The 144,179-nt window shown below is 39.3% G+C and overlaps 6 protein-coding genes across 9 annotated transcripts in view; 4 read left to right on the top strand and 2 right to left on the bottom strand.

Annotated features, from left to right (window-relative positions):
* Window positions 1-2,777, top strand: part of pdap1b (pdgfa associated protein 1b) — a 3,872-nt gene extending 1,095 nt beyond the window's left edge. For both annotated transcript variants that reach the window (XM_041063568.1, XM_041063569.1), the window contains 4 exons: window positions 202-306; window positions 560-681; window positions 1,139-1,290; window positions 2,305-2,777. In XM_041063568.1, coding sequence (XP_040919502.1) covers window positions 202-306; window positions 560-681; window positions 1,139-1,290; window positions 2,305-2,360 — 435 coding nt within the window. In that variant the 3' untranslated portion in view covers window positions 2,361-2,777. The remainder of the gene's footprint in view (window positions 1-201; window positions 307-559; window positions 682-1,138; window positions 1,291-2,304) is intronic.
* Window positions 2,778-3,431: 654 nt separating this feature from the next.
* On the top strand, window positions 3,432-9,337 carry shmt1 (serine hydroxymethyltransferase 1 (soluble)). The gene is made up of 12 exons (XM_041063467.1): window positions 3,432-3,518; window positions 4,369-4,496; window positions 4,753-4,898; window positions 5,028-5,143; window positions 5,318-5,478; window positions 6,493-6,574; window positions 6,709-6,921; window positions 7,056-7,169; window positions 7,264-7,386; window positions 8,131-8,247; window positions 8,457-8,567; window positions 8,682-9,337. Exons 2-12 carry the CDS (start codon window positions 4,404-4,406, stop codon window positions 8,852-8,854), a joined length of 1,449 nt encoding a protein of 482 aa, XP_040919401.1. The 5' UTR covers window positions 3,432-3,518; window positions 4,369-4,403; the 3' UTR covers window positions 8,855-9,337.
* A 776-nt stretch (window positions 9,338-10,113) lies between these two features.
* On the top strand, window positions 10,114-14,221 carry cpsf4 (cleavage and polyadenylation specific factor 4). Its single transcript, XM_041063381.1, has 8 exons — window positions 10,114-10,534; window positions 10,662-10,712; window positions 11,531-11,683; window positions 11,862-11,957; window positions 12,100-12,193; window positions 12,374-12,446; window positions 12,631-12,792; window positions 13,324-14,221. Exons 1-8 carry the CDS (start codon window positions 10,432-10,434, stop codon window positions 13,390-13,392), a joined length of 801 nt encoding a protein of 266 aa, XP_040919315.1. The 5' UTR covers window positions 10,114-10,431; the 3' UTR covers window positions 13,393-14,221.
* Window positions 14,209-16,203, bottom strand: atp5mf (ATP synthase membrane subunit f). Its single transcript, XM_041063382.1, has 4 exons — window positions 16,153-16,203; window positions 15,342-15,449; window positions 14,576-14,692; window positions 14,209-14,364 (listed from the first exon to the last, which is right to left on the bottom strand). The coding sequence occupies exons 1-4, from the start codon at window positions 16,166-16,168 to the stop codon at window positions 14,336-14,338; spliced, it is 270 nt and encodes an 89-aa protein (XP_040919316.1). The 5' UTR covers window positions 16,169-16,203; the 3' UTR covers window positions 14,209-14,335.
* Window positions 16,204-76,661: 60,458 nt separating this feature from the next.
* On the top strand, window positions 76,662-93,362 carry slc29a4a (solute carrier family 29 member 4a). The gene is made up of 11 exons (XM_041061651.1): window positions 76,662-76,819; window positions 78,966-79,398; window positions 82,593-82,724; window positions 82,869-82,982; window positions 83,914-84,042; window positions 84,730-84,804; window positions 84,901-85,169; window positions 86,780-86,900; window positions 87,078-87,265; window positions 88,725-88,965; window positions 90,146-93,362. Exons 2-11 carry the CDS (start codon window positions 79,164-79,166, stop codon window positions 90,289-90,291), a joined length of 1,650 nt encoding a protein of 549 aa, XP_040917585.1. The 5' UTR covers window positions 76,662-76,819; window positions 78,966-79,163; the 3' UTR covers window positions 90,292-93,362.
* A 6,143-nt stretch (window positions 93,363-99,505) lies between these two features.
* tnrc18 (trinucleotide repeat containing 18) lies at window positions 99,506-142,387 on the bottom strand. Of its 3 annotated transcripts, none has more exons than XM_041063552.1 (30): window positions 142,210-142,387; window positions 140,185-140,528; window positions 129,244-129,384; window positions 126,100-126,204; window positions 123,733-125,604; window positions 121,306-121,393; window positions 120,889-121,118; window positions 119,707-119,853; window positions 119,205-119,389; window positions 118,564-118,978; window positions 117,301-118,293; window positions 117,009-117,154; window positions 116,785-116,918; window positions 116,510-116,623; window positions 116,200-116,383; window positions 115,790-116,105; window positions 115,026-115,238; window positions 112,504-112,671; window positions 111,455-111,924; window positions 110,840-110,974; window positions 110,085-110,232; window positions 109,876-109,993; window positions 109,261-109,336; window positions 108,967-109,075; window positions 108,534-108,650; window positions 108,065-108,217; window positions 105,140-106,923; window positions 104,768-105,004; window positions 104,476-104,550; window positions 99,506-104,016 (listed from the first exon to the last, which is right to left on the bottom strand). In XM_041063552.1, exons 2-30 carry the CDS (start codon window positions 140,390-140,392, stop codon window positions 103,810-103,812), a joined length of 9,288 nt encoding a protein of 3,095 aa, XP_040919486.1. In that variant the 5' UTR covers window positions 140,393-140,528; window positions 142,210-142,387; the 3' UTR covers window positions 99,506-103,809. The 3 variants fall into 3 exon arrangements, with proteins under 3 accessions (XP_040919486.1, XP_040919487.1, XP_040919485.1); XM_041063551.1 differs by having other exon boundaries at window positions 99,507-104,016; window positions 123,733-125,667; XM_041063553.1 differs by lacking the exon at window positions 119,707-119,853 and having other exon boundaries at window positions 123,733-125,667.
* Window positions 142,388-144,179: the final 1,792 nt, after the last annotated feature.

The following is a 144,179-nucleotide window of genomic DNA, read 5'->3' as shown; positions in this document are numbered from 1 at the left end:
CACTGTGGAAATCTTTCACACACCACCAGCCACAACACAGGAACTGATGAGTGAAATCAGCTACAGTGATGCATTGATGGAGTAAACCGCTGCACACATTGGTGTTATATGTATTCCCTTCTGTAACTGCATGTGTTTAACCTGGTTGCTCTGTTCTCCTGTTTGTGGTTTATCTGATTGACTGTCATTTATGTGTCATAGCATGAACAGGAAGAAGAGGGGGAGGAGGGTGCAGCTCAGAATGATATGGCAGAGGAGAAGTTACCAGCATCAGGATCAGAGGACAGCGATGATGAAAATTCCCAGGTACTGCCTCACCTGTTCCATCACTCCTTCTTTTTGTTAACGCCACACACAGTTTTCTTAACATGCACCCCAGTAATAATGCATTGCTTATTGGTATAGCATATTTAATGTGCACTTGTGAAGCTCCTTGTCACTGTTTTTTTTCTATATGAACTTTATTATGAACATCTTCATGTCACTTCAGTCACTTCAGTACATGCTATTTTCAAAACATTCACTTTATACTGTATGAGCTGCTGTGATGCGATTGCAGAGGAGGAGAGCGGGTGTGGAGGGCTTGATAGAAATCGAGAACCCTAACAGAGTGGCTCAGAAGTCCAAGAAGGTGACTCAAATCGAGCTGGATGAGCCCAAGCAGTTATCAAGGAGAGAGAGGTATGTTTCAGTCAGTCACATCATATGAGTGCTACTTGGGAACTTCACTTTTAATGCACAGTATTTTTGAAAGACATTTGAACATTAGAGATTTGCACATTTGGAGTTGTATGGACCAGTATGGATCACTGATGTCCAGCTCTCCTGTCTTGAGTATTATGTGCTTGAAATGTAAAAATGTCACACACATTTTCTGTGCTCTGTGGGATAAAAGTACAATTTGAACACTTTATTTTGAAAGTGATGTGACAGTGCTGTATACTGTATAACTTTAGCTGTATAACTAAAAGGCTAATGAGCTTGTTTTTTTCTGTTATATGCTTATAAGCACTCAGTTATTTTTTCTGGTTCTCCAGTCAAAAATATTTTTATAGTTTTACTTTTTTTACACTTAATATTTTTATATTTTTGTACTAACTTTTCTTTTCTTTCTTGACACACACCCTCTCCTGCACAGAGAAGAGATTGAGAAGCAGAAGGCGAAGGAGCGCTACATGAAGATGCACTTGGCAGGGAAGACAGACCAGGCCAAAGCTGACCTTGCTCGCCTCGCCATTATCAGGAAACAGAGAGAGGAGGCGGCAAGAAAGAAAGAAGAAGAGAAAAAAGGTAAGCCCCTAGAGTGGGGCAAAACATTTGATGAGGTGATGATCATATAACAATGAATTTAAGACCATGCAGTGAATAAGGTACTGACCCAAGCTGGGAAAATAATACAGAACAGATGAGAATCCTGATGTGGCCATTCTTTGTCATAATATTAATATAATTGCACTATTCTGTAGAAGATAGGCCATGTCACTGTGGCCTGTTGACACATGTTGTCTTGTAGTGTGTGTGGGCTTTTGGTTTTGTCCTGTATCCAAAATAAGTCAACATTATATAAAAAATGACTTGATCTATTTTTTTTAACTTTTAATAACTGGAATCTAAAGCCCTCCCCTGAACAATGATTTTCCAGTCATGCCTTAGCAACCGTAACTAGGCGCAGCAGGCCTGTCAATCTTTGCATTGCTACATGCAGTGTGAATGGGGCTGTAGTAAGAGAGATAGAGTATCTGCATAGTTTGGTGAGTAGTCTCTTGTTTTTAAACTCTTTCCAAAACTACAAACGAAAATGTGTAAGGAATGGATTGAATACTGTGTTTGTCTGTTCTAATGTAAGCTTCATATGTTAGCATGTACGGCTTTCAGCATAGAGCCTGCAGCTATAACCCCAACATTAAATCCAGGGCCAAGTGGTATTTCATGCCGCATTATTTTGTGAGGTTTTCATTGTGTTAAAAGCCCTTTTTCCTGCTCTGTTGGATTTGGGAAAGTTTACACTTAGAGTGAAACATCATGTTTGAAAATACAAATAATAAAGCATAAATCCACGCTTTACAGCTTATCAAAATCTGCTGGCAACTGTTGTCATTTCCGCTGACAAAATTGCCATCGAAATCAAGGACCCATTGTTTCAGGAACTGCTAAGAGTCTGCCACTGTTATCATTGTCAACTGCATATGTGCTGTGCCAGAGCAGAAACTTGAACAGGCAGCCACAGTGTCCATACTACCACTGTATACATGTCCACGCAGTGTGTCAAGCTGATTGTGCTTCTCTTTTATTGTCTTCTTACAGCGAAAGAAGCAGCAGCAGCAGCAGCTAGAGGAATAAACTCCCTCTCACTGAAATGATGCAGAGTATTTATCAGAGGCATTCACACACGTTCGTGGACTGGCTAAATATATATTTGACTATTTTTAAAGGAAGAGCTATGAAGAATATTTGACATTACTGTAACGTATGACCATTTGGAAAATGGTTGAGGAGACACCAGTGGAGAGGGGTTGTGTATGTTTTGGCATGGAATTACGGCCTGGTTGATCACTCCTGGAGGTAGAGTTACAACTGAGAATACATCGGTCTTCACATACACTTGGAATAAACCCCTTCTAACCTACGAGCTTGTACATGATATTAATAATAATTATACTTATCATTGTACAATTCCAACTTTGCTAACTGAGCTTTGCCACTGTTTTTTTTTTTTGGATCATACATTGTATATAACTGACTCATGAAAATATTTCAGATTAATATGATGAAACCAGTAAAATGTGTGTTTGTTTATTTCTTTATTTGCTTTATTCCCCTGTGGAAAACAAAAAACAAACAAAAAAGTCACATGGTTTGAAGCAGACTTTCATAACCTCAGGTGCAAGAGTCCACTGATATGAAAATAAAACGAGTCAATATTGCAGATGTTTATTTTGGAATACAAGCAGTGGAATCTGGCAGTTCAGAGAAGGCTTTGAAAACAGCATTTAGCAGGATGAAACTTATACAGAACATAACTGAACTGTTAAATGGATTCACAAAGTAATCAAAATCAAATTAAGTTATTTAATATTCAAGGAAAGTGCATAAAACTGTGTACTTAAGATCAGTACTTGAGTAAATGTACTTAAATCACGATTTTTAAGCTTTATTGCTGTTGCAGTCGGCTTTATCATTCGTATAACTTACTTCCTTTTCATTGATGTTAGTAGTAGTAGTAGCTAATATTTTAATAGTTTTGTGTTTTTTGATTTCAGTGTAAATATGGCATTTTCTTTAAAAAAAAAAAAAGAAGAGAAAGAAATTGGGCTCAGGTCCACACTCCGACCACATGGTGGCGGTGACGGATTTAATGTGCCGAATAAACATGAAAACGAAGAAGACAGAGTACGCTGATTGGTGGAAAGTTTGGCGGACTTTATCCTCGACAGAGAGGCAGCTTTATGTTGGAGAGAGCGAGTGTGAGCTGGGCTTCAGGGTTTGCATGTGACAGCGCCGGAGTCTCCTATCTACTGGTGAGTTGGCTAATCCACACACCGCAGAAACCAGCAAGTCAGTGTGTCTGTGTTTTTTGTTAGTGTTTCCTTTTTTTAATACAGCAATTTAAGAGTTGTTTTTAAAACACATCCAGTTTGTTTTCCCGCCGTGTTGCAGTGGCAGCACTGGCATGACTTTAAGCAGTTTCCTGACAAAATAACAGGCTAGCTAAGTAGCTGCAACTGTTTTCACCTAGCTGTTTGCCTATGAATATTTTAACTTTACAGATACATTTCTCTTTTTTTAAGCTTTGAGTGTTTTATAAAGCTGCTCACCAATCATGACCCCTTTTCACTTTGTTTGCCCCCCCCCCCTTGCTGCAAACTTTCTGGGTCAGTCGAGCAGAGCAGATAATCAACAATAATAAAACTCATGTGCTTCAATCACTGTCCTGCAGTGACTTAACTTTGCAGGCAGGAGTATAGACTGTATATGAGAAGCAGCCTCAGATAAAGACCTGCAACCTGTAGACTTCATGGAGTTGTGTGCATGTTGCCCAATACCCTGTGTAGTGTCTGTAGTCTTATGTGTAATGGTTCAAAGTTTAACCCATGAAGCAATATCAGGTCACAGCTGGAGAGTTGCAACACTGCTGACAGCTCAGGTGGTGCTGCATGGGTCCTCTTTTGTCTGAGGCTTTGGACTGTAATAATAGATCCGTGATAATTGACCTGAATGGCAGAGGTCTGTTTGTCAGCAGCACTCATTGTATACTTTTTTTAAAAACCAGTCATATAAACCTGTGATTATGAAATTGTTTTTTATTGCTTTATGATCCTAATCTTATCACTAACTAAATAACTTTTAAAAAATGACCTTCTCCTTTAGATCTCTGTTTTTGTGTGACTGAAGAATCAACAACCATGTCTTTGACTAATGGCCACAGTGTGAGCAAAGAAACATGGGACTCGCACAACAAGATGATGCTGGAGCCTCTGGTCATCAACGACTCTGAGGTTTGTGTTTAGTGGATTTTAGTAGGTAGATCACATCCACATATTGGAAACTGATTTGGTCACACCCCTCTCACAGATACAGCTTAATAATTATTTCTGCTTTTTTTTTGTATGGTGTTAGTGTTGACATTGAACTTTTTTTTAGAGCTGCATTATTTAGTCCAGTTATTGGGCAGTTTTTTCACGGAGGGGCTTGTGTGACAAAATGTTATTGTTCCCCCGACTGACACAGTGTTTGTGCATGTTTGTGTTTCAGGTGTTCTCCATCATTAAAAAAGAGAAGCACAGGCAGACGTACGGTCTGGAGCTGATAGCGTCCGAGAACTTTGCCAGCAGAGCTGTTCTCGAGGCTCTGGGTTCCTGTATGAACAACAAGTACTCCGAGGGATATCCTGGCCAGAGGTACACATACACATCAAGTCTGTCAAGTTATTTATAAATACAGAATGTTTGAGTACATTCTACACATTTAATAACCAATGTGAAAAAACAGTATATGAAGTTTAGCTGTACTATGATCCCTGTGTTCAGGTACTATGGTGGTACAGAGCATGTAGATGAGCTAGAGAGACTCTGCCAGAAGAGGGCGCTGGAGGCCTATGGTCTGGACTCAGAGAAATGGGGTGTTAATGCGCAGCCATACTCAGGTATAACATCCAAAACTGATTTAATGTTTGGCATGGAGCCTGACTGATGTGATCAGTATTTTGACTTTGTCATGCTTCTTCTGTTCTCCTCGCTTTGTCCTTTTCCTGTCATCATCTTCGCCCTCGTTCCGCTCTCTCTGACTTGTCACGCTGTTGTTGATGCTTCTCTGTAAGGTTCGCCTGCTAACTTTGCTGTCTACACGGCCGTTGTGGAGCCTCACGGCAGGATCATGGGACTGGACCTTCCTGATGGAGGTCACTTGACACACGGGTTCATGACTGAGAAGAAGAAAATCTCAGCAACATCCATCTTCTTTGAGTCCATGCCGTATAAGGTACAAAGCAATCATATGCACTTTATCAACACACACTCATACTGGAATCTATATGCAAAGTTGGGTACAAAATTTCTCAAAGATAAAATACTGTAATAATTGTTAAAAACACGATAATCAAGTCACAATGTGGAGGTAATGAAATTCACACAATTTGAGAATAGGTAAAGTTAAAACTGAAGAAAGTTTAAAGAATACTGTCATACTTATCATGACATTTGAACTTTTTTCGTTTCCCATGTTACAACTCTGATCATACTTATCATGAAAGCTGGAAAAGATCACAAAAATCTTATAATCCTAGAACTGAGAAGGTAAAAACAGACAAAACATATACTACATTATTTCACCAGACCCTGCGCTTCAGTTTCAGTACTGCAGGGAACAGAAAAGATGTAGAGTCGAGGTGGATAAAAGCATTCGACAGTGACACCAGAAACCTGGGCTCAGCTTTTCTCTCAGGCTAGAGGTCACTGTTTCTGTTTGTAAATTTTAACCACGGCCTCTTGATGTTTCCTTGACCTTGATCAGGTGACAAAGTTTCAGTTGCCAAAACTTAACCATTTCATAACCGTGCTTTTGTTGCCATGTCTGGATAATATTTTGCATTTCAGTATGAAACTCCAATTAATAAACCTTCCTGAATAGTCTTTACACAATAAATTGAGAAAGTAGATAGATAGTGGATAAAGTAGATGGATAAGATGAGTTAAGATATGTTGTGTATATCAGTGTTAGAGTGTATTTATATATATATATATTTGTATATGTATATTTGTATATGTATATGTATTTATATATGTGCAGTTGTCTGCTGCTATGTGTGTATGTATGTGTATATAAGACCCCCTCCTGTATATATTGTATTTCTTTTCCAAATTTATTTTTCTTTTATAGAGTGTATTTATTGTCTCCTTGTGACTGCTGCTACAAACGAATTTCCCCACGGGGATTAATAAAGTATCTCTATCTATCTATCTGTCTATTTATTATGACATGGTTTACTGTTTCTAGGTGAATCCTGAGACTGGTTACATTGACTATGACAGACTGCAGGAAAACGCAAAGCTGTTCCACCCAAAACTCATCATTGCAGGTTCTTGAGCACACACACTCACACACACAGTTTAATTATAGTATTTCACATTAAAACAAATAACTTATTTCCTCTACAAATAAGGAGGAGTTATTTACCCCAAAACATTGTTTTTTCATTGTTTTCTTCTCCAGGAACAAGCTGCTATTCCCGCAACCTTGACTACGCCCGCTTGAAGCAGATCGCTGATGAGAATGGAGCCTATCTGATGGGAGACATGGCTCACATCAGTGGTTTGGTGGCTGCTGGTGTGGTGCCCTCACCGTTTGAGCACTGTGACATTGTTTCCACAACAACGCACAAGACGCTGCGTGGCTGCCGCGCTGGACTTATCTTCTACAGGAAAGGTAGAAATGGAATATGATTACCACTTCTTTTTTTTTGCTTTGTCATCAATACTTTATTCTTTCTGTGTTCGTACCCTGTCGTTTGTCTAAATTTCCTTCTTTCTTGCCGTGTTCTCTCTGTTTCCTTCCTCCAGGTGTGCGGAGTGTGGATGCCAAGGGGAAGCAGATTTTGTACAACTTGGAGTCTTTGATCAACCAGGCTGTTTTTCCAGGGCTGCAGGGAGGACCACACAACCACGCTATTGCAGGTACTCCTCTATCATCATTTTCCTCCCTTTGACTTATCAGTGGCTTATCGGCATAGCATTTGTCTTATGTTTGTCTGTTGCTGGCTGTCCTCAGGAGTTGCTGTAGCTCTCAAACAAGCCATGACGCCGGAGTTCAAGGCCTACCAGATACAGGTGCTTGCTAACTGCAAAGCTCTGTCCAGTGCCCTTATTGACCACGGCTACAAGATCGTCACTGGTAAGAAACACAGTGCCTCCCTACAAACATAAATTTAATTTAAACTAATCTTCTGTGTCAGTTGCCTTTGTACATGGTATTTCCAACAGAGAAAAAATCAGGACCATAACAATGAAATTGGCCTTAATTTCCTCCTTAATTCAAACCATGTGGAGATTATTCTGTCAGTGGGTGATATAAATTGAGTTATCGTTAGTATGGCATTTCGCATGGGCATCTGAAGTCCACTATTTGATGTTTGTAGGAGTCTACAAGGCCAAGGTCAGACTGGTCACGTTAACACTGGAAAAAAATTCTGACGAAAAAGTGAGATAATTTTCCTCTTAATTATTCAGATTCAGAGAACTTTATTGTCATTCCTTCTACGTTCAGGTACGTATTCGGAACGAGATTACGTTGCACCAGCTCAGAAGAATTATGCAGCATTTTCTCATAATTATGAGATAAAAACTGTAATAATTATGATGCACCTAAGTTATAATCATGATTTCAATTTTTTTCTGGGATAAATTCAATCTGCTTTTTTAGCCTTGAAAATGCCAGCCTCACGTCATCTTAAGCATCCACACATCATAAATCTCTTTTTGTTTAGCTTCTTATGAAAACAGTCAAAATATTTCTAACCATATATCCTTTTATAAAAACCAAGGGCAGTGACATCCCATGCTTGTGAAGGCACAAATCTGCTATCCCGGCTTTATGGTCTGTTATGTCCTCTGATGAATTCTGTCTCTTCCCGTGTAGGTGGGTCTGACAACCATCTGATCCTGCTGGACTTGCGCAGCAAGGGAACTGATGGAGGGCGAGCTGAGAAGGTTCTGGAAGCCTGTGCCATTGCTTGTAATAAGAACACCTGTCCAGGTAGTGCATGTGTGGGGCTATATGCAATGATATATATACAGCTTTGTTTGTATTAAAGTGTATCCATCAGTGTGTGCTCTTCTGGAAAATGAGTTGATCCTTTGTCTCTGTGAATTTAACTTGAGATGTATCTGTTCTTAATCACTGTAAATGCCTTTTTCCCCTGCAGAGTTTCAGTGTTAATTTTTCACATACATCTGTTTGCACAGGTGATAAGAGCGCATTGCGCCCTAGTGGTTTAAGGTTTGGCTCTCCAGCTTTGACCTCCAGAGGCTTGATACAGGATGACTTCAGGAAGGTGGCTGAGTTCATTCACAGAGGTAAACTTTTAAAGGCCCCATTTTGAAAGGTTTGAACCAGGCATTAAACAAACAACCATCAAAAGAGATTTTGCAAAACTGAAACTGCTGTCCCTGCTGTCCTTTGCCCTGCAGGCATTGAGCTGACCTTGGAGGTGCAGAGAAGCCTAGATCCCAAGGCCACTCTGAAGGAGTTCATTCAGGCACTGTCCCAGGAAGAGAAGTTCCAGCAGCGGGTAGCAGAGATCAGGGCCGAGGTGGAGGCTTTCGCCGGTCAGTTCCCCATGCCGGGCCTACCTGAGCTGTAGAGGGCGGCAGTTCAGACTAATGATTGTCACAAACATTATTATGCCAATTTTGATGGTATGTTGTTTTGTGTGTATATTTGTTTTGAGTGCATAACTGTTAAATCTGTCACTCCTCAAATCAGGGCACTTCTTCATGACTTCACAGCAGTCTTGGATACACACATTATACAATACCATGGAACAGATTTGTTTTAATTATTCAGTATTGCTACTGTGCCTTTGCTGTTTTAGAGGTTTATTTTTCCACTGTAGCAGTTGCAGTTACATTTAAGCTTTAATCTTGTCAGAAATCTGCATTTTTTTAAAAATTGCATTTAAAATTCCAAAGTTTTTGAGCAGACAATGCTGCACATTTAAGCACAAAGCATGACTACTGGTTTCATACATGAACATCCTCTCCCATATACTAGACATGTATAGGAAAATGTGATAAAAAGAAAAAGCTGCTGTTATGTTTAATTAAAGTAACCATAATGAGTGAAATGGTCACTGTGCATAATCCTTCAGTTTAACTGCAAACTGTTGACACTTTTTAAACCCAAACCATGCTGCTAGCAGGGCTAATATCTGCTGACAAGTTAGAGAGAAAGGCATGAGGGGCACAGCTGTCAGCCTAGGTAATCTGTGTTAGTGAACCTTCAGAACAAAACAGTCCAGTTGCCATTAAGAGCCCTGGCATCGCACAAATTATAATAATGGCAGGATCACTAGCTGAAATGATTTTCTCATTAAAGCTGCACTCTGAAGTGTTAAATGAGGAAAATTGTTGGAACTTCATGCCTGACAGAAACACACTATTCCTTCACATGGATTCACTGAAGATCAAAAGAGCCAAGCTAAAGCGGAGTTTTTATGAACTGGATGACATCTGTATTATCATTAAGGAATGCAAAAGATGACAAAATACTGTGTTTAACAGCCAGAACCCAAAGTGATGGGCATTTTCACTGTTTTCTGATGTTTGTAGACCAAACAATTAATTTATTAATTGAGAAAAATATATTATATAAAAATATATACTCTGGTTTATTTCTGAAAGCAACATTTAGACCTTCATATTAAGAATTAAAATTAATTGAAAATAGTTTTAAAAGGTAAAAGATTTAAAAAATACCATACATACTTGGACTCAACGCCTCAATATTTCTAAAATCCAGTTTTAAAACAACAAAGACCAACATTTTGCCTCAGTGCACTTTAACGTGGTGAGTTAAACAAACCGCTCGACGATCGTTTAGTCGAGCCTTGTACCGTCAGGTCAGAGGTCAGTCAGCGCGCCTCACAGTCACTTTTGAGAACAAGGAGCAGTTCCGTGACAAACAAGAAGTTACACACTGACCAGTGTCCAGGGTGTTTCTTCAAAACAGCACCTTAAAACCACAAAAGAACAGCAGCTATTGCAATTTCTCGTCGGGGAGCACGCTGATTGTTGTTAGAGTATCGGTTAGCCCGGCTAGCCTCGTTAACCACTTTAGCTGGCTGAGGAAGAAGTCCTTAGCTAAGTAGCTCAGCTTCAAGCTAGCTAACAGAAACGGACATTTCTCTGATCGCAGCTTGGCAAACTAACACATGCAGACATGCAGGAGATACTGGCTAACGTGGACCACATCAAGTTCGACCTGGAGATCGCTGTGGAGCAGCAGTTGGGTGCTCAGCCTCTGCCTTTCCCCGGCATGGACAGTAAGTGCTCGGGTGCTAGCTGGTACTTAGCCGTTGTAGGTAAACTGTAACGGCTGGGACTTTGTCCGTGACAGCTTAATGTGCTCTCAGTTTCTTAACTTGGTTGTAATAATGTGTCTTTCTGCAGAATCGGGCTCTGCTGTGTGCGAGTTCTTCATGAGAGCAGCTTGTCTGAAAGGTAAAAACACAACACGACAACATTTCAGCAGCTGTAGATGGAATCTTTGTTCTGCATGAAGCTGAGCTGCACATTATGTAGTGTCGTACATGATGAGAATAACTAAATCAATCTGACGGACAATGATAAATCAGTAAAATGAGAAAAGAATTAGACTTTAATGACTTAAAGTGATACTTCAGCAATTTACTGTTTCAGTTCTATAAAGGGGAGCGACTCATATGTCATTCATACTATATTATTGATTTCAGCCATATGTTAAGTTGCTGAATAATACTGCCTCTATTTGTATATGGATTTTTATACTGCGTTTTGTTTGATGCTGAATATGAATGTTATGTCTTGTCACATGGATGATAGGACTCTTACCTGTATTTGAAATGATAAGGAGCGCATCTTAGGCAGCAGGTCAATAATTTTATAATATTTTTTTTTCGGTTAGTTTGCCAAAGATTCTCATGCAGTTAACAATAATTAGGTTTTGGGATTTGGGCAAGGCGTGGGTGGTTCTCCCTCCACCAGGACAGCAAAAATAAAAGCCACTTTTAGCAGGAAGTGACTGCTTTAAATTAGCAGTAACTGAAGATCATGAAATGCAGCTATTTGCTACGTTTGTGCAACCATCTCAGTGGATACATGCATATCATGAGGGTAGGTCAAGATTTTCAGATCTAAGTATGAAAATAGAAAATACTTAATTCTCTTGTAGCCTGACAGTCAACTGGAGCGATTAGGAATTAGTGCGACGGCCCAGTGGGTATGAATTAGGAAACTTGTGCAGTTGTTTCTGTTGATCATTTTTGTGTTTCCACTGTCAGGTGGGATGTGTCCGTTCCGCCACATCAGTGGAGAGAAGACGGTGGTGTGTAAGCACTGGCTCCGAGGACTGTGCAAGAAGGGAGACCAGTGCGAGTTTCTCCATGAATACGACATGACCAAAATGCCTGAGTGCTACTTCTACTCCAAGTTTGGTTCGTTCCCTTTCTCTAAATGGCACAGATGAGCTCAGTGACTGTGTTTGCCTTGTGACTGTTGATCAGCATCCTGTTATTAGTTTGCCAAGTGTGTATTTTTTCCTCCTTTCTGCTGTGCTGGTTAATGATTTGAGCCTGTTTGTCTTTGTTTTTGCTTGTGTGTTGATCCTTGCAGGTGAGTGTAGCAACAAGGAATGTCCATTTCTGCACATCGACCCAGAGTCCAAGATCAAAGACTGTCCCTGGTACGACCGAGGCTTCTGCAAACATGGTGGGTCCCAGAACGTTCTGTTCATACATGCAGTCCACTGCTGCTGGTTTCGAACAGCAGCAAAACAACCTTTCTACGTGCTGTTATCTGTCTGTGTTATTATATTTCTGTTCTTGACTCTTTCTCCATCTTCCTGTGTCAGGTCCCGACTGCAGACACAGACACACAAGAAGGGTGATCTGTGTGAATTACCTGGTGGGCTTTTGTCCGGAGGGCAAATCCTGTAAATTTATGCAGTATGTTCTCATTTTTTTATTTGATTCTTACACAATAGTTCTATTTGTGCCCTAATAACAGTATATTAAGAGTTACGTCAGAATATGATAAATTCGTTAAAACCATTTAATGAAATATTCTATTCAGAATAGAGGCAAATAGTTGTTACATAGAGTTAACAGTGAGATGTTTTTCTGCAGCCCTCGTTTTGAGTTGCCTATGGGAGCTTCTGAACAGCCTCCTCTACCACAGCAAACCCAGAACCAGACAAAGGTGAGAGGATACAAGCACGAACAAATTTCATTCATTCAGGCAGCACAGTGTCTGATCGAAATGAAATGATCACTTTTACATTTGTGACGTCAGGAACTGCTGAAGCTTCTACCTCAGTGCGCTGCTGTGTTACACGTGCTACTTTGTTGCTGAACAGTTCTTCTTTACTTGCTTCCTCCTGCAGCCTGTGCCCACCATCGGACGCTCGTCGCTCTCTCTAATCCAGCTGACCAACTCCAGTCCAGGCCAGCGACCGCAGAACAACACAGCAGGGGGTGCTATTCAGCAAAATAACCTGACGGCCAACAGAGGGCCTCGTCCACTGGACCAAGTCACCTGCTACAAGGTGAGTCATCTGAACATTAGTCTGCTAATTGATATCAGTCATAATTGTTAAGTAAATATGATGTTATCAATAGCAGTCTAGAGGTATGTGCAGGATTGTCTTCCTACAGTTTTAAATGTTTGAATTTTTGAACGTTTATTTTAAATTTTAAAAAATGGACGAACACTGGTTAAAAACATCTATACGACAAAGATCTGGGTGAAAAAATCAGATTTTTAAAGTTCCATTTATGTTTTACTAGTAACTGGAGACTGTTGCACGATTAGTAGATTTTTTTGGTTTTTTTGCTTTACTTTCTGGTCCTAGAAACATATTCTGAGTTATTGTTACAGCAAAAGGATGTAATTTACTCTACCATATAGTATATACAATATGTACTATATACTATATATACTATACTACACTATGTATATACTATATACTAGCTTGCATCTAAATTCACTCCATCTTTCCTGTGCCATTTCTAGCTTTCTTTTCTATTAACATGGAGCCATTAATATCTTCATCCTTTTGTCTTCCCTGTGTCCGCAGTGTGGCGAGAAGGGCCACTATGCCAACAAATGCACTAAAGGCCATCTTGCCTTCCTGAGCGGACAGTAACCTTCAGCCTCGAGTTCCGAACACCACAGTGCTGCAGCTTGTTCACTTGATGTAGTGGAGCGGAGATGCGAGGAAGCCCCTTCTGCTCCACAGGTTGAAGTTGAACTGAAAGACTGTGTTTTTGCCTCTTACAAATGGAGGCTATGTGAAAATGACAAGGAACAGAAAAGACACTGACCACACCACCAATGGCTGTGGTTGGATGACCTGACTCTGAAGAAGTAGGCATTTAAATAGAAATCAAACCCGGGGTCCAGCAAGTAGTTGCTGATATTTCCTTGGGTCACGTGACTGCATCTGTGATAACAGACCAGTGCTTCGACTCTGCTACTTCAGCCTGACAATGGTAATTTACAAAAAAAAAAAAAAAGTTATAAATGGCAGCAAGAATGTCAATTAATGCTTTTTCTACTCAAACTGTGATTAATCAGAGCCCAAATCCATCCTGCATCAATACCTGAAATTGATTTGCCTCACACAATGTATCACTAGTCAAATTTTGCTTTGATGGTCACTACATTTTTGTTTTTGAAAACATTTTAAATCCTGGAAATAGTTAATGAGTCACCATCATATGTTGAAGCCCTGTGTTAACAGTTATGAACACACAGATTATCTCATTTTAACTAAGAAAATGTGTGCAGTAAAGAACTTTGGCTCTGAGGATAAACTTCATTAGTCAGTCAGTGGACACAGTCTGAACATATTCTTACAATCTGTACTGTGTGTGCAAATAAATGGTCTTGTTACAGATTTACCTGTTATCTTTGCATTAACGTTATAGCTACTGTTTATAAAGTGTTATCACACAGTTGAGAATCTTTATATTGTTTATTGGTCACAACAGTCACATATTAACACAACAGAGCTGAGAATAGAAAGAGCAGGGGGAGCTAAGAGATCCAACTTCAGCCCCTGAAGGTCTGATGGCTGCTGAAGGGGCTTAGTGGTACTTCCTCCAGCGGTCATGCTCTGGAAGAGAGGATGGAGAAACAGAAATAAAGGATGTTAAAAAATTCAATTTAAAAGTCAGTTTTTTTTTCCCACATCAGTGATGGACTACAGACAGAGAGACTGAAGTGCAAGAATATAAAATATTGGAGAAGTGACATTTACTCCCAGAAAACTATTTTAATAAAATGTAAGGTCATAAATAGGAAGTCAGGGTGTATATGTTTCTTACTGATGTGGTCGTATTCCCACATGTAGCTGAGGACCACGTAGCCAGTCAGCAGCATAGCTACGCCACCGATGCCTCCTTTCCTCACATTGATGTACTTGTTGTAGTATCTGTCATGGCCTGGAGAGGAGGCAAAAAAAAGAAAAACAGAATAAGCTACAGGTGAACGGCAACATGGTATGATTTTAACAACATGTGAGTGAACATGGTAAAAGAGGAAATACATGGCAGAAAGTCAAAATGTAATTTCTTTGTTGCTTGTGATTAAGAAGTCACTGGTTTGAATCCTTTGATTAGCAGGGAGTCACTACATGTCCTCATCCTTCTATGACTATATTCATCAATGCAACAAATGTTGATAGTGATTTTTCCCCATGTTTGACCAAACAAAGTTCTTTGAAGGGTAATTCTACAACCTTTCACAACAGCTGCTAAGTGGCAGTATATTGTGAAGGTTGAGGATAATGAAAGCACAATATACACGTTCCCTGAATATTTAGTATAAAATAATGATTTGTGATTGGATTTCAAATTTGTGTAAGAGAATTATTCTATGATTTCAGGCGAACTGTCCTGCTTAAACAGGTTTAATCCCTGATCTGAGACATTTAAAAATTGTAGGAATTAGAAACATGTTGAATATTGAAAACTGCAAACTCCACTCCTGTTGTGTTATTGAAACTGAAGGAATCTGAGCGGAGGAGGTAAAGAGGATGTAAAGAGAGTTTCTGATCCTGAATAAAGTTTCAGTCAGAACAGGTTTCCTCACCCCTGCGGATGGCAGAGAGCACCCCATTGGGAGTGAAGTCTCGAGCTCCAAGCCAGGTTCCCAGTTCACCCAGCTTCACATCCATCAGTCGTTTCTCAGCTACGGGAACTGGTAACAAGTGGAGACAGCAACAAAGTTAAAATTACCCAATGTTCATACTGAGCAAAACCTGCTGTAGCTCTGGTAGCATGTCTGATTTGATGCAAACAGCTCTGATCCTCAGGCCTGGTTAAAATTCCTTTTTCAATATTTAACAGCACGTCTCCTCAATGGTTAGCAGAGCCTAAGGTGCTTAAATAAGTGAACCCGAGAGTATTCAATCTGTAACACTATAAAATGAAGAAAAGCAAGATGTTCCTCTATGTGTGAGGACGTGTTTTTTTACGTTGACTGAAAACTGAATGAGTTCTTAGTTGTACAATAACAGTTATCATTATAGCAACAGACAAAGAAACACTACTCATCATTATGCATGAGTAGTTTTCATATTTTAGATAACCCTCCCAGTGCAATGTAGCTATTCTCCATGTTGCGGTATACATGGATGTAACAATCACATAATCTCATGTTTACCGAAAGCGGCTCGCAGATTAAATTTAACTGCGAATCTGCCAATGACACGCAAAGTCCTTGACGTGACTCAAAGGACTGAGTGCGGCCTTCAGTCAGACACAGCCCTTCCCCTGACCCTTTAACGGTCCGTCTAACACAAGAAACACACGCAGCCTCTGGAAACCTGAACACACGACGACAACAAAACACAGAACAGAGATAATTTGTGGTTATTTTAGCAGAGGACACACTACAGTACCTGGTCTGTCCGCCATCTTGACTGGTGCAAGGAGCTCGCGGAAGAGAATGACGGGAAAAAAACGACGAAAAGCATTATGGGAGAAGATGTAGTTTATATATCTATCCGCCAGAGGGGAACAGAGCAAACGAGACCAGGCAATGATGACTGGACTAGAAGTATTTACAATTAAAACACTGCTATTATTAGTACCCGAGCACGAAGTTTGTGCGAAGCCCTATTGTAACTGAAGGGATTATTATTATTCTCCTCTTTTATTTGTCTTCCGCCGATATGTCAGCTAATTTGACCCCCTGAACGTGCTAAAAAGTCACTGCCAATGACGTTGCTAATGACATTTTGAGGTCATACTAAAGTATGGCTTTTTTTGGCCGATTTTGACGCCATACTATACTATGACCATTTTTATGACAATTTGAGGCCAAAAAAAATTTTGACTTTTTTTGGCCGATTTTGATGCCATACTATACTATGACGTTTTTTATGACATTTTGAGGCCAAAAAAAATTTGGACTTTTTTTGCCTGAAAAAAAAAAAACGGCATACTATACTATGACGTTTTTTATGACATTTTGAAGCCAAAAAAAAATTTGACTTGTTTTGCCGGAAAAAAACGCCATACTATACTATGACGCTTTTTATGACATTTTCAGGCCAAAAAAAATTTGGACTTTTTTTGGCCGATTTTGACGCCATACTATACTATGAGGTTTTTTATGACATTTTGAGGCCAAAAAAATGTTTTGACTTTTTTTGCCGGAACAAAATGCCATGCTATACAAAGACGTTTTTTATGACATTTTGAGGCCAAAAAAAATTATGACTTTTTTTGCCCGAAAAAAACGGCATACTATACTATGACGTTTTTTGGCACTTTTTGAGGCCAAAAAAAATGTGGACTTTTTTTGCCTGAAAAAAACGGCATACTATATATACTATGACGTTTTTTGGCACTTTTTGAGGCCCAAAAAAAAATTGACTTTTTTTGCCCGAAAAAAAAGGCATACTATACTATGACGTTTTTTATGACATTTTGAGGCCAAAAAAAATTATGACATTTTTTGCCCAAAAAAAACGGCATACTATACTATGACGTTCTTTGACAGTTTTTGAGGCGAAAAAAAAAATTGACTTTTTTTGCCCGAAAAAAACGCCATACTATACTATGACGTTTTTTGGCACTTTTTGAGGCCAAAAAAAATTTGGACTTTTTTTGGCCGAAAAAAACGCCATACTATATTATGACGTTTTTTATGACATTTTGAGGCCAAAAAAAATTTGGACTTTTTTTGCCCGAAAAAAACGGCATACTATACTATGACGCTTTTTATGACATTTTGAGGCCAAAAAAAATTTGGACTTTTTTTGCCCGAAAAAAACGCCATACTATACTATGACGTTTTTTGGCACTTCTTGAGGCCAAAAAAAAAATTGACTTTTTTTGCCCGAAAAAAAACGCCATACTATACTATGACGTTTTTTGGCAGTTTTTGAGGCCAAAAAAAAAATTGACTTTTTTTGCCCGAAAAAAACGCCATACTATACTATGACGTTTTTTATGACATTTTGAGGCCAAAAAAAATTATGACTTTTTTTGGCCGAAAAAAACGCCATACTATACTATGACGTTTTTTATGACATTTTGAGGCCAAAAAAAATTATGACTTTTTTTGCCCGAAAAAAACGGCATACTATACTATGACGTTTTTTGGCACTTTTTGAGGGCAAAAAAAAATTGACTTTTTTTGCCCGAAAAAAACGCCATACTATACTATGACGTTTTTTGGCACATTTTGAGGCCAAAAAAAATTATGACTTTTTTTGCCCGAAAAAAACGGCATACTATACTATGACGTTTTTTATGACATTTTGAGGCCAAAAAAATTTATGACTTTTTTTGCCCGAAAAAAACGCCATACTATACTATGACGTTTTTTGGCACTTTTTGAGGCCAAAAAAAATTATGACTTTTTTTGCCCGAAAAAAACGGCATACTATACTATGACGTTTTTTGGCACTTTTTGAGGCCAAAAAAAATTATGACTTTTTTTGCCCGAAAAAAACGCCATAGTATACTATGACGTTTTTTATGACATTTTGAGGCCAAAAAAAATTTGGACTTTTTTTGGCCGAAAAAAAGGCCATACTATACTATGACGTTTTTTATGACATTTTGAGGCCAAAAAAAATTTGGACTTTTTTTGGCCGAAAAAAACGCCATACTATACTATGACGTTTTTTATGACATTTTGAGGCCAAAAAAAATTCTGACTTTTTTTACCCGAAAAAAACGCCATACTATACTATGACGTTTTTTGGCACTTTTTGAGGCCAAAAAAAATTATGACTTTTTTTGCCCGAAAAAAACGGCATACTATACTATGACGTTTTTTGGCACTTTTTGAGGCCAAAAAAAATTATGACTTTTTTTGCCCGAAAAAAACGGCATACTATACTATGACGTTTTTTATGACATTTTGAGGCCAAAAAAATTTATGACTTTTTTTGCCCGAAAAAAACTCCATACTATACTATGACGTTTTTTGGCACTTTTTGAGGCCAAAAAAAATTATGACTTTTTTTGCCCGAAAAAAACGGCATACTATACTATGACGTTTTTTGGCACTTTTTGAGGCCAAAAAAAATTATGACTTTTTTTGCCCGAAAAAAACGGCATACTATACTATGACGTTTTTTATGACATTTTGAGGCCAAAAAAATTTATGACTTTTTTTGCCCGAAAAAAACTCCATACTATACTATGACGTTTTTTGGCACTTTTTGAGGCCAAAAAAAATTATGACTTTTTTTGCCCGAAAAAAACGGCATACTATACTATGACGTTTTTTGGCACTTTTTGAGGCCAAAAAAAATTATGACTTTTTTTGCCCGAAAAAAACGCCATAGTATACTATGACGTTTTTTATGACATTTTGAGGACAAATAAAATTTGGACTTTTTTTGGCTGAGAAAAACGCCATACTATACCATGATGTTTTTTATGACATTTTGAGGCCAAAAAAAATTATGACTTTTTTTGCCCGAAAAAAACGCCATACTATACTATGACGTTTTTTGGCACTTTTTGAGGCCAAAAAAAATTATGACTTTTTTTGCCCGAAAAAAACGCCATACTATACTATGACGTTTTTTGGCACTTTTTGAGGCCAAGAAAAAAATTGACTTTTTTTGCCCGAAAAAAACGGCATACTATACTATGACGTTTTTTGGCACTTTTTGAGGCCAAAAAAAATTTGAACTTTTTCTGCCCGAAAAAAACGCCATACTATACTATGACGTTTTTGATGAAATTTTGAGGCCAAAAAAAATTATGACTTTTTTTGTCCGAAAAAAACGGCATACTATACTATGACGTTTTTTGGCACTTTTTGAGGCCAAAAAAATTTGGACTTTTTCTGCCCGAAAAAAACGCCATACTTTACTATGACGTTTTTTGGCAATTTTTGAGGCCAAAAAAAATTATGACTTTTTTTGCCCGAAAAAAACGGCATACTATACTATGACGTTTTTTTATGACATTTTGAGGCCAAAAAAAATTATGACTTTTTTTGGCCGAGAAAAACGCCATACTATACTATGACGTTTTTTATAACATTTTGAGGCCAAAAAAAATTTTGACTTTTTTTGCCCGAAAAAAACGCCATACTATACTATGACGTTTTTTATTACATTTTGAGGCCAAAAAAAATTATGACTTTTTTTTGCCCGAAAAAAACGCCATACTATACTATGACGTTTTTTGGCACTTTTTGAGGCCAAAAAAAATTTGGACATTTTTTGGCCGAAAAAAACGCCGTACTATACTATGACGTTTTTTATGACATTTTGAGGCCAAAAAAAATTTGGACTTTTTCTGCCCGAAAAAAACGCCATACTATACTATGACGTTTTTTGGCACTTTTTGAGGCCAAAAAAAATTTGGACTTTTTTTGCCCGAAAAAAACGCCATACTATACTATGATGTTTTTTGGCACTTTTTGAGGCCAAGAAAAAAATTGACTTTTTTTGCCCGAAAAAAACGCCATACTATACTATGACGTTTTTTGGCACTTTTTGAGGCCAAAAAAAATTTGGACTTTTTTTGCCCGAAAAAAACGCCATACTATACTATGACGTTTTTTGGCACTTTTTGAGGCCAAGAAAAAAATTGACTTTTTTTGCCCGAAAAAAACGCCATACTATACTATGACGTTTTTTGGCACTTTTTGAGGCCAAAAATAAAATTGACTTTTTTTGCCCGAAAAAAACGCCATACTATACTATGACGTTTTTTATGACATTTTGAGGCCAAAAAAAATTTGGACTTTTTTTGCCCGAAAAAAACGCCATACTATACTATGACGTTTTTTATGACATTTTGAGGCCAAAAAAAATTATGACTTTTTTTACCCGAAAAAAACGCCATACTATACTATGACGTTTTTTGGAACTTTTTGAGGCCAAAAAAAATTATGACTTTTTTTGCCCGAAAAAAACGGCATACTATACTATGACGTTTTTTGGCACTTTTTGAGGCCAAAAAAAAAATTGACTTTTTTTGCCCGAAAAAAACGCCATACTATACTATGACGTTTTTTATGACATTTTGAGGCCAAAAAAAATTTGACTTTTTTTGCCCGAAAAAAACGCCATACTACACTATGACGTTTTTTGGCAATTTTTGAGGCCAAAAAAAATTTGGACTTTTTCTGCCCGAAAAAAACGGCATACTATACTATGACGTTTTTTTATGACATTTTGAGGCCAAAAAAAAAATTGACTTTTTTTGGCCGAAAAAAACGCCATACTATACTATGACGTTTTTTGGCAGTTTTTGAGGCCAAAAAAAAAATTGACTTTTTTTGCCCGAAAAAAACGGCATACTATACTATGATGTTTTTTGGCACTTTTTGAGGCCAAAAAAAAAATTGACTTTTTTTGCCCGAAAAAAACGCCATACTATACTATGACGTTTTTTATGACATTTTGAGGCCAAAAAAATTTATGACTTTTTTTGCCCGAAAAAAACGCCATACTATATTATGACGTTTTTTATGACATTTTGAGGCCAAAAAAAATTTGGACTTTTTTTTGCCCGAAAAAAACGCCATACTATACTATGACGCTTTTTATGACATTTTGAGGCCAAAAAAAATTTGGACTTTTTTTGCCCGAAAAAAACGCCATACTATACTATGACGTTTTTTGGCACTTCTTGAAGCCAAAAAAAAAATTGACTTTTTTTGCCCGAAAAAAACGCCATACTATACTATGACGTTTTTTATGACATTTTGAGGCCAAAAAAAATTTGGACTTTTTTTGCCCGAAAAAAACGCCATACTATACTATGACGTTTTTTATGACATTTTGAGGCCAAAAAAAATTATGACTTTTTTTACCCGAAAAAAACGCCATACTATACTATGACGTTTTTTGGAACTTTTTGAGGCCAAAAAAAATTATGACTTTTTTTGCCCGAAAAAAACGGCATACTATACTATGACGTTTTTTGGCACTTTTTGAGGCCAAAAAAAAAATTGACTTTTTTTGCCCGAAAAAAACGCCATACTACACTATGACGTTTTTTGGCAATTTTTGAGGCCAAAAAAAATTTGGACTTTTTCTGCCCGAAAAAAACGGCATACTATACTATGACGTTTTTTTATGACATTTTGAGGCCAAAAAAAAAATTGACTTTTTTTGGCCGAAAAAAACGCCATACTATACTATGACGTTTTTTGGCAGTTTTTGAGGCCAAAAAAAAAATTGACTTTTTTTGCCCGAAAAAAACGGCATACTATACTATGATGTTTTTTGGCACTTTTTGAGGCCAAAAAAAAAATTGACTTTTTTTGCCCGAAAAAAACGCCATACTATACTATGACGTTTTTTATGACATTTTGAGGCCAAAAAAATTTATGACTTTTTTTGCCCGAAAAAAACGCCATACTATATTATGACGTTTTTTATGACATTTTGAGGCCAAAAAAAATTTGGACTTTTTTTTGCCCGAAAAAAACGCCATACTATACTATGACGCTTTTTATGACATTTTGAGGCCAAAAAAAATTTGGACTTTTTTTGCCCGAAAAAAACGCCATACTATACTATGACGTTTTTTGGCACTTCTTGAAGCCAAAAAAAAAATTGACTTTTTTTGCCCGAAAAAAAACGCCATACTATACTATGACGTTTTTTGGCAGTTTTTGAGGCCAAAAAAAAAATTGACTTTTTTTGCCCGAAAAAAACGCCATACTATACTATGACGTTTTTTGGCACTTTTTGAGGCCAAAAAAAATTATGACTTTTTTTGCCCGAAAAAAACGGCAAACTATACTATGACGTTTTTTGGCACTTTTTGAGGCCCAAAAAAAAATTGACTTTTTTTGCCCGAAAAAAATGCCACACTATACTATGACGTTTTTTGGCACTTTTTGAGGCCAAAAAAAATGTGGACTTTTTTTGGCAGAAAAAAACGCCATACTATACTATGACGTTTTTTATGACATTTTGAGGCCCAAAAAAATTTGGACTTTTTTTTGCCCGAAAAAAACGCCATACTATACTATGACGTTTTTTATGACATTGTGAGGCCAAAAAAAATTATGACTTTTTTTGCCCGAAAAAAACGCCATACTATACTATGACGTTTTTTGGCAGTTTTTGAGGCCAAAAAAAAAATTGACTTTTTTTGCCCGAAAAAAACGGCATACTATACTATGACGTTTTTTGGCACTTTTTGAGGCCAAGAAAAAAATTGACTTTTTTTGCCCGAAAAAAACGGCATACTATACTATGACGTTTTTTGGCACTTTTTGAGGCCAAAAAAAATTATGACTTTTTTTGCCCAAAAAAAACGGCATACTATACTATGACGTTTTTTGGCACTTTTTGAGGCCAAAAAAAATTTGGACTTTTTTTGCCCGAAAAAAACGCCGTACTATACTATGACGTTTTTTATGACATTTTGAGGCCAAATAAAATTTGGACTTTTTTTGGCAGAGAAAAACGGCATACTATACTATGACGTTTTTTGGCACTTTTTGAGGCCAAAAAAAATTATGACTTTTTTTGCCCGAAAAAAACGCCATAGTATACTATGACGTTTTTTATGACATTTTGAGGACAAATAAAATTATGACTTTTTTTGCCCGAAAAAAACGCCATACTATACTATGACGTTTTTTATGACATTTTGAGGCCAAAAAAAATTTTGACTTTTTTTGCCCGAAAAAAACGCCATACTATACTATGACGTTTTTTGGCACTTTTTGAGGCCAAAAATAAAATTGACTTTTTTTGCCCGAAAAAAACGCCATACTATACTATGACGTTTTTTGGCACTTTTTGAGGCCAAAAAAAAAATTGACTTTTTTTGCCCGAAAAAAACGGCATACTATACTATGACGTTTTTTGGCACTTTTTGAGGCCAAAAAAAAAATTGACTTTTTTTGCCCGAAAAAAACGCCATACTATACTATGACGTTTTTTATGACATTTTGAGGCCAAAAAAAATTATGACTTTTTTTGGCCGAAAAAAACGCCATACTATACTATGACGTTTTTTATGACATTTTGAGGCCAAAAAAAATTATGACTTTTTTTGCCCGAAAAAAACGGCATACTATACTATGACGTTTTTTGGCACTTTTTGAGGGCAAAAAAAAATTGACTTTTTTTGCCCGAAAAAAACGCCATACTATACTATGACGTTTTTTGGCACATTTTGAGGCCAAAAAAAATTATGACTTTTTTTGCCCGAAAAAAACGGCATACTATACTATGACGTTTTTTATGACATTTTGAGGCCAAAAAAATTTATGACTTTTTTTGCCCGAAAAAAACGCCATACTATACTATGACGTTTTTTGGCACTTTTTGAGGCCAAAAAAAATTATGACTTTTTTTGCCCGAAAAAAACGGCATACTATACTATGACGTTTTTTGGCACTTTTTGAGGCCAAAAAAAATTATGACTTTTTTTGCCCGAAAAAAACGCCATAGTATACTATGACGTTTTTTATGACATTTTGAGGCCAAAAAAAATTTGGACTTTTTTTGGCCGAAAAAAAGGCCATACTATACTATGACGTTTTTTATGACATTTTGAGGCCAAAAAAAATTTGGACTTTTTTTGGCCGAAAAAAACGCCATACTATACTATGACGTTTTTTATGACATTTTGAGGCCAAAAAAAATTCTGACTTTTTTTACCCGAAAAAAACGCCATACTATACTATGACGTTTTTTGGCACTTTTTGAGGCCAAAAAAAATTATGACTTTTTTTGCCCGAAAAAAACGGCATACTATACTATGACGTTTTTTGGCACTTTTTGAGGCCAAAAAAAATTATGACTTTTTTTGCCCGAAAAAAACGGCATACTATACTATGACGTTTTTTATGACATTTTGAGGCCAAAAAAATTTATGACTTTTTTTGCCCGAAAAAAACTCCATACTATACTATGACGTTTTTTGGCACTTTTTGAGGCCAAAAAAAATTATGACTTTTTTTGCCCGAAAAAAACGGCATACTATACTATGACGTTTTTTGGCACTTTTTGAGGCCAAAAAAAATTATGACTTTTTTTGCCCGAAAAAAACGGCATACTATACTATGACGTTTTTTATGACATTTTGAGGCCAAAAAAATTTATGACTTTTTTTGCCCGAAAAAAACTCCATACTATACTATGACGTTTTTTGGCACTTTTTGAGGCCAAAAAAAATTATGACTTTTTTTGCCCGAAAAAAACGGCATACTATACTATGACGTTTTTTGGCACTTTTTGAGGCCAAAAAAAATTATGACTTTTTTTGCCCGAAAAAAACGCCATAGTATACTATGACGTTTTTTATGACATTTTGAGGACAAATAAAATTTGGACTTTTTTTGGCTGAGAAAAACGCCATACTATACCATGATGTTTTTTATGACATTTTGAGGCCAAAAAAAATTATGACTTTTTTTGCCCGAAAAAAACGCCATACTATACTATGACGTTTTTTGGCACTTTTTGAGGCCAAAAAAAATTATGACTTTTTTTGCCCGAAAAAAACGCCATACTATACTATGACGTTTTTTGGCACTTTTTGAGGCCAAGAAAAAAATTGACTTTTTTTGCCCGAAAAAAACGCCATACTATACTATGACGTTTTTTGGCACTTTTTGAGGCCAAAAAAAATTTGAACTTTTTCTGCCCGAAAAAAACGCCATACTATACTATGACGTTTTTGATGAAATTTTGAGGCCAAAAAAAATTATGACTTTTTTTGTCCGAAAAAAACGGCATACTATACTATGACGTTTTTTGGCACTTTTTGAGGCCAAAAAAATTTGGACTTTTTCTGCCCGAAAAAAACGCCATACTTTACTATGACGTTTTTTGGCAATTTTTGAGGCCAAAAAAAATTATGACTTTTTTTGCCCGAAAAAAACGGCATACTATACTATGACGTTTTTTTATGACATTTTGAGGCCAAAAAAAATTATGACTTTTTTTGGCCGAGAAAAACGCCATACTATACTATGACGTTTTTTATAACATTTTGAGGCCAAAAAAAATTTTGACTTTTTCTGCCCGAAAAAAACGGCATACTATACTATGACGTTTTTTATGACATTTTGAGGCCAAAAAAAATTATGACTTTTTTTGCCCGAAAAAAACGCCATACTATACTATGACGTTTTTTATTACATTTTGAGGCCAAAAAAAATTATGACTTTTTTTTGCCCGAAAAAAACGCCATACTATACTATGACGTTTTTTGGCACTTTTTGAGGCCAAAAAAAATTTGGACATTTTTTGGCCGAAAAAAACGCCGTACTATACTATGACGTTTTTTATGACATTTTGAGGCCAAAAAAAATTTGGACTTTTTCTGCCCGAAAAAAACGCCATACTATACTATGACGTTTTTTGGCACTTTTTGAGGCCAAAAAAAATTTGGACTTTTTTTGCCCGAAAAAAACGCCATACTATACTATGATGTTTTTTGGCACTTTTTGAGGCCAAGAAAAAAATTGACTTTTTTTGCCCGAAAAAAACGCCATACTATACTATGACGTTTTTTGGCACTTTTTGAGGCCAAAAAAAATTTGGACTTTTTTTGCCCGAAAAAAACGCCATACTATACTATGACGTTTTTTGGCAGTTTTTGAGGCCAAGAAAAAAATTGACTTTTTTTGCCCGAAAAAAACGCCATACTATACTATGACGTTTTTTGGCACTTTTTGAGGCCAAAAATAAAATTGACTTTTTTTGCCCGAAAAAAACGCCATACTATACTATGACGTTTTTTATGACATTTTGAGGCCAAAAAAAATTATGACTTTTTTTGCCCGAAAAAAACGCCATACTATACTATGACGTTTTTTGGCACTTTTTGAGGCCAAAAATAAAATTGACTTTTTTTGCCCGAAAAAAACGCCATACTATACTATGACGTTTTTTATGACATTTTGAGGCCAAAAAAAATTTGGACTTTTTTTACCCGAAAAAAACGCCATACTATACTATGACGTTTTTTGGCACTTTTTGAGGCCAAAAAAAATTATGACTTTTTTTGCCCGAAAAAAACGCCATACTATACTATGACGTTTTTTGGCACTTTTTGAGGCCAAAAAAAAAATTGACTTTTTTTGCCCGAAAAAAACGGCATACTATACTATGACGTTTTTTGGCACTTTTTGAGGCCAAGAAATAAATTGACTTTTTTTGCCCGAAAAAAATGCCATACTATACTATGACGTTTTTTGGCACTTTTTGAGGCCAAAAAAAATTATGACTTTTTTTGCCCGAAAAAAACGCCATAGTATACTATGACGTTTTTTATGACATTTTGAGGACAAATAAAATTATGACTTTTTTTGCCCGAAAAAAACGCCATACTATACTATGACGTTTTTTATGACATTTTGAGGCCAAAAAAAATTTTGACTTTTTTTGCCCGAAAAAAACGCCATACTATACTATGACGTTTTTTGGCACTTTTTGAGGCCAAAAATAAAATTGACTTTTTTTGCCCGAAAAAAACGGCATACTATACTATGACGTTTTTTGGCAGTTTTTGAGGCCAAAAAAAAAATTGACTTTTTTTGCCCGAAAAAAACGGCATACTATACTATGACGTTTTTTGGCAGTTTTTGAGGCCAAAAAAAAAATTGACTTTTTTTGCCCGAAAAAAACGCCATACTATACTATGACGTTTTTTGGCACTTTTTGAGGCCAAAAAAAAAATTGACTTTTTTTGCCCGAAAAAAACGCCATACTATACTATGACGTTTTTTGGCACTTTTTGAGGCCAAGAAATAAATTGACTTTTTTTGCCCGAAAAAAATGCCATACTATACTATGACGTTTTTTGGCACTTTTTGAGGCCAAAAAAAATTATGACTTTTTTTGCCCGAAAAAAACGCCATAGTATACTATGACGTTTTTTATGACATTTTGAGGACAAATAAAATTATGACTTTTTTTGCCCGAAAAAAACGCCATACTATACTATGACGTTTTTTATGACATTTTGAGGCCAAAAAAAATTATGACTTTTTTTGCCCGAAAAAAACGCCATACTATACTATGACGTTTTTTATGACATTTTGAGGCCAAAAAAAATTTGGACTTTTTTTGCCCGAAAAAAACGCCATACTATACTATGACGTTTTTTATGACATTTTGAGGCCAAAAAAAATTTGGACTTTTTTTGGCCGAAAAAAACGCCATACTATACTATGACGTTTTTTATGACATTTTGAGGCCAAAAAAAATTATGACTTTTTTTACCCGAAAAAAACGCCATACTATACTATGACGTTTTTTGGAACTTTTTGAGGCCAAAAAAAATTATGATTTTTTTTGCCCGAAAAAAACGGCATACTATACTATGACGTTTTTTGGCACTTTTTGAGGCCAAAAAAAAAATTGACTTTTTTTGCCCGAAAAAAACGCCATACTATACTATGACGTTTTTTATGACATTTTGAGGCCAAAAAAAATTTGACTTTTTTTGCCCGAAAAAAACGCCATACTACACTATGACGTTTTTTGGCAATTTTTGAGGCCAAAAAAAATTTGGACTTTTTCTGCCCGAAAAAAACGGCATACTATACTATGACGTTTTTTTATGACATTTTGAGGCCAAAAAAAAAATTGACTTTTTTTGGCCGAAAAAAACGCCATACTATACTATGACGTTTTTTGGCAGTTTTTGAGGCCAAAAAAAAAATTGACTTTTTTTGCCCGAAAAAAACGGCATACTATACTATGATGTTTTTTGGCACTTTTTGAGGCCAAAAAAAAAATTGACTTTTTTTGCCCGAAAAAAACGCCATACTATACTATGACGTTTTTTATGACATTTTGAGGCCAAAAAAATTTATGACTTTTTTTGCCCGAAAAAAACGCCATACTATATTATGACGTTTTTTATGACATTTTGAGGCCAAAAAAAATTTGGACTTTTTTTTGCCCGAAAAAAACGGCATACTATACTATGACGCTTTTTATGACATTTTGAGGCCAAAAAAAATTTGGACTTTTTTTGCCCGAAAAAAACGCCATACTATACTATGACGTTTTTTGGCACTTCTTGAGGCCAAAAAAAAAATTGACTTTTTTTGCCCGAAAAAAAACGCCATACTATACTATGACGTTTTTTGGCAGTTTTTGAGGCCAAAAAAAAAATTGACTTTTTTTGCCCGAAAAAAACGCCATACTATACTATGACGTTTTTTGGCACTTTTTGAGGCCAAAAAAAATTATGACTTTTTTTGCCCGAAAAAAACGGCAAACTATACTATGACGTTTTTTGGCACTTTTTGAGGCCCAAAAAAAAATTGACTTTTTTTGCCCGAAAAAAATGCCACACTATACTATGACGTTTTTTGGCACTTTTTGAGGCCAAAAAAAATGTGGACTTTTTTTGGCAGAAAAAAACGCCACACTATACTATGACGTTTTTTATGACATTTTGAGGCCCAAAAAAATTTGGACTTTTTTTTGCCCGAAAAAAACGCCATACTATACTATGACGTTTTTTATGACATTGTGAGGCCAAAAAAAATTATGACTTTTTTTGCCCGAAAAAAACGCCATACTATACTATGACGTTTTTTGGCAGTTTTTGAGGCCAAAAAAAAAATTGACTTTTTTTGCCCGAAAAAAACGCCATACTATACTATGACGTTTTTTGGCACTTTTTGAGGCCAAGAAAAAAATTGACTTTTTTTGCCCGAAAAAAACGGCATACTATACTATGACGTTTTTTGGCACTTTTTGAGGCCAAAAAAAATTATGACTTTTTTTGCCCGAAAAAAAACGCCATACTATACTATGACGTTTTTTGGCACTTTTTGAGGCCAAAAAAAATTTGGACTTTTTTTGCCCGAAAAAAACGCCGTACTATACTATGACGTTTTTTATGACATTTTGAGGCCAAATAAAATTTGGACTTTTTTTGGCAGAGAAAAACGGCATACTATACTATGACGTTTTTTGGCACTTTTTGAGGCCAAAAAAAATTATGACTTTTTTTGCCCCAAAAAAACGCCATACTATACTATGACGTTTTTTATGACATTTTGAGGCCAAAAAAAATTTATGACTTTTTTTGCCCGAAAAAAACGCCATACTATACTATGACGTTTTTTGGCACTTTTTGAGGCCAAAAAAAATTATGACTTTTTTTGCCCCAAAAAAACGGCATACTATACTATGACGTTTTTTGGCACTTTTTGAGGCCAAAAATAAAATGGACTTTTTCTGCCCGAAAAAAACGGCATACTATACTATGACGTTTTTTATGACATTTTGAGGCCAAAAAAAATTATGACTTTTTTTGCCCGAAAAAAACGCCATACTATACTATGACGTTTTTTATGACATTTTGAGGCCAAAAAAAATTATGACTTTTTTTTGCCCGAAAAAAACGGCATACTATACTATGACGTTTTTTGGCACTTTTTGAGGCCAAAAAAAAATTGACTTTTTTTGCCCGAAAAAAACGCCATACTATACTATGACGTTTTTTGGCACATTTTGAGGCCAAAAATAAAATTGACTTTTTTTGCCCGAAAAAAACGCCATACTATACTATGACGTTTTTTGGCAGTTTTTGAGGCCAAAAAAAAAATTGACTTTTTTTGCCCGAAAAAAACGGCATACTATACTATGACGTTTTTTGGCACTTTTTGAGGCCAAAAAAAAATTGACTTTTTTTGCCCGAAAAAAACGCCATACTATACTATGACGTTTTTTGGCACTTTTTGAGGCCAAAAATAAAATTGACTTTTTTTGCCCGAAAAAAACGCCATACTATACTATGACGTTTTTTATGACATTTTGAGGCCAAAAAAAATTTGGACTTTTTTTACCCGAAAAAAACGCCATACTATACTATGACGTTTTTTGGCACTTTTTGAGGCCAAAAAAAATTATGACTTTTTTTGCCCGAAAAAAACGCCATACTATACTATGACGTTTTTTGGCACTTTTTGAGGCCAAAAAAAAAATTGACTTTTTTTGCCCGAAAAAAACGGCATACTATACTATGACGTTTTTTGGCACTTTTTGAGGCCAAGAAATAAATTGACTTTTTTTGCCCGAAAAAAACGCCATACTATACTATGACGTTTTTTGGCACTTTTTGAGGCCAAAAAAAATTATGACTTTTTTTGCCCGAAAAAAACGCCATAGTATACTATGACGTTTTTTATGACATTTTGAGGACAAATAAAATTATGACTTTTTTTGCCCGAAAAAAACGCCATACTATACTATGACGTTTTTTATGACATTTTGAGGCCAAAAAAAATTTTGACTTTTTTTGCCCGAAAAAAACGCCATACTATACTATGACGTTTTTTGGCACTTTTTGAGGCCAAAAATAAAATTGACTTTTTTTGCCCGAAAAAAACGGCATACTATACTATGACGTTTTTTGGCACTTTTTGAGGCCAAAAAAAAAATTGACTTTTTTTGCCCGAAAAAAACGGCATACTATACTATGACGTTTTTTGGCACTTTTTGAGGCCAAGAAATAAATTGACTTTTTTTGCCCGAAAAAAATGCCATACTATACTATGACGTTTTTTGGCACTTTTTGAGGCCAAAAAAAATTATGACTTTTTTTGCCCGAAAAAAACGCCATAGTATACTATGACGTTTTTTATGACATTTTGAGGACAAATAAAATTATGACTTTTTTTGCCCGAAAAAAACGCCATACTATACTATGACGTTTTTTATGACATTTTGAGGCCAAAAAAAATTTTGACTTTTTTTGCCCGAAAAAAACGCCATACTATACTATGACGTTTTTTGGCACTTTTTGAGGCCAAAAATAAAATTGACTTTTTTTGCCCGAAAAAAACGGCATACTATACTATGACGTTTTTTGGCAGTTTTTGAGGCCAAAAAAAAAATTGACTTTTTTTGCCCGAAAAAAACGGCATACTATACTATGACGTTTTTTGGCACTTTTTGAGGCCAAGAAATAAATTGACTTTTTTTGCCCGAAAAAAATGCCATACTATACTATGACGTTTTTTGGCACTTTTTGAGGCCAAAAAAAATTATGACTTTTTTTGCCCGAAAAAAACGCCATAGTATACTATGACGTTTTTTATGACATTTTGAGGACAAATAAAATTATGACTTTTTTTGCCCGAAAAAAACGCCATACTATACTATGACGTTTTTTATGACATTTTGAGGCCAAAAAAAATTTTGACTTTTTTTGCCCGAAAAAAACGCCATACTATACTATGACGTTTTTTGGCACTTTTTGAGGCCAAAAATAAAATTGACTTTTTTTGCCCGAAAAAAACGGCATACTATACTATGACGTTTTTTGGCAGTTTTTGAGGCCAAAAAAAAAATTGACTTTTTTTGCCCGAAAAAAACGGCATACTATACTATGACGTTTTTTGGCAGTTTTTGAGGCCAAAAAAAAAATTGACTTTTTTTGCCCGAAAAAAACGGCATACTATACTATGACGTTTTTTGGCACTTTTTGAGGCCAAAAAAAAAATTGACTTTTTTTGCCCGAAAAAAACGCCATACTATACTATGACGTTTTTTGGCACTTTTTGAGGCCAAAAAAAAAATTGACTTTTTTTGCCCGAAAAAAACGCCATACTATACTATGACGTTTTTTGGCACTTTTTGAGGCCAAGAAATAAATTGACTTTTTTTGCCCGAAAAAAATGCCATACTATACTATGACGTTTTTTGGCACTTTTTGAGGCCAAAAAAAATTATGACTTTTTTTGCCCGAAAAAAACGCCATAGTATACTATGACGTTTTTTATGACATTTTGAGGACAAATAAAATTATGACTTTTTTTGCCCGAAAAAAACGCCATACTATACTATGACGTTTTTTATGACATTTTGAGGCCAAAAAAAATTTTGACTTTTTTTGCCCGAAAAAAACGCCATACTATACTATGACGTTTTTTGGCACTTTTTGAGGCCAAAAATAAAATTGACTTTTTTTGCCCGAAAAAAACGCCATACTATACTATGACGTTTTTTGGCACTTTTTGAGGCCAAAAAAAAAATTGACTTTTTTTGCCCGAAAAAAACGGCATACTATACTATGACGTTTTTTGGCACTTTTTGAGGCCAAAAAAAAAATTGACTTTTTTTGCCCGAAAAAAACGCCATACTATACTATGACGTTTTTTATGACATTTTGAGGCCAAAAAAAATTTGGACTTTTTTTGGCCGAAAAAAAACGCCATACTATACTATGACGTTTTTTATGACATTTTGAGGCCAAAAAAAATTATGACTTTTTTTACCCGAAAAAAACGCCATACTATACTATGACGTTTTTTGGCACTTTTTGAGGCCAAAAAAAATTATGACTTTTTTTGCCCGAAAAAAACGGCATACTATACTATGACGTTTTTTGGCACTTTTTGAGGCCAAAAAAAATTATGACTTTTTTTGCCCGAAAAAAACGGCATACTATACTATGACGTTTTTTATGACATTTTGAGGCCAAAAAAATTTATGACTTTTTTTGCCCGAAAAAAACTCCATACTATACTATGACGTTTTTTGGCACTTTTTGAGGCCAAAAAAAATTATGACTTTTTTTGCCCGAAAAAAACGGCATACTATACTATGACGTTTTTTGGCACTTTTTGAGGCCAAAAAAAATTATGACTTTTTTTGCCCGAAAAAAACGCCATAGTATACTATGACGTTTTTTATGACATTTTGAGGACAAATAAAATTTGGACTTTTTTTGGCTGAGAAAAACGCCATACTATACCATGATGTTTTTTATGACATTTTGAGGCCAAAAAAAATTATGACTTTTTTTGCCCGAAAAAAACGCCATACTATACTATGACGTTTTTTGGCACTTTTTGAGGCCAAAAAAAATTATGACTTTTTTTGCCCGAAAAAAACGCCATACTATACTATGACGTTTTTTGGCACTTTTTGAGGCCAAGAAAAAAATTGACTTTTTTTGCCCGAAAAAAACGCCATACTATACTATGACGTTTTTTGGCACTTTTTGAGGCCAAAAAAAATTTGAACTTTTTCTGCCCGAAAAAAACGCCATACTATACTATGACGTTTTTGATGAAATTTTGAGGCCAAAAAAAATTATGACTTTTTTTGTCCGAAAAAAACGGCATACTATACTATGACGTTTTTTGGCACTTTTTGAGGCCAAAAAAATTTGGACTTTTTCTGCCCGAAAAAAACGCCATACTTTACTATTACGTTTTTTGGCAATTTTTGAGGCCAAAAAAAATTATGACTTTTTTTGCCCGAAAAAAAACGGCATACTATACTATGACGTTTTTTATGACATTTTGAGGCCAAAAAAAATTATGACTTTTTTTGGCCGAGAAAAACGCCATACTATACTATGACGTTTTTTATAACATTTTGAGGCCAAAAAAAATTTTGACTTTTTCTGCTCGAAAAAAACGGCATACTATACTATGACGTTTTTTATGACATTTTGAGGCCAAAAAAAATTATGACTTTTTTTGCCCGAAAAAAATGCCATACTATACTATGACGTTTTTTATGACATTTTGAGGCCAAAAAAAATTATGACTTTTTTTTGCCCGAAAAAAACGCCATACTATACTATGACGTTTTTTGGCACTTTTTGAGGCCAAAAAAAAAATTGACTTTTTTTGCCCGAAAAAAACGGCATACTATACTATGACGTTTTTTGGCACTTTTTGAGGCCAAAAAAAAAATTGACTTTTTTTGCCCGAAAAAAACGCCATACTATACTATGACGTTTTTTATGACATTTTGAGGCCAAAAAAAATTTGGACTTTTTTTGGCCGAAAAAAACGCCATACTATACTATGACGTTTTTTATGACATTTTGAGGCCAAAAAAAATTATGACTTTTTTTACCCGAAAAAAACGCCATACTATACTATGACGTTTTTTGGCACTTTTTGAGGCCAAAAAAAATTCTGACTTTTTTTGCCTGAAAAAAACGGCATACTATACTATGACGTTTTTTGGCACTTTTTGAGGCCAAAAAAAATTATGACTTTTTTTGCCCGAAAAAAACGCCATACTATACTATGACGTTTTTTATGACATTTTGAGGCCAAAAAAATTTATGACTTTTTTTGCCCGAAAAAAACGCCATACTATACTATGACGTTTTTTGGCACTTTTTGAGGCCAAAAAAATTTATGACTTTTTTTGCCCGAAAAAAACGCCATACTATACTATGACGTTTTTTGGCACTTTTTGAGGCCAAAAAAAATTATGACTTTTTTTGCCCGAAAAAAACGCCATAGTATACTATGACGTTTTTTATGACATTTTGAGGCCAAAAAAAATTTGGACTTTTTTTGGCCGAAAAAAAGGCCATACTATACTATGACGTTTTTTATGACATTTTGAGGCCAAAAAAAATTTTGACTTTTTTTGGCCGAAAAAAACGGCATACTATACTATGACGTTTTTTATGACATTTTGAGGCCAAAAAAAATTATGACTTTTTTTACCCGAAAAAAACGCCATACTATACTATGACGTTTTTTGGCACTTTTTGAGGCCAAAAAAAATTATGACTTTTTTTGCCCGAAAAAAACGGCATACTATACTATGACGTTTTTTGGCACTTTTTGAGGCCAAAAAAAATTATGACTTTTTTTGCCCGAAAAAAACGGCATACTATACTATGACGTTTTTTGGCACTTTTTGAGGCCAAAAAAAATTATGACTTTTTTTGCCCGAAAAAAACGGCATACTATACTATGACGTTTTTTGGCACTTTTTGAGGCCAAAAAAAATTATGACTTTTTTTGCCCGAAAAAAACGCCATAGTATACTATGACGTTTTTTATGACATTTTGAGGACAAATAAAATTTGGACTTTTTTTGGCTGAGAAAAACGCCATACTATACCATGATGTTTTTTATGACATTTTGAGGCCAAAAAAAATTATGACTTTTTTTGCCCGAAAAAAACGCCATACTATACTATGACGTTTTTTGGCACTTTTTGAGGCCAAAAAAAATTATGACTTTTTTTGCCCGAAAAAAACGCCATACTATACTATGACGTTTTTTGGCACTTTTTGAGGCCAAGAAAAAAATTGACTTTTTTTGCCCGAAAAAAACGCCATACTATACTATGACGTTTTTTGGCACTTTTTGAGGCCAAAAAAAATTTGAACTTTTTCTGCCCGAAAAAAACGCCATACTATACTATGACGTTTTTGATGAAATTTTGAGGCCAAAAAAAATTATGACTTTTTTTGTCCGAAAAAAACGGCATACTATACTATGACGTTTTTTGGCACTTTTTGAGGCCAAAAAAATTTGGACTTTTTCTGCCCGAAAAAAACGCCATACTTTACTATTACGTTTTTTGGCAATTTTTGAGGCCAAAAAAAATTATGACTTTTTTTGCCCGAAAAGAACGGCATACTATACTATGACGTTTTTTATGACATTTTGAGGCCAAAAAAAATTATGACTTTTTTTGGCCGAGAAAAACGCCATACTATACTATGACGTTTTTTGGCACTTTTTGAGGCCAAAAAAATTTATGACTTTTTTTGCCCGAAAAAAACGCCATACTATACTATGACGTTTTTTGGCACTTTTTGAGGCCAAAAAAAATTATGACTTTTTTTGCCCGAAAAAAACGCCATAGTATACTATGACGTTTTTTATGACATTTTGAGGCCCAAAAAAATTTGGACTTTTTTTGGCCGAAAAAAAGGCCATACTATACTATGACGTTTTTTATGACATTTTGAGGCCAAAAAAAATTTTGACTTTTTTTGGCCGAAAAAAACGGCATACTATACTATGACGTTTTTTATGACATTTTGAGGCCAAAAAAAATTATGACTTTTTTTACCCGAAAAAAACGCCATACTATACTATGACGTTTTTTGGCACTTTTTGAGGCCAAAAAAAATTATGACTTTTTTTGCCCGAAAAAAACGGCATACTATACTATGACGTTTTTTGGCACTTTTTGAGGCCAAAAAAAATTATGACTTTTTTTGCCCGAAAAAAACGGCATACTATACTATGACGTTTTTTATGACATTTTGAGGCCAAAAAAATTTATGACTTTTTTTGCCCGAAAAAAACTCCATACTATACTATGACGTTTTTTGGCACTTTTTGAGGCCAAAAAAAATTATGACTTTTTTTGCCCGAAAAAAACGGCATACTATACTATGACGTTTTTTGGCACTTTTTGAGGCCAAAAAAAATTATGACTTTTTTTGCCCGAAAAAAACGCCATAGTATACTATGACGTTTTTTATGACATTTTGAGGACAAATAAAATTTGGACTTTTTTTGGCTGAGAAAAACGCCATACTATACCATGATGTTTTTTATGACATTTTGAGGCCAAAAAAAATTATGACTTTTTTTGCCCGAAAAAAACGCCATACTATACTATGACGTTTTTTGGCACTTTTTGAGGCCAAAAAAAATTATGACTTTTTTTGCCCGAAAAAAACGCCATACTATACTATGACGTTTTTTGGCACTTTTTGAGGCCAAGAAAAAAATTGTCTTTTTTTGCCCGAAAAAAACGCCATACTATACTATGACGTTTTTTGGCACTTTTTGAGGCCAAAAAAAATTTGAACTTTTTCTGCCCGAAAAAAACGCCATACTATACTATGACGTTTTTGATGAAATTTTGAGGCCAAAAAAAATTATGACTTTTTTTGTCCGAAAAAAACGGCATACTATACTATGACGTTTTTTGGCACTTTTTGAGGCCAAAAAAATTTGGACTTTTTCTGCCCGAAAAAAACGCCATACTTTACTATGACGTTTTTTGGCAATTTTTGAGGCCAAAAAAAATTATGACTTTTTTTGCCCGAAAAAAACGGCATACTATACTATGACGTTTTTTATGACATTTTGAGGCCAAAAAAAATTATGACTTTTTTTGGCCGAGAAAAACGCCATACTATACTATGACGTTTTTTATGACATTTTGAGGCCAAAAAAATTTTTGACTTTTTCTGCCCGAAAAAAACGGCATACTATACTATGACGTTTTTTATGACATTTTGAGGCCAAAAAAAATTATGACTTTTTTTGCCCGAAAAAAACGCCATACTATACTATGACGTTTTTTATGACATTTTGAGGCCAAAAAAAATTTGGACTTTTTTTGGCCGAAAAAAACGCCATACTATACTATGACGTTTTTTGGCACTTTTTGAGGCCAAGAAAAAAATTGACTTTTTTTGCCCGAAAAAAACGCCATACTATACTATGACGTTTTTTGGCACTTTTTGAGGCCAAAAAAAATTTGGACTTTTTTTGCCCGAAAAAAACGCCATACTATACTATGACGTTTTTTGGCACTTTTTGAGGCCAAGAAAAAAATTGACTTTTTTTGCCCGAAAAAAACGCCATACTATACTATGACGTTTTTTATGACATTTTGAGGCCAAAAAAAATTTGACTTTTTTTGCCCGAAAAAAACGCCATACTACACTATGACGTTTTTTGGCAATTTTTGAGGCCAAAAAAAATTTGGACTTTTTCTGCCCGAAAAAAACGGCATACTATACTATGACGTTTTTTTATGACATTTTGAGGCCAAAAAAAAAATTGACTTTTTTTGGCCGAAAAAAACGCCATACTATACTATGACGTTTTTTGGCAGTTTTTGAGGCCAAAAAAAAAATTGACTTTTTTTGCCCGAAAAAAACGGCATACTATACTATGACGTTTTTTGGCACTTTTTGAGGCCAAAAAAAAAATTGACTTTTTTTGCCCGAAAAAAACGCCATACTATACTATGACGTTTTTTATGACATTTTGAGGCCAAAAAAATTTATGACTTTTTTTGCCCGAAAAAAACGCCATACTATACTATGACGTTTTTTGGCACTTTTTGAGGCCAAGAAAAAAATTGACTTTTTTTGCCCGAAAAAAACGCCATACTATACTATGACGTTTTTTGGCACTTTTTGAGGCCAAAAAAAATTTGGACTTTTTTTGCCCGAAAAAAACGGCATACTATACTATGACGTTTTTTATGACATTTTGAGGCCAAAAAAAATTATGACTTTTTTTGGCCGAAAAAAACGCCATACTATACTATGACGTTTTTTATGACATTTTGAGGCCAAAAAAAATTTGGACTTTTTTTACCCGAAAAAAACGCCATACTATACTATGACGTTTTTTGGCACTTTTTGAGGCCAAAAAAAATTATGACTTTTTTTGCCCGAAAAAAACGGCATACTATACTATGACGTTTTTTGGCACTTTTTGAGGCCAAAAAAAATTATGACTTTTTTTGCCCGAAAACAACGGCATACTATACTATGACGTTTTTTATGACATTTTGAGGCCAAAAAAATTTATGACTTTTTTTGCCCGAAAAAAACGCCATACTATACTATGACGTTTTTTGGCACTTTTTGAGGCCAAAAAAAATTATGACTTTTTTTGCCCGAAAAAAACGCCATAGTATACTATGACGTTTTTTATGACATTTTGAGGACAAATAAAATTTGGACTTTTTTTGGCTGAGAAAAACGCCGTACTATACTATGACGTTTTTTATGACATTTTGAGGCCAAAAAAATTTTTGACTTTTTCTGCCCGAAAAAAACGCCATACTATACTATGACGTTTTTTGGCACTTTTTGAGGCCAAAAAAAATTATGACTTTTTTTGCCCGAAAAAAACGCCATACTATACTATGATGTTTTTTGGCACTTTTTGAGGCCAAGAAAAAAATTGACTTTTTTTGCCCGAAAAAAACGCCATACTATACTATGACGTTTTTTGGCACTTTTTGAGGCCAAAAAAAATTCTGACTTTTTTTGCCCGAAAAAAACGCCATACTATACTATGACGTTTTTTGGCACTTTTTGAGGCCAAAAATAAAATTGACTTTTTTTGCCCGAAAAAAACGCCATACTATACTATGACGTTTTTTATGACATTTTGAGGCCAAAAAAAATTATGACTTTTTTTGCCCGAAAAAAACGCCATAGTATACTATGACGTTTTTTATGACATTTTGAGGACAAATAAAATTATGACTTTTTTTGCCCGAAAAAAACGCCATACTATACTATGACGTTTTTTATGACATTTTGAGGCCAAAAAAATTTTTGACTTTTTTTGCCCGAAAAAAACGCCATACTATACTATGACGTTTTTTGGCACTTTTTGAGGCCAAAAATAAAATTGACTTTTTTTGCCCGAAAAAAACGCCATACTATACTATGACGTTTTTTGGCAGTTTTTGAGGCCAAAAAAAAAATTGACTTTTTTTGCCCAAAAAAAACGGCATACTATACTATGACGTTTTTTGGCACTTTTTGAGGCCAAAAAAAAAATTGACTTTTTTTGCCCGAAAAAAACGCCATACTATACTATGACGTTTTTTATGACATTTTGAGGCCAAAAAAATTTATGACTTTTTTTGCCCGAAAAAAACGCCATACTATACTATGACGTTTTTTGGCACTTTTTGAGGCCAAGAAATAAATTGACTTTTTTTGCCCGAAAAAAATGCCATACTATACTATGACGTTTTTTGGCACTTTTTGAGGCCAAAAAAAATTATGACTTTTTTTGCCCGAAAAAAACGCCATAGTATACTATGACGTTTTTTATGACATTTTGAGGACAAATAAAATTATGACTTTTTTTGCCCGAAAAAAACGCCATACTATACTATGACGTTTTTTATGACATTTTGAGGCCAAAAAAAATTTGGACTTTTTTTGCCCGAAAAAAACGCCATACTATACTATGACGTTTTTTGGCACTTTTTGAGGCCAAAAATAAAATTGACTTTTTTTGCCCAAAAAAAACGGCATACTATACTATGACGTTTTTTGGCACTTTTTGAGGCCAAAAAAAAAATTGACTTTTTTTGCCCGAAAAAAACGCCATACTATACTATGACGTTTTTTATGACATTTTGAGGCCAAAAAAATTTATGACTTTTTTTGCCCGAAAAAAACGCCATACTATACTATGACGTTTTTTGGCACTTTTTGAGGCCAAGAAAAAAATTGACTTTTTTTGCCCGAAAAAAACGGCATACTATACTATGACGTTTTTTGGCACTTTTTGAGGCCAAAAATAAAATTGACTTTTTTTGCCCGAAAAAAACGCCATACTATACTATGACGTTTTTTGGCACTTTTTGAGGCCAAAAAAAATTATGACTTTTTTTGGCTGAGAAAAACGCCATACTATACTATGACGTTTTTTGGCACTTTTTGAGGCCAAAAAAAAAATTGACTTTTTTTGCCCGAAAAAAACGCCATGCTATACTATGACGTTTTTTGGCACTTTTTGAGGCCAAAAAAAATTATGACTTTTTTTGCCCGAAAAAAACGCCATAGTATACTATGACGTTTTTTATGACATTTTGAGGCCAAGAAAAAAATTGACTTTTTTTGCCCGAAAAAAACGCCATACTATACTATGACGTTTTTTGGCACTTTTTGAGGCCAAAAAAAATTATGACTTTTTTTGCCCGAAAAAAACGCCATACTATAGTATGACGTTTTTTGGCACTTTTTGAGGCCAAAAAAAATTTGGACTTTTTTTGGCAGAAAAAAACGCCATACTATACTATGACGTTTTTTGGCACTTTTTGAGGCCAAGAAAAAAATTGACTTTTTTTGCCCGAAAAAAACGCCATACTATACTATGACGTTTTTTGGCACTTTTTGAGGCCAAAAAAAATTTGGACTTTTTCTGCCCGAAAAAAACGCCATACTATACTATGACGTTTTTTGGCACTTTTTGAGGCCAAGAAAAAAATTGACTTTTTTTGCCCGAAAAAAACGCCATACTATACTATGACGTTTTTTGGCACTTTTTGAGGCCAAAAAAAATTATGACTTTTTTTGCCCGAAAAAAACGCCATAGTATACTATGACGTTTTTTATGACATTTTGAGGACAAATAAAATTATGACTTTTTTTGCCCGAAAAAAACGCCATACTATACTATGACGTTTTTTATGACATTTTGAGGCCAAAAAAAATTATGACTTTTTTTGCCCGAAAAAAACGCCATACTATACTATGACGTTTTTTGGCACTTTTTGAGGCCAAAAAAAATTTGGACATTTTTTGCCCGAAAAAAACGCCATACTATACTATGACGTTTTTTGGCACTTTTTGAGGCCAAGAAAAAAATTGACTTTTTTTGCCCGAAAAAAACGCCATACTATACTATGACGTTTTTTGGCACTTTTTGAGGCCAAAAAAAATTTGAACTTTTTCTGCCCGAAAAAAACGCCATACTATACTATGACGTTTTTGATGAAATTTTGAGGCCAAAAAAAATTATGACTTTTTTTGTCCGAAAAAAACGGCATACTATACTATGACGTTTTTTGGCACTTTTTGAGGCCAAAAAAAATTATGACTTTTTTTGCCCGAAAAAAACGGCATACTATACTATGACGTTTTTTATGACATTTTGAGGCCAAAAAAATTTATGACTTTTTTTGCCCGAAAAAAACTCCATACTATACTATGACGTTTTTTGGCACTTTTTGAGGCCAAAAAAAATTATGACTTTTTTTGCCCGAAAAAAACGGCATACTATACTATGACGTTTTTTGGCACTTTTTGAGGCCAAAAAAAATTATGACTTTTTTTGCCCGAAAAAAACGCCATAGTATACTATGACGTTTTTTATGACATTTTGAGGACAAATAAAATTTGGACTTTTTTTGGCAGAGAAAAACGCCATACTATACCATGATGTTTTTTATGACATTTTGAGGCCCAAAAAAATTATGACTTTTTTTGCCCGAAAAAAACGCCATACTATACTATGACGTTTTTTGGCACTTTTTGAGGCCAAAAAAAATTATGACTTTTTTTGCCCGAAAAAAAACGCCATACTATACTATGACGTTTTTTGGCACTTTTTGAGGCCAAGAAAAAAATTGACTTTTTTTGCCCGAAAAAAACGCCATACTATACTATGACGTTTTTTGGCACTTTTTGAGGCCAAAAAAAATTTGAACTTTTTCTGCCCGAAAAAAACGCCATACTATACTATGACGTTTTTTGGCACTTTTTGAGGCCAAAAAAAATTTGAACTTTTTCTGCCCGAAAAAAACGCCATACTATACTATGACGTTTTTGATGAAATTTTGAGGCCAAAAAAAATTATGACTTTTTTTGTCCGAAAAAAACGGCATACTATACTATGACGTTTTTTGGCACTTTTTGAGGCCAAAAAAATTTGGACTTTTTCTGCCCGAAAAAAACGCCATACTTTACTATTACGTTTTTTGGCAATTTTTGAGGCCAAAAAAAATTATGACTTTTTTTGGCCGAGAAAAACGCCATACTATACTATGACGTTTTTTATAACATTTTGAGGCCAAAAAAAATTTTGACTTTTTCTGCCCGAAAAAAACGGCATACTATACTATGACGTTTTTTATGACATTTTGAGGCCAAAAAAAATTATGACTTTTTTTGCCCGAAAAAAACGCCATACTATACTATGACGTTTTTTATGACATTTTGAGGCCAAAAAAAATTATGACTTTTTTTTGCCCGAAAAAAACGCCATACTATACTATGACGTTTTTTGGCACTTTTTGAGGCCAAAAAAAAAATTGACTTTTTTTGCCCGAAAAAAACGGCATACTATACTATGACGTTTTTTGGCACTTTTTGAGGCCAAAAAAAAAATTGACTTTTTTTGCCCGAAAAAAACGCCATACTATACTATGACGTTTTTTATGACATTTTGAGGCCAAAAAAAATTTGGACTTTTTTTGGCCGAAAAAAACGCCATACTATACTATGACGTTTTTTATGACATTTTGAGGCCAAAAAAAATTATGACTTTTTTTACCCGAAAAAAACGCCATACTATACTATGACGTTTTTTGGCACTTTTTGAGGCCAAAAAAAATTCTGACTTTTTTTGCCCGAAAAAAACGGCATACTATACTATGACGTTTTTTGGCACTTTTTGAGGCCAAAAAAAATTATGACTTTTTTTGTCCGAAAAAAACGGCATACTATACTATGACGTTTTTTGGCACTTTTTGAGGCCAAAAAAATTTGGACTTTTTCTGCCCGAAAAAAACGCCATACTTTACTATTACGTTTTTTGGCAATTTTTGAGGCCAAAAAAAATTATGACTTTTTTTGGCCGAGAAAAACGCCATACTATACTATGACGTTTTTTATAACATTTTGAGGCCAAAAAAAATTTTGACTTTTTCTGCCCGAAAAAAACGGCATACTATACTATGACGTTTTTTATGACATTTTGAGGCCAAAAAAAATTATGACTTTTTTTGCCCGAAAAAAACGCCATACTATACTATGACGTTTTTTATGACATTTTGAGGCCAAAAAAAATTATGACTTTTTTTTGCCCGAAAAAAACGCCATACTATACTATGACGTTTTTTGGCACTTTTTGAGGCCAAAAAAAAAATTGACTTTTTTTGCCCGAAAAAAACGGCATACTATACTATGACGTTTTTTGGCACTTTTTGAGGCCAAAAAAAAAATTGACTTTTTTTGCCCGAAAAAAACGCCATACTATACTATGACGTTTTTTATGACATTTTGAGGCCAAAAAAAATTTGGACTTTTTTTGCCCGAAAAAAACGCCATACTATACTATGACGTTTTTTATGACATTTTGAGGCCAAAAAAATTTTTGACTTTTTTTGCCCGAAAAAAACGCCATACTATACTATGACGTTTTTTGGCACTTTTTGAGGCCAAAAATAAAATTGACTTTTTTTGCCCGAAAAAAACGCCATACTATACTATGACGTTTTTTGGCAGTTTTTGAGGCCAAAAAAAAAATTGACTTTTTTTGCCCAAAAAAAACGGCATACTATACTATGACGTTTTTTGGCACTTTTTGAGGCCAAAAAAAAAATTGACTTTTTTTGCCCGAAAAAAACGCCATACTATACTATGACGTTTTTTATGACATTTTGAGGCCAAAAAAATTTATGACTTTTTTTGCCCGAAAAAAACGCCATACTATACTATGACGTTTTTTGGCACTTTTTGAGGCCAAGAAATAAATTGACTTTTTTTGCCCGAAAAAAATGCCATACTATACTATGACGTTTTTTGGCACTTTTTGAGGCCAAAAAAAATTATGACTTTTTTTGCCCGAAAAAAACGCCATAGTATACTATGACGTTTTTTATGACATTTTGAGGACAAATAAAATTATGACTTTTTTTGCCCGAAAAAAACGCCATACTATACTATGACGTTTTTTATGACATTTTGAGGCCAAAAAAAATTTGGACTTTTTTTGCCCGAAAAAAAACGCCATACTATACTATGACGTTTTTTGGCACTTTTTGAGGCCAAAAATAAAATTGACTTTTTTTGCCCAAAAAAAACGGCATACTATACTATGACGTTTTTTGGCACTTTTTGAGGCCAAAAAAAAAATTGACTTTTTTTGCCCGAAAAAAACGCCATACTATACTATGACGTTTTTTATGACATTTTGAGGCCAAAAAAATTTATGACTTTTTTTGCCCGAAAAAAACGCCATACTATACTATGACGTTTTTTGGCACTTTTTGAGGCCAAGAAAAAAATTGACTTTTTTTGCCCGAAAAAAACGGCATACTATACTATGACGTTTTTTGGCACTTTTTGAGGCCAAAAATAAAATTGACTTTTTTTGCCCGAAAAAAACGCCATACTATACTATGACGTTTTTTGGCACTTTTTGAGGCCAAAAAAAATTATGACTTTTTTTGGCTGAGAAAAACGCCATACTATACTATGACGTTTTTTGGCACTTTTTGAGGCCAAAAAAAAAATTGACTTTTTTTGCCCGAAAAAAACGCCATGCTATACTATGACGTTTTTTGGCACTTTTTGAGGCCAAAAAAAATTATGACTTTTTTTGCCCGAAAAAAACGCCATAGTATACTATGACGTTTTTTATGACATTTTGAGGCCAAGAAAAAAATTGACTTTTTTTGCCCGAAAAAAACGCCATACTATACTATGACGTTTTTTGGCACTTTTTGAGGCCAAAAAAAATTATGACTTTTTTTGCCCGAAAAAAACGCCATACTATAGTATGACGTTTTTTGGCACTTTTTGAGGCCAAAAAAAATTTGGACTTTTTTTGGCAGAAAAAAACGCCATACTATACTATGACGTTTTTTGGCACTTTTTGAGGCCAAGAAAAAAATTGACTTTTTTTGCCCGAAAAAAACGCCATACTATACTATGACGTTTTTTGGCACTTTTTGAGGCCAAAAAAAATTTGGACTTTTTCTGCCCGAAAAAAACGCCATACTATACTATGACGTTTTTTGGCACTTTTTGAGGCCAAGAAAAAAATTGACTTTTTTTGCCCGAAAAAAACGCCATACTATACTATGACGTTTTTTGGCACTTTTTGAGGCCAAAAAAAATTATGACTTTTTTTGCCCGAAAAAAACGCCATAGTATACTATGACGTTTTTTATGACATTTTGAGGACAAATAAAATTATGACTTTTTTTGCCCGAAAAAAACGCCATACTATACTATGACGTTTTTTATGACATTTTGAGGCCAAAAAAAATTATGACTTTTTTTGCCCGAAAAAAACGCCATACTATACTATGACGTTTTTTGGCACTTTTTGAGGCCAAAAAAAATTTGGACATTTTTTGCCCGAAAAAAACGCCATACTATACTATGACGTTTTTTGGCACTTTTTGAGGCCAAGAAAAAAATTGACTTTTTTTGCCCGAAAAAAACGCCATACTATACTATGACGTTTTTTGGCACTTTTTGAGGCCAAAAAAAATTTGAACTTTTTCTGCCCGAAAAAAACGCCATACTATACTATGACGTTTTTGATGAAATTTTGAGGCCAAAAAAAATTATGACTTTTTTTGTCCGAAAAAAACGGCATACTATACTATGACGTTTTTTGGCACTTTTTGAGGCCAAAAAAAATTATGACTTTTTTTGCCCGAAAAAAACGGCATACTATACTATGACGTTTTTTATGACATTTTGAGGCCAAAAAAATTTATGACTTTTTTTGCCCGAAAAAAACTCCATACTATACTATGACGTTTTTTGGCACTTTTTGAGGCCAAAAAAAATTATGACTTTTTTTGCCCGAAAAAAACGGCATACTATACTATGACGTTTTTTGGCACTTTTTGAGGCCAAAAAAAATTATGACTTTTTTTGCCCGAAAAAAACGCCATAGTATACTATGACGTTTTTTATGACATTTTGAGGACAAATAAAATTTGGACTTTTTTTGGCAGAGAAAAACGCCATACTATACCATGATGTTTTTTATGACATTTTGAGGCCCAAAAAAATTATGACTTTTTTTGCCCGAAAAAAACGCCATACTATACTATGACGTTTTTTGGCACTTTTTGAGGCCAAAAAAAATTATGACTTTTTTTGCCCGAAAAAAAACGCCATACTATACTATGACGTTTTTTGGCACTTTTTGAGGCCAAGAAAAAAATTGACTTTTTTTGCCCGAAAAAAACGCCATACTATACTATGACGTTTTTTGGCACTTTTTGAGGCCAAAAAAAATTTGAACTTTTTCTGCCCGAAAAAAACGCCATACTATACTATGACGTTTTTTGGCACTTTTTGAGGCCAAAAAAAATTTGAACTTTTTCTGCCCGAAAAAAACGCCATACTATACTATGACGTTTTTGATGAAATTTTGAGGCCAAAAAAAATTATGACTTTTTTTGTCCGAAAAAAACGGCATACTATACTATGACGTTTTTTGGCACTTTTTGAGGCCAAAAAAATTTGGACTTTTTCTGCCCGAAAAAAACGCCATACTTTACTATTACGTTTTTTGGCAATTTTTGAGGCCAAAAAAAATTATGACTTTTTTTGGCCGAGAAAAACGCCATACTATACTATGACGTTTTTTATAACATTTTGAGGCCAAAAAAAATTTTGACTTTTTCTGCCCGAAAAAAACGGCATACTATACTATGACGTTTTTTATGACATTTTGAGGCCAAAAAAAATTATGACTTTTTTTGCCCGAAAAAAACGCCATACTATACTATGACGTTTTTTATGACATTTTGAGGCCAAAAAAAATTATGACTTTTTTTTGCCCGAAAAAAACGCCATACTATACTATGACGTTTTTTGGCACTTTTTGAGGCCAAAAAAAAAATTGACTTTTTTTGCCCGAAAAAAACGGCATACTATACTATGACGTTTTTTGGCACTTTTTGAGGCCAAAAAAAAAATTGACTTTTTTTGCCCGAAAAAAACGCCATACTATACTATGACGTTTTTTATGACATTTTGAGGCCAAAAAAAATTTGGACTTTTTTTGGCCGAAAAAAACGCCATACTATACTATGACGTTTTTTATGACATTTTGAGGCCAAAAAAAATTATGACTTTTTTTACCCGAAAAAAACGCCATACTATACTATGACGTTTTTTGGCACTTTTTGAGGCCAAAAAAAATTCTGACTTTTTTTGCCCGAAAAAAACGCCATACTATACTATGACGTTTTTTGGCACTTTTTGAGGCCAAAAAAAATTATGACTTTTTTTGTCCGAAAAAAACGGCATACTATACTATGACGTTTTTTGGCACTTTTTGAGGCCAAAAAAATTTGGACTTTTTCTGCCCGAAAAAAACGCCATACTTTACTATGACGTTTTTTGGCACTTTTTGAGGCCAAAAAAAATTTGGACTTTTTTTGCCCGAAAAAAACGCCATACTATACTATGACGTTTTTTGGCACTTTTTGAGGCCAAGGAAAAAATTGACTTTTTTTGCCCGAAAAAAACGCCATACTATACTATGACGTTTTTTATGACATTTTGAGGCCAAAAAAAATTTGACTTTTTTTGCCCGAAAAAAACGCCATACTACACTATGACGTTTTTTGGCAATTTTTGAGGCCAAAAAAAATTTGGACTTTTTCTGCCCGAAAAAAACGGCATACTATACTATGACGTTTTTTTATGACATTTTGAGGCCAAAAAAAAAATTGACTTTTTTTGGCCGAAAAAAACGCCATACTATACTATGACGTTTTTTGGCAGTTTTTGAGGCCAAAAAAAAAATTGACTTTTTTTGCCCGAAAAAAACGGCATACTATACTATGACGTTTTTTGGCACTTTTTGAGGCCAAAAAAAAAATTGACTTTTTTTGCCCGAAAAAAACGCCATACTATACTATGACGTTTTTTATGACATTTTGAGGCCAAAAAAATTTATGACTTTTTTTGCCCGAAAAAAACGCCATACTATACTATGACGTTTTTTGGCACTTTTTGAGGCCAAGAAAAAAATTGACTTTTTTTGCCCGAAAAAAACGCCATACTATACTATGACGTTTTTTGGCACTTTTTGAGGCCAAAAAAAATTTGGACTTTTTTTGCCCGAAAAAAACGGCATACTATACTATGACGTTTTTTGGCACTTTTTGAGGCCAAAAAAAATTTGGACTTTTTCTGCCCGAAAAAAACGCCATACTATACTATGACGTTTTTTATGACATTTTGAGGCCAAAAAAAATTATGACTTTTTTTGGCCGAAAAAAACGCCATACTATACTATGACGTTTTTTGGCACTTTTTGAGGCCAAAAAAAATTATGACTTTTTTTGCCCGAAAAAAACGGCATACTATACTATGACGTTTTTTGGCAGTTTTTGAGGCCAAAAAAAATTATGACTTTTTTTGCCCGAAAACAACGGCATACTATACTATGACGTTTTTTATGACATTTTGAGGCCAAAAAAATTTATGACTTTTTTTGCCCGAAAAAAACGCCATACTATACTATGACGTTTTTTGGCACTTTTTGAGGCCAAAAAAAATTATGACTTTTTTTGCCCGAAAAAAACGCCATAGTATACTATGACGTTTTTTATGACATTTTGAGGACAAATAAAATTTGGACTTTTTTTGGCTGAGAAAAACGCCGTACTATACTATGACGTTTTTTATGACATTTTGAGGCCAAAAAAATTTTTGACTTTTTCTGCCCGAAAAAAACGCCATACTATACTATGACGTTTTTTGGCACTTTTTGAGGCCAAAAAAAATTATGACTTTTTTTGCCCGAAAAAAACGCCATACTATACTATGATGTTTTTTTGCACTTTTTGAGGCCAAGAAAAAAATTGACTTTTTTTGCCCGAAAAAAACGCCATACTATACTATGACGTTTTTTGGCAGTTTTTGAGGCAAAAAAAAAAATTGACTTTTTTTGCCCAAAAAAAACGACATACTATACTATGACGTTTTTTGGCACTTTTTGAGGCCAAAAAAAAAAATTGACTTTTTTTGCCCGAAAAAAACGCCATACTATACTATGACGTTTTTTATGACATTTTGAGGCCAAAAAAATTTATGACTTTTTTTGCCCGAAAAAAACGCCATACTATACTATGACGTTTTTTGGCACTTTTTGAGGCCAAGAAAAAAATTTCACTTTTTTTGCCCGAAAAAAACGCCATACTATACTATGACGTTTTTTGGCACTTTTTGAGGCCAAAAAAATTATGACTTTTTTTGCCCGAAAAAAACGGCATACTATACTATGACGTTTTTTATGACATTTTGAGGCCAAAAAAAATTTTGACTTTTTTTGGCCGAAAAAAAGGCCATACTATACTATGACGTTTTTTATGACATTTTGAGGCCAAAAAAAATTTGGACTTTTTTTACCCGAAAAAAACGCCATACTATACTATGACGTTTTTTGGCACTTTTTGAGGCCAAAAAAAATTTGGACTTTTTTTGGCCGAAAAAAACGCCATACTATACTATGACGTTTTTTGGCACTTTTTGAGGCCAAAAAAAATTTGGACTTTTTTTGGCCGAAAAAAAACGCCATACTATACTATGACGTTTTTTATGACATTTTAAGGCCAAAAAAAATTATGACTTTTTTTGCCCGAAAAAAACGGCATACTATACTATGACGTTTTTTGGCACTTTTTGAGGCCAAGAAAAATTTGGACTTTTTTTGGCTGAGAAAAACGCCATACTATACTATGACGTTTTTTATGACATTTTGAGGCCAAGAAAAAAATTATGACTTTTTTTGCCCGAAAAAAACGCCATACTATACTATGACGTTTTTTGGCACTTTTTGAGGCCAAAAAAAATTATGACTTTTTTTGCCCGAAAAAAACGCCATACTATACGATGACGTTTTTTGGCACTTTTTGAGGCCAAGAAAAAAATTGACTTTTTTTGCCCGAAAAAAACGGCATACTATACTATGACGTTTTTTGGCACTTTTTGAGGCCAAAAAAAATTTGGACTTTTTTTGGCCGAAAAAAACGCCGTACTATACTATGACGTTTTTTATGACATTTTGAGGCCAAGAAAAATTTGGACTTTTTTTGGCCGAGAAAAACGCCATACTATACTATGACGTTTTTTATGACATTTTGAGGCCAAGAAAAAAATTGACTTTTTTTGCCCGAAAAAAACGCCATACTATACTATGACGTTTTTTGGCACTTTTTGAGGCCAAAAAAAATTATGACTTTTTTTGCCCGAAAAAAACGGCATACTATACTATGACGTTTTTTGGCACTTTTTGAGGCCAAAAAAAATTTGGACTTTTTTTGGCCGAAAAAAACGCCGTACTATACTATGACGTTTTTTATGACATTTTGAGGCCAAGAAAAATTTGGACTTTTTTTGGCCGGGAAAAACGCCATACTATACTATGACGTTTTTTATGACATTTTGAGGCCAAGAAAAAAATTGACTTTTTTTGCCCGAAAAAAACGCCATACTATACTATGACGTTTTTTGGCACTTTTTGAGGCCAAAAAAAATTTTGACTTTTTTTGGCCGAAAAAAAACGCCATACTATACTATGACGTTTTTTATGACATTTTGAGGCCAAAAAAAATTATGACTTTTTTTGCCCGAAAAAAACGCCATACTATACTATGACGTTTTTTATGACATTTTGAGGCCAAAAAAAATTTTGACTTTTTTTGCCCGAAAAAAACGCCATAGTATACTATGACGTTTTTTATGACATTTTGAGGCCAAAAAAAATTTGGACTTTTTTTACCCGAAAAAAACGCCATACTATACTATGACGTTTTTTGGCACTTTTTGAGGCCAAAAAAAATTTTGACTTTTTTTGGCCGAAAAAAACGCCATACTATACTATGACGTTTTTATGACATTTTGAGGCCAAAAAAAATTATGACTTTTTTTGCCCGAAAAAAACGCCATACTATACTATGACGTTTTTTATGACATTTTGAGGCCAAGAAAAATTTGGACTTTTTTTGGCCGAGAAAAACGCCATACTATACTATGACGTTTTTTATGACATTTTGAGGCCAAGAAAAAAATTGACTTTTTTTGCCCGAAAAAAACGCCATACTATACTATGACGTTTTTTGGCACTTTTTGAGGCCAAAAAAAATTTGGACTTTTTCTGCCCGAAAAAAACGCCATACTATACTATGACGTTTTTTATGACATTTTGAGGCCAAAAAAAATTATGACTTTTTTTGGCCGAAAAAAACGCCATACTATACTATGACGTTTTTTATGACATTTTGAGGCCAAAAAAAATTTTGACTTTTTTTGGCCGAAAAAAAGGCCATACTATACTATGACGTTTTTTATGACATTTTGAGGCCAAAAAAAATTTGGACTTTTTTTACCCGAAAAAAACGCCATACTATACTATGACGTTTTTTGGCACTTTTTGAGGCCAAAAAAAATTTTGACTTTTTTTGGCCGAAAAAAACGCCATACTATACTATGACGTTTTTATGACATTTTGAGGCCAAAAAAAATTATGACTTTTTTTGCCCGAAAAAAACGCCATACTATACTATGACGTTTTTTGGCACTTTTTGAGGCCAAAAAAAATTATGACTTTTTTTGCCCGAAAAAAACGGCATACTATACTATGACGTTTTTTATGACATTTTAAGGCCAAAAAAAAATTATGACTTTTTTTGCCCGAAAAAAACGCCATACTATACTATGACGTTTTTTGGCACTTTTTGAGGCCAAAAAAAAGTATGACTTTTTTTGCCCGAAAAAAACGCCATACTATACTATGACGTTTTTTGGCACTTTTTGAGGTCAAGAAAAAAATTGACTTTTTTTGCCCGAAAAAAACGCCATACTATACTATGACGTTTTTTGTGACATTTTGAGGCCAAAAAAAATTATGACTTTTTTTGGCCGAAAAAAACGCCATACTATACTATGACGTTTTTTAAAACATTTTGAGGCCAAAAAAAATTTTGACTTTTTTTGGCCGAAAAAAAGGCCATACTATACTATGACGTTTTTTATGACATTTTGAGGCCAAAAAAAATTATGACTTTTTTTACCCGAAAAAAACGGCATACTATACTATGACGTTTTTTGGCACTTTTTGAGGCCAAGAAAAAAATTGACTTTTTTTGCCCGAAAAAAACGGCATACTATACTATGACGTTTTTTATGACATTTTGAGGCCAAAAAAAAATTGACTTTTTTTGCCCGAAAAAAACGCCATACTACACTATGACGTTTTTTGGCAATTTTTGAGGCCAAAAAAAATTTGGACTTTTTCTGCCCGAAAAGAACGGCATACTATACTATGACGTTTTTTTATGACATTTTGAGGCCAAAAAAAATTATGACTTTTTTTGGCCGAAAAAAAACGCCATACTATACTATGACGTTTTTTATGACATTTTGAGGCCAAGAAAAAATTTGACTTTTTTTGCCCGAAAAAAACGCCATACTATACTACGACGTTTTTTGGCACTTTTTGAGGCCAAAAAAAATTTTGACTTTTTTTGGCCGAAAAAAACGCCATACTATACTATGACGTTTTTTGGCACTTTTTGAGGCCAAAAAAAATTTGGACTTTTTTTGGCAGAAAAAAACGCCATACTATACTATGACGTTTTTTGGCACTTTTTGAGGCCAAGAAAAAAATTGACTTTTTTTGCCCGAAAAAAACGCCATACTATACTATGACGTTTTTGATGAAATTTTGAGGCCAAAAAAAATTATGACTTTTTTTGTCCGAAAAAAACGGCATACTATACTATGACGTTTTTTGGCACTTTTTGAGGCCAAAAAAATTTGGACTTTTTCTGCCCGAAAAAAACGCCATACTATACTATGACGTTTTTTATGACATTTTGAGGCCAAAAAAAATTATGACTTTTTTTGCCCGAAAAAAACACCATACTATACTATGACGTTTTTTGGCACTTTTTGAGGCCAAAAAAAATTATGACTTTTTTTGCCCGAAAAAAACACCATACTATACTATGACGTTTTTTGGCACTTTTTGAGGCCAAGAAAAAAATTGACTTTTTTTGCCCGAAAAAAACGCCATACTATACTATGACGTTTTTTGGCACTTTTTGAGGCCAAAAAAAATTATGACTTTTTTTGCCCGAAAAAAACGGCATACTATACTATGACGTTTTTTATGACATTTTAAGGCCAAAAAAAAATTATGACTTTTTTTGCCCGAAAAAAAACGCCATACTATACTATGACGTTTTTTGGCACTTTTTGAGGCCAAAAAAAAGTATGACTTTTTTTGCCCGAAAAAAACGCCATACTATACTATGACGTTTTTTGGCACTTTTTGAGGCCAAAAAAAATTTGGACTTTTTTTGGCCGAAAAAAAACGCCATACTATACTATGACGTTTTTATGACATTTTGAGGCCAAAAAAAATTATGACTTTTTTTGCCCGAAAAAAAACGCCATACTATACTATGACGTTTTTTGGCACTTTTTGAGGCCAAAAAAAATTATGACTTTTTTTGCCCGAAAAAAACGGCATACTATACTATGACGTTTTTTATGACATTTTAAGGCCAAAAAAAAATTATGACTTTTTTTGCCCGAAAAAAACGCCATACTATACTATGACGTTTTTTGGCACTTTTTGAGGCCAAAAAAAAGTATGACTTTTTTTGCCCGAAAAAAACGCCATACTATACTATGACGTTTTTTGGCACTTTTTGAGGCCAAAAAAAATTTGGACTTTTTTTGCCCGAAAAAAACGCCATACTATACTATGACGTTTTTTATGACATTTTAAGGCCAAAAAAAATTATGACTTTTTTTGCCCGAAAAAAACACCATACTATACTATGACGTTTTTTGGCACTTTTTGAGGCCAAAAAAAATTATGACTTTTTTTGCCCGAAAAAAACGCCATACTATACTATGACGTTTTTTGGCACTTTTTGAGGCCAAAAAAAATTTGGACTTTTTTTGGCCGAAAAAAACGCCGTACTATACTATGACGTTTTTTATGACATTTTGAGGCCAAGAAAAATTTGGACTTTTTTTGGCTGAGAAAAACGCCATACTATACTATGACGTTTTTTATGACATTTTGAGGCCAAGAAAAAATTTGACTTTTTTTGCCCGAAAAAAACGCCATACTATACTACGACGTTTTTTGGCACTTTTTGAGGCCAAAAAAAATTTTGACTTTTTTTGGCCGAAAAAAACGCCATACTATACTATGACGTTTTTTATGACATTTTGAGGCCAAAAAAAATTATGACTTTTTTTGCCCGAAAAAAACGCCATACTATACTATGACGTTTTTTGGCACTTTTTGAGGCCAAAAAAAATTATGACTTTTTTTGCCCGAAAAAAACGCCATACTATACTATGACGTTTTTTGGCACTTTTTGAGGCCAAAAAAAATTTGGACTTTTTCTGCCCGAAAAAAACGCCATACTATACTATGACGTTTTTTGGCACTTTTTGAGGTCAAGAAAAAAATTGACTTTTTTTGCCCGAAAAAAACGCCATACTATACTATGACGTTTTTTGGCACTTTTTGAGGCCAAAAAAAATTTGGACTTTTTTTGCCCGAAAAAAACGCCATACTATACTATGACGTTTTTTATGACATTTTAAGGCCAAAAAAAATTATGACTTTTTTTGCCCGAAAAAAACACCATACTATACTATGACGTTTTTTGGCACTTTTTGAGGCCAAAAAAAATTATGACTTTTTTTGCCCGAAAAAAACGCCATACTATACTATGACGTTTTTTGGCACTTTTTGAGGTCAAGAAAAAAATTGACTTTTTTTGCCCGAAAAAAACGCCATACTATACTATGACGTTTTTTGTGACATTTTGAGGCCAAAAAAAATTATGACTTTTTTTGGCCGAAAAAAACGCCATACTATACTATGACGTTTTTTAAAACATTTTGAGGCCAAAAAAAATTTTGACTTTTTTTGGCCGAAAAAAAGGCCATACTATACTATGACGTTTTTTATGACATTTTGAGGCCAAAAAAAATTATGACTTTTTTTACCCGAAAAAAACGGCATACTATACTATGACGTTTTTTGGCACTTTTTGAGGCCAAGAAAAAAATTGACTTTTTTTGCCCGAAAAAAACGGCATACTATACTATGACGTTTTTTATGACATTTTGAGGCCAAAAAAAAATTGACTTTTTTTGCCCGAAAAAAACGCCATACTACACTATGACGTTTTTTGGCAATTTTTGAGGCCAAAAAAAATTTGGACTTTTTCTGCCCGAAAAGAACGGCATACTATACTATGACGTTTTTTTATGACATTTTGAGGCCAAAAAAAATTATGACTTTTTTTGGCCGAAAAAAAACGCCATACTATACTATGACGTTTTTTATGACATTTTGAGGCCAAGAAAAAATTTGACTTTTTTTGCCCGAAAAAAACGCCATACTATACTACGACGTTTTTTGGCACTTTTTGAGGCCAAAAAAAATTTTGACTTTTTTTGGCCGAAAAAAACGCCATACTATACTATGACGTTTTTTGGCACTTTTTGAGGCCAAAAAAAATTTGGACTTTTTTTGGCAGAAAAAAACGCCATACTATACTATGACGTTTTTTGGCACTTTTTGAGGCCAAGAAAAAAATTGACTTTTTTTGCCCGAAAAAAACGCCATACTATACTATGACGTTTTTGATGAAATTTTGAGGCCAAAAAAAATTATGACTTTTTTTGTCCGAAAAAAAACGGCATACTATACTATGACGTTTTTTGGCACTTTTTGAGGCCAAAAAAATTTGGACTTTTTCTGCCCGAAAAAAACGCCATACTATACTATGACGTTTTTTATGACATTTTGAGGCCAAAAAAAATTATGACTTTTTTTGCCCGAAAAAAACACCATACTATACTATGACGTTTTTTGGCACTTTTTGAGGCCAAAAAAAATTATGACTTTTTTTGCCCGAAAAAAACACCATACTATACTATGACGTTTTTTGGCACTTTTTGAGGCCAAGAAAAAAATTGACTTTTTTTGCCCGAAAAAAACGCCATACTATACTATGACGTTTTTTGGCACTTTTTGAGGCCAAAAAAAATTATGACTTTTTTTGCCCGAAAAAAACGCCATACTATACTATGACGTTTTTGGCACTTTTTGAGGCCAAGAAAAAATTTGGACTTTTTTTGCCCGAAAAAAACGCCATACTATACTATGACGTTTTTTGGCACTTTTTGAGGCCAAAAAAAATTATGACTTTTTTTGCCCGAAAAAAACGCCATACTATACTATGACGTTTTTTGGCACTTTTTGAGGCCAAAAAAAATTTGGACTTTTTTTGGCCGAAAAAAAACGCCATACTATACTATGACGTTTTTTATGACATTTTAAGGCCAAAAAAAATTATGACTTTTTTTGCCCGAAAAAAACACCATACTATACTATGACGTTTTTTGGCACTTTTTGAGGCCAAATAAAATTATGACTTTTTTTGGCCGAAAAAAAACGCCATACTATACTATGACGTTTTTTATGACATTTTGAGGCCAAAAAAAATTTGGACTTTTTTTGCCCGAAAAAAACGCCATACTATACTATGACGTTTTTTGGCACTTTTTGAGGCCAAAAAAAAAATTGACTTTTTTTGCCCGAAAAAAAACGCCATACTATACTATGACGTTTTTTGGCACTTTTTGAGGCCAAGAAATAAATTGACTTTTTTTGCCCGAAAAAAATGCCATACTATACTATGATGTTTTTTGGCACTTTTTGAGGCCAAAAAAAATTATGACTTTTTTTGCCCGAAAAAAACGCCATAGTATACTATGACGTTTTTTATGACATTTTGAGGACAAATAAAATTATGACTTTTTTTGCCCGAAAAAAACGCCATACTATACTATGACGTTTTTTATGACATTTTGAGGCCAAAAAAAATTTGGACTTTTTTTGCCCGAAAAAAACGCCATACTATACTATGACGTTTTTTGGCACTTTTTGAGGCCAAAAATAAAATTGACTTTTTTTGCCCGAAAAAAAACGCCATACTATACTATGACGTTTTTTGGCAGTTTTCGAGGCCAAAAAAAATTATGACTTTTTTTGCCCGAAAAAAACGGCATACTATACTATGACGTTTTTTATGACATTTTGAGGCCAAAAAAATTTATGACTTTTTTTGCCCGAAAAAAACGCCATACTATACTATGACGTTTTTTGGCACTTTTTGAGGCCAAAAAAAATTTGGACTTTTTTTGGCAGAAAAAAAACGCCATACTATACTATGACGTTTTTTGGCACTTTTTGAGGCCAAGAAAAAAATTGACTTTTTTTGCCCGAAAAAAACGCCATACTATACTATGACGTTTTTGATGAAATTTTGAGGCCAAAAAAAATTATGACTTTTTTTGTCCGAAAAAAACGGCATACTATACTATGACGTTTTTTGGCACTTTTTGAGGCCAAAAAAATTTGGACTTTTTCTGCCCGAAAAAAACGCCATACTATACTATGACGTTTTTTATGACATTTTGAGGCCAAAAAAAATTATGACTTTTTTTGCCCGAAAAAAACACCATACTATACTATGACGTTTTTTGGCACTTTTTGAGGCCAAAAAAAATTATGACTTTTTTTGCCCGAAAAAAACACCATACTATACTATGACGTTTTTTGGCACTTTTTGAGGCCAAGAAAAAAATTGACTTTTTTTGCCCGAAAAAAACGCCATACTATACTATGACGTTTTTTGGCACTTTTTGAGGCCAAAAAAAATTATGACTTTTTTTGCCCGAAAAAAACGCCATACTATACTATGACGTTTTTTGGCACTTTTTGAGGCCAAAAAAAATTTGGACTTTTTTTGGCCGAAAAAAACGCCATACTATACTATGACGTTTTTTATGACATTTTAAGGCCAAAAAAAATTATGACTTTTTTTGCCCGAAAAAAACACCATACTATACTATGACGTTTTTTGGCACTTTTTGAGGCCAAAAAAAATTATGACTTTTTTTGCCCGAAAAAAACGCCATACTATACTATGACGTTTTTTGGCACTTTTTGAGGCCAAGAAAAAAATTGACTTTTTTTGCCCGAAAAAAACGCCATACTATACTATGACGTTTTTTGGCACTTTTTGAGGCCAAAAAAAATTTGGACTTTTTTTGGCCGAAAAAAAACGCCATACTATACTATGACGTTTTTTATGACATTTTAAGGCCAAAAAAAATTATGACTTTTTTTGCCCGAAAAAAACGCCATACTATACTATGACGTTTTTTGGCACTTTTTGAGGCCAAGAAATAAATTGACTTTTTTTGCCCGAAAAAAATGCCATACTATACTATGACGTTTTTTGGCACTTTTTGAGGCCAAAAAAAATTATGACTTTTTTTGCCCGAAAAAAACGCCATAGTATACTATGACGTTTTTTATGACATTTTGAGGACAAATAAAATTATGACTTTTTTTGGCCGAAAAAAACGCCGTACTATACTATGACGTTTTTTATGACATTTTGAGGCCAAAAAAAATTTGGACTTTTTTTGCCCGAAAAAAACGCCATACTATACTATGACGTTTTTTGGCACTTTTTGAGGCCAAAAAAAAAATTGACTTTTTTTGCCCGAAAAAAACGCCATACTATACTATGACGTTTTTTGGCACTTTTTGAGGCCAAGAAATAAATTGACTTTTTTTGCCCGAAAAAAATGCCATACTATACTATGACGTTTTTTGGCACTTTTTGAGGCCAAAAAAAATTATGACTTTTTTTGCCCGAAAAAAACGCCATAGTATACTATGACGTTTTTTATGACATTTTGAGGACAAATAAAATTATGACTTTTTTTGCCCGAAAAAAAACGCCATACTATACTATGACGTTTTTTATGACATTTTGAGGCCAAAAAAAATTTGGACTTTTTTTGCCCGAAAAAAACGCCATACTATACTATGATGTTTTTTGGCACTTTTTGAGGCCAAAAATAAAATTGACTTTTTTTGGCCGAAAAAAACGCCATACTATACTATGACGTTTTTTATGACATTTTGAGGCCAAAAAAATTTATGACTTTTTTTGCCCGAAAAAAACGCCATACTATACTATGACGTTTTTTGGCACTTTTTGAGGCCAAGAAAAAAATTGACTTTTTTTGCCCGAAAAAAACGCCATACTATACTATGACGTTTTTTGGCACTTTTTGAGGCCAAAAAAATTATGACTTTTTTTGGCCGAAAAAAACGGCATACTATACTATGACGTTTTTTGGCACTTTTTGAGGCCAAAAAAAATTTGGACTTTTTCTGCCCGAAAAAAACGCCATACTATACTATGACGTTTTTTATGACATTTTGAGGCCAAAAAAAATTATGACTTTTTTTGGCCGAAAAAAACGCCATACTATACTATGACGTTTTTTATGACATTTTGAGGCCAAAAAAAATTTTGACTTTTTTTGGCCGAAAAAAAGGCCATACTATACTATGACGTTTTTTATGACATTTTGAGGCCAAAAAAAATTTGGACTTTTTTTGCCCGAAAAAAACGCCATACTATACTATGACGTTTTTTATGACATTTTGAGGCCAAAAAAAATTATGACTTTTTTTACCCGAAAAAAACGCCATACTATACTATGACGTTTTTTGGCACTTTTTGAGGCCAAAAAAAATTATGACTTTTTTTGCCCGAAAAAAACGGCATACTATACTATGACGTTTTTTGGCACTTTTTGAGGCCAAAAAAAATTATGACTTTTTTTGCCCGAAAAAAACGGCATACTATACTATGACGTTTTTTATGACATTTTGAGGCCAAAAAAATTTATGACTTTTTTTGCCCGAAAAAAACGCCATACTATACTATGACGTTTTTTGGCACTTTTTGAGGCCAAAAAAAATTTGGACTTTTTTTGGCAGAAAAAAACGCCATACTATACTATGACGTTTTTTGGCACTTTTTGAGGCCAAGAAAAAAATTGACTTTTTTTGCCCGAAAAAAACGCCATACTATACTATGACGTTTTTTATGAAATTTTGAGGCCAAAAAAAATTATGACTTTTTTTGTCCGAAAAAAACGGCATACTATACTATGACGTTTTTTGGCACTTTTTGAGGCCAAAAAAATTTGGACTTTTTCTGCCCGAAAAAAACGCCATACTATACTATGACGTTTTTTATGACATTTTGAGGCCAAAAAAAATTATGACTTTTTTTGCCCGAAAAAAACACCATACTATACTATGACGTTTTTTGGCACTTTTTGAGGCCAAAAAAAATTATGACTTTTTTTGCCCGAAAAAAACACCATACTATACTATGACGTTTTTTGGCACTTTTTGAGGCCAAGAAAAAAATTGACTTTTTTTGCCCGAAAAAAACGCCATACTATACTATGACGTTTTTTGGCACTTTTTGAGGCCAAAAAAAATTATGACTTTTTTTGCCCGAAAAAAACGCCATACTATACTATGACGTTTTTGGCACTTTTTGAGGCCAAGAAAAAATTTGGACTTTTTTTGCCCGAAAAAAACGCCATACTATACTATGACGTTTTTTGGCACTTTTTGAGGCCAAAAAAAATTATGACTTTTTTTGCCCGAAAAAAACGCCATACTATACTATGACGTTTTTTGGCACTTTTTGAGGCCAAAAAAAATTTGGACTTTTTTTGGCCGAAAAAAAACGCCATACTATACTATGACGTTTTTTATGACATTTTAAGGCCAAAAAAAATTATGACTTTTTTTGCCCGAAAAAAACACCATACTATACTATGACGTTTTTTGGCACTTTTTGAGGCCAAAAAAAATTATGACTTTTTTTGCCCGAAAAAAACGCCATACTATACTATGACGTTTTTTGGCACTTTTTGAGGCCAAGAAAAAAATTTACTTTTTTTGCCCGAAAAAAACGCCATACTATACTATGACGTTTTTTGGCACTTTTTGAGGCCAAAAAAATTTGGACTTTTTTTGCCCGAAAAAAAACGCCATACTATACTATGACGTTTTTTGGCACTTTTTGAGGCCAAAAAAAATTTGGACTTTTTTTGGCCGAAAAAAAACGCCATACTATACTATGACGTTTTTTATGACATTTTAAGGCCAAAAAAAATTATGACTTTTTTTGCCCGAAAAAAACACCATACTATACTATGACGTTTTTTGGCACTTTTTGAGGCCAAAAAAAATTATGACTTTTTTTGCCCGAAAAAAAACGCCATACTATACTATGACGTTTTTTGGCACTTTTTGAGGCCAAGAAAAAAATTGACTTTTTTTGCCCGAAAAAAACGCCATACTATACTATGACGTTTTTTGGCACTTTTTGAGGCCAAAAAAAATTATGACTTTTTTTGCCCGAAGAAAACGCCATACTATACTATGACGTTTTTTGGCACTTTTTGAGGCCAAAAAAAATTATGACTTTTTTTGCCCGAAAAAAACGCCATACTATACTATGACGTTTTTTGGCACTTTTTGAGGCCAAAAAAAATTTGGACTTTTTTTGGCCGAAAAAAACGCCATACTATACTATGACGTTTTTTATGACATTTTAAGGCCAAAAAAAATTATGACTTTTTTTGCCCGAAAAAAACACCATACTATACTATGACGTTTTTTGGCACTTTTTGAGGCCAAATAAAATTATGACTTTTTTTGGCCGAAAAAAACGCCATACTATACTATGACGTTTTTTATGACATTTTGAGGCCAAAAAAAATTTGGACTTTTTTTGCCCGAAAAAAACGCCATACTATACTATGACGTTTTTTATGACATTGTGAGGCCAAAAAAAATTTGGACTTTTTTTGCCCGAAAAAAACGCCATACTATACTATGACGTTTTTTGGCACTTTTTGAGGCCAAAAAAAATTATGACTTTTTTTGCCCGAAAAAAACGCCATACTATACTATGACGTTTTTTGGCACTTTTTGAGGCCAAAAAAAATTTGGACTTTTTTTGGCCGAAAAAAACGCCATACTATACTATGACGTTTTTTATGACATTTTGAGGCCAAAAAAAATTATGACTTTTTTTGCCCGAAAAAAACGGCATACTATACTATGACGTTTTTTGGCACTTTTTGAGGCCAAAAAAAATTTGGACTTTTTTTGGCCGAAAAAAACGCCATACTATACTATGACATTTTTTATTACATTTTGAGGCCAAAAAAAATTTGGACTTTTTTTTGCCCGAAAACAACGCCATACTATACTATGACGTTTTTTATGACATTGTGAGGCCAAAAAAAATTATGACTTTTTTTGCCCGAAAAAAACGCCATAGTATACTATGACATTTTTTATGACATTTTGAGGCCAAATAAAATTATGACTTTTTTTGCCCGAAAAAAACGCCATACTATACTATGATGTTTTTTATGACATTTTGAGGCCAAAAAAAAAATTGACTTTTTTTTCCCGAAAAAAACGCCATACTATACTATGACGTTTTTTGGCACTTTTTGAGGCCAAAAAAAATTTGGACTTTTTTTGGCCGAAAAAAACGCCATACTATACTATGACGTTTTTTATGACATTTTGAGGCCAAAAAAATTTGGACTTTTTTTTGCCCGAAAAAAACGCCATACTATACTATGACGTTTTTTATGACATTGTGAGGCCAAAAAAAATGTGGACTTTTTTTGCCCGAAAAAAAACGCCATACTATACTATGACGTTTTTTGGCACTTTTTGAGGCCAAAAAAAAATATGACTTTTTTTGCCCGAATAAAACGCCATAGTATACTATGACGTTTTTTATGACATTTTGAGGCCAAAAAAAATTATGACTTTTTTTGTCCAAGAAAAACGCCATACTATACTATGACGTTTTTTGGCACTTTTTGAGGCCAAAAAAAATTTGGACTTTTTTTGCCCGAAAAAAACGCCATAGTATACTATGACGTTTTTTATGACATTTTGAGGCCAAATAAAATTTGGACTTTTTTTGGCTGAGAAAAACGCCATACTATACTATGACGTTTTTTATGACATTTTGAGGCCAAAAAAAATTATGACTTTTTTTGGCCGAAAAAAAACGGCATACTATACTATGACGTTTTTTGGCACTTTTTGAGGCCAAAAAAAAAATTGACTTTTTTTGCCCGAAAAAAACGCCATACTATACTATGACGTTTTTTGGCACTTTTTGAGGCCAAATAAAAACATGACTTCTTTTGCCCGAAAAAAACGCCATACTATACTATGACGTTTTTTGGCACTTTTTGAGGCCAAAAAAAAAATTGACTTTTTTTGCCCGAAAAAAACGCCATAGTATACTATGACGTTTTTTATGACATTTTGAGGCCAAATAAAATTATGACTTTTTTTGCCCGAAAAAAACGCCATACTATACTATGACGTTTTTTATGACATTTTGAGGCCAAAAAAAATTTGGACTTTTTTTGGCCCAAAAAAAACGCCATAGTATACTTTGACGTTTTTTATGACATTTTGAGGCCAAAAAAAATGTTGACTTTTTTTGCACGAAAAAAACGCCATAGTATACTATGGCGTTTTTTATGACATTTTGAGGCCAAAAAAAAAATTGACTCTTTTTGCCCGGAAAAAACGGCATACTATACTATGACGTTTTTTGGCACTTTATGAGGCCAAAAAAAAAATTGACTTTTTTTGCCCGAAAAAAACGGCATACTATAGTATGACGTTTTTTGGCACTTTTTGAGGCCAAAAAACGGTCATATTAAAGTATGACTTTTTTTGGCTGATTTTGATGCCTAACTATACTATGACCTTTATTTTGGCCCTAGTACAAAATTCAGTACACAGATGCATCACTTACATATGAGAAAAAATAAGTCTCTTGGAGAAAAGTTCTTCGATGTAGAGGAAGTCCGTCATTTTGAACAAATGCCACCAGTCTGTGTTTCGCACAGCTTGTACTTAAACGAATTCATCTTTGGAGAATCGTCTGATCATGCTGAAATTTTCTCTGCTTGCTCTTAAGGACTTCATTACTAAAAGTTGTGAAAAGCTTTGGTCTGGGTTACACAGTCTGGCTGTGGTGCCTGTCATGGCTTGAGGGCAAGGACTTGGACCCAAACGCACGACCCCACAGACGTAATCAAGAATAATACTGTTTATTCTAACAAAGTTTCAAACAAGGACTACCCATAAAGGGAAAAAAGGAACAAAAACAATAATACAAAACGTGAACTCAAAATCACTCTTTTGAGGAAAAAGACTGGACAACCCGAGAAACCAAAAGCAGCCCCCTTAGGGGCTCATGATAGCGCCACCACAAAATTGTCCCTCGCCAACACACAGGAAATGGATGTATTTGTGCCTGTATCTCCCACATACTTCATCCAATGTGGATCAAACTTCACATTCATGTTGATCGTGTGATTCAGAACAGATTGATGTACTGATATCATGATACACAAATAGCGCCAACTACTGGGAATATGTGTATTTTTCATGTAGTTATGTCTATTCTATACATACATTCTACATAGATGTGTGTACATGGAGTTGTCATGACAAGTTGTGTAGATTTAGGATTTTGTGTGGATCTTACATCATCAATCTATTTCAGGGCACTGCAGGGAATTGAACCCCACCCTAGTGTACTAGGTGTACCATAACCAGTGCCTTTTGCTTTTTGAAGTGATGTAAAGGTAAAGCAAAACCTATATTTCCACAGCATTTCTTAAATATTGTGTTATCAACATATCTAGTTAGAATGAGATATGGCATTCGTGGAAATGCTGTTGTAATGTCGGAAAGAAAACCTTACATTGAATAATGTATATGACGTATGTGTAGGTATTACTGCTATAGAATCAAAGCATGGATTTATGACATATAATCTATAATGTGTTATGTATTTTTGAGTTACGTCTGTGGGTAAGTGGTGATGTACATGACTGTATATGATTTGAAATAGTTCTCAGTTGTTGAGAAAGTAGAGAAAGCAAAGGATTTGGACATGTAAAGAGCACACAAACACAGTAGAAATGTAGAAAATGCACCAGAGCTCTGTTGTGCTCCAGCAATAAAAACACAGTACATATGAAATTAGAAGTTCAGAAAAACAGGTAAAAAAGACTGCAACATATCTCTGTTCTGCATCATATCTCAGCCACACCAAAGCTAGAACTGTTTAAATGTGTTTTAATAACACCGGTGTACATGAACATGCCACAACCATTGTAAAATTGCTTTTAATCACTAAAACATCCTCAACCTCCATCCACAAACTCTAACCAACACTAAGGTGATTTACAAATAACACACTGTCCATCAAACCAAATTATATGTTTTATCTGCACAGATAATTCATCTTACAATGCAGATCAACATTTGTACTGCCAAAATAAACCCCATCTAACCAAAAACCAACACACTATACAAATTATATTATTTTTGTATTATACAAAGCTTTAATTATTACCAAATCATCCACATGGCAAAAATGTCTACCTAAACTTACCTTGTTATATTCACACTTTGGCAGAATTCCTAAAAAAAAAAGGGGGTGTGGCCACAGACATCATTCATCAATCATAAGACACCACTGAACTAAACAACTAGTCCCACTCAACTAAAGTCCCACCTCCCTACATTTAATCATGAAATATGTATGGTTAAAATACAAATTATACAATGTCTAACTTTTAACAACAGGCTCCATTAAGCTGCTTCATCAACAGCTCTCAAACTGAACACTGACTGCGTGAGTTATCCTCTTAACGTGCAACTTTCTTGTAACCACATTACACATGTAGTCACATAAACACAACTCACGTACAAGTACAAATGTCCATTAAAATTAACTTTTTCATATATATATATATATATATATATATACCAGGACATATTTAACCAAGGACATCCTGGTATTCTTAACATATGTGGCTGAAAATAACACAATTGAAATGTCTACACAAACTCTAAACAACACTAAAGTAATTTACAAATAACACACTGTCCATTAAACCAAATTACATGTTTGCTCTGCACAGATAATCAGGATAACCTTCACACTCTCAACTCATTTTTATGCTCATATGATGATACACTCATAGCTCCCCCTGCTGGGAGGGGGCCATGTCTTTTCTGTTGCTGTATACTGCTGTGCTTCTCTGGGGAGAAGAGCAGGAGAGAGGAGAGGACATAGGAGGACTCTTGTGCGTGGCTGTGCTGGCTGCAACTGGCCTTAATGTATGTTTCTGTTTACACAACTTAGAATTTTGTATTTTTGTGTATATAGATGCCAATTAACAATAAATATCTTGTTCAAAAAATACACACAAGGGTTGAGTTTTCACAGTAAATCGTCAGTATATCAGAGTAAGTTTTGCATTCATGCACTGATACATGATCAGTATCACAATATAATTTAAAAATACTTCACCTTAGGTATCACTATCATTAATGTAGATCTTCTCAAGGACATAGCGAGAAGGAAATTAAACACTCGCAGCAGAAGCAAACACCAAAATGCATATTAAATCTGTACCTCAAAAATGAATAAGCATAAATTTTTAATACTGATTGTTCTTTAGTGTTGCAGATAATAAAAAAAGGAAATATCTTATGTTCTGATTCCTCAGTTTTTTTTTTTAAAGTACAGCTTCTCTCTCTTTCAAAAAACACAGTGTGCATCAGATCTCACATACTTTGAAATAGTGAATTGAACGGTTTGCTACACTGGCATCTCCTGACTCTCAACTCTGAACTCTTTTTTTTTCAGGAGAAAGCAGCTGATCAATGAACAGCCAGTAGCAGTTGTATCTATAATGTATCTGAACATATAGTTCAGATCTTATTGAGGCTGATGTTTGTATGTGTGGGGGTGGCAGAGGTGGTGTTGTGGTAGTTCAGGTCCCTTTTCAACACATCCACTGATCAATACACTCCTCTCTATCTCATCTCTCACTCACACACACACACACACACACTGAGTGAATTAGGGTGTGTAGTAGTGGTTTTGGCCTTCATCCAGGACTGAGCAGTAACCTCTTTCCTTTATTAGACTGATTTTCCTGCTTCCCTCTAATGACTTTCATTAGATTGAGGACTCATATAGTCGTCCAACACCCACTGCACTTTTCCCCCCTTTATCTTTTTCTCTCATTCTGTTTCCCGTAGATGACTTCATGAATACATTGTGTGTCTGTGTATGTATGTGTTGAACATGGATGAATTTTTACCAGGTTTGGTCTTTGATGTTGATGATTCAGCTCTCTTTACCTCTTGTTGACCTAAATGTTTCTTTCTCTCCACTGTTGCCAAATTTGACTGAAACCAAACCATCCAACCTTGTCCAGCTGTGACAAAAGTAGCCCAGTTTTTTTTTGCTTCTTCTTTATATGTGTGGATAAAATAATAACTCTTGGCCCCTCAAAGCCTCTTAATTAAATCAAAACTGTGGTTACTATATTGAAAGAGTCTTTGGTTACAGCTGTTAATAAAAGCTTTTAAAATGATTTCATTTCAGAGCCATGACCTTGACACTGAATTTTTGAAGTTACAAAGGCTCCACTGCACCCACCCTCATCTAACTGCTGGAGGTAGCTTCATATTTAGCCTACATTACAAATGTATCAGTTTTCCAATCTGATCTCAGCAAGAAAGTGAATAATTTTCCCTAGATATCAAATTATTGCTTTAAAGTTGTGTCAGGGAGAGCACATTAGCCCCTGTCAATCTCTACACTAACTTGCACGTAACCTCACTTTTATTTGGGGGAAACTGTAAAGCATCACTGCTCCTTTCCTCCTCCTCCTCTCCTCTCCTCCCCCTCTCCTCATGAAGGTCACACACTCTGTTGAACCAACATCGAGCGTCTGTCTGATTTACACCCAGCACAGGCCAGAACCTCTAATCCAATCTCGCTGTGTGCAGCTGAGAAGGCAGCACACGCCTCCAGAGGTGGCAGATTCTCAAATGCACTCATCAAACACCTACACACACTCACATGCAAACATACAGAGACGTAAACGCACCGAGACAAGACGGACACACTGAGCACCCATGCAGAGATGGACGGACATATAGACACACACAAATTTCATTTGGGCTGTAAAGGTTACCATCTACACTCTAACATAATCTCATTTAGGGAGTAAACTCATGAGCTGAAATGACCCTGTGGTCCAGGTTCACCTGCTTGTTTATTGGTTTTGTTTGTTACACTCCGGCCTAGGGCTTCAGTGCACTTCAGAGGAGTCTTTAAAGCTACACGCACACACACACACACACACACACACAAACAAAAGCACTAGGGGACGGATGATTTTATTCCACCTCAAGAGGCAGGTGCCCCCGAGGTCTGCCACAGAGACAGCTCTTTGAAGCTGATGGAGAGAGAGGGAGAAAGAACGAGCGATGGAGGGAGGCAAGGGGCTGGAGAGAGGGTTGGTTTATGCAAAGAATAGACAGACAGGGAGAGGACGGATAGGGATAAAAGAGGATGAGGGAAGAAAAGAGCACAAAAGGAGAAACTGGCAGCGGAAAGAGAGTGATGGAGGGAGATGAAGGATAAAGGAGAGAAAGGAAAAGGGGACTGAGCCCATGTCTCTGCACACGGCTCTATAATACACATGACCTTTAAGCAGCCACTCTCCCAGTCACTCTCTGTTCATCCATCCTCCTAGCTCCACGTCTCCTTTCATTTCATTTTTAAGGCTTTGCCCTGCATTTTTCCTTTATAATCACCATTTTTTTCATTGCCTTAGCAAACAATTTCTCTTCTCCCCATCTGTAATGATCTCACACTTCCTTTTCCAAACACATCGACCTCTCTCCTCTCTGTTTCCACTCTTTTGCTCTTTGCCTCTGTCCTTTTTTTTTCTCTTAACTTGCTCCACGACATGAATCCTGTTTCCTTCTCCACCTCCCCCTCTCAGTGACTTGTATGTTTCTTCTTCCTCATCTCTGTCCTGGTCAAGAGGGTGTACAGACAGGCAAATATCAAACAGACAGACAGACTGGAGGGATGGGTTGTCAGTAATGGGTTTGTCAACTCTCCTATTACTACAATAATCTCATTAGAGATATGGAGATCACCATGGGAGCTGCTAAAAGGAGCTTTCTGGCCTGATGAGTGTCCCAGAGGAAACCTCTGTGTGTGTGTGTGTGTGTGTGTGTGTGTGTGTGTGTGTGTGTGTGTGTGTGTGTGTGTGTGTGTGTAACACAAACATAGAGGGATATGGAAGGAGAGAGAGAGAGAGAGAGAGAGAGAGAGAGAGAGAGAGAGAGAGAGAGAGAGAGAGAGGATACTGCATGTGTAGAAAAGCTCCACAGGGACCATTTAATTCATCACACTGATAATGGCTTCAGCCACTAAATCAAACTTTCCCATTCACATTCACTCACACACTTAAATGTAATGGGTGCTAATGGCAAGTTGACTAATCGAACCTACACTTGTGCAGAATACAAAGCGGAACAAGGCAAAGCAGACTTGCAGTGAACCTAAAAGTGGTAGTAGAATTAGTGCTGGAACTATATGTTTGCAGATATTTTGTAGGAAAAGATAAATAAAAAAAATGATGCTTTCAGCATTTGCAAACTGTAAACATATATTTTTAATTGTTGTGCTTAATAACTTTAATTGTGATGCTAAATAACAAGCTTGACAAACATTTCATCACATTTTGTCAAACTTTGTCAGGAATGAGCACTTGAGTTTCTATCCAACACATAGCTGGCAAGATTGATATCATTCTTGTGTTTGAAGATAGAGCCAGGAGGTGATTAACTTAGCATAAAGACAGGAAACAGGGGGAAACAGCTAGCCCAATAAGCTGTGAATATATCTCTGGAATATACCACCCTTTTAAACTGACATGGAAAATTTGTTAGCAAACATCCAACAGACAACAACAAAGCGACCGAACTCTCAGTCATCTCGGTCAATCTGACTAACTCACTCATCCAAGAACTGCTTGGATGAATGAGTGGATTCATTCATGAGATTGCCATGAAGACATTTCTGTTCTACAGAGGATAAATCCTACTGACTTCGGTGATCCCCTGTCTTTTACTCTAGCGCCATCATCAGGTTTTAATCACTTGTCATACATTTCTATAAAATCTGTAGCAGCGTAACTTGTTTTTTTAACTGACCTCTGCAGGACAAAATGAACTGGGTGACTGTTGTCTGTGTGTCAGGGGAAGGTGAAGTCGACCTGGCCTTAAGCCTCTGCAGCAGATTAGACACAGATTGGTCCTATTGCTTTACTGTGGAATACTGCAGAGAAAAACGAAATTACAGTACACACACGTACACACTGAAACACACAGTGAGGATACAAATGTGCGCACGCACACACACACACGCACACACACACACAAAAGCAGAGCTGGGTAATTGAAATGGTAAAGGGGCTGGTTGTTACATAGCAACCTTTAATAAACATCAGCTGTAAGATGGAGGCAATGATAATGAGAGACACAGAATGAGAGAGGGGTAATTGAACTCTGGCTCTCTGAGTGTCTCTGAGCTTTCGTTATACAATGTTTAGTTTCAGAGCACGGATTTGTTAAGGACATGTGTGTATGTGTGTGTGTGTGTGTGTAAGTGCACAGTGTGTTTAACAAAGCTCTAAAAGCTTAAACTGATTGACTGGGAGAGAAAGCACACTCATGCACACAAACAAAAACACATACACAGGCACACTCACATGTACACAGACAAACCTCTCCAGAGAGCATGGATCAGATTTGAAATGGAAACAGCAAAAAAGAGCAGCAGAACTATGAATAGCATTAGCTCAGCCATGAAAGAAGATTTCTGCCTGTCGGCTGCTGTTTCCTCACTCATCTATCTCTTGGTGTTTTGGTCTAGAAGAAGGATATTAGTTGTTCTTCCGGTTAATTCAGAAAATGATTGGAATTTTAATCATCAAATTGAGGACATTTTCATAAATTAAAAGATGAGGATTGACCCCAGCTGGCTTTCGGTTAAAGGAATAGTTTGACATTTTGTGAAAAGGACTTTCACAGATCCTCTCATGTCTGTGCAGTAAAGCTGAAGCTACAGTCAACAAACATTTATTTTAGCTTAACATAAAGACTGGCATCCTTAACATATCTATCTATCTTATGAGGAAAGGAAACTTTGTTATGACATGTTAGTGAGCTTCAGAGGTGCAGGTGGGTTTTATATGGATACATGACCTGTGGATGTGCTATTTGTATACACCTGTATATGTAGAGAAAAAGACAGGCAGAGTCGCTGTACTATGCCTGTGTTGTCATGTAATTCCACCCCAGCACCGCTCACAACCAAACATAATACTGTGGATTTAACGCAAGTGCTTTCCAAGTGCTCGAGGCGCTTTCCAGTTTTCACAGTTTCTTAGACTGGGATTGTGTGTGTGTGTGTGTGTGTGTATGAGTAGGCGCCTTGAGTATGATTGCATTTTTCAACGTACACGCCCCGTGAGAGAAAAAGATGGAGATAATTTGTGCATGTGAGAGCTGTGAGAGATTACTGTATGTGTCTGTGTGAGTGCAGATGTGTATTTGTGTTCATGGAAAGAACTATGAAGAACACAACTGTGTGTGTGCGTGTACACTGTTGTGCTTCCTTATGTGTTTGATATAAAGAACCAGAGATTTCTATTATGAGAGAAAGACACAGACAATCCACTGGCTGTATGTGTCTGTAATGTGTGGTGCCCAAATGAGACAAAAGCTGAGTAGGACAGGAACAGTAAAGATGGTTCACAGGTGACTCATAAAGACAGATAAAGAATGGGTCACAAATCTTGATAATTGTAATAAAGGTAATTGTAAAAAAGGTCTGCCTGTAGAGCAGGCAACAACCCCCCCACCCCCCCCCCTCCCCCAATTCAAAACTTTTTAAACTTACCCCTGACCTACAGCCACAAGATGGTTAGAGATGATGACGATGAACTTATAACACTAAAACAACCTTCTCAGTTAAATGGTATTTTCCCAGATACTAATTCAGTAATCTGAACTCAGTGTTAAAAGTATGTAATAAAGCTGAAACTCTTCGGTCACAGTGTCTGATGGGTTACTGAATTTAAGCATAGCACCATGAGCAGTGTTATCAGCCCTGACCCCTCTCTCCAGTCTACGTGCCCTGTCTGTCTTTGTCATGTCTCAATAGAGTCTCCACAGAGTCAGAGCTGCCTCTTTCTTCCTCTGTGTACTTGTTCCTGCCTCCTCTATACGTCCCTTTACTTTCATTTCCCTCCGAATCCACTCGGTGACATTGCATACCAGCAGAGTACAGGCTGCTCTTTTGCTAAAGAAAACCCTGCAGTCTGTTACAACTTCCTCTGTTTGCTCTTGTGTGAACTCTCTTTTTCTTTTTTCCTCCCCTGGTATCTCATCCTCCCTCTCTTCCCTCGGTCTCTTCATATCTAAGGAACTCATTTCTCTCTGCTTCTGTTTCTTCAGACGCAGCAGCTATTCTCCACTCTCGCACTTTTTTCTCTGTCTTCATCGACCCTTCGATCCCTATATCGTCATCTCTGCCTGTGTGAACCCTCCACCTCCTCTTTCTTCTTCATGCCCTCCCTCTCTCCCCTCCTCTCTCCATCTGTCTCCATCCCTCGATCCCTCTGCCTCTGCGTTTACACCTGTCTCTTTCCTTTTATCCCTCTTCTTCTTCACCTGCCTTGCACATCATTACCTCCTCCTTTTCTTCCTCCTGATGCCTGTTCCTCATGCTCCTTCCCGTCTTCCTCTAACCGTGTGATAGGATTAAGGCCCCATCTGTCTGTCTCTCTTTGAATTTTTTGTCGTTTTTGGTGGCTTTGCTCTCATTTTCTTGTCATCATTTCTGTAATTTGCCTGTTTCCCTGCCTTTCCCCGTATTTTTCTCTCTCCATCTTTCTTTATCTTTATTCTCCAGAGGTGAGCGGAGGTGGTGATAGGCGGTAGTACTATCAGTATGCAGAGTCATGGCGCTGTGGCTCTGTCGTCATTGATTGAACCAGCAGCTAAATATAGACACTGTTGAGGGCACAGCATCTTTACCAGGCTGGAAGGAGGGATGGATGAGAGGATGGAGGGACAGACACACATACAACTGTGGAGCAGTGTTACAGACTTACAGACACTTCAGTCAGTACAGTCCCGCAGGGTGTTGGTTGGACAGAAAAATAATTCCATTTGAGTGAAGCGGGCATAACATGGTCTGACCTTTTTACACATTCATGACAGAGAGCTGCTGAGAAAAATATTTATGAAACACACACACACACCAGCAAATCAACAGTAACTCCTTCTTTTCTGGACAGATTGCTGTAGGCTAAAACAACATGACAAACCATTACTATTCAACACGCAGCATAAATCCAGAGCTGCGAGTCTTACCACAAGCTGAGCAGAGGGAAGGAAACAGTTACAGACAAACACTGAGACGGAGAGGGGCGGGCATGCAGCCAAATGGAGAACTAGACGGACAGAATGAAGATGACAGACAGAAATCTGGCAACTCAATTATAACTCAGGCAGATGGGTAAAGTGAGAGGCAGACAGGTAAACAAACCGGCAGCTAAAGAGATAAGCAGGCAGGCAACCAGAAAACAACGCCCTCACGAGCAACAGGATTTTACGCAGATTAAATTCATCTAAAGAACATGTTTCTGGACCAGTGTCAAAACTCCTGCTGTGCCATTTGACGTGTTTGTATGTTTCATAAAGAATAGTTGGTTGATGGTTGATAAATCACAGATTAGTGTTGGTTCATTGTGCAGACAGCGCTGTTTCAAGAAAAAGCTGGCATTTCTAAGTATTTCTTTGGCTCTCAGTGCTGTAGCTTTGTTTCTTTTTCTCTGTTATCAGTGTTATTTTAACTAGTGATTTAATGTTGGGAACTGAAAGGAAGTTGGAAATAGTTTAGTTAGTGTAGTTTATGTGTTAATAATATCTATAATAATATATCAGTGCATTTTGTCAGCAAGCAAATGGATGCATTTAGATCTGTTCCTTTAAGTCACAACAGGTGAGACACATGCTCTATTGTGGGGCGTCTACAGTAATACAGAAAGAAATAATTTAATCCTTTCAAACAACTGCCAGCGTGTAATTCTTCTTGCTCTAAATCAGCTGTCAGGCCTTGAGAGATGCAGCCCACAGTGCTGGCAGACAGCAACGTGTTTTAAAGTGTGAGACTCACAACAATGAGACATAACATTAAGTCAGGGTGAAGCCGCTGTACACTGACGAACACTGATCAAGGTCTCAGGAGCAGGGAGGTCCAGCAGGGGTCAGTTCAGCGTATGCTGTCTCTCCAAAGCTTTAACAAGGCTATACTAGGACACAGCACCCACAACAATCTTGTAAATAATAAAGCTTTGTTTTAAATTTGATTCCTACAGCAGGATCCATCCACTGAATGACCCTGAATTAGGGTGATGTGTTTTGTACCACTGTCACTCCTCTTTCTTTTGTATGTTTTCTTCCATCATGGTAGACGTCTCAGGGTTCATTTAGCCTTGTACAATATCTGCCAGGATGTAGGATGCTGATGTAATCAGAAATAGAAATCCAGATTATCAAAGGGAATGCTCTCTGCATCAAATCTTTCAAAGATCAGCGTGACATTATTTGTAAATGCAGCGATAACTAAAATTCACCAAAGAGCAGATTTCAGGATTCTGATGGGATAAACCTTCTTCACGATGCACAACATCATTTTACACAGTTGATCTGTGATGTGATCTGTGATGTTGCAGACATCAGCATTAGTGAAGTCAAAGCATCATACTGTGTCTTTTAAAAGACAGCGTATAAAGTCAAAGACACACTAAAAGTGGGATCTGCAGCAGCAGTAGCAGATCCTGGGTCTGTTGTACACCTAAAAAAGAACAGCTATACCATTTAGCTAATTTCCATCTGGCTCTTCTCCTCTGTGGCAACAGTGGGGGTGTGCAATATGATGGAACCACTGCCAATAATAAAGCATTAGCATATTGAAGTGAACTGATAAAACTGTCAATCACACAGAGGCTCCAGTGCCTGCATTGTATCTGAGCGTACAAGTGAATGTGTGTGTGTTAGAAGAGATGAGGAAGAACCCTGTATATGAATATATACACACACACACACACACACACACACACACACACACACACACACAGGGTTCTTCCTCATATATATATATATATAATTATTTTTTTTTTTTCTGCAGGTCCACCTGGGATTTATGTGCCCGACTGTGAAATCAGTGAATTTTCTGTCATTTCTTTTCTTTCTTTTAAAAAATATCTTCTACCACCATCATAACATTCATATATGACTCATTGCTGTGGCATTTGAATAATCTTTAAAACACAATGAATTTCTGTCTGTCTCTCTGTGTACAGGGTGAAATATGTATCCGCTGATCATTGCTATCTGCATGCATTTTCATTTTTAATCCCAGTTTGATAATGCTCTCTAGGACGAGTACAAAAAAAAAGAAAAAAAGAAAACTCTCAGTAATTTAACGTCCGCCTATAAAACGTGTGCAAACTGTATTCTGCATGGGGGAAAAAAAGTTGTTAAACATGCATTTGGACGCTTTCATCCTCCACTTTAATAGCGCTTTTGAAAAGACTGATTGCAAAAGATGAACAGCCAGAGGCAACACCCCCTCCCCTCCTCCTCCTCCACCTCCACCCCCTCCTCCTCCTCCTCTTCCCCCTTCGCTCTCCTATTCCATCCAACCACGCTTCCTTTTCTCTGCTGCTGCTGGATGGTGCGTTAGGAGCGCGTGCAGGACGGCACCGGGGCTTCCCTTTCTGTCTGATGGAGACGGGCTGAGGAAGGACCAGGTCCCGGCCACCTCGAGAACCCTGGGGGAAGGACTCCGCTTCTGTAAAACCAGGGGAGCGGACACCAGAAAAGGGGAGACACGGGGGAGGTAAAAAAAAAAAAAAAAAAAAAAAGGAGGCGGGGGGGCCATTAATAACCTGTTGTTTGTGTGTTTTTTTGTTTTCCGTTTAAGGGTGTAAGCGCGGCGGTGGCAGACAAAAACAAAATGATGGATCTAAAAGCGACATGTAAACCTGGTTGGACTTGATTAGGATGGTTTTAATGAGGGTTTGGGGGAAGAAGAAGCGGAAAAAACTGAGATGATCCTCTGTGTATCCTTCACTGCTCAGCAGTCGTGTATTTCCCCTCCTCCTCTTTGATTAATTATCATTTTTAATTTTCACATGTATAACAAGCAAAACCCGCGGGGTTAATTGATTTGGAGTTAGTGCGTTTATAATGCAGAGATTTATTTTTCCAGGCGGGCAGTCTTCCTGAGGTGCTTCTCTGCTTTTGCTTTTTGCTTGATGGTAATTTTTTTTTTATCATTTCGTAGGTAAACAATAGAAACTGCAGCGTGATATTAAGACTGCAAATCAATTACAGTCGCTGGCCGGAGCCTTTTTATTTAACGGCTGAAGGCTGAGAGCGCCGCCTCAAGTCTGGAAATGGAAACTCTGCAAAACATGCCTCTTGGTACCAGTGAATTGGAATCATTATTAGGTTATAAACGACCACACGACCTCCATCGAACCAGTGCTTTCATGTCCAGGAGATGTAGCTGATCTAGTTAATCACCTGTTTCCCAGTGTCTCTGCATCCGCTGGAGGCCAGGATGAGCCCCACATTACAGAGATGATAACCTTCTTACATCATCTGATGCTGTCAGTATCCAGACAGCTGTGGTTTTAAAATAGGATCTCACCCTAAAAAACAAAGCAGCCGTGCTCCTTCGTTTTGTGGGCCAGAGGCAGAAATCTAACGCTCAGGGCATCAGAGGTGAGCAGCCAGGCAGCCAGGCCACAGGGCTGAGGAGCTGTGGCGGAGCTGGTTTGTGTACCTCCCTCTGGCAGCGCTCCGCATGTCCTCAAGTGTTTGTGTAACCACACGGGTGAACACAATAGATGAGCCTGCTTTTTGTTTGTGTGTGTCTGTGTGCGTGTGTTTGCATATGGAACAATGTCAATACCCATTCATACTGATCCAGCTTGTAACAATATCATTTTCCCTCAACAGTTCCCTGTTGGCTGGACTGTATGAAAGCAGGTTACTGAGCCGTGTTTCAGCTGCTGTACTGACAGAAGTGACACCTGATAGATGACAGATGTTTAAATTTAAACATGAGCTTGTTTGTTTTTCAGCACACTGTCAAATGCTTTAGATAGCTGCTTGATCGTTTCAGTCATTTATCAAACAAAAATAGAAAATATCCTCTGACTGCAGCTTCTCTAATGTGAGGATTTGATGTTTTTGTTTCATTTACATCACTGTAAATTGAACATCTTTGGGTTTTGGACTGTTGATCTGACAAAACAAGCGTAATATAGTTAACTATAGTGTAATGATGAATGTAATAAGTAACAGTCACCCTTCACTCCTGTCAGCACTGTGGTTTTCACTGTGGCTACCTTTACTTTTAATTTATCAGAATTCAGTATTAAGAAGGTTTATGTTAGCTGATTTATTTAAACCAATTAAAAAAAACAACTGTTTACTGTTCTTGTGTTGTGTTTAATTATTCTTCAAAAAGAGCAGAGCTGCAACAAAATCATTATTTTGATAATGAATCCATGAATCTATCATTGGACACAGTGTGAGTCTGTTCTGTTTTGTTTTTTGTTTTTCTGTCCAACTTGCAGTCCAAAGTATTCAATATATCATGATATAATACAAAGTACATCCTCACATTTGTGATGCTGGAGGCAGTGAAGGTTGTTTTTTTTCCCTGATAAATGACTTAAACAAGTAATTGATCATCAAAACTGTGATCAGTTAGTTTTCTATCAGTCTTCTCCTCTGCATTGTACAGTGATATATAATGCAGAACCTGTTCACTGAATGCAGAGCTCCATTTTTGCTGACCTTGTCTGTCACCCAGTCATGCATCCTTTGTCGCTCTGTTTCCCTCATTTAATATGCTTTTCACACGTTCACACACAAACACACGCAGCACTCTGTTTCTTTTTTAACAAATTCTACCTCTTTTACATTTTAATTCTGTTTCTGCTTCTGTTTCCTGTCGTTTCCCCCTGCAGATTCTCCATCAGCTGAAGGTCTCCTGCCTCTCTTCCAGGGCGTGTCTCCGGGATTGTGTTAAACATGCACCCTCCCAAGAGTCTGTAGCTTGTAGAGCCAAGAGGAGTGTTTAGTGTGTGTCTGTGTGTTTGTGTGTCTGTGTGTTTGTGTGGTTGTGTTTTTGTGTGCGTGTGTGTGTGTATACTTGAAGTGCAGAGATGAGTTCGGTGGGAGCAGAGCGCCGCAGGCCTACGCCAGCCCAGACGCCCGAAGAGAGGGATGTGTGGCGGGATGGAGGAAGAGCTGGATGGAGGGATGTGGGGAGGGAGGGCTGGAGGGAGGGAAGAGAGAGCGGCGTGGTGCAGAGCTACAGCTTCGACTCGTACCAGCTCGAGGAGGAGGACATCAATAAAGACGCCCCGGAGCGAGGAGTGCTGGCTCTGTCCGAGCCCGGTGAGGGAGTTGCTGTTCTGACACTGTTTGTGTACTGATTTAAAAATAGAAAAGGAACAAGGAAGGAAAGAGATAGATGAATATCCTTCTTCTACTCCAAAACATCTAGTGTGTTTAGACACAAAGATATATAGTTTGCAGTAAATTCAACATGTAATTTACTTATTAATTTAACAGCTCTGTCTTGTAACATTTTAATATTTATCATATATATATTATTATATTGCACTCTGTTTGGAAACAGACATTGGGTGGACAGAATATCATAAACACATGTAGGGTGCAGTACTATTATCCATATTTCCAGTTGGAGTCTACCCATTAATTCCTGAAAATATATAAAACATTCCCAGTGTATTTTGTATATTTGAATTCCAACTTGCCTTGTTATGTGGAGGGTAATTCAGGTAGAGTTTAATGGTGCAGAGCCATTTTGAAGAAAGCCCCGTCCTGCATGTTTACAGTCAATCCCTCTTTCTTCTAAGAGACAAAGAGGTAAATAAGGAAGAGACGAAATAGATAGATTTATCAGCAACAGCAACTTATCAAAGTGAAAAAATAATACAGACAAACCTAATATCCTAATAACCAACAAGAAGAAATTTAAGTTTTATTCATTTTTCTTCACCTAGTACATTAGTGTTCCCCTGGGAGCAGGAATTCTTGGTTGACTGACACTGTCGGGACTGTAATTTGATTGATGCGATATCTGTGCAGCATAGTTTCTAATATCTCTCCTGGCAGCTTTCCAGCCAATGGGCTGATGTTTGGTCCCATGTGTGATTTGAGCCTGTTTTACTCTGTGACTTTGCAGGTTAGTTACTCTGTGTCGTGACTTGAATCACAGAGGAGCGTTTGTTATGCTGAGATTACAGGACTCATTGCTTTTGAGTTCTGACAGCCTCTCCATGACTAGACCCACGAAAGAGAGACAGCTAACAGCAGCTAGACTCTCTCGCAAACGTCAGTCAACTGCTGGGAAATGCCCACAGAGAGGCTTCAAGCTGAAACATGTTTTTTGGTAACATGTCCAAGGAAGGTATTATCCACTTTAGAAAAATGGAAAATTATGCTCAACAGCTGCAGTGTTGACATGGTTTATATGTCCTTACAGCCGCCGCAACAGCAGATTTACATGAAGAATAAGTGAGGCTGAGCTGAATGTGTCACTACAGGCTTTTGTAGTGTGTACATGTGTTTGTTGATGATGGTGCATGGGAGAGAGAAAAAAGGAAGCATGTAAAACACAGTGGGCAGGCATGTTAACAGAAAATTGCTGCGTTGCCTGGTTACTCGGGTTGCACAAAGGGCATGTTAATCAAATCAGAGGTGACCAAGGACACAGTGAGGGCCCTATGCTGTCCAAAAACCTCTCTCTGCTCCCTGTGTCCTCATCCTTTGCCTTTTCTCTCTCCTTCTCCTGTAGCTGTCAGTCTCTATACCTCAGTGTGCAGCCAGTAAAACAGAAAGAGTATGCAATCTCTGCAGGGGCAGAGTCTCCCCTTTTCCCTTAAAGAAAAAAAGCAAACTCAGAGATGTGAGAAGGCGAACTCAGAAGACTGAATTAATCCTGGCCTGTCATTACAGACCTGCACCTGCACTACAATCTGTGCTCCAACTGAGGGACTGTAAGAAAATTATTAGGTGTTGAGAGGGGGTCAGAAAAGGGGGAAGGGGTTGTAAATCTTTTTTTCTTTAGCTGAAGGCAGAGTAGACTGACTTTTTTGGGAGAGAACAAATATTTTTTTGAAGTTTTATTTCATCCCTCCTTAGCAAAAGTTACATAAGTAGTTACATCAAAAAGACAGCTTTCATTTACTCCCAAACTAACATGTAATTTGTTCAAATTAATTTGGCCATACAGTGAGTCTGAGCTACAGTGAGCTGTGATTGTCTCATAAGCTCGCGAAGCCAGCCATCTGTGGTCAAAGTGTCTTATCTTTCAGTACAGTTTTGAATATTTGTTTTTTTCCCCTCACGTTAGCATTAAAAGTGACAGTCATGCTCTGTAGCAGTGTTTCATTAACGTGTTATTTGGTGATCCATCTTACAAAATCCATTAAGATCGTATGATTTTAATTGGGGTACACTATATAAATAATTTACCAGTGTAAAATTGGTAAAACATCAGTTTTACCAATTATTTTGTCCTGCTGTACAAAGAGTGTTACAGTTTTTTAAGTCATGTTGAAGGTTCAGAGAAAAACCAGTGGGGGTCTTGTTTTTTTCTTTTTACAAAGAGAAACATAAAGTTCAACCTGTTAGAAAGGAAAAATCCATCCTAAAGCACTTCCATGTTGTCAGTTTCTGCACTGAAATGTCAGTCACACAGTGTGAGCAGAGCTGCGGTGATTTTCTGTTAATGAGGTTTGACTTTCTGAAGGCGGTGATCTTTTCTTCTTTCTGTGCAGCCATGGTGACGATGTATCACTGCTCATGCTAACTACACACTTTTCTTCATTCTGAACAAATCTGCTGCTGTAAGCCTAAACTGCTTCACATCCTTTTTTTTTTTTTTTTTTTTTTTAACCCCGAGAAATAACAAACCCAACAGAAATGCAAATCTGGTTATTAAAGCAGGCAATTATTTATAAGAAAACCATGTGCATTACTGAAGAGCCAACTGCAGGTTGTCACCCATCAGCAGACGCGTAGGAAAATAATTTACCAATCCCAGTTACTGTAACAATAAATTAAACAAATCAATAAGATGTGACATAAATAGTCTAAAAAAAATTCCCTTTCAGTGTGCTGTAAAATCAAAATGCTCAAAACTCTTTTGGAGCCGCTAATAGCAGGCTCACAGGATTAGGAAAGGATTAAAAACAGTTATATATATAGATAGATATAAAGAACCTGCACATCTCAGTTTAACCATGCAACTGCAAAACACAAACGTCCATGGTTTTAACTGAAACCACTCGTACAACTAGTCCCCTGATTGATCAACAATTCCTCTGATCAATCTTTCACCAACACAACAGGAACAATTGCTCCTCTACAGCATTAGCTGCTCTATCAGCAGAAGAGAGGTGCTGCTACAGCTACATTCAGCCTGATTAGCTTTAATGAAGCCTGAGCGCGTTGGCTTCAGACCTAATTCAGAGGTTTGAAGTCATTTTTATCCCCACTGTTTGAGCTTGATTTCATACTCTTTTAATTCTCTAACCCTTGACTCCCTCATTCCCGTTCAGACTTTGAGGAGCCGATCCCTGACGACCGTTACCATGGCATCTACTTTGCAATGCTATTGGCTGGAGTGGGTTTCCTGCTTCCCTACAACAGTTTCATAACCGACGTGGACTACCTGCACCACAAGTTTAAAGGTATAAATATGCATGAGCACAAATAAACCCACGCATGTGCTTACAAAAAAAGAATGCATGAATTTTTACAGACACAAGCACAGACCTGGAGAGTTCAAATTCATATCCAACTCCCAAGAGTCATGGCTCTCGTGTGTGTTTCAGGCACGTCCATAGTGTTCGACATGAGTCTGACGTACATCCTGGTGGCTCTGTTGGCTGTCATCCTCAACAATGTGCTGGTGGAGAGACTCAGCATGCACACCAGAATTACTGTGGGTAAGTCAGACAGGGACGCGCTCTCAGATAAATCTTTAATTGTGAAATATTTCTCATTATGGGAACTTATACTGTCACTCCTTTATTAACGACCCTCTGGGAAACTCGGGGCTTATCAGAGCAGAATACATAGAGCAAAAAATGAGAAGACAGTATAAAGAGAAAGAGAGGGGGGAAAAAAACTGCAACAATTCTCCTGTGTTTTTTATTCATCAGCTGTTTCAAACAAACTTTTCCAAAGACTGCGAATTCACAAGGGGCTCTCTTTCAAGATTTTGCATCATTCTCACTTTTTTGAGCTTTCAAAACATTTTTAAAGTGAGCTTACAATGCAGTTGAAGTAAACCATTCACATATAAGTGTGCACATCAGGGTCGATTTTACTGAAGACTGAGTCTGATACTGGACAAATCAAATGTGGTCCAAAATTATTCATTAAAAAGCTGGTTCTTAAAGCTACCACGTCTTTCCAGTGTAAATAATTCTCAGTAAGACACTGATATTGGAGACTAACATAAAAATATTAAAGCTGTTCAGCCTGCCCATATATAAGAAATCTATTCTGAGCAAAAAAAAAAAAGTTCTATAAAAATGTCTGTTTCGCTAGGAGAGGTTGGATATCTCCATGCACATATACGGTGTATGTGAGATCAAGGTTTCATCACTGTAGCCTCTGCAGCTTAAAATAGCTCTGCTTGCATCCTTGAGGAAATGTCTTTTGAAGTCTGTCGTCTGCGCAAGAGCTTGTCTCTGGAGTTAATAAACTCAGGATCGGACTTCAGTTGAAAGCGATGCTGTTCGCGTGTTGGCACTGTCAGATATGTGTTCAGTGCTATCACAGTGTCATTCATTGACATAACATGACCTGGTTCAGCAATGTCTCCTCACTACACCTGTCTGTCTGTCTGTCTGTCTGTCTGTCTGTCTGCAGGTTACATCTTAGCTCTGGGGCCGCTGGTCTTTGTCAGCGTGTTTGATGTCTGGCTGGCAAAGTTCACCACCAGGCAGGCTTACATCATAAACCTGGTGTCAGTGGGAGTGGTAGCCTTCGGATGTACAGGTACTACTAATTCTTTTCTCTCATTAGTATTCACTAACTAACCGTGTAATGCGAAAGATGTCTGTCCTACTCACAAACCCACAGAGAATTATCACCCAGCTGTGCAGTTCACCTCTTTAAGCTCCTTGTTTTGGTTTTACAGCCCAAAAAGTTACTGCCATGGTTCACTTTCACCTTTCTCAAAAACTTCATATCAACAGCTGGAAGTTGTTTTCCGCCAAAAATAAAAAGCTTAAAAAACCCCCCACTGTGCACTACCTGCCCCGCATCAAATGGCAGACACAGTCAACAACTAGCTGGTGAGCATAGTTGAGTATATAGCAGCTAAAGTCAGATATTTCCCTCAGGAGTTAGTGGAGACCAAAACAAAGCTAAAAGGCGGGTGAATATTGGACTGTTTGTCTAACATAACGTGATAAGATGTTGTTAAGTCGATGTGTTTACAGAAACGTGGTTGCGCTGCATACACTGAGTCAGTTTCCTTGTTGTTACTGTCAGTGTGAACACGGAGCCTTTCAGCCAACAGAAGGATCAGTTTAATTAATGGAGGTCCGGAGGTCAGAGCAGCTTCTCTCTAGTGGTGTGTGGAGGTTCAGGAAGCTGTGTCTCTAAATAAAGTGTTGTTGTTACAGTGTTGACTGTTAGGCCACTGTTTGCTCTGATAACCACTTCCTCCTCCCTCCCCAGTGCAGCAGTCCAGTTTCTATGGTTACATGGGGATGCTGCCCAAGAGGTACACACAGGGAGTGATGACTGGAGAGAGTAAGTAAGCTCACACAGACAAAGATCGATCTCAATCTCATACATTTCACTGTGTTCTTACCTGCCTCTGGACTCTACCGTCTCCTGTCTCTCCAGGTACAGCCGGGGTGATCATCTCTCTGTCTCGCATCTTCACAAAGCTGCTGATCACAGACGAGAGGAGGAACACGCTCATCTTCTTCCTTGTCTCCATCAGCATGGAGATGCTCTGCTTCCTGCTTCACCTGCTGGTGCGGCGCTCCCGATTCGTCCGCTACTACACAAACCACGCCCAGGGTAAAGGCCCGGGGAAAGGTCATGACCCGCGCGACAACGGGACTGGATACAGGGTTCACCACGATGTCACTGCAGAGGAAGTAAGATTTGTAAGTCTGTGGACGCTTTCTTGACACAGCAAGAGTTTTTGTGTCTGCTGCACTGTCATGATTAACTGTACATTTCAGACATTTTGCATCAGTTCGCTCTAGTAACTTCAGTGATTCAGTATTTTCTCAAGTTTGACTTTTCAAGTTGCATTGAGAATCTGACTCTTCCACTCCAGTTTCGTTTCATTCATCAAACCCTTCATAAATGTTGCAACAACAAACTGTTTCTCAGACAGAGAGGAAATGTCAGGCCTCTAAACTGCGGTGTCACGCAACTCCCATTTCTTTGTTGATTTCTGTGAGGAGTGTGTGTGTTTTATCTCTTCCTTGCGTCAGTGTGAACGCGCACTCAGGCATCAAGCGCTGTGTTTTTTTTTTTTTAAACGCAGAATCATTTATTTAAATGTACGAGCTGCTTTTTGTCCGCCACTCACAGAAAGGGAAACATTGAGAGAGGAAGAGCAAGGGATTTTGGGATTAGTTATTAGGGATGAGGTTTGCCGGGATAGAGAGTGGTGCGGGTGATGCAGAAAAAATATGGAGACAGATGGAGTTTTAGAGAGGAAAGGAAAGGCTGAGGTCTCCTGTGAACACAGAAAATGAGAAAAGGTTGGATGAAAACTATTGAGGCAAAGAGAGATGAGATATCGAGGGAGGGGGGTGGGGGGAGTCATTTTTGCCAGTCTGCCAAGAGGAGGAAGAGACAGGTGTCATGACAAAACTGTCAAAATTAGTCCTGACAAAGACTCAAAGAAATGCCAGAAGAGGAAGACACTGAGCTAATATTCCTCGTCACACCATGTATGTGTGTGTGTGTATGTTCAGAACCTTCAAAGGAAAGCACCTCAGGCTGTCGTCTTTTCATATGTCCATTTTTATGTGTCTAAACATGTTGGTGTGTGTGTGAGTTGTCTTCTGCTTCTGGGGGCAGCTCTTTGTTCTGGTTGCCGGGGGAAACCATGGCAGCACTCTATATTACGGGATAATCAAGAAGAGTGGTGCCTTCTGGCCGCAAGTCCCTCTAATCAACTAATGGATCTGTGTGTGTGTGTGTGTGTGTGTGTGTGTGTGTGTGTCATTGCTTGTGTACACTTATGTGATGTGCATTTGAAGAAGTGTGTATTTGGAAAAAAGTAGGACTAGAAGGATGTGCCTATATGTTTGGATAAAGAGAAAATGTGTGTTTGTAGGTTTCTGTCTCAATGTTTGTCTGTGTGTGTGTGTCTGTGTGTGTGTGTGAGACTTCTTTGCAATCTACTCTGCAGTCTCTTTAACATCATTACATCAACCTGCAGCCACTCACAGCCATCCTCTCTAATAGCTGCTGCCATAAAAAGCTGATGTCATGCAGCCAGGAAGCCATTATCAATTTTTAAAAAAACTGAAAAGACAAAGTTCAAACTGCTGCCAGAGAATATATTTATTAACTGTGTGATATCTACCTTTAGTGTTTTCTTCAAAGGGTCTTGAAAGCGTTCTCATGAAGTGAGCACCAAATTCCACTTCCCCATGTGATCAATAATGGATCTTTTGATATTTTATATAACATTTTCAGGAAGTTTGTTTAATTTAAAGCATTGAAGAGAAAGTCTGTGTGTGTGTCCTCTCAGGGAAATGGTGGGACAGGACCGGTCTCTACAGAAGAAGGCACTGAGGACTTTGCGGGTGGTACCTATGTACGATTTGATGCCCCAAAAGCCAAGATAAGGAGGAGCTGGCCCGGTGTCCGCGGTACTCTCTGTTTTAATCTCGTACACTCACTGCTCAATTACCCTCTGACTCTAACAGATGGAATTGAAATTTAAATGTACCCTCTGGTGATTACTGAGAGGAGGATTCTTTGCGAGAGAGAGAGTTTTTGGTTTTTAAATATCGCTGCATCTGTGTGTGTGTGTCACCTCCAACCAGACATGATCTTGCATCGTTACGTGGTGTCCCGTCTGATCTGGGCCTACATGCTGTCCATAGCTGTGACCTACAGCATCACCCTGTGTCTGTTCCCTGGGCTGGAGTCAGAGATACGAAACTCCACCTTAGGGGAATGGCTCCCTATCCTCATCATGGCCACCTTCAACATGTCGGACTTTGTTGGGAAGGTGAGGCGCGAGTTTTATTTTGAACTTCGTCATGTAAATGAGAACAAATGATGTGAAGACAGAGGATTAGTAGTAGTATGGATGTAAATATATATACATACACACACACACACACACATTTTTGACCTGTTGTTGGTTGAAAGCTGAACACTACTGGACTGCGCAAAATATTCTAGGGAACTATCTGGACAGTTTGCGTGTCTTACCAATAAAGAAAGGATATTGTGGGTGACAGGGAGGAGGAGAGTGGGCTGTAACGTGGCAATAAAAATAATAAATAAATAATAACAATAATATAAATACATCTCAGCCACTTGGCGGTGAGGTTACAGCATCGTCAGCTCCTCTGCTTTTCTCTGCTCCAGCTGAGCGACGCCTTGATATGGGAACTTTCACATCAACAGTTTTCTTCATTATTCCCAACGGCTTTTTCACACGTCACATCACATCACATAAAGAGGAACACACACCAATTGTTAATCTTTTTTTTTTTTTTAATTTTGTTTTTTGAAAATAAATTTTGGGAGATGGAGGAGTGGTATATAAAGGGGCATGCAGTGGGCAGGCATGGCACCCTAATGCTGTGCCCCCCCCCCCCCCCCCCCCCCCCCCCCTCACCCCTGTGGGCTCTCTGTTTGCTTGCTAATTTGCTGTGTCAACTTAAAGGGTGTTGTGTTTACAGATTGTATTTGCTGCCCTCATGTGGCAAAAAACAAGTGTGTTGTGTAGACTAATTTTAGCTGTTGAGTCCACTGTGTTAGGTCTGATGAGGGCACTTTTATCCAGTTTACACTCATCACTTCTCTGGCAACCATTGAAAGTGTGTATTGGATAAATGTCTGGTTAATCTCTTAGCATAAAATTGACTGGGATCAAGGGAGATCTCAATGTTCGTCACACTTGGTGACATATGGGAATGATCCTTTATCATTTCACACCTCCTGAGATTCTGAGATTTAATTGCACATCAGGCTTCTCTGCACTACAGAAGCATTGAAGAGTCAAAATCACTCTTTAACACTGATGTTAAATGTGTAAATTTGTTGAGTCTGAACCTGAGAATAAGGCTGGGAAGAGTTTTTTTTTTTATCTGAATATTCAGAAATTAAAGCTTATCTGGTGTCCTTAGGTCCTAATTTTGACTTTGAAGGGAAAGAAAGTTGGCGGAGTAAAAGTTGTTTGGATTGCATGCTCTGACTTTGTCCTCAGCGTTTTGTTGAAATGGAGGGAAAAGGAGATAAGGAGAAGAAAAATTAAATAGAGACTTGCAAAGGACAATTAAAGTAGCTTAGAGGTTAAAAAAAAGAGGTCATGATAAGAAAGAGCAGAGAATAGAGAGGAAAAAAATATTTTTTCCGAGGCTTTTTCATTTATTTTGTTGTGCTCTCTGGCAAGCGGCTCCACAGTGAAGCACCTGGTGAACCCCCTCAGCATTACTGAAATATCCTCTGCTCCTCAGATCTTGGCAGCGCTGCCGTACGACTGGTCCGGAGGCCGCCTGCTTTTCTTCTCCTGCCTCAGGGTGGTCTTCATCCCTCTGTTTGTTATGTGCGTGTACCCGGCCAGTGCGCCCACCCTGTCCCATCCCGCCTGGCCCTGTCTCTTCTCCCTCCTCATGGGAGTCACCAATGGATACTTCGGGTCAGTGCCAATGATTCAGGCTGCTGGCAAAGTGCCGCCCGAGCAGAGGGAGCTGGCAGGTGAGTTGTTCACCTCGATGGCAAATAATCATACGTAGATATAGTTTATAAGTGTTGGCATATTAGCTTTGTCACACTGAAGTGATGATAGTTATTTTTTCTGTCTTCTTCTGTCATTTCAAACTAAAACAGCCTAAAAGTAACATGTCGAACTTTAAATTGCTGAAGTGATTGACAGAAAATGAATCAAAGCCATTTTGATGTTCGTCTTTGAAGTCATTGTATAACTTGACTAATTGCATTGGAACCTGAATGAATCTGAATGGCTTCATTTGAAATTGAATTCATCAGTTTGAAACTGAATTCCAGTAAAATTGAAACTGAATTCCAGTAAAATTGAAACTGAATTTAAAATTGACTTCATTTGCTCTGAAACTGTATTTGATCCTCACTCTTTCTATACTTCCACATTCAGTTCTCATATAATTCAATTTACTGAGATGCACATCTTGTCGTTAAGGAAGAGCGATCGGGTGCAGATTCACAGAAGTCTTTTTTAAAAATTAAAAAAATTCCCATCAGTTGTCTGAAAATGGCACTCCGACATTTGCGCCATAAGTTTTCAGCCCAAAATCTTTCAGTTCAGCACATGAGCTGATCCATATCCACCACATCTAACAGCTACAGTTACACTATCACTTTTATACAAAATGCTCCTATTATATATATGTTTATACAAACCAGTGAAATGAGCCCTTGACATGCTGAAAAACTGACAGTGTTAATGTCAGAGTGTCATGTCTAGAGAACTACAATTTTAAAATAATTTCAACATTTGCAAACTGGATATCTTTAAATTTTATCTTGTTTTGTCGACCAAAACAAGCTTTTTGAAGACGTTGTCATTTTGATGCAAATTTTCCTGTTTTCACTATTTTCTGATGTTTTTCACTCAAATGTTAATCAGTTAATCAAAAAAAAAAAAAAAAAAATCAGAAGATGAATTGATTGAAAATAATCCCTAATTACAATTCTGTCTAATCTTGGATTTAAGAAAAAGAGACACTTTGTACTGAACCACGATGTTTTCCCAGAATGTCAAGTAAACAACCATGACTTTACATCATTTGCTTTAAAATTTCCACCTTTCCAAAGGAAAAAGAAATACTACTCACTCTGGATAAGCCAGTGTTCTGTTTCTGCTGTACAGTCGTTCTCTGCTCTCTGCGTCTCTCTCCAGGGAACACCATGACCGTCTCCTACATGACAGGCTTGATGGTGGGCTCCGCTGTGGCGTATGCAGCTTACAGCTTCACCGCTCCAGGAACAGCAACGCGCTTCTCCACGCTCAACATACACACACCTGTCAACGGAACAGGGTACTGAATGTCTACACACAATTAAAACACACACACACACAAAAAGAAGTGGAAGTAAAGCCACATACATGTACACACACCTGCAGCCATTTACACACATGAGATCCTGGATGTAGAAGCAGACTGATAGACTCCTTTGTCCAAATCATGCTTTGATTTGGCTCTTTGGCTAAAGGAAGTGGAATAAGAGAAAAAAAAGGTGAAATGTTAAACATTTAAAACGTAGCAGATTTCTTCACTCGCTCATTCTCCACCCTGATGATCCAGTGACCTTCACATGCTCCTCTGTGACGAACCTTTCCCTGGAGGTGAAGAAGAGGAGCTGTGCATCTGTCAGCCCTGGCCCTGTCAGTGTCTCACTGCGTAATTATTGTCCACGTGTGCGAATAAATCGGCTGACATTTGTACGGCGTAGAGTCGAGTGATATTTGCAGCGGGGAATGAGCGGCGCACAGTTTTCGAGGAGACCTCGTGTCTACACTTCAGGACTACTCTGAACTCTCGCTGTTCAAAATAGAGATATATGATGTCAGTGTGGATTTTTCTGGACCAGTTGTCTTAGCTGTTTTCCTCATTATAATACAATTATGACTGCTATTTTCCATCCATGATGATTTGATTTGGGTAATGTTATCAAAGTCCTCTGACTGCACCATTTAAAAATAACAAACGTGACTTTAAAGGAGCCCTGTTTAATTCATGGAGTTTTTAGCTTCTGTAATGTGATGTTTTTCCAAGTGTAACAGAATATGTGGACCCACATGAGTATAATTATGACAGAGATCGATATAATTGGAAATACATGCAAAGTTTTTGCCAACTGAGATCCAAACACACACTTCACCCTTAGGTGTACGCCCCTGAGTTCAAGCTGAGTTAGCAAAAACTTTTTCTAAATTTTACAGGAAAAGAGAAAAGAGGGAATTTTATACTGTTTTGTCTCTGTTTGGCTTGTTTGTCTCATCTGAAATGAAAAAGCTTCAGTTGTTTTTATTTTCATTTTTGTTCTTACCAGCCTTATATGTAGTATATCTTTTGATTTACCTACATTGCCCTTGTTACACTAAAACAGATTTCAGTCCATTTAATGAGGTTCACATACTTCGTGCCCCCTCTGATGGCTGAGAGGAGAACAAAATATTGGTATGGGATTTTCGTAAGCGGTCTGTGTCCCCTCTTTGTCCCCCTGAACTGTGTCTGTGTTTAACTTCCATGTAATGATGTGCGATATCATGGGGGGAAAAAAAAAAACAATTAGTGCCAAAAAGTCTGCCTGTTTCTGATCAGTGTAAGTAGCTGACAAAAGAATGAATGTAAAGTTGTAAATATACAGAATAAAATGCACTCAAGGCAGTGAAGCCTCTAGAAAGTATCAGATTCATATCTTTTGTAGCTGTGTTTAGCAGAAGCGATCCAGAAAGCACCTGTTTCCTTTTTTTTTTTCCAAAATTGATGCAGCTGCCGCCGTAACCTCTTAGTTCCTCCACCTTTCCTGTTGGATTTGATTAATTTTTCAGCGATGAGAGGATCAGCAGAGTTCAGCGTTTATGCATTATGAAGAAAACAGGCTTCAGTGTAGAAAGCCACGAAGTGCACTACGTGTATTATGTAGGTGATGGCTTGAATGGAGTCTACTTTCGGCACTGTTTGAAAAATGTTAGAGTGCCATTTGGGAGCTAACCTCATTACCGTATGTATGTCCCGCTGTGCTGATGGTGCCACACTGCCTGGGGCCTCTCTGCTCTCAGCAAGCTGCTGGGTTTGAAGGTGTTTTTAGTTATTTCTGGTTGGATGTGTTGCTAAAGGACATGAAAAGTCTCTTTATTCCTGTTTCTCTCTTTCTCTGGTAGAAAGCACAGAGCCATTCTGAGAGAGGGGAGATCCCACTTTTCAAAGAATTGCGTCATTTGAAACTTACAGGTGTAATTTTCTGGAAACCACCACAGTGAGGTTCCATGGCTATGACTGGTTTAAACGTTAAACTGTTCAATGGAGAAAATCACACACTGATGGTTTAAAACCACCACTTTCAAATCTTATTAATAACCAACTGTAAGAACAAATGTATGGACACTGGATTTTTCTTTCACTGGTGAATAATTTATCCATGAGTCTAAAATGGGACCACCAAAAATTACAGACTGCAGGGAGGTCAAAGGGCAGAGACACAGGACTCTGACAAAGTCACTGTGACAGAAGTGTGAGGAAAACACATGAAAGAAGAGGCAGGAGGAATATTTAGAGAGATGTTTTTGCCCAGGATGACGAGGGAAAGTGACGCTGTGACTGTTCTGTCTCATGCAGTGCAAACACACTGGCCTGTGGAAAAGAACTTCTGATTCTGCATTTTATCTCATCCCAACGATCTCACATTTGTCAACTTGCCATGTGACTTCCTGTTTCTTTTCTTTTCTTTTTTTTTTTTTTAATATGATGCTCATTTTTCTCACCACTGACAGCAAAGGGTTTCTTCAGAAACCATTTCATACTGACTACTGTAGACTGCACACTGTGAAATGTCAGTATGGTGTAAAAAGAATGGTGTTGCATACAGATGCTGTTTATATGTATATATCTACTGTAACATAAGATATTTTGCAGATGTTATTTGTGACAAAAGAATAGTTTAAGTGTTTTAGCGATTCAAAGTAAAAGAACAGGGTGCTCTGAGCTGAATTTGGCACTACTGCATGACAGGTGGGTGTCTAATCAGCTTTTGATGCAAAATCCATATATATATTAAAAAAAACAAAAGATTCAACAGCCTGATTAAATTCAGCTCATCGCCCTGATTCTCCTGGCTACACCTGCCTGGTTATTATATTATCACATGAGCTGAACTCTCACGGTTTAATTCCAAACACTGTTTCTGCCAAAAACAAAAATAATATTCATTGCTTAACCTATCAAAAAGAAACAAATATCACGCTCCAAAACCTGCTAATTTGTCAGAGCAGGGGCAAAATTCTCCAACAATGTGAGCTATGTTTGCTTTATTTGTTGTAAATAATCTTTACGATTTTAAGTTTAAGATTTTCACAAAAGAGCCTGTTTGTGCCCAACGTTGTACCATCAGCAGCGCTTAATAAACAGCTGTTTACATATTCGCCTGCCGCCTCGTTTGCATGTGTTGTTGCTGTTTCTCCTGTTCTGTCTTTACAGGGAAGGAGACAAGACGGTTTCCACCTGTTATGGTTTAGATCAGAGCTCCTCTGTGTCTGTCAAAACAGGAAGCGACCACATTTCGTCGGTCTGATTTTTTTCCTGTTTAAACACCTGTGAGCAGAACAGATCTGCACCACAAAAACCTCAGATCTCACTAAATCTTTTTCTTTTGAGCTTTTACAGATCCTAGCATTAAAGTAAATGTTTGATCATTTCACTTTTACTGAGGGGTGTCTGAGTTTGTGTGAAACATCAAACATCAGCATCAGGTTTGATCTGGTCAGGTGTGAGTTTGTCGTGTGTCCTGAATAGTGGAGCTGGAGCCAGTGAGCAGGCAGCAAAGAAAACCAAGAGACAGGAAATTTAACATCTAATAATTTAATCCTCATTCTGACAACAGCAAGAATCCTCCCTGGTAAAGTGTCCTGTAGCAAGACTGATTAGTGAAGTGAAATGAAATCTGTGTTTGCTGCTTCTCTCCAGCAGAGCGCGCTGCTGCTCAGAGAACAGCATCAAGGACAGAGCAGTAGAAGTATTGAGGTCCAGATGGATACTGATGTGAGTTTGTATTACAGATCAGAGGTTGTATTTTAAATCAACTTTACTAACATAGAGGATGAACAAAAGAGGTGCTTGTAAATAGAAATCCTTCTTTTTTTGACCTTTGACCCTTCTGATGCAGCGTCTCAACTCAGGACACACAACCATGCAAACCTGACACAGATCATCTTTCTACATCACGTCTGCATCTTGTGTTCACAGTGCTGTGGAGGTCAAAGTGTTCTGCACCTATTGTCTCTATGTGTGTGTGTGTGTGCATGTACCTCCTGTATAAGTATCCTGGTGTTTGTCTGTGTGCATGCTCACGTGTGTATGTGTGGGCCTGTGTGTGTGTGTGTGTGCTAATTTTGGATGTGGCTGCAGGGAAAGAAAGTCTCTGGCGTGTGACAGAGCAACTGATCATTAGTCACTCTGCTCCACATACTGAAGTGAGGAAGAGAGGACGAGGAGAGGCAAGATGGAGGAGACAGAAGAAGGTAGAAAGAGAGAGGAAGGGTAGAAGAGTCCTGATAGTCTGTTGTCCACTCAGTGTTTTAATGGTGCTGTGTTTTTAAAGATATATTTTTTTCCTTTAAGTATTTGACAGAGACAGTTGAGGTCGGGGGGGGGGGCAAGGACTCAGCCTAACAAGGTGAGCTATCAGTGCAGCCCTGGAGCTGCATTTTAAAGGTCAGCACACTGCATATGCTTTTCAAATGGCTTCTAATGTCTTGGTATAAGTCCTACAAGCAAATTCTGATAAACCTAAAAAAACAAACATGTGCCTCATAAACCCACTGCTTCCTTTCACAGATTGTTTATGAGATTAGTCTATCTGCCTGTCTCTTGGATAAACATCTGTTTTTGCAGGAAACTTGGACAAATGCCACCCTATTCCTTTTTTTGTGCCATAAATCAGCATCACTTTGTCCCATAAAATGCAAATTGCAGCACCGATCAGCTGGTGTGTTTGAATAAATATAAGCCATTTACTGATGTGAAAATGCTACATGTGATATTTTCACATCATTAAAAAGTGTTGTAGTTCTTCTTTAATTTCTCTGTGGTGTGAATCAAACCCAACTGAAGAGGGAAGTAGGAGAGATTTCTATGGGAAGATGTTGAACTGCCCAGCCACCTTCTTTCTAGTACTTCTTTTATTATAATTGTCTCCATCTTGTTATTACAAACATCTGAACACTGTTGCAGAAGTTCACATAAATGTGTTTGACTTGTGGTTTGCTTTGTTTTCACCTTTTGTCCAGTTCTTCCTGATCCAGCTCCATGTGGTTTACGTCTGGAGACTGTGCTGGTCTTCATCACGTCACAGATCAATATTAAATTGCTCCAGTGGAAATGATCATCCTCCAGAAGACCCAGTGTTGGCTCCGTCTTTGTCCATACCTTCCATGTCTCACTGCAGCATCAGCTTAATAGAGAAGGCCGCCAAAGGAAACAGGGAAAAGAGTGAGAACATAACCAAGGTGAAAGAGGTAGAAAAGGGCGAGAGAGAGAGCGAGAGAGGGGGGGGCGAGATGAAGAAAAATGGCTATAACATGAAGGGACGAGGAGAGAGAGGAGGGAGCAGTGATTGATAACATGGGAGAAAAGAGAAAATCAGAGAAGAAGGGATCGGCCAAAGGGATAGATGGAGACATCCTGATAAAAGACACAATGCACGGATACGTCTCATAAGTAGGATGGATAGAGAACGATAAAAACTGTGTGTCTCTGTATAACAAGATATAAAAATGAACAGAAAACTTACTGGGTAGTGAGTGTCGGCCCTCTCCTACAGGTGGCAGCCTTGATCTGCCTCATGTAATACCTTCATTTTACAACAACAACAACAACAACAACAACAACAAAAGACTTTTGCAAAAAGTTGAGGGAATATGAAGAGAAAACATTAACAGCACCACACAAGCAAAATGTCTTCTCAGTGATTTGTTAATAAGCACTTTGAAATGAAAGAGAATTTAGTTTCAGTTTCATACATTTAATTTCAGTGTGTTATTTTGTGGGATAACAAACTAAATTACTGAAATTTAAAAAAAAAAAAAAAAAACTTGGGAGAACAGTATATTTAGCTATTGGCAAGCTGTGGCTAAAGCTGGCTAGCTTTATCTGGGTTTACTCACCTTAGCTGTATAGTATAGTTGGATTTTTAGCTGTTTTGTTGTTCGACATAGCTTACTGTAGGAAAGAAAAACACAGTTCCAAACAAATCATTAAAAAATAAAAGACTTGATGAGATATAGTTCAGTGATTAAATGCATTGTAATGGTGAGAACCACACAACAAAAGAGACTTTAAAGAACCTCAGGAGGGTTTGACTTGTGGTTCTGTGGGTCTTCCTTCAGCCTGTGACAAACTCTGACACATTTGCTGCTTCCATGACACTAAAAATCCCAGTTTAGTTTTGGTGGTATCTGCAGAGCCTCCTGTCAGGCTGCATCTCATGACACCAACAGCCTCCAGTTATCATAAGGGTTAGGGCAGCCTGTATGTTGCCTGAGAGGCAAAACCCAGGGCAAAAAACTCTGGAATGGCACTTGCTGCTGCTCCTAACAAATGAGGGCAAACCAGATAAGTCTATTGACATTGTTCTCAACTGTTCCCTTCTCGGGCAGCTGGGCAGTCAGAGAAAAACTATTAGGGGGAATGTTAGAGACTAAATCATGTCCCCTTCATCCTCAGTGTAAAGTATGTCCTCGCTCCTTCTTTAGGAGGAGCTGGTAGTCTCGAGCTGGATTCAGCTGTCAAGTATTCAGTGGGCATCACCTTGTCTTCACAGCTACAATGGGATTTCATTCACACTGTCACTCCTGTCTAAATACCCACAACGGCAGCTGTGTGTGTGTGTGTGAGAGAGAGACAAGTAAACATGCCTGAAATACAAAGACTGTGATGTTTCATTCATTACGTTGTCAGCATGAATAATAGATAGCTAATTGATATGCAGTACATCACACACACACATGCATGCACAAACACGCACACACACACAGACACACACATCCATAAGGGATCACACTCTGAACTAATACTTGTTAGGCTCAGTTGTCATTTCACATTCAAATTTATCACAAGAGGCAAAAGTACAAGAGAAAGTGTGGGGAGAGAGAAAGAGATCAAAAGCCAGAGGAAACAAAGTACCACACAACTACACACAAACACACGCACACACATATACAAAAATTCAGAGGTGGGAATTAATAACAACTGTTCCCACCTCTGTAACTGAGAAACTTTTTCTCATTGTCACATCAGAAGTTTCATTTTATCAAGTGTTGAACTACTTTTAAAAAAACAATTAATTATATATGTATATAACATACATGAATATACTTGACAGATATGAAAGCAGTATAGATCTTTCTCTTCTCACTCTCTGCAAAAAAAGTAAATAAACATGTTTCCCAGAAAGTTTGACTCAAAAACATAAATTGTTCTTTTTACACTTAATAAACACAATAAAGAAGAGACCACATGTTAATTAGTGAGCTTTAGGCTTGCTGGTAGCTGGATTTTGTTGCCTTTCAGAAAATGTATGTACTAAAGTCTAAAGCCTAAACTAACACCTGGATTCCAGGGGACAAGTCTTCTCCAGGTGATGTCTCTGACAGCACTGGACATCCAGTTTGTGACCCCCTGATGTTAGTCTGCGCCAAGCCAGCAGGAAAGCACAGGTGGAAATACAAAGGTAAAGTAGTCTCAGAAGGGCAGAGCTGAGAACTAAAGAAAGACAGACAGAAAGACAGGGGGAAGGAGGAGATAGAGTTGGAATTACAAAAAAAAAAAACTTTTCTTTTTGACAAAACAGACTTGAAGGACAAACAGAGTTCTGAAAGTTAGTGAGCAGACTCCAGTCTGAATAACAAGCCTTCAAACTGTTTGTGCTCAGTGTGCGTTTGAACGCCCCCTCACTCAGATACCTGTCTCCTGGGAAACCGGTCTGTGCTCAACACACACACACACACACACGCACACGCACGCACGCACACGCACACGCACACACACACGCACACACACACGCACAGCAGCCTGGAAGAGCTGAGGAGTAAAGAAAGTAAGAGATGTGGGGGGATTCAACATTAATGAGTGCAAACACTCATACATACACAAGCGCATGCACATACACACACTCAGACACACACACACTTGCATCTTGGCTCCCTCTGCTCCCCGTGTTCCAACTGTAATGAAGGCTCAGCCAATAGAATGCCTCTGTGCACGTGATGTTAGCCAATCAGAACCCTGCATGCTTACACACCCACAAGAGGGTGTGTGGAGCACTGCTGAGGTAGGATGGAGAGTGTGTGTGTGTATGTGCCAGTGTGTGTTAAGATGTGTGGATACCTTTCTGTGCTGGTGTACTGTATCTCTGTGTGTGTGTGTCAGAGGAAGCTCCCAGCAGGTTCTGATGTTATGCTGATGTTGGTCCTTTGGGGGAAACAGAGAGGCGACCGAACCCCTGACTGCTGCTCTCACCATGAAACGAGAACACACACTCAGTTCATGTCAGCAGAGATTTAATTACACGTGGACACACAGGAATTCAGAAGACACACACACACACACACACACACACACACACACACACACACACACACACACACACACACACACACCCCCTTGCCAGCTTTCTGAGGGCAGAGTCATGGACGGTCAGCAGTGGAAAATGTGTCTCCCGCGGTCAGCTCTGCAGCTCAGCAGAGGAAGCTGAACTTTCCTCCATTTTATCACAACCAGCAGCTTCATTACTGGGCTGCCAAAATGGAGGCCTGATGGAGTCCACTGTTGATTAAAGGGGCAGCCCACACAAACTGAGGCACTAACAACAAAAAAAAGAAGCTCATTTTGGTGGGTGATCTTCCTCTTCTGGTGGCAGTGAAAGCTGCAGGACACAAGGTGATGAGAAAAACATTAACACAAAGGTGGATTTAGCTGAACATTTACTGTGAACTGTTCTGTTGAAGGAGTAGGCTGACATTTTGGGAAATACACTTATTCGGTTTCTTGCCTAAAACTGGATGAGAAGATTCATGCCACTCTTATGTCTGTGCTGTAAAAGTAAAGCTATAGAGCCAGCAGCCAGTTAGGTTAGCTTAGCATAAAGAAACAGATAGCCTGGCTGTCCGCAGTAACAAGATCCTCCTACCAGCAGTGCTAGGTCACAGCTTAACATATATCTTGTCTGTATATCTTAATTTGTAAAAAAAATAAACAAACAACAAAAACAAAGAGTATTTCTTGACTGGGAGCACTATCTTTCTATAGTCTCCACTCCTTTAGTGCACCCACTCCAAAAATAGTGTACTACATAACACTTCACACTTCGTTTTAAACAAAAGTAATATAACGTGTTAATGAATTAGTGTTGTAGACAGCTGTTGTCTTCTTCAGACAGAGCCAGGCTACCTGTTCCCAGTCTTTGTGCTAAGCTAAGCTACCCGGCAGCTGGCTGTAGCTTTATGTTAACAAAGAAATGTAAGAGCGGTATCAATCGCCTCCTGTAACTCTCTGCTGGAAAGCAAATAAGGATATTTCCCAAAATTACCAACTATTCCTTTAAGATATTTCTCAGACGATTCATCAAGATGTTGTGTTAGACAAATTAAAAATGAAACAAAGCAGTGTTCCTTCTTATTTCCAGCAAATTCATGACTGAAGTGAACAAAGGCCATCACAGAAAGGGATGAAAGGGACAAGAGAAGTATTTTAGCATTTTGAAAGGAACACAAATGTCATCAAAAGGAACTGATATCAGAAAAGAGAAGAAATTACAATGCTTTGTTTCCGTGCCAGAGACTCACAGAACACCCACAATACAGTTCCATCTGTTTATTGATTAACTATAAAATACTGAGTTACTAAAACAATTTAAAAGAAACACTGATAAACATGGTTGCTGTCTGTAAAAAAAAAAAAAAAAAAAAAAAAAAAAAAGAGAAAAAAATTTCCTTACACATACAGTATAGGCCGACAGAATATATCTGGTTTCAGATTTATCTCTAAAATGTATTCTTTTTGCATTTTTACAAGATTTATGTGTACAAAGTATATTCTGATAGCTTTTTCTCCCCTCGACAGTGAAGGATCATTTACAAAACTTAGATGATTTTTTCTATTTATTTTCAAAATAATCTTTTTTCTGTAACAGGACGATAACGATACTGAAGGAACAGCAGACGAAGAACCAGCCTCCAGTCCACCTCTCTCTCTCTCTCTTTTTCTCTCTCCCATTCTCTCTTTTGCCCTCTCTCCCATTCCTCTCGCTCTCTCTCTCTTTCGCTCTCTCTTTCTAGCAGCTAGCTCCCAGTGCCTGTCAGCAGTATTGCCTGAGAGGCGTGGACGATTGTTCAGAGAGGGGAAGCAAGGGGGAAAAAAGACAGAAACATGCAAAAAAAACCCAAAAAAAAAAACGGAGATCAGAAAAATAAATCAGAGAAGAAAAACAAAAAAATTAAAGACCAAAAGTAACAAACATAAATGGTGATAGAAAGAACATATATAAAGTCAGGTTCTTAAACATATGACACCAAAAAAATGAAGAAAATGAAGGCGAAGTGGGGAAGTGTGTGTGTTTGTGTTGGACCCTGTTTGAAGGCCTAAGGCTGGGCTTTGGATGGAGATAGGGGGCAAATAGAGATTGGAAGGCAATAACACACACCTTAAAGGGTAACAAAGGTGTGTAAGTGTGTGTAAGTGGGTAATTCAAGGGGATAAGAGTGTGATGTCTTATCAGTCTCTCTCTCTCTCTCACACACACACACACACACACAGAAAAAAAAGTGCTTTAGCAGCTCCAGGGGTAAACAAAGATTCATAACTGGGCACTTTAACTTGTTCACTCTGAAAACACAGGTATAACCTGTCTATCCATTACGCTCCCACGGCCAAGGCACCAACCAGAGATCCATTTTGTCCGACTGTCACTCAAAACTTTTGAACTTTTGTGTGCAGAAATTTGAGTTTCAGGTCATGATCTTCTGTCTGGGCTCAGCCCAAAAGGAGTCGACATCAGAGCAGCAGCTGGAGGAGCAGCTGGGGCTTTAGCAGATAAGAATTTCTGGCATCAATCAATCGAGTAATCTAAAAAAAAACAGCACATAGAGTCACTCTGTACCTGTTAAACCACGTTCACTTCTAATAGACTAGCAGCAAATTACCAACCTTATCTTTACTGGGTGGCTATCATGTCTGGATTTCATATATATATATGTGTGTGTACTGAAATGCTGCTATACTGGCGGACGTCTTTTGTCGCTTTTCCGGAAAATGTCACATTAACGACAATAACATCTTGGCTCGCTCTCCAGACGTCACGCAGCCATCTCAGCGTGAGTAAAAACAAGATATAGCCTATAAAAATAACAGACACATCCAGACAAAACCAAAAGATCTTAAGAGAGTAGAAAATATTAAACCTATTGAATATCAACAAGACAATCGTCAGTCTCCACAGCAAAGCAGAGAGAGGGCAACGTGGTAAGAAACATACATGAAAATCAACACGGTAATCGCAGATATATACGGTATATACAGTACACTATATACTGTATATAGATACTGATATATCTGATACACACTCTATACACAATAGTGTAACTAAGTGGGTTAAGAGCTCAGGAACGGAGGGTCGTTTAAACTATAAATCACAAAGAAGGTAAAGGTGTTTCCCGTCAGCAGACTGGAGAAAATACCAATCTGATTTCTCCCCAGCACCTAAAGGAGCCAAGGATAATGGCGGGAGTAGGGTGGCGGGACCTAAGAGAGATTTGGCGAATCATCATTATAAGGCCTGGGAGAGTAAGGCCACCCAACCGCTCACAACCCTGAGCACGACATTCAACAGTCTCACCCTAAAAAACGGTTAAACTAGGCAAGTAGAAAAAATTCATAAGCAGCTAAGAGAGCCGAAAAGAACAACGTGTAAAAGGGATGTGGTCGCGTGTGTCTGTTTGTCTGTGAATAAGGTCGAAGGGGCATTGCTGGCATGCAGAGGAGAGGCAGCGAGAGCGGCGGCGGGGGGGGGGTTAGCAAATACTCCAGGAAGACATACATAACTCCCCAGTCACAGAGTCTCCTCTGCAGCGGAGCTCATTCAAAGTGCACTCATGTCAAATATGATTGCTCGGAGGGCAAAATGTGATCATAAGAAGGAAAGATGGACATCCATAAAACAGCAGAAGCAAAAGAAATAAAAAATACATCTAACACAGGACATTTAGAGGTTGCAAACGCTGCAGCCAAACTGACTGAACAAAGCTAAAACTGTGGAAGATGAGTGGTGTTAAAAATTGAATTATGTTGATCTAATCAGTGCTGGCAGCTTTATACTGTATATCAGTGCCATGACCTTGATGCATCTTGTACCGGCTGCAGTGTTTACAACCCTGAAAAAACACCTTAAAAAAAGGAAAAATCCACCTGCTGGGACTCCTGCACTGTTAATATATCAGCTTGTCTTGTTCAGTGCATTTATGGAGTTACTTTTTAAGTCAAGTGTTGTAGTTTACTTGGTTAAAATATTTTTTCTTATTAAAAAAAAGGGGGTGTCCCATGTTTCCCAAAATACTTTTCAATACCCCCATACAGGCCGAAAGGCACCACATCTTGTGGCTGTGGAGAAACTGGTGCCTCCTCTAGGAACAGTTTCTCCCTGTGTTGTTGTTCAACCTCAGTGCAAAATAGGCAAAACAACAAAATACAAGAAACATCAACAGCAGCTGATTTTGTTTCATAGTGTTTAAAGTGTTTCTGGGTGGATTTTTCCTTTAAGATAAGGAACTCAAAGACGAAAAAGGGAAGTGCTTTTAATAGCACAAGATTCCTTCCTCTCTCTTTAGCTTGAGTCTCTGAGGGAGTCAGAAGTTTTAGTAGCACAGAGGCAGTTTTCCTGCCCGAGTTAGGATTGTCAAAGGGAATCTGAAGGGGTTAAATTAAAGGAGGATAGATTTTAAGTGTTGTTTTTTTTTAAGTGCTCTCTGTTGGATAGCAATGGAGGGAGTCTCTACCTCTCTCTTTCTGTGCATCTCATTCTCATTTTGCGTCTGTCTGTCGCTCCTGCAGTTCTGTAGATACATTTATATGACTGTAACATGACTGTAACATCACCACGGCAACATCATAATCACAACGTCACACCACCGGCGTGTGTGCGCGTCTGTCTGTCCGTCCTGCCAGGGCGGGGGAGGACAGATGGACAGAAACGGGTCTCTCTCCTGTATCATCATTCACAGTTCATTAAAGCTTCTCAACTGTTTACCTCTTTAGAAAAAACTACTCTGACATAAATCTATTACATGAAAAATAAAACACTCATATTTTCCTCTATATAACTGTGTGTGTGTCTGTGTGTCTTACATGGGGGTGAGTATTTACACGTGTCTGTGCGTGTGAGTGTAAATTATGTGTCTGTGTTTATGCAGGCTATATTTACATGTAAAAGGAGACTGAAGTACTCGTGTGTGTTCTCAAACTTTCCCATGAACACAACAAGAAAAACAGTATGTGTTAAAGGAGTCTGTGTGTGCAAATGTTTCAGGAGACTTGTTCCTTGTAATACTGTCTGTAGTGTCTCCTGCCTCTGTAGTAGTAGTAGCTGTTCGCGACAGTCTCTCTGAAGTGTATCATGGTATAAGAGCGGTTGAGTCCATCGAGTCACCGCTGCAAAAAGATCCATCATGAATGAAGATCAGTGATTAGACTTGGAAAGACCATTGGTCGGGTTCGACACCCAGTGAGGTCCAACGTCGGTAAGTCGGATCACAATTTGGTTTCAGCGACTCACAAGCGCGTTTGTGGTTTCGTTTTAGCAGATGACTGGCACTCCGTCGGTGTTGAAGATCATGCCAGTGGTGGGTTCGTAGGTGCCGGCCAGGTAGTAGAGGTCTTCGCTGTCGGCGTAGCGGCGCGTGTGGGTCATTTGCTCATACTCTTCCACACTTACCACCAGGCACTTGTGGCTAACCGTCTGCACGTCGTTCTCGTCGCTGTGAGACGACTGGTACAGGGCGCGCTGCGACAGAGACACAGACGCTTTTATTCTAAAACTGCTGTATGTTGGGTTTTGTGGATGGCAACACTTCTTTTCTACCCAACTGGACAATTAACTGCATTCACCTGTTGTCTGTGGAGCTCAACAAGATTAGGTTATGAGACGAGTCAGAAATATAATACACAGTACAGTAATACATTTAGTTAAATAAAGTGTAAAAAAACAGAAAACAAAAAAAACAAATATAAAACTATAAATTTTTCCTTTAATCTCTAGTCAGTTGATATAAGTTAAACTAACTAGCTTTTTGCTAGTTAGTTTAACTGGTAAATTAATGCTAGCTATCACCCTTAGCACCAGTCTTTTCAGCTGGCTACCTAGCTGCAGCTAATTTAGCCCTAAAATTACAGCAGCCAGTGACAGAAATGTTAATGATTCACATTTGAAAACCACCGGTAAAATAATAAATTTTCCTCTCACTTCCATGAAGTCTTTCCTCTGGATAGAAGAGTGCAGAGCTCCTGGTAAAGACTGACCGCAAATCTGATCCCAGTTCTGAGAGGAAACAAGTCTTACATTTATTAAAAAGCTCCAAACTAATCAAATACAAACATATTCAGTCTGGTAAGTGTTTCTATTCTGAATCAGGCATCAGGCAAGTGTCATGATTCACTCTATTCATTATTATTTTTTAATGATGCAGTATCACTGTAATTTCAATGAGTAATGAAAAAATACATATAATTGCAGGAGGTTATAGAGACTCTTCTACCTTCTTGTCAGTGAGTTTCTTGCCGGGGTTTGTCTCCTCTGGATGATAGAACCAGTTGACCCTGACAACCATGTTGCTGCCCCAGGACTCCCACATGCTCTGGATGCGTCCAATGAAGGGCAGGTTGGGCCGGCCAGCAGACAGGAACACGGCACAGTCACCGATGCGGATCATCTCTCTGCCGCGAACAATGGCCTTATAGAAGAGCTTCTTAGCCTTGCCCTTCATACCACGTCTCTGGAGGTGGTCATAAGAGGACAAATCAGTCACGGAGTGAAAGGAACTGCATGTGGGCGAGTACAGACGATGTTTTTTTTTTTTTTAAAATGACAACCATGAATTTTTCTAATTATGTGTGATTTCTCTCCTCACCTGAGTGGGTTTCCCAAACCACTTCCAGAGCTGTCTGGCTGGAAGAAAAGCAGAAATTTTGGGCCTGTTCTCCACACTGGGAAGCCTCTGGCGTTTAGCCAGCTCCTTGGTGGTCGGGAGGTGGACTCCCTCTCTCCGCTTTGGTCTCCCCACTTTTCCTTCTCCTCCACTGGGCTTCGGTTTCGGGGGACGACCCCTCTGCCCAGAGCCCTTCCCGGTGGCTGGCTTACCAGGTTTAGTGGGAGCAGGAGCAGCAGGAGTCGGAGAAGTTGACGGGGAAGGACGTTGCGAGGGAGGAGAGAGTTCATCCTCCTCCGTTTTTACCTCAGTTTTTACCTCCTTCTTCACCTCCTCTTCCTCTTCTTCTTTAGTCTCTTCTTTCAATTTGTCCTGCACTGGAGGCGAAGAGACGGGGCCTGGTGGAGGCGTAGGGGTCCTCTCTTCATCTGAGCTGCAGGAGGAGTCGTCGGTGGAGGAAGAGGACGACGAGGACGAAGATGATGAAGAAGATGAGGAGGAACCAGAACAGGATGAAGAGGAGGAAGAGCAGCTTGAGGTGCATTTCTTCTTTTTCTTCATTTTCCCTTTGTCGCCTTCTTCTTCTGACTCCGAGCTGCTGCTACTCTGAGATTCCTCTTTCATCTTTCTCTCCTCTCTTTTCTCTACCTCCTTTCTCTCTTCTTTTTTAACTTTCTCCTCTCTGGTGTCCATCTCCTGTCCTCTACCACCACTTCCACGACTGTCTGTCTTCTCCTTAGCCAGCATTGGTGCTTTGGAGGTGGAGTCCTTCTCTGGCAGGCCAGTGTCTCTATCTGGAGCTCTCAGCTTAGCTTTCAGCAGCTTTTGATTGGACGAGGCTGCAGTGATGGGAGTGTGATCTCGTCTGACGCCCCGACCCTCTAGCAACATCAGAGCCTTGGTCTTCTTGGTCTTGGGCGAGGTGACACCTTCGTGGTCCAGCTTCACGAGGGGCTCTGCAGACAGGGGCTTCCGTCTCACCGCCGAGCCCCCGTCACTTTGCCCAGGACTGGGCTTGGGCCTGGAGATGGGGCTGGGTCTGGAGCTGGAGGACAGCTGCTCGGATGGCATCTTTAATTTGGGTCTGGGGGCAGATGATGATGATGATGATGATGACAATGAGGATGATGAAGGTCTGGGAGTCAGAGAAGAGCCTGGCTTGCCTGTTGAAAGCCTGGAGATAGGGCTGGGTATGAGTCCAGAGCTGAGGCTGGGTCTGGAGCAGCTGTGGTGGTCTGAGGAGGGTTTAAGCTTGGGTGTGGAGGCTGAGGTGGGCCTCGGTGTGGATGAAGAACTGGGCTTGGTTGTGGTGGATGTTGCCATGGGTCTGGACAGGGGTCTGTTGGTGGTGGGACTGACACTGCTGGCGTTCTCTCTTTCTCTGCGCTGGTTGTTGTACGAGCTGAGGTTGGGCTCGCTGTACAGATCCACAGTCAGGACTTTCCCGTAGGTGGAGGGGTAGAGGGAGGGAGGGAGAGTGCGGGCTGGTTTAGAAGCAGGAGGCTGGGCCGAGCTGCTCTTCCTGGGCACCGGGCTGGAAAGAGTAGGGCTACTTGTGGGGGACGTGGTGGAGCTTTTGCGGCCTGGTTTTGCTTGGGTTCCCATTGTTGGCCGGGACGCAGGGCGGGGCTTCTCCTGACCTGTCTTCTGGACAGAGGAGGTCCTGTCCTGGGCAGGTTTAGCAGGAGCCTGAGGTCTCTCTGCAGGCTGGGTGGAGGAAGGCAGAGGATCAGTTTTCTCCCGGCTATCTGGGTTTGCAGAGGACTCTGAGGGGGAAGGAAAAAAGAAAAACAAGGAAAAGTTTAACACCTCTATTTTTTGGCCAGACTACACTGCAAATGGTTTTACACTGGATATGCTGATGTTTTCATTGTGTGGCCTCCTGATTTTTGTGGTCTGCGGCCTCACATGCTGAGGATGGTAGACAAATCAGCAAGGAAACAATTCAGGAATGAAAACATTGCATTTAAGAACTGCTTACCCAGTCGAAACAAGGCCAGCGTCAGCAAATCAGACATGCAACATGCCATGCATTACAGCCAGGGTAACAGACTCTGAGCTTTACTGAACAACAAAGCAAATTTATTTTACTGATACCAGACATGACAGTCATGGTCAAATATGAAATGTCTGATGAAAGATGTTTCTGAGCTTTGAGCTATTTTTGCTGATTCGGCTGTTTTAAAAAGACCCATCAGTGGTATATGACAGTGGTATTTTTGAGCTAAGCTCTTTAATGGTCTCTGTGATAGATATGTTAAAGCAAGGACGGCAACAAGCCACATGGAACTCATTTCTCTTATTATTCCGAATAATCAGCGCGAATGAAGCAAATGTCTAATTGCCTTGAATGGACAAGTAAAGCACTCAGCAGAGAAACACACTCCGCTTCCATGATGAGCACTGAGCCAAATAATGTGAAATCCATCTCTTTTTTTATGACACTTCTGGCTCCAGTATGTGCGGAGGTGTCCTTTACTGGTCCCATGGAATTACTTAAAGAAGAAAAAAAGGCAAATAAAGGCGAAAGTGATGGCAGTACTTAATGCACGTTGGATTAGTTTTACTTTAAGCACCCCCTCCAATATTTTTACCTCCTGTGGGAAACATTACCATTTCTTTCTTTAATAATTCTTACAGATTTGACAATTTAGATCAGTCATTTAGGTGAAACTTGCTGTCTCCACCTCCTATTTCACTGATACATTACAAAGTAGAATTAGACTCTGAAGATATTATCTATTAGTGGGATAAGCAGCAGGTTGGTGGGTTATTAAAGTCTATTAGTACTGATGATGCTAAACTCAAGCTTCCAGACCCAGTGAACCAACAAAAGGACAACACACACTTGACAAAGACTTTTATTAATCCATCTATCAATCCCTGGAAGACAGCTTGATGGCTCACCTGGTTTGGGTTTGGGTTTGCGACCAGGTTTTCCTTTGACCTTTGGGGTGGTCTCCTCTGGCTTTGTTCCTGCCTCTTTGCCCTCTTTGCTGCACTTGCGCACTCTCCTCCTGGAGCAGCTGGCCACGAGCAGCGCAGGGGACGGCTCAGCGCCTGGACAGAAGCAGAGAGCCAGCGGGCTTTACGGTTTATCTCGAGAATTAAACCTACATACTTAGAGACACTGCTATTCTATTTTCTAAAAAGGAAAACAAAAACCAATAAATTCAAGACGTTCTCTGTTACCGGTCTGTCTTTTGACTGTTTTAGTATGTCTTTTTGACTGTGCACTCCGCAGTGCTCATTTCCTCATAAAGCCTCAAGATCTTGGAAGCACCTTGCTTTCAAAAAGTAAAATATTTTTTACCAGCTTCTATTGGGCAGAAATCAACTAAACGGTGAAAAGAAAACAAGGTGTGTGTGCGCTCACAGTGGATCTTGTAGTCTGGCGGCAGCAGTCTGATGTGGGAGAGGGGGATGCGGCCTGTGTCGCCATCGTCGAACTCCACCGTGATGAAATCATCATTCTCGTCAATATCTGAACTTCCTGTTTTATGCAAAATTAAGAGTCAGCAGTGAACATTTCATTTTGACATACAGGATCATTGCAGGAGAGCTCACTGAATTTAGAGTGTTCAATAAGAACAGAACCCAGAGCAGTTATGTTCCCATTACCGTCTGACTCTTCAAAATAATAGACTGTGCTGCAATATAGACTGAAGGAGCTGCTCTATTAAGATCTTTTACATTTGTTTGTGCTGCCAGCTACAATTAACTTATCCATGTAAGTGGATTATAAATCACATTTTGCAAGTGCTCTGTGTGTGTGTGTATTTGATGATGTTGATGTGATGTTGTTGTACCATTGACTACAGTGCCAGGGTAAAGGCAGCGGTACTGCTGGCTCCAGTAGGCAGCGATGCGGGTGCCCTCTGGGAGATAGCGCACAGATGGAGGCTTCACATCGATGATCTGCACGCACAGAATGAAGAACCCGTAAATGTCAACACAACACGGAATCAACCTCTCGCACATGCACGCATTATTTCACATGACTTTTCTAACTGCTCAAAGAGGCTCATGTATCACCAGAAAGAAAGAATGATGTGGAACCGTTAGAAGAAGGTCCATATGTGAGAGCATTGCAGTTCACTCACAGCTTCCTGCAGCAGTTGTTCCAGACAGTAGATGTGTGGTCGGTTCCCTCTCTCCCCCTCCACTACCACGCTGTATCTGCAGGGAGGAATCACCAGAGGAGGGTGAGGGCCAGAAGTTTGGGGTCAGTAGTGTGCAAGTAGTGTGCAAGGCCTAACGCTTTTTACAACACTGCCAGTAAACTGTCTCTTTGCTAGATACAGCAGTGAGTCCTTATCTTGGTTCTGACTCCTTTGAAGTGTAGCAGGCTGGGGAATGTGTTGAAACACCTAGATTTAACTTTATATTTTGTGTACTGATGTGAGATTGTATCAATCTTCTCATGTAACTTTTGGCAAAATGTCAAACTATCATTAAGAGAGAATATAGAGGGCCTCCCTGCAAGTGAAAATTTAACAGAGTTTTGTAACAGATCACTGTGGTGTGTGTCTGCAGATGTGCCGCTGTATCAGGAACTGCTCAAATTGAGGACACAGAACTTTGGAGGGAAAAAAAAACTAGAGCACGCTGACTGATTTGTAGCTTTTAATAGTGCAAACAGATGCGTGTGTTTCCTCTGTTAAAGGCTGTAAATCAATCACGGTGCTCCGTTTACAGATCTGCTCATGCGCACTCACATGTCAGGGGAGTGTACAGTGTTCACATGTCCGGCGTACAGTAGTTGGTCGTCCATCGGGATCAAAACTCTGAGTCCGTCCACCAGAGAATCCTTGTCCAACACACACTGCACTGGAGCTGAACACAACAACACAGGCAATTAAAATGCACATCATTATTTGGTGTATGTGTGTGTAAGCGCTACTAGACAGTATCTGCGTGTACTGACCAGGTGTGGAGGACCTCGCCACGCTGTTGCTGGACACGCTGCGTGGTGGGAGGAGTTCGTCTTCGCTGAAGCTGCTGTCCTGGTTGGGCTCAAAGTCTTCGTCCGCCGCCATGCTCTCCATCAGCCGGCTCACCGCTCCCCTGGAAGGCTGCAACACCACAAACAAGGGCTTTAATTTCACTCAACTAAGTATCTAAATATCTGCTGTCTGAAATGTATTCGTTTATATTCAAAATGCAAAAATGGTCCGTACGCGAAAACCTGTTTTTGCAAGGTGATGCTGCTACTTAAAGGTTCATTTGTGGCAGCCCACCAAACTACCTGGCTCACACACCACATATTAACTTAACTAAGGGAAACAGTGACATATTACAACACTTATGCTGTTGCATTACACACAGGCTTTTTCTGCTGTTTCACCAACACAAAGAGTTGTGCACACACTCTAGCTGCCTTTAGTGTTTCCAAAACAAACTTGAGTTCTGGCTGGTGGCAGATGGAGAGCAATGCAACACTTTGGCAGAAATCGCCCGATACAAGAGGTTTACTCTTTTCTCTAACAAGAAAACAAAAGTGTTAATTACAAAACACGGAGTCGTTTAATTTCTCTCGACTTGTTTACACGGCAAGCTAGAAAGTAAAGTACGTGTGTACATTTAGGTGTAACAACTAAACTGTTCCTGGGTTTTGTCCTTGCCAAGATAATTAAGTTCCCATCCAAAATGACTTTGCGGCTGATCCACTATCCCACTGACCTCTCTGGCCTTGGTCTTGGCTTTTGGTTGGCTCTTGCGTGCCGGGCTGAGGCTCAGAGGCACAGGGCCGTCTGTGATTGGACTGCACAGGGTGGACGGGCTCACAGGCAGAGGAGAGTCCTTCAGCTTCTTTTTCTGGTTTTCAAAAGTCACAGGACAGAGTTAAAACATGCAAATGAATGAATGACGGAACAAAGGCTTTACTGGACAGATTAGCATCCTTGTGCGTATGCACACGCTCGCATGCACGCACACACGCACACACACACTGAGGGTGGGATGTTGCCAGGCTGCCTGCAGTTGTCCTTTCTTGTCCGCAACACGACACAGACAGCAGGGGAGCGCTGCAATGACTGAAGTACTGGGAAACCCTGCTGGTACTCAGACACACACACTTAAACACTCTCTGTCTCTCTCACACACACACACACAGGTGTCAAGGGAGACAATAGGATGTGAGGCAACCAGAGTTTGAAGGAGCAGCACAGGAGTGAAGCAGTAACAGAAAGGACAAGGAAGATGAGCTAAGAGAAAAGGCAAAGAAAGGCCTATGTGTCTTTGCACTTCAGGCTCATCTCAGTTGGTGAACAAGAACCCGATGAATTATTGACGTACTTTCACCACATCTTTCCCTTCTCTGCTGGGCGGAGTGGGTTTAGGTCTGGAGGCAGGCTTCGGGGTGAGAGGTGGGGCCGAGCTGGAAGAAGAGGAGGAGCTCTGACTGGTGGAACCAGGGGTTGGCACAGACATCTGACTGGCTGAGGTGGTGGCATCGTGCAGAAAAATCCTCTCGCTGCGTCGTCGGTTCCAGCCCTCATCCTCGCTGAAGCCTCCGAGCCCAGAGCCAACGGCGAGGTCAAAGCTAAACCTCCGGGGTGACCGAGGCGAGGGGCGCGGTTTGGGCAGAGGCTTGCGTTTGACTGGCAGCGCTTCTTCTCGCTTGGTGGGGCTGGTCTGGTCAGTGCGGCGGGTTGCTGGGGGCAACAGGGGGAGCTCTGGGGCGGAGCGTTTGCCGTGCAGCAGAGAGGGGAACTTCCTCAAGCGCAAGTCTGAGCCAGAGTCTGACCACTCGCATTCTGAAGAACCTGACGGAGGAAGGAAGAGGGTCACATGATGTAAAAAGTCTTCATCTCTCTCTCAAACACACAGAGAAATTCTTCAGATAAAAGCCAGCTCTTCCCATAAACATACAGCCAGTAATAAACTAAGGTGTTAGATTTTCTGAAATCAATAACACTGTGAATAGGACTATTGATCAATTTGAAACTAATACATAATTCAACACTGAATCATTACACACACCCTGATGTGACAATTACAAATGAATGAATATTTAACCATGAATCAATAACATAATCCTGAACAAATGCTCACACGGTGAACCTGCTCAACCACAAAAAAATACAATTATGGTGTGGAACGCTGTCCAGGGAACGGGTGAAATTAGTAAAAAGAGGAGAGTTTGCACAGAGGACAGGCTCGTCTGCATTTTCTTTCCACACAAAAAGGAGAAGAAGATCACTCTGTTTCTCTAAACTTTGCTTTTTCTTTCTACTTTCCACAAAAAGGCAATCCATACCCCCATTTCATTATTGTTTTTTTTGCACAAACTCTGGCTTGATGCTCAGTCACAAACGACTCATTTATGTCTGCTGTGCTTTTACCCAGAGTGCTCTGCCTGCTGCGGTGTTTGCCGTCATGGAGGAGGCTCAAAGGGGCCGAGCTGACGGGGAGCGCGCTTGCCGCAAACCTGGCCAGCAGACCCAGCCCGCTCTCCTCACAGCCGCCATCGTCTGAGTCAGACTCTTCCTCGTCATCGTCCTCTGAGGTTTCTGTTTTCAAAAAGAAAAAAAAGAATTTCAGCTCAGAGACGAATGCGGTAGCAGCACGGACCTGGGCCAAAGGTCAAATCACTTCCTATTGTTTCTACTGACTGTGGACACAAAAAGCGCACCGCTGAGCAGATGAACTAACAAAAGAAAAACAATCAAGATACACTTTTTCTTAGACAAAGACTGAGTTGAGCCCTGTGTAAAAGGATACAGCAGGCTGGGTCATACAGTAACACAATTATGGTCTACACAAACACCGAGAAGCACACGCACAAAAATCACACGTTTCACAGTGGAGAGAGAGAGAGAAGATAGACTGTCCAAACCACTGCAGCCTGCCTTCACACTGTTCTGCTGTGTAAGCAAGAAACAGCAGGAAAAATTGCAATTTACCACATGTATGTGAGCCACACACAGACTCACAGCTGCTCAGACCATGTGAGCTGAAACTGTGATTCAGAGATCGTTTCTTGTTTAAAAAAAAAAAACAAAAAAACAAAAAAAACTTCAGAGTGTGATAGATGAAAAACTGAGCTTCTTCCTCTAAGTTTCACCGGCCAGCAGAGCACACAAAAAGCAACACACACACATATATATACACACTATAGCATTCTGGTTAGCTGTGCATTGCTAGAAGTTAGAAGTTAGGTCCATGGCAACAGATGGACAGGAGGAGAGTCTCCTCAAGGGTTAGAGTGTTAACAATGAGGCCAGATGCACAGTACAACATAACTTCTGATTTCTTTTTTTTTCTTTTTTTTTTTAAGTTATTCAAACTTGATTTAGGAGCCAAATCTGGTGCACAGGTTGTACTGTAGATCCACTGAGTGTTAACAGCAGGCAGACGAAACAACAAGCAGGCACTGAGAGGACAGCCCTGTGAGGCCCCTTGGTATAATCTTCATATGAAGTTTGAGTAACCATGGTTACTCTTCTTTTAAGCCTTTACAAGCCATCAGGAGACGTGAAGTTGGTTAAGTGGGTGTAACCATGGCTCTCATTAAAGAGCTTTAATTTGTGAGAACAATTAAAAATAAATAAAAACCATAGAAATGAGTAAGGCAAAAGTTAATGTTTTGTATATGTAGTTCAATTTCAGCATAGTCCATGTTAGCGGTCAATAAAAAAAATAGAGGGAGGGGCACTTCCTACTTACAGAGCAGGTGACAGGGGTGTGGCCTCAGGCAGGGCGGGGCAGCGCGGTGGCGAGAGCGCAGCCTAGCCGTAGCGCAGCCTGGCCTTAGCAAAGTCTAGCTTAAGCAAAGCTTTAGCCACAGCGTAGACTAGCCGCAGCGAGGTAGCGTAGGCTCAAGGCTGCGCTAGTCCTTGCCAAGCTTCTGTAATGTCGCAGCGGCAGCAGCACAAGCACATGGAACAAGCTGAGAGACACTCAAAGCATCATGGGTAGGACGAAGGGAGAAGGGGGGAGGGGGGTGGAGTCAGAGGTGAGGAGGAAAAGGTGAGAGGACAGAGCAAGGTGTCTGAGAGAGCAACGTAAAGGGAAAAGGGTTATTTGAAGGTTTAGTAGACACAGGAGGAGCTCTATTGTCCAAATATCCCCAACATCTAATACAATCAGTCTCAGTCTGCATTTACTTCCCTCCCACAACATCAAACACCAGGCCACATCATCAATGAACATTTAGTCTGATGTAAACGTAGCAAAGCATTGGAAAAACCAGAAAACGAGCCAACTATCATTAAATTTCCCTTTGATTTATGACCATTTATGCTGACCAGGAAAAATCTTCCAATCAGATTCAGCTCTCTGTGCTCTAAATCAATCCTCTACATTTATTGCTAACATGGTTTTCCAGGCGTAAACCCTAAGCTGAACACTGTTTTCCAAACCTATTCCAGGAAAACTTAAGGGATATTTGACGAACAGAGCACTAAAGGATGTGTGAGGTGCAGTGGCAGCTGGACAGACTGACAAGAGACAGACAGACAGATGAAGCAGACACAAGGACCACAGCGCTTCGCTTTCTGTACCAATCAAATCAACACCTTTAATAAAGCTTATAGGTACCAAACTGCAATACAACAAAATCTCACAATTCACACAGTTTTTCCAAATGTACAAATGCTACAAAAACGGTTTGCAATCCAGGCAATTAAAAACACCATAGAAATAGGTAAACTCTTTTTTTTTTCTTTTCTTTTTTTAAAAAAAGGCAACTTTGCAGAGAAGCCAGCAGCAAGAGAGGTAGGGATCGTCGAGCTAAAGCGCAGTAGGAAAACAGCGGCCTTAGCGAAAAGCAAACAAAAAACATGAGCTATGACGAGGCTCAGAGACACAGTATTGGCTGACTCAAGAGTGAGGGAGCGAGGAGCTGTAAGATTTGGTCAGTAACCTTGGTCGAAGGAGTCGTCAGAGGAGCTGAGGCCCGCTTCCTCCAGCAGCAGGGATAAGTGCTTGTGTTTCTTCTTCTGAGACTTCTGACTGGACAGCAGGGATGTCGGCGATGACGCAGACCGCCTCTTCCTGGTTAGGTTGCCATGGGAACGTGTCCCTGAGAGAGGGGGCCAGCCCCCTCGAGCAGAAATGTGCTCCTCTGAATCAGAGTCTGGTGCAGAGAAAGTGTGGTTAATGATTCATGAGGTCACAGGGATGAAAACAAGGAGACAAAGATGATTTCCGCTTGACCTCAACATCCGAGAGATTCTGCAAATTAAACCTGAATGAATGTTTTCTCAACTACCGACTGAACTCAGCATGATCACATGACCTGATGGGTTTGAGGCCGTTAAACAACCGACCGGAGGTAAGTTTTCTACCACTGCCATGCAATGGTTGTACAATGTCACCATGTCCATCCAAAGCAGGTGTCAAGAAGAAGGGGCACATCGGAAAGGATCGAAATGAAAAACAAGTCTTTTACTCTAAAAGTCATCCTCAGGTACTAGTTCCATGGAAAATTAAATAATTAATTAATAAAATAATAGTTTAATGATTAAACAGCTGCACAGAAATATAGAATATTCCCAGTTTTATCACTTTGAATGTAAATGGTACGAATCACCTGGATTATACAAACTAAAAGCAGACAAGCTCTGCTGTCTGTAACTCTGGATGCATATAAAACATTACTTGGACTGTTTGTCCTCAGGTACTCACTGTTGGAGCAGCTGCTGAGCTCTGATCTCACAGGAGAGAACAAAGCAGTCTTCTTCTGACCTTTCACCTTCTGGACGGTCTCTGAAGTGGAAGCCTTGGCGGCCATCTTGTGTTTCCCTCCTTTGACAGGGGAATGGACGGCCCGGTCCTTCATCCGGCTGTCAGCGGACTTGCCCTTCGACTTGTCTAACTTTGTGCCGGAGGTGAGTTTGCGGGATGCGCTGAGTGAGCTGAGCTGCGAAAGTGAAAGAGCTCTGTCGAGGTCTGACGCCAGCTGCTCCTGCTCACACACATGGCCGCGCTTCGCCTTCAACACCTGAGAACAACACAAAAAAACATTACATTAGTTGGTAAGACCAATCGCATTACACTGCCGCTAAAATGAAAACACACACTTCCAGGTGGCCCACCTCCAGAGCATGACTGGTGGATGGCTCCTGGTCGTTCCAGCTCTTCGTCTTCTTTTTCTTCTTTTTAACTTTCACTGCTCCACTTCCTGCCTCCGTCTCCTCCTCTTCTCTGGACACCCGGAACCTCTTCCTCTGTCCTTCTCCAGCTTCAGAGTCCTCAGAGTATTGCACTGTCCTACCCACCCTGAGACAAAGGAAATTTTGCTCTGTGTGAAGGCAAATGCTGAACATGCATCTAAAGACAAATCTGAAAAGACGAAGAAGAAGAAAAAAAAAAAAACAGCTGATTTGAGCTGCAGACCACACTCACTTTCCAGGCCTGCTGTCCAGTTTGGGAGGTGTGGCCAAATGTTTTCTCTTCCTGGGTCGCCCTCTGCCCCGTCTGGTAAGACTCCGCCTCTCATCCTCCTGCTGCTGCCGCTCACTGACATAAACACAAAAGTTACGTGTGTTTGTCTGGGGTGGAGAAGTGGAGGCATTTTTGTGCGGGTGTGTTTCAGTGTGGAATAACAGCAGCAGTGTGATTAATTCATTTAAAATGTGCTTCTGACGATACGTGTGCGAGCTGTGTTGAGTAGCACTCACTGCTTGTCTCTGCGTCTCTGCAGCTTGCTCAGCTCTCTCTGCTTCTCCTTATATGTCTTCTGCAGCTCAGCCAGGCGGACACGGTATTCCACTTCCACTGTGTCCAACATGTCCACAGACATCTTACTATACAGCTGCAGAGAAGGGAGACAACTCTGTCACAACGTTTCACAGACTGATGGATTTTCATCTCTGGGTGACCAGCAAATTTTTCTTTATCTTACCGGCTCCTCCTTCCTCTGCCTCCAGCTGTACTTCTTGCTGGGGTCCAGTGTTCTGGGCAGGTCTATGTGGGACTGTTTCTCTATGGCCTCCAACAGAATCTGTCTGCTTGCCTCAAGAAGACAATCCAGGCCCTCTAATGTCAGATCTGGACAGGAAGCAGAGCAGAGCTGATGTGAGATTTACACTATATTCTTCTTTTTTTTTCTATTAACTTATTCCACCCCCCTCCCCCCTCTTTCGTTCCTCTACCTTCTCTCAACTCTGACACCTCGCTTTCTCTTTTCTACCCACCTTGCTCCTGGCTGATGTGCTCCATCTCTCTCTGAGCCATTTGGCTGAGCAGGGCCATGCCCTCCAGCGCCACCATCTCCAGAGGCCCCGCGCTGCTGCAATCTGCAACCACAGGAGGGTTTTCTATCTGCGGTATGAGTATCGGGGCAGGTGGGGTGCTGGGGCGGGCCTGGGTGGCCATCTCACTGGCTGTCAGCAGGGCAAGCATCCCTGCCATGGGATCCTCAGGACCAATGACCAGCGGGAGCGGAGAGTTGGAGGTGGGAGGAGGATAAACGGGGGTTTCAGCAACACTTTCTTTCTGATTGGGAGTGTGCGAGTCGATTGGAGTGTCTGGCTGTTCTTGTTCACACACAGTGCTGGTGGTTTGCTCGAGTGACGCACACTTCTGAACAGATTCCTGGCTGTCTGTCTCCGCAGCGATGCATGATGAATAACGTGTTCGCTCTGGGTCCTTGGGTTTAGGCTCAGCTTCTGCGAGGGGAAGGGGTAGAGGATATGCTGCTTGACATGAATAAGATGACACTTCCATTTTAATTTGGCCTCCTTCCTTCTCATCCTTCCTGACTTCTTTCAGCCTTTCACCTTGTTGTGGTGGAGGACTGGGGACGTGCAGAGGTAGCGGCTGAGGCTGGGGCTTCGGGGCTTCCCTGTCTGTCTCTCTGTCCTGGCTGGCACGGACAGGGCTGCAGCTCCGGCGAAGGGGACCCAGAGGTTCTGGTGTCACGTCCAGCTGAGGCCGCTCCACACCGGGTTCCTGTTTGAGGAAAGATCCCGTCTTTGATGGCTCTAATTTCTGTGGCTTTATGTCTGTGTCCAGAAGCCTTGGATGGAGGTGTGCTGAAGGCAAAGGGGCAGCTGAGGCTGGAGAGCGGGACCGGCGGGGTGGGACAAGTTCTGTGTTTGCCCCTGTGGGTGCTGGGATGTGATAAGGGGGGAATGGAGAGCCAAATGGGGCAGTGATGGACTGGTAAGGGTACCCGGGAGGGAGATCTGTAAAGCAAAAACACAGAGGTTAAGGCCTGATTTATCCATTGCTCAAACATTCCTCAGTCATTCATATTACAGTAACCTTTGTCTTATCTACTCAGCCTTATGTTAGTCCAGTGAAGCTCATGAAAGTCAAGCACAAAGTTTGTTTACTAGTGTTCTTAAGCCAAGCTGAATAATACAGACTTGTAAATACACAACACACGATTCAATAATTCAGTTACAACATGAGAATGTGGAGCAGCTGATCACTGAACTTTCAAACGTTCTCACCAGAGTACATGCCCTGAAAGGGTGCAGAGGCCGACTTCTGTCCCTCCCTTTGCTCCCTCGGTCCCACCTCCCCCTCCTCAGCTGCCTCCTGTTTAGGCCGCCGTGGCGAGGATGGGGGCGGAGAAGCTGAGCGGGGGGAAGGCGGGTGAGGCAGGGGCACCGGTGGGTGCGGCAACACTCTCTGGCCCCCTTCCTCTGACTTGAGGGTGGTCACTGGCGAGGGTAGCTGAGGCAGCGGAGTGAGGGAGGACGTGGACGGGGTTGGAGATCGAGACGGAGGGGGAGGTTTGCGAGGATGCAAAACGGGTGAAGGAGACGGGGAAGATATAGAGGAGGGTCTGGGTTTGGGGTCTGCAGTCCGCTTGTCTGCTTTGTGTTCTATCTCTGGCCGGTGCTCGGTGGCCTTTAAACGCTCCTGAAACACAGGAGAGGACAGAGTTATGTGTACAATATATGAGCAGTGTATGTATGATGTGAGACTGTGCAGGGTAAAAAAAAAAACGTGTGCGCCTACGCTGTTTGTTGCTGTGTTTTGTTTTTGCTTAAATATGCAGGACATATGCAAAACATATGTAGGTCTGTTATTTGAACTACGTGTAGTTATTGACATGTGTGTGCTCAACCACACAAAGTCCACTTACAACTAGCTGTGCGTTCCTCTGCAACTCCAGGACCTGCGCTGTGTGCTGCTGGATCATGAGCAGCTCCTGTTGCCGGAGAATCTGCTGCTGAGAGAGGAGCTGGAGCTGGGCTGCGTGCTGCAACGAGCTGCCTGTACCGTATACCCCCGACCACACTGGGGCTCCACGCTCCAGCACATCACCTCCTGCAGAGCGGAGAAGGGAGGCATGAGAAAGAGAGCAACATAAAGAGGATTATCGTGTTTCAAGTGCATCGCAGCGCCCTCCTGTTTGTGCCGTAAAGCAGCAGAACGCAATAAACCACTAGTACACAGTCCAGAACACCATATGGAGACTGATTATTTGTTTACAGTAATTACCAACACCAACATCTGTCTCAAAATGGATTTGATACTCATTTGTTTTTGCTCAACAAATAAGTGATAAAATTGGCAAATCAACATCAAGCACACATATTTGTTCACACACACACACACACACACACACACAGCGGCCTTCGTACCGTAGTGTGGCAGGTGTTCAGTAGGGATGACTATTAGCTGTCCAGACTGTGGGTCCCTGGCAAACTGGTAGGAAGGGGGTAAGGAGCCAGGCAGAGAGGGCGGGTAGGCTGGGGGGAGGGTCTGGTGGAGCGAGGAGGGACCGAGACCTGAATGGGGCAGGAGGGGAAGAAAAGGGTGAAAATGGAGAGAAGTGTGAATGAAAAATGTTAGAGGCAGAGAAAGTGAGAGGGGGAAAAAAAATATCAGCTGAACTAAAACTAACATTTTGTCAACATCATTCCTCATCCAGTATTTATATACCCACACTGAAGCCATAATGGAGTTACATATGAGAGCACACACTGAATTTAGCTGCTTTTGAGTGTATTATGTCTTTTTTCGCCCTCAGTGTCTAGACAGAGCTGGCCCTCAGGGAGCTCTGAGTACGCGTGTGTGTGTGTCTCCGTGTTTTCAGATGGTATGTGAGTATGTGTGTCCTGATGCTGTTATTTCTGGACAGCAAGTGTTGGAGGAGCAGGTCTGGAATGTCCTGCAAAGATCAGGAATGTCTGTGGCACTTGACCCCTGGAGGCTGTTGCTGGACAGCCACTCGACAGACGGAGAAAACCTCCCTACTCTGCTACGCCAATCAGAAAAGGCCACAAAGATGCATGTAGAATTTTGCAAGCACGCTGTGTGTGTGTGTGTGGCATTTCGCTGATTTACACTCTGTCTTTAGCACCAGGTTGAACAACTCTGAAGACAGAGATTAATATGCAGATGCCTTTTGAAAAGGGGAAAAATGCACATATTGGAACACTGTGCCAACAATATGAAACTATAATAAAATGTCAAGCATGTTGTCCTACAAGCTATAGGCACATTAGTGAGTCCAAAATGCAAAGATATTCACAGTACTTTCACACAAGACAAAGAAAAGCAGAAAATTCTCACATTTGATAAGTTAAAAATGTTTGTAAATGTTTGCTTTAAAAATGACTTAAACAGATGAATTTCCTGTTGATCAACTAATCAATAATTTCTAACCAGTATCATTCTCATATATGCCATAGAATTCTTAAAATCACTAGATACAATACATGACCAACTTCGCCAGGAATGTTAGGTGCAATTTTGCAAACATCTAAACATGTGCCTGTAGCAGTTAGTGAGTGTCTTCAGTCATGTGTATGTCCACATACTGAACGGTGTGCTGGAGAGCCAGACAGGGGGGGCTCCGGGTCGGGGCATCCAGGGGTGAGAAGTCAGGGTTGACGGGTCTGGAGGCCAACGCCCCGCCCCTGCTAGGGCAGCCCCTCCTGTCACCATAAGGTTGGGGGTCATGAGGCTGGGTGTCATCATACTGGGCGTCAGGCCGCTAGACAAAGGGGCAGGATGCATCTGCGTAAACTCTGCCAGCTCTTTGGACTCTCTGGGAGGAAACAAAACACATTTTTATCTAACACCGTGTGTTTAGAAGTATATTTTATGAACAAAGAGCTATGTAATTGAAAACTGAGTGCATATTTTTTTGCCATGGTTAACCACTAACACTGGTTTGGGGTAATAAGGATAATTAGGCACGAGGGGAAACATTAAAGCCAGTCACAACCCCTCACCTGAGCACTTTCTCCTGCTCGCGCTCCAGTCGTCCGGCCAGCAGCCTGTCATCATGGTGACGAGCACGGTCCTCCCCTCGTTCCTCATCTATGGTGGGTTCAGGCACAGAGGGAGAGAAAAAGATTAGATAGGGTTTGGTGGCTGCATCACTGAGACTCCTTGAATTTTTAATACCCAATCCCACATGTAATATACATACATTAAAGAAAAGAATATGAGCTAAGAAAGAAGATATAGTCATTGGTAGTGAGGTAAAAGGTATGTGGTGAGAAGAGAAAAAAAATGGGTGACAATGGAGGAGAGAGGGGGAGGACACAAGGTGACACCGGCTCTCTAATGGTGACACAACACAACAAAACGAGAGGAGGCTAAAAATACGATGTTGGGCCGTAGCCTGAACACAAAGAGCGTGTGCACACATACTCCACAAACGCACACACACAGAGTGACAGCTCTCACTCCGAGTGTCAGCTCTTATCAGTTATTAGTCTAGTGCCACAGGAGATGTGTGAACATCTCCGCTACTGCCTGACTATACACACAGTCAGAGTCTTAAACCCTTCCGGCTTACTACGAGGGCCAGCAGCAAACGACTGAGATGGAGAGCAAAAAAAAAAAAAAAACAGAAGGAAAGCAGCAGCACTCAACCAAGCCATCCAGAATAAACATGAGGATCTCCTCCTCGCACTCTTTCCCTTTAAACCTCTTCCATCTCATCAATGCTGACTGAAGGTCCCTGAGCAGCAGAAAGGTTTTATACAAGTGTGCTGAACCCTTCAGTTCTGCTCTAGAAGTGAGCATATATGTGTGTGTGTGTGTGTGTGTGTGTGTGTGTGTAGCCTGTAAAGGGACAAGAGACTTTAACAATCCCTGACATGCTCCGCAGGAAAGGTTTCAAGACTGTTACCAAGGTTACAGGGAGCCTGTCCCACATGCTATCCTCCCTGCATCAGAAAGCCAGCGATTAGCACTGCACGCCCCCTCTTTCTCCCCACTCCTCCACCACCGCTCTTCCCTGCATCTCACACACTCTCTAAACTTCCTGAAATACCTCTCTCTTCCCATCTATCAAGCTATCGATCTACGTCCATCTGTCCATCTCTGTCCTATCCTTCTTCTTCCTCTCCTTCCTGCTTCCATCCATCTACCCATTCATTCATCCATCCATCTATTTGTGTTTTCAGTGCAAATCCTCTGCCATTTATTTAGAGCTGTTCTTAGCGCGAGGGATTGATGCTATTAAACCAATCACTCTGCTCAAGCAAGGAAATGAATAAACCCCCAACAGGGATGCATGTGCATGCACACGCAGATACACAAACATCTACAGTATCTCGCAAATACACACGATTCCTCATATACACTCTCAGGCACACAGGCATGCACACACACACACAAACACCCGCAGTCCGTCACTCTCAAGACTGATCCATTGCTTAGCAACGCACCCATGGTCTTATTGTAATTCAAGGCTTGTTTGTAGCTTTTAGCTGCACTCTGTAATGACATGTTTAATGCAGAGAGGGTGGAGGTGGGGTTGGGGAGGTGGAGCTGAAGAAAAGAGTGGAGAGAGAGAAGGAGGCCTGAGGTGGGACAAGGAGGGAGTGCCTCCACAAAGACCTTCTCAGAGAGGAAGGAAGGGTGGAGAAGGAGGGAGACATTCAACAAAATGAAAAGAGCAAAAGAGAGAGAGAAACAGAAAACAAGGGGGAAGAGAGAGGGAGAGAGAGGGAGAGATGGGGAGGGAGCACTGTCGCTGAACGACCTTGACGTCCAAGAATAGAGCGCACTATGGCAGGAATTACTATGCAGCACAGAGAGCCACGTAACCCGCCAAAAAGAGCCTTTCAACAAAATACATCCCATGACATAATTAGCAGAAAGTTGTTTTAACCATTCCAGTCACGTTACATGCATGAACACCTCAAAGTCAAACAGGGGCTGAGGAAATATGACTCTGATCCAAAAGAAAATGAATCCTCCATTATTCATGGAAACCAAAATGAGAAATAATTTGTTCTTGGTTCATTAAACTAAGGGGATCTATGTTCCCAGCAGTATGATTCTGAGAGTGGCCACAGTGGAGAGTGAAAAGCAAAAGCGGGAGAAAGTACATTAGAAAAATGTTTCAAATATATTAAGAACACCTGATTTAACTTGCCAGAAACTATCAAACGTAAAATAACTCATAGGATCAGCTGAGTAAACTTCACCACGAGACGAGTATTTCAAACCATTTAGCCAACAAAAATGAAAATAACCGAAACTGGAAACTCTGTTATTTTAATACATGATCACAGCAGGAATTACTCAGTATTCAGTTTCATCTGTACCTCAACCATTCACATGCAAGAAAATCCAGAAAACATTTTAATACAGTGGCAAGCAGCGTGAGTGTTTTTTCATGTACATTTAAAAAAAATCACCTTTAATAGCTGTTTGCAGCAGGGGTCTCTGTGTGTCTGAAGGTCCACTGGTTGGTTTACTGGTGCTCCCACTGTCTCTCTGACGGGCCACAGCGACAGCAATGCCAACGGGAGGGTGGCGTACCTCGCCCTCACCCTCCCGGCCAAACGAGCGGGCGCTGTCCGGCTGCTCCTGCTCTCTCTTCAGCTGGGGAGGGACCCTCAACGCCCCTGAACCACCTGATCCAACTACTACCCTTTCCCTATCTCTCTCTCTCTCTCTTTCCCGCTCTCTTTCTTTTTCCCTCTCTCTCTCTCTTTCGGCTTCCATGCCGACGTTACCCAGACCACCAAAGGGCCCTCGGCCATCCGAGGCAAGCCTGGAGGACCCAGGACCTTCAGCAGTGAAATTTCCACTGTATTTAATCAGACTCTGCATGGCTGAGACCTCTGTGGGGTCTGAGCTGGCCCCCCCACCTCGCTCTCCACCACTGGCTCCCACCAGTGACCCCCCAGGTCGGTAGAGAGCTGATGGGTCCAGATAGCGTCTCTGACTAACCTCCTCTCCTGAGCGCCCGTGTCCGTGTTGAGAGGGGTGTGTCTGGGGGGAATGGTTGTGGGAGTGTGCGTTACTGTTGGGACGTTGAGTTGTGTGAGGGGAATGGGACATTTGTGTGTGTGTCTGCTGGCCGTGGGGCGAGGAGAGTGTGTGTCCGTGTTGGGCTGCCAGAGCAGCCATGTGACTTGTAGCATAGTTAGCCAACGGGCTCATGTTATTCCACTTAGGCTCCGCCCCTGCCCGCTCTATACCCAACCGGATTGAGTGTTTAGAGATGTCCCTGGTTTCTGGGCTGAACCTTGATTGACTGGACGAGAACGGTGTGTCCTGGCCTCGTTTACCAATGGAACCATTGGAACAAATGACAGAACCTTCCTCTCTTTGATTGCTTGAATCGCAAGACTGGGAGAGTCGAGGATGATCCATCAGGCTCCTCTCAGGAAACCTGTAGCTCTCCCTCTCCCTGTCTCTCTCCCGTTCACGCTCCCTGTCTCTCTCCCGTTCGCGGTCCCTGTCTCTATCTCGTTCGCGCTCCCTGTCTCTCTCCCGTTCGCGCTCCCTGTCTCTCTCCCGTTCGCGCTCCCTGTCTCTTTCACGCTCTCGTTCTCTGTCTCTTTCTCTGTCCCTGTGTTTGTCACCGTGTTTGTTGTCACGGGCCTGCGAGGCGATCTGGATGGGCCCGGCCCGCTCGTCATAAACCTCCACAGAAGGCACATATGTCGGTGCGCTGACTCGCTGCTCTCTGATAGGCTCTCTGGGTGTGGAGGGGTGGTGCAGACCAGCGACAGAGGGCTGGAGTGCAGGGGGAAGGACGTAGGAGATGTGAAGAGTCCCAGCTGAAGTGGCCACAGAGTCATTCCTCCTCTGTCTGTCTGACTGAGAGTTTGAATTATTTGAGTTCGTGTTAGAGTTATGGCTGTGATGGGGTCGAGAGCCGCCCTCTTCATCCCGACCCCCTCTGTCAGTTTCTGGTCCATGGAACCTGCTCGCACCCCCACTTGGAGGGAAGAAGGGCTGTGGAGGTGATGGCCTGGATCTGGCCTCCACCGTGGAGGACTGAGAGTGGGATTTGTGCTGGTGGAGGTGAGGATGGAAAGACCACCCGTCTCTTTCTCTCTCTGTGTCCCGGTCCCTTTCTTTCTCTCGTTCCCGGTCTCCGCTCCTCGCCCTGCGGTCCTCCTCGCTCCTCCCGTCTTGCGTCAGGTCTACCACGCTGTGTGGCCGCTGCTCCTCTCTTGACCTCTCTCGCTCCCTCTCCCTCTCCGCCCGGTAGGACCGGTCCCTACCACACTCCCGGGATGTCCTCTGGGGCGGTGTGGAGCTGGACGGGGCGGCTGTGGGGGCAGATTGAGGGTGGAGAGGTGACTGGCTCAAGGAGGCTGGTAGGTAAAAGCCCTCTAAATCATACAAAACATAAAACACAAACACGTTGTGGCAACAGATGATAAAGATTCATGCATACTGCAGCAAACAGGCAGAGGTAAGTGTAATAAATATTTAAATGTCGACTTGCCAAGAAAATGTAGCAATAACAGACCTACAGCAGAACTGCAACAGCCATATCCAAGGAGGAGAAAAAAAAGGTACTATACATTATAGCAAGAGAATAAAAAAAAAGAAAAGAACCAGGGCCAAACCTGTCAGCCGAACACTGCCTGTTTCTAACCGGAGGTTTGGCCCAGTTCCACAACTAACTGAAGGTCTTCTCACTAAGATGAAAAGACTTAACACAAAACTTTCTGCTACTGATGTATCACAGGATACAAAAAGATACGTATTCTAAATTCAGCCATGTGTCTCCATGAATGTTGTTAGTGACAGTGACTGACCTTTATGTGAATCGTAGAGAGGGTGCTGGGAGAGCGAGGGAGGATCGAGGTGCCCCAGGGACAGGTAGGGGCTGGAATACAGGCTGCCTGACAGCGGAGTGTAGCCTGAAGACACACAAACACAGAACATATCACACACTGCAGCTTAAACAAAATGCATGAGTAATACGTCAGTTATGTAAATTTCATCCTTGAATTTTTACATTTGGAGAGTTAGGACAACCTGTGAAGGATGTAGAGCGCAGCATCTTCTGCTGTCACCAAACAAATTATTACGACTTAGATTTAGAGCTGCAGTGATTAGTCAATTAATCAATTAGTCAGTGGGCAGAAAATAAATCAACAACTGTTTTATATCATTGCAAACTAATGTTGGTCGGACAAAATAAGACATCTGAGTACGTCACATTGGATTCTGAGAGACTGTGATCAGCATCAGAGAAAGCAATCAATAATGAATTGATCATGAAAAAAATCCTAAAATGCAGCCCTTCTTAAATCCACCTGAAACTGATGACTAATCATTACAACTTTACCATGAAAACTGTGAGAGAGCAAAAAAAAATTAAGGCTGGATTTCAGATCTTTGCATCACTCTGCACAGCAACCCACCAACAACACTAATCTGTGCTGGTGTTTCTAATGATTTGTCCACCACATTTATATCAACGAGGGCAGACTGATCACCCCAATCTGAACATTATATTATATTATATAATTATGGTAATTATCTATTACCCTACCAATGATTTTTATGTGCTTATCAGACAATCATAGCTTCTGTTCTGACATCTCAAAAGGCCTTTTCTGAGCAACAGTGCAAAACCCAAGACATTCTGTTGACTATCATGGGGAAAAAAATGATATAGTTGATTATCAGAACAGAGTCAATTTTCTGATACTCAGTTAATAGACAGATTTGAACGAACATAAACCAGATTTGACCACGTTTACTTAAACTTACTAATACTTCTACAGTGACATTACTCGTCAAGAAAACAGTTACAGTCGACCCCATGTCACCTGCTATGGTTCATTTTGTTCATGAGGTCAGCCTGAGGTTGGTGTTGGGCAAGAGTCTGCCCGTCAGCCAGCTGTTGCTCCCAGAGACCAGATCTTAATATAGACAAAGCTTCACGCTCTGGTGTAATACTCTGCATTTCTGTGTTAGGACCGAGCTGGCTGCAACTCTAACGCTGGCTGGTGTCACTGTGTTAGGCCACAAGTCAAAAAAAAAAAAGAAGAAGACTGCCACCCAGAGAGAGTGAGACATTCCCTGTTCCCACACTCTGACCATTCCAAGAAGTATCAAAGACGCCGCTGCTGTTTCAGCACGAAGCGCTGGGGAGCAGGGCCGAAGTATAAATCTGTCTCCTCTCTGAGGCAGAAATGGAGAAGGCAGGGGAGGCGGGTGGTGGGGGTGTAAGCGGTAAGAGGAAGGCAAAAGGGAGACAGAAATATAAGAGGAATGATGTGACGAGAGTAAAGGAATGCAGGATAGGTTTCTTGCAAAGCTTCCTTTAACCGCAGCTAACAGCTAACCTTGATCTCTAACAGCTTTGATATGGGGTTCCTGTGCTGCTACGGTGCATCCCAGGCATATCCAAAGTCTGCCTCGTAGCTGCTGCCCGGAAACGTCTCCAGCTTTTAGTAACTTTAGCTGCTATTAAAGCCAGCCACCAGGTATTAAGAATCTCTCTTAGGCCGTGAAGGATTCTATTCACATCAGAGCAAGTGGAGTCTATGGCTGCTTTAGCCAGCAGGAGGTTTTAGCTTCTTCGGCTTTAGATACTCCTGCTTCAATTCAGGCTAAACTTTAAGTAAGTCAGGCATCAAAAGTCCATCGTCCGTTCTTTATCCCTTCCTTCTTTGGCTGAATAGAAAGTCAAACAGGGTGTGTGGCAGGGGCTGACACTCAGAGCAGATGGGCCAGTGACTCACCTGACAGTTTTCATAAAACCAAACCCTGTTTTAGATACGATTTATGGTCAACACTGTGTTTACATTCTGTGGTTACCTGTCAGTTTTCACTGTTAGTGACCAAGTCCGCCGTTTACCCGTTGGATTCAAACTGACTTCACATGCACAGGGGATTCATAGGTATGGTTGTAATACAGAGTTTAAGGACTAGTTAGATATACACTTGATTACTTTCTAGTGGAGGACAGCATCCAATTACCCTTCCTTAGCAAAAAGAAATAAAATTCACTGTTTTATGTGGGGGTTGTGACTATTTCTTGGCTCTGAGCATTTACTATAGCTGCAATCGCATGTCAGTGCCGCCCCCTGGAACTGTCCCTGAATTGAAGAAAGTAAGCTCAAGCCAAAATCTCAAAAAAAAACGAAAACAAAACCTAATCACACACAATCTGATTTGCTGTGTTTGGAAAGCACTGAACAAAATCTGTCACACAAGAGATGCAATCAGCTTTAAAATGAATCCTAACTGGAATCCATTCGTCCTTCTCACATTGCCCTGCCAAAACGCACAGCGAGATGCGTTTCCTCCTATCTGACCTTCTACTCCAGCGAGATTTGATAAGGAGACACAAAAGGACACAAGGGAATGAGGAGGGAACGGAGATTCAATCACTTACTGAACAGGCCTTAAGAAGACATAAAGGACAGAGAGGTCCAAGGAGAGAGAGAGAGAGAGAGAGAGAGAGAGAAACCATACACTTTTGTGTGTCTAAAACTGTGTTCATGAGCTAGATCAGGAAAGATGTTGTAGAAAAGTGGGGCAGCTACAGAGAGACGGACAGAGACAAAGTGCATGCTGGACAGGAAGCTCTAAAAAAGAACAAGAGAGAGGAAGATAGATTACAGTAACGAAATGACAGGCGAAAGTAAAGCACTGGCTGTGGACATAGGAAGCAAGACGCATTTAGGACAGAGCCAGGAGCAGAGCTACCAGCAGAGAGACAGAAATGGAACAGGATCCCACTGGTGTAAGCAATGAGGAACAGAAGAGGAACAAGCCTCCTGGGCATTGGACAGGAGTGGACTGTGAGAAATGTCATGAAAATACAATGTCACATGCGTCTTCAAGCATCTGAATTATGTACCAAGACAGAAAAGGAGGACAGAAGCAGAAAGAGAGAGAGAGAGAAACATAAATGTTTGCAGAGGCGAATGATGATTTACCTTCGTGAGCGTGTGATGCCCAGAGCTGAGCCATCTGCAAACTGCTGGGATTGGCCGATCTGTACGCAGGGTCAGAGGTCAGGGTGGAGGGGCCTGGGTAACCTGACAGAAAGGGACCGGAGCCTGAAGGGAAGGCATCACCTAGGAAGAAGAACAAAGACTGTCGGTCACCCTCGTACCACAAGAAGCAAACTAACAAACAAGAAAGACAATCGATTTATACTGTGCATTCTGTCACTTTCCTGTGTGTGTGTGTGTGTGTGTGTGTTAGTGAGTGGTGCACAATCAATACCTGCTGATGTTTCTATGCCGAAGTAGTGTGTTGTAATCACATTATTACTGAGCCACCATGCACTCCGTTTCGACAAGACAGACCACAGACAGACTGCACTCCCAAGAAAAAGACAGTTAATGTAACCACTGACTAAAACCACAACCGTCACAACAGGAGTGGAGCCATGTGGTGCAATCTTGAGGGTACTTTCTCTGGTAGGAAGCAGTGATTTGATTGGGGCATCCACCTTGCTGGATCACACTAGCACACTCTCTCTCTTAGCAAATTCAGATCATCAGACCTCAATTTCAGTTTCCTCTTCAGGATTCAACAAGTTCCTAATCTAACTGTTAGATTAGTTAGTTATTCTCACCTATAAACCGCTGGTGTGTTTAACTCACTCAAGACACAAATCTATTTGATTTTAAATCCTCCAGAAGACAAGTCAAATATTTCCATCATGTTTTTGACACCAACAATTTACAACAGTTGGGTGGTTTATTATATATTGAAGTGCACTACTCTGCACATTTTTTATCTAGTGGACTTCATAAATCGAAAGCACGTGCCAATACTCAGGGTCTGATTTCACTATTGATCACGGAATAGGCTGAATATATCCTCATTAGTGACCTCAGCACATTGTACTAGAGATGCAAGTCCAAAACCCAAGGATATTTACATTCACACATTATCATTCCATCATATGAGGGCTGGTTGACAACAACTGTACTATGATTAAAAAAAAAGAAAAAAAAAAGACACTGCTTCTACAGCAACTATTTATCCAACCAAAACTCTATTTAATTTGAACAAATAATCAATTCTGCACACAGTGAAGTGTGTATACAAAGGGTGTGTTGACGTCACACACACCTCACCATTAAACCCAGCTCAATCACTTTAACATTGGAGTGAATCCCCATAAAACATTTCATATCTTGACATGATATCGCTATTGACTGTTTTTATTAGACTTGTTTTTATTAGACTCCATCCCCTGCATGTGTGCACCACTGACCATTAGTAAACTCTGAACCTCTGAACCATTACTGCCTCTTCCAATCACAACCATCTAAGAGCTGGAAAAGGTTTCATGTTTAGCTGAGGTTTCCCCCACCCAGCCCATTACCGAACGCACCGCACAGCCATTACCCTGATAAGACTAACCATGTGTGTAGGGGAAAGGGTGCTGTGTGTATAAGGGCGAGGGGGAAGGGACTGAGTGTGTGTATGAGTGTGTGTGAGTGTGTTTCTGTATTAGTCCTGTGGGAATCTGAGAGACATGCTGTGCTTGCTGAGTTTCCCCTGCATCTAAATCAGTACATTAAAACCGCAATCCGTCAGCGCCTGTACACACACACGCACGCACGCACACACACACACACACTTCAAATCAATAGCAAATGTAGCTTTCCAATTAATCACAAACAAGAAGCATACACGTATACAGGAGTAATGCAGTGTGCCTTCATTCTACTTGCTTTGAAAAATACTGTGTAGGTGGATTCTTCCACACCAAGTTCCTGTTAGACACAGATTTATTCAAGTCCCCTCCATGTTGGCATGTGTGTGTGTGTTTGTGCTGCACATGTGTTTACTGAGGGCCTCTGTGTGCGTAGCTTAAGTGGCTGCACTGCATCATGTTATGATCACTGACATGTGCAAACAGTTCGGCGTGGGTTTGCAGTGAATGCCCTTTGAGTCAGAGACACTGCAGGGGTCCTACACACACACACACACACACGTGAGAAAAAAATACACATTTAAGACACAGACGTGTGCAAAAACACACCCGCAAACAAGAATTTACAAATTCACACATGCACATCAATTCCTAGGAATATATGCACAAGAAAAAAAAATCCCAAATAGCCACACACACACACACACAGCCTGTGATTAATCTTCAGTTAGTCTCAGTAGGTTAACTCTGTTGGAAAACACACCCCCTTGTCCTGTGCAAAGCACTGAAGAGTAGCACAGTGACAAGGTTTCTCTTCCAGGGACACAACTTACTATCTCTGTAGTCTTATATTACAATGTATTATTCATTATAGCATTGACTTACTCATACACAGAAGTGATTATAATCCACCTGTCTCTCATCTACTATGTCCTATTCATAACAATGCCTAAAATGCTCCCTGTTCAAAGAAAACCATGTAGCCCCCAAATTGTGAGTTTTTAATTTTTCAGAAAAACTGAAGGATAAAGTATCCTTTATGTATTGTGCTTGCAGGTGCTTATAACCAGACACTCTTTGGGCAGTTTGTCAGAAACACAACAGAAGAGCAACTGGTGTACATGTTTACAGTGCAGCCAAACAACTCAGATTGTTTTAAAAGAAGAAATAAGTCCGTTATTTGGATTTTTCCATCACGCCATGAGCAACCGCAACCCGATTCCTGAGCTACACACAATTCACATTTCATCTTTTCACTCACTGTGGCTGCACCTTCTTGTTCTGTTCCTCCCTTAAAAAATTTAAACTGAGCCTCTGTCAAAAAATGCCAACAGTGTCTTGTGGATGCATTTTTGATGAATGGATGCTGTCAGCCCTAACCCTGGCGATGAATGCACTGAGTTTCCTGTGACTGCCTCACAATAAAACACTTTCTGTGTTTCACAAGTTGAATGCTTTTAATGTGAAGCAGCCACAGTAGGAAATATTTGGTCAGCATTTAGCAGTAACTTAATACAGCTCTGATGCCACTGTAAGAGAGTGGACAGTAAACAGTGAGTCTGATATAAATGAGATAAAATTACAGTCATGCTGAACTACATGCTGCATTGTTTCCTAAGAATCTCTTGTGTGTATGAAGGTAAATTTGATTCTAGTGTATAAACGACTGACCCATTAATAATTAATGACTATACAGAGATAATTACAGAATATAAATACATTGAATATCTATTTCTGAAAAATACTCACAATAAACCATCAAAACACTTTAATTAAATACTCTTTCACTTCCAGTAACTCATGACTTTTTGTAATTTAATCATGTAAATTATAAGATTTACCACAAAAAAAGGAAAAGCATTTGCACCACCACCTTTCCACCCTTCACTCCAGTGTGTCGATGTGTGCCAGGCTACGTTCCAACAATGTTATTCTAACAAATTATTCTCGCCTATAACTCATTTTCTAATTGTTACCTGGTGTGCGTGAGGAACAAAACGTAGACATTCCCCTTTGACACACACACACACACACACACACACACACACACACACACACACACACACACACACACACACACACAGGATACACTCACAACCACCACCTGTCAAGAATGTTGCGGTCCTGGTAGGATGTCAGCAGTTTCCATTCCTTCAGGCCAAACACCAGGGTCTCTCTAACACATACACACACATTAAGAGGAACAGATTCCCCACTAGAGTATGGATCAATCTCAGCATCACAGCCGCCTACAGGCCCTTTATCCATATGTCGAGAGTACACACACATGCGCACACAGACACACACACAGACACACACAGACACACACAGACACACACAGACACACACACAAAGCTACATTCAGTCCAGTTACGCTTCATGCCATTGATCAGGAGAAAAAATACAATCCCAAAGTCCCTTTTCCCTTCCTGGATAGTTTGAGGGAGGAAAAAGAGGGAAAACATTTGCGCTCTTCGTTCCAGAAACAACATCCAAATGGTAGCTGAGAGGGAAATGTTTCTTTAAATGTTTTGAAATTACTCTTTCATTACCTCCCTCTCTTCTTTCTCTCTGCCCTTTCCTTCCTTCCTTCCTTCCTCTCTCTTTCTTCACAACTATATCCCGCTTTCCCACCCTTGGACACACACACACACACACACACCATTTGGCTCCCACTTCACAAGACAGTTAGTTTGCCATATTGGGATAAGCGAGTTGCCAAGAAACACGCTCTCTGACTCCCAACACGTTCTGAGCCTCCATTTTCAGATCCTCATAAGAAATGTATCTCGATATCAGAGAATAGGAGGCCTGTTGGAGATCAATTCCGATGGAGACGCCGCAGCAAATCTCACACACACCCACCCACACAGTGAAAATCAGTGAAATCAAGCTCAAGAACAAGAGTCTTGATCGCAAATCAATCTAAGACGGACTGCAACACACCAGAATCCAAAAACAACAATACTGGAACGCGAAGAAAAGCAAAAAAAAAAAAAAAAAAAAAAAAAAAAAAATAAAAAAAAAAAAAAAAAAACGAGAGAAAAAAAACCTCTGGTATAAATGCCTGCCACACATACACATACACACTCTCTGTGAACCCATCTGTTACCCATCAGTGGTACTCAGAGCAGGGTTAGCTGGGGGGGAATCTCTATTGATCTCTGGTTTTTATTCCCAGCAAGAAAAACATTCAAACAGTAAAACTCTGCAGTGCTATCCGTCTCTGCCACAGCTAACTGGCACACTGACATTGGTGACCATTAATCCTGACTGTAAAGCAGAAGAAGGGGTCGTCACTTAAACACAGAGGTGAAGAGACGTCTGGCAACTGAAACTGAATCTGTTTTTGTGTGTGAGCGTGTTTGTTTGGGCTGTGAGCATGTGGTTTAAAATGTGTTAATGATTTCAAAATGCACAAGTCTGGTTTTCCTGTGTTTTGAGTTCTTTAGAGGAAACTATTCTGTTTGTGTGTACGTGAAGCTAAAGCTGAACACAGGCTGTTTCTCAAGTTCGCTTGCCTGCAGTGGTGAAGTATACAGATGATTTACTTAAGTACCATTAAAGCAATTTAAAAATAAATCTTGCTTAAATAAAAGTATTAGCAGCAAACTGTAGCGTAAGTACCAAAATAAAAGAAGTGGTTTGGTCCCTCTGACTGATATATTATTATATATGATGTCTTTAGATGATTAATACTGATGCATCAGTTTGTAACAACATGTCACTGTTGTAGCTGATGGAGGCGGAGCTATTTTAAACAACTTTACATACAGTTTCATAAACAGGGACATCTGATAATTCTGAGGGGCTGTGAGATCATTAATGGGAAAGACAAAAAACAAACCTGTTTTTAGTTTTGGGACTTGTTCTCTGAGATACTTGATCATTTGAACACGTGAGACGTTCAGAGGGAAAAAAATGACCACTCTTTGGTTGAGTTGTTAACGGCTGATGAAGACATCAGAAGACAAAAAGGTCAGAAATCACTGGATTAAGCCTTAATAATGTGTTGTATTTTTAAAGCTTGCTATATTATCCATTGTGTTAAACTCAATGGAATTCAGCAATCTCAATTAAAACCAAGCTAAAACATGAACAGTCACACAAAAGTTGACTAATTCACCTCAACCAAACCATAGAAAAGACACCAAGTCAGCGCTTTATTACCCGCAGATCTTTGAAACTTTTCTGCAAAAATTGCCCTGACAGTTAGACACACCTCTTGTGTGTATGAGCCTTGCTGTGCCATGCTGGTGTACTCAGAAATCTCTTGTGAAGACAGCAGTTGTTTTTTTTTTTTTTTGACACACACCACGATACCAGCAAATGTGAACACTCGCAACAGGCACACACGCAATCATGCAGTGGCACACACAGACACAGAGTGGTATGCACAGTTGCACGGTCACACAGATATAATGAAACACACACACACACACACACATATATACCAAAACATAAAGAAACTACCTTTACACCTGCAGCACATGGTTGGCACACATAAGGTTTCACATTTATCATAAACTAAAAGTGGTAACCAAACCACTGGTGCTGACTGACAGGAAATGATTTGATCTAAGAAATATGTGATGAATGTTATCACCTTCTCACAATGAAGAAAAGTGTGCAAATACAGATTAACCAATGCATTAAGTGAGACCGTCCTTGGGCTGTTGGTGCAAAGAGTAAAAACCACAGCAAGGATAAATTAAGTATGCAAATTATTCAATTTAGTTAATCTCAGGATGATTTAAAACTAATTGGCAGGTGTCAGTTAATTGTCAAAGGTGCAGGTCGTCTTGGTGGCTCAGCTGAAGCTAAAGCACATAATTAAGAAATAGTCAAAAGTGACTCTTCTCACACGTCAAACCTGCTGTCTCTCTGTGTGTCTCTTTCACATCACTGCGCATTTTAAATTTTTCCTAAGTGTCCTGACAGGAAAATTGTGAACTTTATCTAACGGGACACGTAGAGAGACTCAACATGCAGCCAAACAGAAAGACACAACGCAGAGTGTGACCTTTGTGTGTTGGAGGGTGTTGTTTGAGTTGAAGGGAGGGCTCTGGCAGAGTGAAAGACTTAGCTAATGCTTTGGGTATTTCAACATGCCACGGCACGCTCATGTTCTCTCTCACTCACACACACATACAATCACACACACACATACAATCACACACACACAGGTTTGTCACTCTTAGTTCTGACAGCTGTGTGTGTGTGTGTGTGTGTGTGTGTGTGTGTGTGTGTGTGTGTATGAATGACTGTGTGTCATTTGTCTGACTCTGACAGGTTTATTGTAGCAGGGCACCGGTGCCTTGTGCTTTCTCTTAAGGAGCCTGTTTTCTCTCCTGAAAGATTCAATTAATCTGAGAGGGGACGTGTCCGAGCCACATCTTCTCTCACACTCACACACACACACATACACGCAAACACACACACACACAGGAGTCTGTGTCTTGAACACATATAAACACACACTCACCACATTAATTTTAACATAAACAGACACACTAACCAAGTAGCGTGGAAGACAAATTGGTATCGGGCAAGACAACCCTGGCTTGCCCCTTAGGCTGCATGAATTATACTTAACACTCCTGTGAGTGTGTGTGAGTGTGAGAGACTGAAAGAGAGAACATTTGAAGGGCTACCACATTTATCTAACGTGTATGAATGTGCTGTGGTCAGGATTGGTCTCTTCCTTTCTCTCTGCAGAGAGTCCCAGGGGGAAACCCCAGCTCTAACTGCACTAAGCACAATCACATGCTCCTATTCCCATACACAAGACCTCAATCCTCTCATGTACAGGGATACACACACACACACACACCAACCCACAACAACCAAGGTTCTTATCCTTCGAAAACAAAACAATACCGTCCACCTTAGGGACTGTGCCCATTTATTTCTCCTTCTCCATCTAAGACTTCTCTCCTCTGCAATCACAACACTTACATTTGCCTCCATGTCTGACTTCCATCTTCTGCTACTCCCCTCTAAAAACTGAAAATGTGTGTGCTTGTGTGTGTGTGTGTGTGTGTGTGTGTATGAGACAAAAGAGCAGAAAAGTAGCTGGTTCAGGCGTGTTATCCCTTTAGTCTCACAGTTGAGGGGACGCCGCCCTGTATGTCATTTTTGCCTCATTAAGCATGCATTTGTTCCCAACTGTACTCCTGGACTTCTAAGGTCATTCCATACAGTTAAAGTAATCGCCTACAACAATGCCTAATGGATCTAACACAACACTGGTTCAACCTGCACAAAGTCTACACACGCTGCTACAACAATTTCTGCTCTCAACACCAAGGGGGAAAAAAACTGTCAGTGCACAGGAAATTATGAACTTTACATTTCCCACAGCTGCAGCAACATTACTTTGTTTGTTTACAGAGATAAGAACCAAGTAGTTAATTGGCCAAAATCCAAGGAAAAAGATGTTACACACTGTGAAGTGATATCTGAAAAACATGGTGCACAAAAAAGCAGCAAAACTGTCACTCAGATGAAAAAACGTCTTTGCTTATCCTTAATTCTTGATACACAATAAAAATAATGTGCATCCACATCAACTTTTAACAGCAATAGTGCAGTTTTGCAAATAAAAAGCATCTGTGGCCTTGTCTCCTTGGTGCAGTCACATTTCAGCAGGTCCTACCTCTGCTGCTCTTGGATGCGAGAGGGAGGGAAGAGGAGGAAGAGGACAGATGGCCTCAATCTGGTGATGGAGGCAGCAACAGACCTCCAGTAGACAGAGGACCATTTACAGCCATTTTACATCTATAAACAGTGACTAAGACCTTATCCTGTTTAGATATAACCTGTGTGAATATAGAGGAATAGGTAGTGCACGGCAGAAAGCAGATTTTGCTGATGGGAAATGATGTCTTTACAGGGGTCCCTTTTTTTTGCTGCAGAGTGTACAAGCAGCACAAATGTAAAACCATTTGCTGCTTCACAATGCATTTAAAACGAATGTTAATCTGTCTCTCTCTCACACACACACACACACACCTGGCAACCTGCAGGTGTGGAAATAAGAGACACACTTTACTCCATTAAGTCAGGTGGAAATCCTATTAAAACTGTACTAAAAAAGAAAATAAGGGAGACTCCTGGGAAAAAGGAGTGTGTTGGCAGCTATAAACAGTCAACCCTGCTATCAAGAGCTCAGCCAAACACACAAAAAAATGTCTTGAATTCCATGAAACACATGTAAACAAAAACAGGAGCGGGGCAGCCTCGGCTCCTCCGACTGCACACTGGCTCCTTGAGGGCTGGATTCATGCTGCTTATTGCAATTAAATGGGAACATTTTCAACATTTGCAATTACTGGGTAATTATCGTGTAACAGGGCTGTATAGTGTTATTACAAGCACGGGACTGAGATCTCAATCGGGTTTGGTTAATGTAATGTGTGGGGATTTGATATCAAGAAGCGCCATAAAGCTAAATGACCTGTGTCGTACAGTGGTGTGTTTTAGTGGGCGGAGGCTGTGAGTGTGCGTAGGGGAGATGAGAGTCATAGAGTGAGAAGGTCAGTGTGTGGGCTGAATAAAATGTATCCCGTTTTAAAGGAGTGTTTAAACTGCCAATCTGGGCTGGAACAGTGGTTGGGTCAATTCCACTTCACAAACCCCCCCTGGCAACACATCAACTTGTTCCACACAAGCACGTCTGCACACACACAGAAAGCAGTTTTCAGCTCGTTTCAGAGCCACAGGAGGGGAAAGGAGGAACATCATCCAAGCTGAAATACACTGCTGCTGCAAAGACACGTTTTTAACCAACAAATGGTGTTTGCACGGCTTACAGTAAATCCACACGTCTGATCGCTTCACCTGAAAACATTTCCACGTTATTCTGAAGGCACAAAATCAGCTCGACTAGCTGCAATAAACTGCACCCTGGCACATCTCTTTGCTGCGATACACCCATCAATCATCCTAACACTCCCTGCTGTGAGTTGATTTCATCTCTGACAGCTTTTCATGTGCATGTGTGAGTTGAGTGTGTAGGCTCCGCCGGTGTGTCAAATTAACGCTTCATCGGAGCCCTGCCCTGCCAGCACTGCCTCACTTTACTAGACCTCTAGTACCTCGCGCTCCAAATTACAAGTACTGCATTGAACCCACGCTCAGCGATAAGGACGGGGGAACACAGGTAAAATGGAATATTATTATCACCGGGGTTTACCTCTGAAAAGAAACCAGAGAAACTGTAATTGTATCTCTGTCTGCAGCTACATGACTTCGGGGGGATGTAAGTAACTCGATGACAGTGTTTGTCACACTTTCCATTTTCCAAAAGGCACAGTCAAAGACAACATACAGTTTCAACCTTGACAAGAGCGCTCTGACTTTCCCTCTGACCACAAAACTGTATGCAAACATTCAGTGTTATCTTTTTTTCTTTTTTGCACCATGTTATTTCAAGGCTTCCATTACTAATAGCAGGAATCGAGATCACTGTGCGGGCAGTGAAAGTAAAAGGGAAAATCACTAGCTCAGCAGGGAATAACATATACTGTAGATGATCTACTGGCTACAGTTGGTAATAGTGCCTGTACACACATACACAGAAGGCAGGTAGAGAGTGATGTAAACAAACACATGGGGTTCGCTTCAAGGAGCCTGGTTCACGCCACACCTTTTTCTTTAATGGCCCAAACATTTCAAAACCATGCAGTTTTCACATAACATGCTCATTTAAACACACACACACACACTATCAGAGTCTCTCTCTTTCCCTCACACAGATTCCCTGATCTGCTTGAGGAAGCAGTGGGGATGCAGCAGAATTGGTACAAATTCAGGAAAAAGCAGCATCAGCCATTTGTCAAATGTTCCAGGAGAGTGGCTTTTACTCCAGATACTGGAGACTGAACCACAGCCATCCCTCACTCATACAAACACTTCAGCAATTTCCCCCAACAGGGTAAGAAGCGGTCTGTCATCCCTCTAAGGTCACAACTTTACCACCCCCACTCTCCGAAGCACAGACACGCATAAACACAACCTGCATCTGCTCCAACAGCAATGACGGCGTAATGGTCCACATGCAATCCAAACCCACTGCACCCTGACCTGCACACTGCTGCAACAACACCCACACCACAACGCTCAGTAGTCAACCCTGTTGTGCCTTACAACCCGACGGTGTGTGTGTACTGGGAACTGCCAAGTAATTTTCCGCTGATGTGCTGCCCACCGCTAAGGCTGAGAATCCTTAACACGATGACATACTTTCACATCTGAAACTTGTCACAGCTTTATAACAGCCACTCCTCCTTGTGAAACCTGCATCTGGGTTCATTTCCCACACATAACACCGTAGCGACATAAAAAATAATGACCGCACACGCCGCCACAAACTGTGCGCATTTTTGCGCAGGTTTATTTTAAGTTAATATTTGATCGAATGAGAGTTGCGCTTTTTTGTGGTAGTCACAGTAAAGCAATACAGCAGTCTTGTACTTACTGTGGTGTGGATGTAGGTTAATGGCCGATGGCAAGAATTTTCCAGAGTGGAGAGGCGGCGGATGACTCGCGCCCAAGTGACCGGGAGAGGGAGGGATCCTCCCGGCTGCTGCTGCTGCTCCGAGTCGGTGAGACTCCATTGCGAGCCCGGCCAACAACGGAGGTGGTACGTGGACGGATCGGGGAGGTCCAAAATCTCTGCCATCCATTATCCACAGAGGGGAAAGTTGTAAAAAGAAATTGTCCGTTCGGATAGGCCCCCTATTCCGAAAAAGACAATTCTGGCTATAATAATGTCTTTAGTTTTCCAGGCGATTCGGGCTCCTTTTCAGCCATCCTGCTGACCTACAAAATACAACAAGAAAATCGCTTGATTCACAATCTAAGGGCAGACTGAGCAAACTGTTGTGAACTGGTAGTTTAAGGATTTCTCGTCTTTCCAGCGAACAGGCGGCCCATACGGGCAATGACGCAGTTTGGAAAAACACTTCAAAAACTCAACGCTGAGTACTGGCTGGTCGACATTAACACCCTGTGAGTTGCCCCCGGTGTATTCTAACTGCAGATCTTAATGCAGCTTTAACTTATATCCTCAATATTATGATCTAATGTTTGAGCGGACTAGCAGCACTCCACCCCCACTGCACGCCGAGCAGGCAGCCGCTCCGGGGCTCCGCTTCACAGGGAAACACAACCAGGAGAGGGACGGCCAGCTGCTCTGCCCCGGCCACGAAAACACTCGCCGACCCCGCGATGGAAACGAATACGGTCAATTTTTAATAACCTATTCTACCTTTTCCGATTACCCAGCTGTTTTCCTAAACCGTAAACCAGCAATGCAGGCTATGGGCCGAGTCGCCCTGTAAACCAATACACCATAAATACTGGAGGCGCATCAAATATAAATTTCAAACGGGTTAAAAATAAATAAGGCTGCAAAAGCCTGCATCATTAATCAGCGAGGTTGGCAGTGTTTTGTTGCCCACAGATAAGAATTTAGTCCGGGCTACTTTGCAATTGGACATGGGTGCTGCCCAAGGAAAGAAATCAAAACCCAGCCCGTAAACACTTCAGTCCACAGTTTAAAAACTAAAACCCCCATTTATAACCAGACCATCGACGGTTCGCCATCTAGACCCAAGTTTGAACCAGCATTTAAATATAATACTGTGGTTTAAAACGTAAATCGACGGATAATTCAGTTTAACCCGAGCGATGCGTCTTTAATCTGTTAAAAGGTCGATTTTAATCATTTTCAAAAAGAGCTGAAAAAAATACAATGTTCGGAGACACACGTTTGAGTGTTATTAAAATACACAAAAATAGAATAAAAGTTACTCTGAAGAGGGAAACAACAAGCAATTGCGACTTTATCCGCAAGCAACACGGAGATTACAAAATTGGCGTCTTGTGGAAGCTACTCGTTTTTTTTACACATTGCCCGAAAATAAACACGAGTTAAAAAGTTAAACTAATTTCAGTAAAAAAAAAAAAGAAGAAGAAGAAGAAGAAGAAGAAAAACAAACAAGGCGAAAGTCGAGCTAACCTTCAAAGGCTGCAAGCAAACACATTACAGCAACGACTCGTGATATCCAGGCGGGCGGGATCTGAAGAATGGCTCGTTCAGAAATCACAATAAACCTTTTTCCCCTTTACAAAATCACACCAGACATAAATGTTGCCTCCAAGCGCCCTAAAAACAGGCTCCGTAGGTAGCTTAGACTGTGTCCTTTTCGGTTGCGGTCCATGCGGCACGGCGGGCGGAGGAGCTCGGCATTTCAGCCACGTTTCAAACTTTTCACGGTTCCATTAACAACACACAAAACTTTCTCGGAGGAAAGGCCTCGAAAGTGGGCTTTCCACACCGACAGCAGCTTCCCAAAAATCCAAAATGTCGTATGCAAACCCCCGCGCCCTTTTCACTCACATTTACGACCCAAATTATGTTTTAAAAACACTGAGAACTTTGACATTTTAAGTGGGAAAGGAAGAACCAAGCAGGAAAAAAAACATGCCGAGCGCTTACTTGAATGGAGAAAATCTGGGGAAAGGAGCTAAAAATGCAAAGGTTTCTCAAAATCCGTCCAGGTTGCTGGGAGAACTGGAGTAGTCCATTACAGGCTCGTCCGAAGGTAAACTGGGGGATAACTGGGGGGAGAGAAAGCCCCTGACGCGTCCGTAAACTCCTCAGCAATGAAACACAGCATTGTTTTACAAGCCCCGCCCCTCTCCTTCGCTACCACCCAACCCCAGCCCCAGCCCAGTGCGTTTCACACAGCTGTACTCTGATTGGCTGTGCCGAGTGTCAATAAAAAGTCCCCAGCGTTTAGAGAAAAAAAAAGAAAAAAAAAAAAACACACTGGCCGCTCGCCAGCACTATAAAACCAATTATGGAGCAAGGAGGTTGAGCCGTTTCAAGGTTCCCTCTCCCTTCAAGACTGAGTGATCAAAACAAGCAGTGGGTTTCTGTTTTTTTTGGATTTTTTTTTTTTTTTTTGAGTGCCAATGATGGTGGTGGTGGGGGCCCAGTTTCAAGGCGACCCCCCAACACCGCCACCACCACCCATTTCCACGCTGATTATAGTAGACGCTCAGTGGTTTGGGAAGCGGAAAGTGAGGGGGCGTTGTTACCCTCAGAAATATTGCACTTGTTTTTAATGTCGTGTGGGCCTCAGTTTGCTTGTTCTCAGTAGAAAGCAGCGGATAATTGCCTAAGTCAGTAAATTACTTTCCATGATATGACTCCGCCCCCCACCAGTCCAAACTGAAAGAAATACGACCTCAATCATAAAAGTAAAAAATGTGAGATAACTCTCTCACATTTCTTTCAGGGCTATTTAATTATTTCTATTTGGAAGCTGTTTGGTATACCTTGGACAAACCCTAATATACCAGTTTTTATGCATATATGGGCAAAGGAAAAACAAAGGTGAGTGAAAAGATGAAAATGAATGTTACAAGTCAAAAACACAAACTTTAGGCCTGACACCTGCCTGAGCTGCCCTTGAGAAGAAATCCATAGACTACAATAATTTCAGTTTTCTTTACATTTAATCTTTGCACTGAGCACCAAGCGTGTATCATCACATCGTGTGCTTCATTTGTTAGCCTTCATGAGTCCAGCAAATGAATAATACAGAGGAAGAGACAGTGTGAAGAGGCTTAGTGCTTAATGCAACATCATTTATACCATAAAATACAATTATAATCGTGTCATTACTCAGAGCTATGGTAAATTTGCAGGCAGATGACGGGCAGGCACCATCATGCTGGACCTCTCTCACTCCAGCCGCGAACGCACTGAGACTTGTCGTCGTGGTGGCCTTCATGACCGCCGCGTTTATCATCCCACCCCCCACAATTTCTCACCGAGGAATAATGCCCGGCTTTCGCTATGCAAATGCACAAAACAGACTGTAGGTGAGGCAGCACTGGATGTCTCCTTGTGCATAATCTGGGCCGAGTCTGAGCAAGGGACACACACACGCAGATTTGCATACGAAGAGTGGCGTGCTCATTTAGTGCTATTGTGCTAAAATAAGGGGAGGGGGGGGCTTTAGTGTGGACTGGAGCTCTAAAAGCCCTCTGTTCTTCATCGTGCACAGTGCTGCCTGACTCTCGCGGATTTTTATTATCCATAAGTTTCCTTTGAAGTAAACCGCTCTGTGTTACATAGTTGCAAAAAATGTTGATTAAAAAAATCTGAGGCGGTTTCAAGCTGCCCATGTCACCCCCCCCCCCGTCTCCAGCCCCTCCTCCTGACAGTGGGTCGGTTTCAAGGCGACCCTCCGGTAGGGGAAGAGAAGCGCCTCAACAGAGACCAAACCGCTGAAGGACAGGGTAGGGTACAGTGGAGGCTCCTCTGCACGGCAGCAGACACGGACACATGAGAACATCGGCAGCGGAGAAACTGGCCCGCTGCATGGTTGTCCGGTGTTCCAATGAGGTCGCTACACCTCGTTTCCCTTTTTATTTGTTTGTTTTTTGTTTTGTTTT

This window comes from Toxotes jaculatrix, chromosome 18, assembly GCF_017976425.1.
Source record: "Toxotes jaculatrix isolate fToxJac2 chromosome 18, fToxJac2.pri, whole genome shotgun sequence".
Lineage (NCBI taxonomy): Eukaryota > Metazoa > Chordata > Actinopteri > Toxotidae > Toxotes > Toxotes jaculatrix.
Note: the sequence above shows the minus strand (reverse complement) of the source record. Positions and strands in the feature narration are given on the sequence as shown.

Bases quoted from the DNA above. Each gene is read 5' to 3' on its own strand.
- shmt1 (XM_041063467.1), top strand. From the start codon at position 4,404: ATGTCTTTGACTAATGGCCACAGTGTGAGCAAAGAAACATGGGACTCG. The intron at 5,479-6,492 runs GTACAAAGCAAT...TACTGTTTCTAG, and splicing joins TTGAGTCCATGCCGTATAAG to GTGAATCCTGAGACTGGTTA. The intron at 7,170-7,263 runs GTACTCCTCTAT...GGCTGTCCTCAG, and splicing joins ACACAACCACGCTATTGCAG to GAGTTGCTGTAGCTCTCAAA.
- cpsf4 (XM_041063381.1), top strand. From the start codon at position 10,432: ATGCAGGAGATACTGGCTAACGTGGACCACATCAAGTTCGACCTGGAG. The intron at 11,684-11,861 runs GTTCGTTCCCTT...TGATCCTTGCAG, and splicing joins CTACTTCTACTCCAAGTTTG to GTGAGTGTAGCAACAAGGAA. The intron at 11,958-12,099 runs GTGGGTCCCAGA...TTCCTGTGTCAG, and splicing joins CCGAGGCTTCTGCAAACATG to GTCCCGACTGCAGACACAGA.
- atp5mf (XM_041063382.1), bottom strand. The intron at 14,693-15,341 runs GTGAGGAAACCT...CCTCCTCTCCAG, and splicing joins GCTCTCTGCCATCCGCAGGG to GCCATGACAGATACTACAAC. The intron at 14,365-14,575 runs GTAAGAAACATA...CCTCTCTTCCAG, and splicing joins GTGGGAATACGACCACATCA to AGCATGACCGCTGGAGGAAG.
- slc29a4a (XM_041061651.1), top strand. From the start codon at position 79,164: ATGAGTTCGGTGGGAGCAGAGCGCCGCAGGCCTACGCCAGCCCAGACG. The intron at 84,043-84,729 runs GTACTACTAATT...CTCCCTCCCCAG, and splicing joins GGTAGCCTTCGGATGTACAG to TGCAGCAGTCCAGTTTCTAT. The intron at 87,266-88,724 runs GTGAGGCGCGAG...TCTGCTCCTCAG, and splicing joins TGTCGGACTTTGTTGGGAAG to ATCTTGGCAGCGCTGCCGTA.
- tnrc18 (XM_041063551.1), bottom strand. From the start codon at position 140,392: ATGGATGGCAGAGATTTTGGACCTCCCCGATCCGTCCACGTACCACCT. The intron at 125,668-126,099 runs GTCAGTCACTGT...TGTATGATTTAG, and splicing joins TCTCTACGATTCACATAAAG to AGGGCTTTTACCTACCAGCC. The intron at 118,294-118,563 runs GTGAGAACGTTT...TTTGCTTTACAG, and splicing joins CTTTCAGGGCATGTACTCTG to ATCTCCCTCCCGGGTACCCT.